At 47.7% G+C, this 108,215-nt stretch overlaps 5 protein-coding genes and 3 long non-coding RNA genes across 13 annotated transcripts, besides 15 other annotated features; 3 read left to right on the forward strand and 5 right to left on the reverse strand.

The window, feature by feature from the left end:
* Window positions 8,181-8,410: a silencer, noted in NCBI's record as "silent region_419". NCBI's record gives its function as "represses an Ori minimal core promoter by ATAC-STARR-seq in GM12878 lymphoblastoid cells {active_cell/tissue: GM12878}" and the evidence as "EXISTENCE:reporter gene assay evidence [ECO:0000049][PMID:35858748]".
* ELOA (elongin A) lies at window positions 8,379-26,967 on the forward strand. The gene is made up of 11 exons (NM_003198.3): window positions 8,379-8,486; window positions 13,929-13,985; window positions 14,750-14,856; window positions 15,753-16,938; window positions 17,315-17,426; window positions 19,008-19,163; window positions 19,271-19,368; window positions 20,751-20,931; window positions 21,182-21,293; window positions 21,861-22,033; window positions 24,420-26,967. Exons 1-11 carry the CDS (start codon window positions 8,412-8,414, stop codon window positions 24,479-24,481), a joined length of 2,319 nt encoding a protein of 772 aa, NP_003189.3. The 5' UTR covers window positions 8,379-8,411; the 3' UTR covers window positions 24,482-26,967.
* Window positions 8,561-9,040: a silencer, noted in NCBI's record as "silent region_420". NCBI's record gives its function as "represses an Ori minimal core promoter by ATAC-STARR-seq in GM12878 lymphoblastoid cells {active_cell/tissue: GM12878}" and the evidence as "EXISTENCE:reporter gene assay evidence [ECO:0000049][PMID:35858748]".
* On the reverse strand, window positions 25,290-43,205 carry ELOA-AS1 (ELOA antisense RNA 1). The gene is made up of 4 exons (NR_038280.1): window positions 43,107-43,205; window positions 37,176-37,334; window positions 37,019-37,074; window positions 25,290-26,059 (listed from the first exon to the last, which is right to left on the reverse strand). It is a non-coding gene; the product is annotated as an ELOA antisense RNA 1 (long non-coding RNA).
* Window positions 30,707-31,001: a silencer, noted in NCBI's record as "tiled region #2978; HepG2 Repressive DNase matched - State 8:EnhW". NCBI's record gives its function as "represses a minimal TATA promoter and a strong SV40 promoter by Sharpr-MPRA in HepG2 cells {active_cell/tissue: HepG2}" and the evidence as "EXISTENCE:reporter gene assay evidence [ECO:0000049][PMID:27701403]".
* Window positions 37,747-38,041: a silencer, noted in NCBI's record as "tiled region #12147; HepG2 Repressive non-DNase unmatched - State 23:Low". NCBI's record gives its function as "represses a minimal TATA promoter and a strong SV40 promoter by Sharpr-MPRA in HepG2 cells {active_cell/tissue: HepG2}" and the evidence as "EXISTENCE:reporter gene assay evidence [ECO:0000049][PMID:27701403]".
* Window positions 42,050-43,002: an enhancer, noted in NCBI's record as "H3K27ac-H3K4me1 hESC enhancer chr1:24103632-24104584 (GRCh37/hg19 assembly coordinates)". NCBI's record gives its function as "activates a minimal SCP1, AML or CMV promoter by ChIP-STARR-seq in primed H9 embryonic stem cells {active_cell/tissue: H9 hESC(primed)}" and the evidence as "EXISTENCE:reporter gene assay evidence [ECO:0000049][PMID:30033119]".
* Window positions 43,256-43,565: a silencer, noted in NCBI's record as "silent region_421". NCBI's record gives its function as "represses an Ori minimal core promoter by ATAC-STARR-seq in GM12878 lymphoblastoid cells {active_cell/tissue: GM12878}" and the evidence as "EXISTENCE:reporter gene assay evidence [ECO:0000049][PMID:35858748]".
* PITHD1 (PITH domain containing 1) lies at window positions 43,326-53,140 on the forward strand. 2 transcript variants are annotated; one of them, NM_020362.5, is made up of 6 exons: window positions 43,326-43,621; window positions 44,346-44,389; window positions 44,772-44,849; window positions 50,583-50,687; window positions 51,223-51,331; window positions 52,183-53,140. In NM_020362.5, the coding sequence occupies exons 1-6, from the start codon at window positions 43,424-43,426 to the stop codon at window positions 52,282-52,284; spliced, it is 636 nt and encodes a 211-aa protein (NP_065095.2). In that variant the 5' UTR covers window positions 43,326-43,423; the 3' UTR covers window positions 52,285-53,140. The 2 variants fall into 2 exon arrangements, with proteins under 2 accessions (NP_065095.2, XP_011540106.1); XM_011541804.2 differs by lacking the exon at window positions 44,346-44,389.
* Window positions 43,656-43,705: a silencer, noted in NCBI's record as "silent region_422". NCBI's record gives its function as "represses an Ori minimal core promoter by ATAC-STARR-seq in GM12878 lymphoblastoid cells {active_cell/tissue: GM12878}" and the evidence as "EXISTENCE:reporter gene assay evidence [ECO:0000049][PMID:35858748]".
* Window positions 44,256-45,455: an enhancer, noted in NCBI's record as "MED14-independent group 3 enhancer chr1:24105838-24107037 (GRCh37/hg19 assembly coordinates)". NCBI's record gives its function as "activates an origin of replication core promoter dependent on BRD2, BRD4, P300/CBP and CDK7 cofactors, and independent of MED14, by STARR-seq in HCT116 cells {active_cell/tissue: HCT116}" and the evidence as "EXISTENCE:reporter gene assay evidence [ECO:0000049][PMID:35650434]".
* A 2,381-nt stretch (window positions 53,141-55,521) lies between the features above and the next one.
* Window positions 55,522-58,440, reverse strand: LOC105376860 (uncharacterized). The gene is made up of 2 exons (XR_947067.3): window positions 58,380-58,440; window positions 55,522-55,698 (listed from the first exon to the last, which is right to left on the reverse strand). It is a non-coding gene; the product is annotated as an uncharacterized LOC105376860 (long non-coding RNA).
* Window positions 56,053-60,447, forward strand: LYPLA2 (lysophospholipase 2). 2 transcript variants are annotated; one of them, XM_005245728.6, is made up of 10 exons: window positions 56,053-56,158; window positions 57,460-57,668; window positions 57,916-57,947; window positions 58,059-58,124; window positions 58,613-58,660; window positions 58,768-58,838; window positions 58,971-59,044; window positions 59,132-59,233; window positions 59,335-59,508; window positions 59,590-60,447. In XM_005245728.6, the coding sequence occupies exons 2-10, from the start codon at window positions 57,555-57,557 to the stop codon at window positions 59,638-59,640; spliced, it is 732 nt and encodes a 243-aa protein (XP_005245785.1). In that variant the 5' UTR covers window positions 56,053-56,158; window positions 57,460-57,554; the 3' UTR covers window positions 59,641-60,447. The 2 variants fall into 2 exon arrangements, with proteins under 2 accessions (XP_005245785.1, NP_009191.1); NM_007260.3 differs by having other exon boundaries at window positions 57,565-57,668.
* Window positions 56,231-56,290: a silencer, noted in NCBI's record as "silent region_423". NCBI's record gives its function as "represses an Ori minimal core promoter by ATAC-STARR-seq in GM12878 lymphoblastoid cells {active_cell/tissue: GM12878}" and the evidence as "EXISTENCE:reporter gene assay evidence [ECO:0000049][PMID:35858748]".
* Window positions 60,507-65,662, reverse strand: GALE (UDP-galactose-4-epimerase). Of its 3 annotated transcripts, none has more exons than NM_001008216.2 (12): window positions 65,620-65,662; window positions 64,274-64,344; window positions 63,795-63,920; window positions 63,523-63,638; window positions 63,025-63,138; window positions 62,603-62,779; window positions 61,942-62,055; window positions 61,784-61,850; window positions 61,605-61,690; window positions 61,417-61,494; window positions 61,059-61,173; window positions 60,507-60,915 (listed from the first exon to the last, which is right to left on the reverse strand). In NM_001008216.2, exons 3-12 carry the CDS (start codon window positions 63,913-63,915, stop codon window positions 60,857-60,859), a joined length of 1,047 nt encoding a protein of 348 aa, NP_001008217.1. In that variant the 5' UTR covers window positions 63,916-63,920; window positions 64,274-64,344; window positions 65,620-65,662; the 3' UTR covers window positions 60,507-60,856. The 3 variants fall into 3 exon arrangements, with proteins under 3 accessions (NP_001008217.1, NP_000394.2, NP_001121093.1); NM_000403.4 differs by lacking the exon at window positions 65,620-65,662 and adding an exon at window positions 65,295-65,486; NM_001127621.2 differs by lacking the exon at window positions 65,620-65,662 and having other exon boundaries at window positions 64,274-64,455.
* Window positions 65,073-65,172: a silencer, noted in NCBI's record as "silent region_424". NCBI's record gives its function as "represses an Ori minimal core promoter by ATAC-STARR-seq in GM12878 lymphoblastoid cells {active_cell/tissue: GM12878}" and the evidence as "EXISTENCE:reporter gene assay evidence [ECO:0000049][PMID:35858748]".
* Window positions 65,223-65,702: a silencer, noted in NCBI's record as "silent region_425". NCBI's record gives its function as "represses an Ori minimal core promoter by ATAC-STARR-seq in GM12878 lymphoblastoid cells {active_cell/tissue: GM12878}" and the evidence as "EXISTENCE:reporter gene assay evidence [ECO:0000049][PMID:35858748]".
* Window positions 65,863-66,072: a silencer, noted in NCBI's record as "silent region_426". NCBI's record gives its function as "represses an Ori minimal core promoter by ATAC-STARR-seq in GM12878 lymphoblastoid cells {active_cell/tissue: GM12878}" and the evidence as "EXISTENCE:reporter gene assay evidence [ECO:0000049][PMID:35858748]".
* On the reverse strand, window positions 66,793-90,337 carry HMGCL (3-hydroxy-3-methylglutaryl-CoA lyase). Of its 2 annotated transcripts, NM_000191.3 has the most exons (9): window positions 90,264-90,337; window positions 85,418-85,501; window positions 82,384-82,491; window positions 81,583-81,678; window positions 79,098-79,246; window positions 75,644-75,707; window positions 73,043-73,231; window positions 69,308-69,433; window positions 66,793-67,472 (listed from the first exon to the last, which is right to left on the reverse strand). In NM_000191.3, the coding sequence occupies exons 1-9, from the start codon at window positions 90,321-90,323 to the stop codon at window positions 67,371-67,373; spliced, it is 978 nt and encodes a 325-aa protein (NP_000182.2). In that variant the 5' UTR covers window positions 90,324-90,337; the 3' UTR covers window positions 66,793-67,370. The 2 variants fall into 2 exon arrangements, with proteins under 2 accessions (NP_000182.2, NP_001159531.1); NM_001166059.2 differs by lacking the exons at window positions 75,644-75,707; window positions 79,098-79,246.
* Window positions 74,906-74,955: an enhancer, noted in NCBI's record as "active region_377". NCBI's record gives its function as "activates an Ori minimal core promoter by ATAC-STARR-seq in GM12878 lymphoblastoid cells {active_cell/tissue: GM12878}" and the evidence as "EXISTENCE:reporter gene assay evidence [ECO:0000049][PMID:35858748]".
* Window positions 75,743-75,948: a silencer, noted in NCBI's record as "fragment chr1:24137325-24137530 (GRCh37/hg19 assembly coordinates)". NCBI's record gives its function as "represses an EF-1alpha promoter that drives an FKBP-Casp9 reporter gene in an ReSE screen in HepG2 liver carcinoma cells {active_cell/tissue: HepG2}" and the evidence as "EXISTENCE:reporter gene assay evidence [ECO:0000049][PMID:32094911]".
* Window positions 90,338-91,206: an enhancer, noted in NCBI's record as "H3K27ac hESC enhancer chr1:24151920-24152788 (GRCh37/hg19 assembly coordinates)". NCBI's record gives its function as "activates a minimal SCP1, AML or CMV promoter by ChIP-STARR-seq in primed H9 embryonic stem cells {active_cell/tissue: H9 hESC(primed)}" and the evidence as "EXISTENCE:reporter gene assay evidence [ECO:0000049][PMID:30033119]".
* Window positions 90,448-103,544, reverse strand: LOC105376861 (uncharacterized). The gene is made up of 3 exons (XR_947068.2): window positions 102,972-103,544; window positions 90,992-91,091; window positions 90,448-90,496 (listed from the first exon to the last, which is right to left on the reverse strand). It is a non-coding gene; the product is annotated as an uncharacterized LOC105376861 (long non-coding RNA).

The raw sequence follows: 108,215 nt of genomic DNA on the forward strand, positions 1-108,215 counted from the left end.
TCTTGGGCAACAGGAAGCAAGACAGCTTACGGTCAAAGAGCTTGAGTGTTTGTGCCAGACAAATCTGGCTTGGGTCCTGGCTGTGCTGCTTACAAGCCCTTTGACCTTGTCTAGGTCATATAGCCTCAGTGAGCCTCAGCAAGTCTCAGCTTCCTCAAATGTGCAATGGAGACTATATGTCTATACTGAGGATTATTTTAAGGATAAAGTTCAGAATTACTGCAAATTTCTTAGCACAGTGCCTGGCACATTGTAAGCACTCAAGAATTAGTAGTGTTAGCATCATCATTGTTGTTGTTATCATTACTTTGGCCAATCAACCCTCCTCTGTTAACAGATGGCCAGAGTCATACAGTGAGTTAGGGATGGAGGAGGGGTGACCTGCATCCAGGTGTTCAGACACAGAGTACAGGCTAGTGTGGGCTTTGGAGCTGAGCAGACTTGGCTCACATTTTGGGTTAGTCATTTCCCACATTTGAGGCAAGTTACTTAACCTATCTGAACTTCGAGTGCTCTGTTCTTAAAATGATGTATGTAGGCCTGGCGCGGTGGCTCACGCCTGTGATCCCAGCACTTTGGGAGGCCGAAGTGGGTGGATCACGAGGTCAGGAGTTCAAGACCAGCCTGGCCAACATGGTGAAACCCCATTTCTACTAAAAATGCAAAATTAGCTAGGTGTGGTGGCATGCGCCTGTAATCCTAGCTACTCAGGAGGCTGAGGCAGGAGAATCGCTTGAACCCAGGAGGCAGAGGTTGCAGTGAGCCAAGATCATGCCATTGCACTCCAGCCTGGGTGACAGAGCAAGACTTCATCTCCAAAAAAAAAAAAAAGTATGTAAAGGTAGCACAGAGCTGAGCCACTGAGAGGAGCCTCACAAATGGCAGGCATTCCCAGCCCCTTTTGTGCTGTTGCTTTCTTCTTCCCTTCTTAACTCAGTAGTCTTTAATCTTTTATTTTTATTTTTATTTATTTATTTATTTATTTATTTAGAGACGGAGTCTCACTCTGTCGCCCAGGCTGGAGTGCAGTGGCGCAATCTCGGCTCACTGCAAGCTCCGCCTCCCAGGTTCACGCCATTCTCCTGCCTCAGCCTCCCGGGTAGCTGGGACTACAGGCGCCCACCGCCACGCCCAGCTAATTTCTTGTATTTTAGTAGAGATGGGGTTTCACCGTGTTAGCCAGGATGGTCTCGATCTGCTGACCTCATGATCCGCCCACCTTGGCCTCCCACAGTGCTGGGATTACAGGCGTGAGCCACTGCGCTCAGCCCAATATTTTATTTTATTTTTTAAGAGAGGAGAGAGACATAGACCCCTTTGAGAGTTTGTAATCTGTGGACACTCAAATTCACAGAGTTCAGAGACATCTGCCAATATTGGGGATGAAAACTTAATCGATCAAATCAGTCAGTTGCTCCTTCTTCCTCTCTCTCCCCACTCTCCTTTTTTGCTTTTTCCTGTTATCCCCCATCATTTCTAGGCTAGTTGCCTTTAGCTCACACATTTGTTTTGTTTTGAGACAGGGTCTCACTATGTTGCCCAGGCTGGAGTGCAGTGGCTGTACATAGGCATGATCCCACTACTGATCTGCATGGGAACTTTGACCTGCTCCATTTCCGACCCGGAACGGTTCACCCATTCTTAGGCAACCTGGTGGTCCCCAGCTCCCTGGGGGTATACCTTATTGATGCTAAACTTAGTGCGGACACCTGATTGGTATAGTGCACTACAGCCCAGAACTCCTGGGCTCAGGCCTCCTGAATAGCTGGGACTACAGGTGCATGCCACCATGCCCAGCAGCTCACACTTTGTCTAACAACTTTGTTCCAAGAGTACTCTCAGCAAAGACCACAACCACATTCTCAGTTTCTGGGGTTGAGGGCACGGTGTCACTTGTTTCCTAAGTATCAGTTTACTCATCAGTAAAATGAGCATTGTTTATAGCACTTTGCCAAGTGTTTTCTCATGTGATCTGTACAACAATGCTGGTAGGCAAAGTTTTCATTCATCTCAGTCAATATTTATGGAGTGCTGGCCAGGCGTGGTGGCTCACGCCTGTAATCCCAGCACTTTGGGAGGCCAAGGTGGGCGGATCTCCTGAGGTCAGGAGTTCAAGACCAGCCTGGCCAACATGGTGAAACCCCGTCTGTACTAAAAATACGAAAATCAGCTGGGTATGGTGGCAGGCGCCTGTAATCCCAGCTACTCTGGAGGCTGAAGCAGGAGAATAGCTTGAATCCGGGAGGTGGAGGTTGCAGTGAGCCGAGATTGTGCCATTACACTCCAGCCTGGATGACAAGTGTGAAACTTCTGTCTCAAAAAAAAAAAAAAAAAAAAAATATGGAGCGCCTATTAGGTAACCAGGCACTGTTTTAGCTACAGTGATGTCTCATGGAGCTTACATATTGGGAAGAGACTATAAGAAGTGCCTCTTAAGTGCGCTATGTGCCACTTAAGTAAGGTAATTTCAAATTGTCTAAGTGCTGTAACAAAAATAAAACAAGATAAAGAGCTAAGGGAAGGCCTGCAGACAGGCTTCCACCTGGATACAATTTATATAAATCCATAAAGTTTAACAGTATCAAAGTATACTTGTTACTTTTTAATTTTTTTTTTTTTTTTTTTGAGACAGAGTACTTGCTCTGTCGCCCAGGCTGGAGTGCAGTGGCACTATCTCGGCTCACTACAACCTCCGCCTCCCAGGTTCAAGCGATTCTCCTGCCTCAGCCTCCGGACTGGCTGGGACTACAGGCATGTACCACCAAGCCTGGCTAATTTTTCTTATTTTAAGTAGAAACGGGGTTTCGCCAAACTGATCTCGAACTACTGACCCCAGGTGATCCACCCGCCTCAGCCTTCCAAAGTGCTGGGATTACGGGCATGAGCCACTGTGCCCGACCTACTTTTTAATTTTAACGGTAGCTTTTTTCCCCCTAGTAAATACAGATTCTCAGTAGACTGCTTGTCATGAGCAGAGAGAAGTCTGTGTTCTACCCTCTTTTGACAAAAGGCCTCAGAGGTTATCTAGGTCTGATATCTTTAAATTGTTAGTGGAAAGTTTCATCCACCTTTCAAGACATTATGTGAAAGTTGTGGATTTTGAATCTCAAACACTACACCCTGGAGCTGGCAGTCTCCACATGCCATTACTATATTTGAAGAGGGTGAATTCAGTTTGTGAAACCCAAAAAGATGCCATCCGTAAGTAAATAACCAACTGAATGTTGGTTGAAGGATGTGAAACAAAGATGAGTGTAGTCAATTCAGAAACATGAACCCATGGGGAAGAGAACAGTGGCCACAGCTGTGCAGAACAAAACTGGCCAGATGGGCCAGGCACAGTGGCTCACACCTGTAATCCCAGCACTTTGGGAGGTTGAGGCAGGCGGATCACCTGAGGTCAGGAGTTCGAGACTAGCCTGGCCAACATGGTGAAACCCTGTCTCTACTAAAAATACAAAAATTAGCCAGGCGTGGTGGCACACACCTGTAATCCCAGCTACTGGGGAGGCTGAGGCAGGAGAATTGCTTGAGCCCGGGAGGCAGAGGTTGTAGTGAGCCAAGATCCTGCCAATGCACTCTAGCCTGGCTGACAGAGCGAGACTCTGTCTCAAAACAAAAACAAAAACAAAAACAAAAACAAAAACAAAAAAAACTTGCCAGATGGAGGATTTTATATCTTGCTTTACAGCAGCACATTATATTTTCTTTACCAAGGCAATGCATTTTCCCCAATAATTGCTGCCTTTTCAAAAAGACCTATTATATGCCAATTACTTGACATATTAATAAGCCTCAGGATATCTATACAGTAGGAGGAAAAAATTTCAGCAAGTTTAAGTAACTTGATCAGGAGCCATGGCTAGCATTGGTGGAATTGGGATTGGAGCCCAGGTTGTCACTAAGCTCCAAGCTTTGTTCTTTACACCACCATCCAAGCAACTTCAGATGCTGCCTACTTGCTAAGATAGAGTGGCAGACCTCTCGGCAGAAGAGGTCCAAGGAGGAAGCCCGCTTGAGCCACCATGCCTCACTTAGCACACTGTCAGGCCCGCAGAATCTTACTTGACTGTTTTATGAAAGGGCTCCTCTCTGCTATGAGGACAAGATGGTTGATTTTTTTTTTTTTTTTGAGACAGTTTCATTCTTGTTGCTCTGGCTGGAGTGCAATGGTGCAGTCTAGCTCACTGCAACCTCCATCTCCCAGGTTCAAGTGATTTTCCTGCCTCAGCCTCCCAAGTAGCTGGGATTACAGGCACCCGCCACCACACCCGGCCAATTTTTTTTTTTTTTTTTGAGACAGTTGTTGCCCAGGCTGGAGTGCAATGGCGCAGTCTCAGCTCACTGCAACCTCCGCCTCCCGGGTTCAAGTGATTTTCCTGCCTCAGCCTCCCAAGTAGCTGGGATTACAGGCACCCGCCACCACACCCGGCCAATTTTTTTTTTTTTTTTTTTTTTTGAGACAGTTGTTGCCCAGGCTGGAGTGCAATGGCGCAATCTTGGCTCACTGCAACCTCTGCCTCCTGGGTTCAAGCAATTCTCCTGCCTCTGCCTCCTGAGTACCTATGATTACAGACAGGTGCCACCACGCTGGGCTAATTTTCATGTTTTTAGTAGAGACGGGGTTTCACCATGTTGGCCAGGCTGGTCTCGAACTCCGGACCTCAGGTGATCCACCCACCTCTGCCTCCCAAAGTGCTGAGATTACAGGCATGAGCCACTGCGCCCGGCCTGAAAATTTTTTTAACTTGTCTTTCAGTGTTTTAAATCTCTCTAATGCTAGCCAGCCTAGGATTACTCTTTTCCAAAATTAAAATACCTTTAAGTTATTTTCATTATAAAAATAGACCAGACTGGGTGCAGTTGCTCATGCCTGGAATCTCAACACTTTGGGAGGCTAAGGCGGGAGGATCACTTGAGCCCAGGAGTTCAAGACCAGCGTGGGCAACCTAGTGAGACCTTTTCTCTACAAAAAATAAAAATAAAAAAATTAGCTGGGCATGGTGGCATACACCTGTAGTCCCAAGCTGAGGCAACAGGATTACTTGAGCCCAGGAGGTCAAGACTGACAGTGAGCCGTGAATGTGTCAGGGCACTCCAGCCCGGGCAACAGAGTGAGACCCTGTCTCAAAAAAAAATAAAGTAAGGGCTGGGTGCGGTGGCTCATGCCTGTAATCCCAGCACTTTGGGAGGCCGAGACGGGCGGATCACGAGGTCAGAAGATCGAGACCAGCCTGGCTAACACGGTGAAACCCCATCTCTATTAAAAATACAAAAAAAATTAGCCGGGTGTAGTGGCGGGCGCCTGTAGTCCCAGCTACTCAGGAGGCTGAGGCAGGAGAACGGCATGAACCCGGGAGGCAGAGCTTGCAGTGAGCCGAGATCGCGTCACCACTCCAGCCTGGGCGACTGAACGAGACTATACTGAGTAGACTATACTTGCTGCAAAAATTCAAAAAAGTGTACGGAGCAGATGAGAGCCTCCTTGCCCATCCTCCTCCCCTAGTATAGCCTTGAATTCATCTCCCAAACAGAATAGGATGGGTCTTTTAGTTACTCTCGCAGAGGGCTCTGTAGTGCTGATAAGAGAGCTGAGGAGCCCCTCTTAGGTTTTCAGATGACACGTCAGGCTAGCCTTATATTTAATAATTTAAATTTAATAATAATTATTTCAGTTTTCAAGAAACTTACTGAATCTCACCTATGTGCTAAATGTTGCTGATTGAAGATGGGTAAATAGCCTCTGACCTTAGGGATCTCATTCCTGTGTTGAACACTCGTGTGTAAACCAAGGGTTACAATGGTAATCCCCCAGTGAATACATACAGAGTACCAATTTTAGAAGTGGTTGAAAAGTTTTTTTAAAAAATCAGAGAATTACACATGTATAATTAGCTGCTCATCCTAGAAGTCATATATCCAGACCAGGCGTGGTGGCTCATGCCTGTAATCGCAGCACTTTGGGAGGCTGAGGCGGGTGGATCACTTGAGGTCAACAGTTCGAGACCAGCCTGGCCAATATGGTGAAACCCCGTCTCTACTAGAAATACAAAAATTAGCCGAGCGTAGTGGCGCATGCCTGTAGTCTCAGCTACTCGGGAGGCTGAGGCAGAAGAATTGCTTGAACCTGGGAGGCAGAGGTTGCAGTGAGCCCAGATCTCGCCATTGCACTCCAGCCTGGGTAACAGAGTGAGACTCTGTCTCAAAAAAAAAAAAAAAAAAAAGTCATATATCCAAATGTAAGAGTACTTTGCAGGTAAGCCTGACTCAGTCTGACATAGGGGTGGCTGTCTGGGAGCAGCACACCCACTCCAGGATCCCCCAGAAGCATTCGTTGTTTCTTTCTGTTTTTTTTTGGTTTTGTTTTTTCTGTTGCCCAGGCTGGAGCAGTGGTGCGATCATGGCTCACTGCAGTCTTGATCTCCTGGGCTCAAATGGTTCTCCTAACTCAGTCTCCCAAGTAGCTGGGACCACAGGCACGCACCACCATGCCTGGCTAATTTTAAAATTTTTGTATTTTTTGTAGAGGCTGGGTCTTACTACGTTACCCAGGCTGGTCTCAAACTCCTGGGCTCAAGCAGTCCTCCCGTCTTGACCCCCAAAGTGCTGGGATTACAGGCATGAGCCACTGTGCCCAACCTCATTGTTTCTTTTCATTTTGGTTATTGAGCTCTCTCTGGATAACATCTGCAGAATGTTTCATGTGTCCCGAGTATGTGCCAGGCCAATTACTCAGCAATTCTGCTTCAAGAATCAGTCTGTATTCCATTACACCAGTGGTACATTTTCAAAATGGAAGGAATATAAAATGTAAAAGTATTTGCTACGCAGAGGAGGGAGACACTACTGCTGGGACTAGAATCGAAGTTTTCTCACACCCAGTTCAATGCCTTTTCTACAACATCCCTCAGTTGAGCCTTAGGGTACCAAGTGGATGGTCATTAGTCTTGTATGGACTTTATATCCAATGCTGATTATAAGGTCTAGATGATGCTAGGTGGCAGAGATTCAAAGTTGGACAGGTCGGTTACTGTACTTGATAAATAAACAGCCCAGTGGCAAGACAGATAAATAAACTGACCATTTACACCCTGAAAAGGTGGTCAGTTGCTTAGGGAACTGGGGGAGGGGCGCCAAATGGAGGAGTAGGGACATGGTAGAGAGGGCTTTTCAGCATAGTGAGTGAATGAATGCTCATTTGAAGAAACAACTTGTGTTTAAGATGTTTTTCTTTCTTCCAGAGCTAGAATCTGGAAGAATCTCTGGGCTTTCCTGCTTTGAGGGAGAGATCAGGCTAGGTGCATTGCCAATTTGCTGCTGAAGATCTGATTAGGTTCTGCTTTGATGTGATCAAATGAGATGTAATCAGTGCTGGTACTTTAAGTGAGTTTGCAACTATTTAGTTGCTCTTTTTAGTAGTAGTATTAGTAATGGTAAAACTTAGTGCTTTTAGGATGAGAGTAGACGGCCTGAAGAATAATATCTTGGGCTCTTCTAATCAAGCCATACGGCTCATTGGCAAGTCATCAGAGGAAACATCTATCTATCTATACATTCATGCAATAAGTATTTATTTAGTGCCTATGTGCCAGACACTGTTTGTGGGGAAAACAAGACACATGGGCTATTATTGCCTCATGGAAGGAACTAAGCTGTTTGGATTTTGAAAAATCCCTTTCTCTGGGCCTCAATTCCTCGACCTGTTCAGAAATGTGCGCTCACAATGGTCCTAGACATCTTAGATTCAGGTTCCATTTTCAGTTCTTTCCTGTCCTGCGGCCATCTGCAAGTTAATTTGGTCTCCCTGAACCTCAGTTTCCTCATCTGTAAAATGAAGATCATACAACTCGTTTCATCAGGTTGTACTGAGGCTGGAAAAGATAGTCTAACTACTGACGCATCGTGTGCTCAGCCTAGGGTGGCTGCTACCGCGGGTGCCTGCGGACTCCTAGGACGGGCACCAGCCCGGGACCCCTGACAAGGTGTTGATTAGGGTGTGGCTAAGCCCCAGGCGGGAGAAAGCGTTGGCATTTATAAGGCCAGGGTCTGGCGCGGTGGCCTCATTCCGTCTTGAAGTAGACCCTGGAGAGGTCTTCCAGGCTTGGGCTCAGCACGCGAGCACAGGGAGCGGGGGTGCCGGCGGCGGAGGCGCGTACGGCCCGAGCAGCCCCCAGCCCCCAGCGCGCACACTTGGGCCAGGGGCGCGAGGAGTGCGCGGCCGCCGGGTGGGCGCTGGGGAGCGGGCCCTGGGGGCGGAGCCTGCAGCCCACCGCCCCCCACACACCCCAGCCGAGGCCCGGAAGGGGCCAGGCGCGCTTCCGTCTCCGCCGGGGATGCACGGAGGGCGGAGCTGCGGCCCGAGGACGCGACGCGAGCCCAGTTCCGGCGAGGAGGCCGCGCCAGTGACAGCGATGGCGGCGGAGTCGGCGCTCCAAGTTGTGGAGAAGCTGCAGGCGCGCCTGGCCGCGAACCCGGACCCTAAGAAGGTAAGCGAGGGGGCGGCGCGTAGCGGGATGGGCGTTGGGTCGGTGAGGGCCCCGTAACGGTCGCGGCCCGAGCGTGGCGGGGTTCGGGGGCTGGGACCCTGAGCCAGGCCCCGCGGGGCTGGGGTCGTGAAGTTCGCGGCCATTGACCGCTGCCCGCGCGTTGGGACCCCGTGCGTCGGGCGTCGGGACGCGGGGCCCCGGCCGCTCCCCCTCCCTCACGGGCCCGGGATGGGGGCGCGCCCGGTGCGGACACCGCGTGCCTAGCGCTTCCTCCCAGAGGCGCTCCGTGGCGTCCCGAGCCAGCTGTTTCCTGCGGGAGAGCGTGCCCGGGGCGGGAGGGCGCTGGCCGCCGCCTCGTTGGCCTCCCGGTGCCTGCGCTGGTGCCCGGCTCCCCGCGGAGCGGCGCGGACTCCCCAGCGGGTGCGTGTTCGCTGGGAGGAGAAGACGGGCGCCCGAACGCTGCGGAGCCTGGACTCGCGGTCTGGTCCGCGCCTCTCGGAGACGCGGTTACTACTCTCCGGCTGGATATCAGAGCGTGGACCTTTCGCTTTCTCAGTGAATCCCTTTCAAAACAGAATAAAGCCTCGCGTCACCTAAGCATACTCCTGAAAACTTAGGTTGGAATTGAAAAAGAGGCGGGGGCCCGGGGTTGGAAGTCGCAGCTAGGTTTCCTTTTGGCCATTAATAGGAAGGTAAGAGCTACCGTTTCTCGTTGTTCGAGTGATGGACAACCATTTTTAATTGTAGTTAACTAGTTTTTGTTGTTTATTGTACAAACTGAATATTAAGTTAAACGCGTTCTTGTACCTTTTCATCTTTCTGTCACTCACTTCTCTGGTCTCCAGGAGACAGTCTGGTGGTTGTCAGGATTTTTTTTTTTCTTTTTTTTTTTTGAGGCGAGTCTTGCTCTGGTCGCCCAGGCTGGAGTACAGTGGCGCGATCTCGGCTCACTGCAACCTCCGTCTCCCGGGTTCAGGCAATTGTCTGCCTCAGCCTCCCGAGTAGCTGGTATTGTAGGCGCCCGCCACCACGCCTGGCTAATTTTTGTATTTTTAGTAGAGACAGGGTTTCACCATCTTGGCCAGGCTGGTCTTGAACTCAGTTGTCAGGATTTTTTAAGTGGAAGTACAACGATGAAAAAGCACTTATGTGTTTGGCATTCTCCGTCATCATTCTGGCCGGGGCGGGCAGTTCTAGGAGTTGGAACTCAGTCCTGGTGGAAAAGGAAGTCGTGGAGGGAGGGCTAGGGCCGTGGGGGAACTGCTCTGCTGAGCCTCTTCCTCACCTGCTGCTTCCTAGGACTAACCTGAAAGGCTAAGGTACCAGGCTGAAAGTCAGTGCTCAGAAAACCAATCGTCATTCTTTGGGGTTTTTTTTCTTGAAGAGCCACTTTCTCTTTACCTTGTTCTAGCCTGTTGGAGGTAGGGTTTCTGCAATTCCAAAGGCCGTACACAGCCTCTCACCATCAGACCACTTTTTAAGGCTCTTCGTTCATACCTAGCTCGAAGATTCACTTCCTCAGGAAGCCATTTTAGTTACAAATCTGGGAAAACTTAAAATGCTTTCATTGTGCCATGTTTTCTGTTGCAGCTTCAGTACCGTACCTAGTGGTCAGGCATACTTACAAGTTTCTTTTTACAGTAACCCCTTGTGGACATCTAATAAATGGTCATTATTTTTTAGTACTAGTTTGTTTTCCTGAACACTGTAAGATCTGTGACTGACGTTTGATACCTTAAAGCAGTGCCATATAATAACTACCCACTATTTGTTCTTTATTTCTGTCAGATAAAAATGTTCTATGTAGTGTCTACAGTCATTTTTTTTTTAACTAGAATTTAGATTTGGAAGTAGTTTTTCTATTAGTTGATTTGCATGAAATACAAAATTAGGAAAAGGCTTATTCCACCTCAACCTAGTTGAACTATTAATGATTTTTTTTTTTTTTTGAGGATTTGGGCTCTTTCTAGATAGAAAATCACCCTGAACTTCTAGCTTTGCATTGTGAAGTGAGCATCATGAAGATGAGAAAATGTTGGGAGATCATTTTTGCAAAGGGCATAATAGTCGGCATTCAGATATGAGTTAACTGCAGAGGGAAAATTGCAAGCTGTCATGTTGGCCTTGTTCCTCTCAACCTTCTGGTAACCTAACAAGCTCCTACAGGTTGTATGTGAAATTGCAAGATGATTATATAGCCCTGTTGAATTTACAACCAGATCTTGCTTTCAAACCATTATTAGCCAAGGGTTTGATTCCACACCTGTGTTCATGGATTTTTTGGTACTAGACATTGCTGTAACTCTGTTTTCACTTTTTCATCTGTTATCTTGGCTCACTTAAGGGAGAAGGTATCAGCAGCCTAGGACCACTTGGTTTCTGTTTTTATGTTTCATAGTTCATGGCTGATAAAAATTACCTGTCCTTAGGCCGAGTGCAGTGCCTCACACCTGTAATCCCAGCACTTTGGGAGGCCGAGGTGAGTAGATCACCTGAGATCAGGAGTTCGAGACCAGCCTGGCCAACATGGTGAAACCCCTTCTCTACTAAAAGTACGAAAATTAGCCAGGTGTGGTGGCAGGCGCCTGTAATCCCAGCTGCTCGGGAGGCTGAGGCAGGAGAACACTCGAACCCGGGAGGCAGAGGTTGCAGCGAGCTGAGATCGCGCCATTGCACTCCAGCCTGGGCAACAAGAGCGAAACTCCGTCTCAAAAAAAAAAAAACAAAAAAAACACACACACACAGTTGGCCGGGCGCAGTGGCTCACGCTTGTAATCACAGCACTTTGGGAGGCCAAGAGGGGCGGATCATCTGAGGTCAAGAGTTCGAGACCAGCCTGGCCAACATGATGAAACCCCATCTCTACTAAAAATAAAAAAATTAGTTGGTCATGGTGGTGGTGCCTGTAATCCCAGCTACTCGGGAGGCTGAGACAGGAGAATCTCTTGAACCCAGGAGGCGGAGGTTGCAGTGAGCCGAGATGGCACCATTGCACTCCAGCCTGGACAACAAGAGCAAAACTCCATCTCCAAAAAAAAAAAAAAAAAAAAAAAGGATCCTCGTCCTGTGTTACATTTTCACTGTGAAAGCTACCAAGAACATTTTGATGGCAGGTGACATTAAAAATATTTTTTGCTTTTTTGGGTTGAAGGATTGTACAGGGGACAACTGAGATGCCTCAACATGTACCTTGCAAATGTTTGATATTTCTCAGTTGCCTGTTACCAGTTCTTACAAGCTCTATAGTTGGTATCTTGTTTGATAACAGCAAGTTTCGATCCACCTGAGGATGCCCAATGTGCCTTTGCCTTGTTATTGCTTTGTTCTTTCTTGAAATTTACTGAAAATAGAGGGGTTGTGAAGTCCTTTTTTCTCTTGTGTTAGACTAAATGAGTCTGAAAATCTTGAGGGTTTTAGTTTTGTCTGCTTTTAAATCACCCCTAATAACCCAAAGTAAAGCAGAAAGACAGGATTTGTTCTTCCAGTTAGTGCTAGGCTTTGAGATAAACACACCCACAGTGACTTCCAGCCTCATCCTTATATGTTGGCTTTGTAGAGGTCCTGGGACACCTTTGTTCCCTTGGTGACCTCCTTTACTATGTGGGTTCTGAACTGTCTAATGACATCACAGGAGGAGTTTTTCTGCTTTCTTGCAAGTATGCTAAGAAGTATATGTGCTGCCGCTCTATTTTCATTTCCTAAGGACAGTGTTCTGATGTTGGATGCTTCTCCTGGCTTTACTTAACTGTAGTAGACACATTTGACTTTCCAGCTTGTTAAGCAAGTTACCTAACCTGATTGGGTTCAGTTGCAATATCTGTCAAATGGGGAGAATAACATCCACTTTATAGAGTTGGTTAGTGGGAATGAAATGAGGTAACGTGTAAGAGCTTAGTGTAGTAGCTGACACACAATAGATGGTATGTGAATATTCCCAACCTACCCCTTCCAAGGAATGGCATTATGAGAGAACCACTTGTTTTTGACCTTTTCAGTGATTTAAAATTTTCCTTTAAGTGAAGGAATTGGCATTAGTCTTTGCACCCATAGCTTGGGTGGCAAGAAACACAAAATTTTTCCTGAGTTGGATGATGGTGGTGATAGGATTTGAAGTGGGGGATAATTTTCACTCATCTATGAAGGTGAGACTCCCTAGATATGCCACTTGGCCTCTTACTTGATCTCAAGATTATCACTTGTGATCCAATTGCTCTGTCTGGTGACCATGTTAAGTAATGATTGAAGTAGAATGACCAGAAAAACAGACTTGTTACTCCACCTAATAGCAATATGGCATACCAATTATAGTCTGGGCCACACATGGTAAAAGCAGATCTTGTTATATAATATTTAAATGCAAAGGTAACCACAGTTATCTATTTTAAACTACTTGTATTTTGAAGCACTCCTTGTATGGTAAGTATGTTTAGATACACGTAGACATTTCCTAGAGAAAGGTTTGGCCAGTCATAACTTTTGTTAGAGCAAGTAGGAATTGGCTGAGGAATATCTGGTTGAAGATCAAGGGCAGAACGCTGAAAGCTGTCAGTCGATGAATGAAATGATAAGTATTTAGTGAGCTTTCATAGTGTTCTAGACACTATGACTAAGGACTGCACATGGTTTGTCTCTGAATCCTCATAGTTTGTGAAGTAGAGACAGGACCAAGTTCCTATTTTGCAGATGAAGTAACTGAAGTTTGGGGAGGTTTTTGACTTATTCAAGATCACTCATCGAGTGACAAAGCCAGATTGTCAAGCCTGTCTCTGACTCCAGAACTCCATCTTAACAGCTCTGCTGTACTGATTTTGACCTAGTTTTAGGAACTATAGGAAGGAAATGTGATCAAACCCAGATCACTTTTCTAATCTACCCAGGCATTTTGTGTCCACCGTTAACATCCAAGCTCTGATTCTGGCAACTTGAAATTACTCTTGGCTTTACACTTATGTAGAAGAAAACAATTCTGTTAAACACTGTGGCCCTTCTGGAAACATGATGGTCTTTTCCTGTAGAGGCCTTTTCTTCCTTTTACTTCCTCTGTGCCAGGTCCATGGGTAATTCCCCTAAAATTGGTACCTTTCTCATAAATTCTATCAAAACTAGGGCAAAAATGATAGTTGTTGATGGCTTTTATCAGAGTTGGTAAGTTTTGATTCTCTTCTCTACATCTTATTTCCCCTTGGTGTAGCACAGTGGTTGAAAGCAGGGAATCTAAAGCCACAGACCTGAGTGAATCTTGCCCCACTTGCATCTTGGGACAAGAAACATAACTTTTATGAGCCTATTTTCATACTTGTAAAATAGGGATATTACTTACTACTGTAAATAGGCATAATACTTATACTCATTACTGTAAATGGTTAGCACTAAGCACTTAATAATCAGATATTCTTGTTAAAGTGAATTTGACTATTGAAATTAATGTTTTCTTCTCTGCAGCTATTGAAATATTTGAAGAAACTCTCCACCCTGCCTATTACAGTAGACATTCTTGCGGTAAGAACTGTGTGACTTTAAATATTATATAATGATATCCCATTCCCTTCTCACTGGAGAGTGTGTAGAATAAGGTTACAAGTATGGGCTTTGGAAGTGAAAGAAACCAGACACAAAAGGCCATATATTGTCTGATTCCATTTATATGAAATGTCCAGAATAGGCAAATCCATAGACAGAAAGTAGATTAGTGGTTGCCAGGGGCTAGGAGAATTGGGAGGAACAGGATTTCTTTTTAGGGTAATGTAAATGTTCTGGAATTAGATGGTTATAATGGTTATATAATATTGTGAATGTTCTGGAAACCACTGAATTATGTACTTTAGTTAAAGTGGTGAATATTGTTAAATGACTTTATTTCAAAATTAGAATTAAAAGAACATTGACTTTGGCATCAATTAGTCCCAGATTCAAATCTGAGTTCTATGACTTTAGGCTGTTCCTATGTAAAATGGGTCTGATTCCTGCTTCACAGGGTTATTGTAAAGACTGATTCAGAACTGTATGCAAAGCTCTTATCTTAGTGCCTAACACCTGCCCTAATCACTCTTGTTATTAAAGTTCTGAACTTGGTACGCTTTGCTACTGTGTGTCATTAGAGATTTGGGGCATAGACACAAAGTAATTTAGTGTTAAGATTTGCAGGGTATGTTGTAGGAAGGAAGTATTGCTTGTTGAGTTTCTCAAAGTAGAAAGCCTTATTTCTTTAGAAAAACGTTAGCCTAGTTCCAGACCCCTCTAACAATTACTTTGTCAAATTTTAGGAGACTGGGGTTGGGAAAACAGTAAATAGCTTGCGAAAACACGAGCATGTTGGAAGCTTTGCCAGGGACCTAGTGGCCCAGTGGAAGAAGCTGGTTCCTGTGGAACGGTAAGAACATTTCTCTTTAGGTTTGTTCAATTTCATGGTTAAATTTACAGATAGAAAAGGTTTTCTTTATTATTTCTCTTTTGCCTTCTGAAATTGTTTTGCCTCAATTATAAAAAATAATCCATGATCATTGTAGAATATTAGAAAATATTAAAAATAGAAATCAAAATTTCCTATTTCTATCACGCAAAGACAAACGTTATGAACATTTTGGTACGTTTCTTTTTTTTTTTTTTTTTTTTTTTGAGACAGAGTCTCGCTCTGTTGCCCAGGCTGGAGTGCAGTGGCGTGATCTCGGCTCACTGCAAGCTCCGCCTCCCAGGTTCACGCCATTCTCCTGCCTCAGCCTCCTGAGTAGCTGGGACCACAGGCACCCGCCACCACGCCCGGCTAATTTTTTGTATTTTTAGTAGAGACAGGGTTTCGCCGTATTAGCCAGGATAGGATGGTTTTGATCTCCTGACCTCGTGATCTGCCCGCCTCGGCCTCCCAAAGTGCTGGGATTACAGGCGTGAGCCACCGCGGCTGGCCTGGTATGTTTCTTTCTAACTGCTCCTTAAATGGCATTTTTTTAAGTTGTGAACTAGATAAATAGTGAGCAGCCCCCATTTTATATAACAAATTAAACATGTCCCCATGTTTTAATAAATCTCCACATTTTCATGTATATGAGATATTTGATCTTTGCATCTTGTGGTTAAACTCACCATTTCTCATTTGGGTTTTCCCAGTTTTAAGATTTGAGTATCTTTAAGCATAACCTACTTATCTTCTTCTTAAGACCTTGTTGTTTCTAACTCTGCATCTTCACTTCTTTGGTGAGTTCAGATTCTGTGACTTTGTCCCTCAAGAAGCAAGATTTAGACCTACTTTGTCTGCTTTTTCTTTTATTTTAGAAATGCTGAGCCTGATGAACAGGACTTTGAGAAGAGCAATTCCCGAAAGCGCCCTCGGGATGCCCTGCAGAAGGAGGAGGAGATGGAGGGGGACTACCAAGAAACCTGGAAAGCCACGGGGAGCCGATCCTATAGCCCTGACCACAGGCAGAAGAAACATAGGAAACTCTCGGAGCTCGAGAGACCTCACAAAGTGTCTCACGGTCATGAGAGGAGAGATGAGAGAAAGAGGTGTCACAGAATGTCACCAACTTACTCTTCAGACCCTGAGTCTTCTGATTATGGCCATGTTCAATCCCCTCCATCTTGTACCAGTCCTCATCAGATGTACGTCGACCACTACAGATCCCTGGAGGAGGACCAGGAGCCCATTGTTTCACACCAGAAGCCTGGGAAAGGCCACAGCAATGCCTTTCAGGACAGACTCGGGGCCAGCCAAGAACGACACCTGGGTGAACCCCATGGGAAAGGGGTTGTGAGTCAAAACAAGGAGCACAAATCTTCCCACAAGGACAAACGCCCCGTGGATGCCAAGAGTGATGAGAAGGCCTCTGTGGTGAGCAGAGAGAAATCACACAAGGCCCTCTCCAAAGAGGAGAACCGAAGGCCACCCTCAGGGGACAATGCAAGGGAGAAACCGCCCTCTAGTGGCGTAAAGAAAGAGAAGGACAGAGAGGGCAGCAGCCTGAAGAAGAAGTGTTTGCCTCCCTCAGAGGCCGCTTCAGACAACCACCTGAAAAAGCCAAAGCACAGAGACCCAGAGAAAGCCAAATTGGACAAAAGCAAGCAAGGTCTGGACAGCTTTGACACAGGAAAAGGAGCAGGAGACCTGTTGCCCAAGGTAAAAGAGAAGGGTTCTAACAACCTAAAGACTCCAGAAGGGAAAGTCAAAACTAATTTGGATAGAAAGTCACTGGGCTCCCTCCCTAAAGTTGAGGAGACAGATATGGAGGATGAATTCGAGCAGCCAACCATGTCTTTTGAATCCTACCTCAGCTATGACCAGCCCCGGAAGAAAAAGAAAAAGATTGTGAAAACTTCAGCCACGGCACTTGGAGATAAAGGACTTAAAAAAAATGACTCTAAAAGCACTGGTAAAAACTTGGACTCAGTTCAGAAATTACCCAAGGTGAACAAAACCAAGTCAGAGAAGCCGGCTGGAGCTGATTTAGCCAAGCTGAGAAAGGTAACCCCTTCAGCCCCTTGGTGGCTTCCCACCCAGAGCACCTGGCCCTGCAGAGCTCAGAGGATTGCCCTGCCACTGTTTTCCTTAGCTTGCTTTTGGGGGGCATGTTGAATTTCAGTGTGCAGTAATTTCCTCTGGGCTTCACTGGTTGTCAGGGTATATGGTACCGCAAATAAGAATTTTCTGCATTATTCTCTTGTGATGGGCTCATCTGTATTTATTTCCTGACTGAGGTGGTGTCAGACATGACTGTGGCCCCCTCCAACCTGGATCTTCCTGTGCAAGATGTCCAGTTAATGCTCCCGGGAATAGACTGTAGGAAAGAGAGCTGTGCTTCTACTCACTGACTCTCCACCCATGGGTCTGTCCCCTGCAGGTGCCTGATGTGTTGCCAGTGTTGCCAGACCTCCCGTTACCCGCGATACAGGCCAATTACCGTCCACTGCCTTCCCTCGAGCTGATATCCTCCTTCCAGCCAAAGCGAAAAGGTAATTTTCTATATCTTCTTTTTCTTAATGGGAAAAAGATTTAAAAATTCATTCAAGGCAGGGTACAGTGGCTCACACCTATAATTCCAGCACTTTGGGAGGCCGAGGTAAGAGGATTGCTTGCGGCCAAGGGTTCTAAACCAACCAGGCGTGGTGGCTCACTCCTGTAATCCCAGCACTTTGGGAGGCCGAGGCGGGCAGATCACCTTAGGTAAGAAGTTCGAGATTAGCCTGGCCAACATGGTGAAACCCTGTCTCTACTAAAAATACAAAAATTAGCCAGGCATGGTGGTGCGTGCCTGTAATCCCAGCTACTCCGGAGGCTGAGGCAGGAGAATTGCTTGAACCTGGGAGGTGGAGGTTGCAGTGGGCCGAGATTACGCCATTGCACTCAAGCCTGGGTGACAAGAGGGAAACTCTATTTCAAAAAAAAGGAGTTCTAAACCACCCTGGTCAACACAGCAAGATGCTGTCTCTACAAGAGAAAAAAAGTAGCCAGGCATGGTGGCACATCCCAGGTACTCGGTAGGCTGAGGTGGGAGTATCACTTGAGCCCAGGAGTTCAAGGCTGCAGTGAGCTCTGATTGCATCACTGCACTCTAGCTTGGGTGACAGAGCAAGACTGTTTCAAAAACAAACAAAAAAACTATCACCATAACATCAGATTTTTGATGCATTTCCTAAGTGCATAGACTCTGAAGTTTGATGGCTTGGGTTTGAATCCCAACTCTGGTTTCTGCAAGTTATATGACCTTGAGAAATATCTTAATTTCTTTGGACCTTAGTTGTATATATTGTGTAAATGGGAGTTATAATGGTATCTGCCCCATAGGGCTCAGTTTAATGAATTCAGAAGTGATGCCTTTTTGCTCTGGGTTTATCACATAGTAATTGTTCAGTAAATTGCTGCTGCTGTTATTAGCAGCCCTTTATCCTATGTGTTACATAGGATTTTTGTCTGAAAGAAAAAAATGTCTAATTTTCATAGCAAAAGAAGTAGAAGCCACATAAGGGTCTATCAGCAGGAGACTAACAGATAAATCATGGTTCATCTACACAGTGGCATCCTATGCCACAGTAAAAAAAAAATGTGGAAAGTCTATGCACTGACATGGAATGATCTCTCAGATGTGGCAAATGAAAAAAAGCAATGTATGTAGTGAGTATGTTATTAATTGATTCATTGGCTTAAAAGGAATAAGATACATTTGCTTTTTTTTGTTGTTGCTGTTGAGAGTCTTGCTGTGTTACTCAGGCTGGAGTGCAGTAGCTCCATCTTGGCTCACTGCAGCCTCCACCTCCTAGGTTCAAGCAATTCCTCTGCCTCAGCCTCCTGAGTAGCTGGGACTACAGGTGCATGTTGGGCAGGCTGATCTCGAACTCTTGACCTCAGATGATTCATGTGCCTTGGCCTCCTAAAGTGCTGGGATTACAGGAGCTTATTTTTAAATTCTCTGGAAGGATCTACAAAAATCTGTAGCGTGGATTGCCATTGGGAAAGGGAAGTAGGAGGCTGAAGGGGGTAGAAGGAGAGTTTTCACTGGATCACTTAGGGCCTTTTGTGTTTTTCTTGCCCTATAGCGTTCTCTTCACCCCAGGAAGAAGAAGAAGCTGGATTTACTGGGCGCAGAATGAATTCCAAGATGCAGGTGTATTCTGGTTCCAAGTGTGCCTATCTCCCTAAAATGATGACCTTGCACCAGCAATGCATCCGAGTACTTAAAAACAACATCGATTGTAAGTCACACGCTTCTCTCTAGCTCTCAAGCACATTGTAGCACTTGGACCTTATCACTGGGTGGCTTGGCTGCTACTCAGTGTCTTCACCTTTGGTTTCTCTGCAGCAATCTTTGAAGTGGGAGGAGTCCCATACTCTGTTCTTGAACCCGTTTTGGAGAGGTGTACACCTGATCAGCTGTATCGCATAGAGGAATACAATCATGTGAGTATTCTGTTTGGGTGGGAAGAGGGCAGTTTTCTGGCTTGTACCTCCAGAAATAGCTTTGTCCCTGTGACTCCGCTGTGGCTGAAGGGCAGATCAGTGGTCAGAGCATTGTTCTGGATATATTTGGTTTGCCACTGGGCCTTTAAACAAGCATGTTATTAGCACTTGCTCCTGGCACCTTAAGTGGGCCTCTTGGGCTAGGATCAGGGTGGGATTCAAAGGGAGAAGAAAAACACTTAACATCTCCCTTGAGCTTGCCTAGTCATGAAGGTAAAGGGAGAATTCTGGCAGCAGAGTAGCTGGGACCCAGGGCGGGGAAAGCACTTTGTGTTGACACTCTGACATCTGGTGATTGGCTGGATGTCTCTTAAGAAACATCAAGATTTATCCAGAATCCTCCTTAGGATGTAGGGTATACACATTTGATTGCATCAGCTGTCTCTCTTTAATTCTGAAAGTTCTATGACCTAACACCTTTTTTTTTTTTTTTGGAGATAGGGTCTACCTCTGTTGCTTCGACTGCAGTACAGAGGCCTAATCATGGCTTACTGCATCCTTGAACTCCTGGGCTTAAGTGATCCTCCCAAGTAGCTGGGACTACAGGCACATACCACCACAGCTGGCTAATATTTTTATTTTTTAGAGAGATGGACTCTCAGACTCTTGGCCTCCTGAAGTGCTGGGATTACAGGCATGAGCCAACGCGCCTGGCCAATAACTTAACATCCTTCTTAGGTTGCCCCTTTGCCATCACAGTTCAGCGTAGTGTTGGGAAGTACCTGATTTGACTTGATCGCAGTTCTACCCTTTGCTGATTTTCTAAAGGAAAAGACTGATGTTACACAGATTTTTGTGATATTCTGTCACAGCCACCAAAAGCAACTAGCATAGTGCCTCACACTTCGCATTTTTAAAATTTAGGGAGTTATTTTTTTCCTAGAATTGTGGTATTTTAACATACTACTAAGATGAAGACCAAAAAATTTTTGGGAAACTGGTCACTCCTAGGTAATTAAATAATCAGAAAAAGATATGAGGCTGGGCATGGTGACACACGCCTGTAATCCCAGCACTCTGGGAGGCCAAGGTGGGCGGATTATCTGAGGTCAGGAGTTCGAGACCAGCCTGGACAACATGGCAAAACCCCATCTCTACTGAAAATATAAAATAGCTGGGCGTGGTGGTAAGCACCTGTAGTCCTGGCTACTTGAGAGGCTGAGGCGTGAGAATCGCTTGAACCCAGGAGGCAAGGGTTGCAGTGAACCAAAATTGCACCACTGCACTGCAGTCTACACGACAGAGCAAGACTCTGTCTCAAAAAAAAAAAAAAAATATGGAAAAGTGCTTGTACACAAATGATGTCCTGGTTCTGGTTTCAGGTATTAATTGAAGAAACAGATCAATTATGGAAAGTTCATTGTCACCGAGACTTTAAGGAAGAAAGACCCGAAGAGTATGAGTCGTGGCGAGAGATGTACCTGCGGCTTCAGGACGCCCGAGAGCAGCGGCTACGAGTACTAACAAAGAATATCCAGTTCGCACATGCCAATAAGCCCAAAGGTAACAGAGACGGGAGAGCTGGGGGAGAACTGGCAGGATGAGTGTTCTGGTCAATAGCAGGGTGTTGGTGGGCTTGGCTGGTGTAGGACTGCTTGCCCCTACATCAGGTAGCAGGGTGGGTATTTCTTCTGCCACCGCCCATTCTACCCTACAAGTGGGGTTTCAGGGCACTCAAAAAGCCCGTGGATTATTTAAATAACAGTAGCATCTCTGCTCAAGAAGGCAGATGTTCATCTCCATAATTCCACAGGCCGACAAGCAAAGATGGCCTTTGTCAACTCTGTGGCCAAGCCACCTCGTGACGTCCGGAGGAGGCAGGAAAAGTTTGGAACGGGAGGAGCAGCTGTCCCTGAGAAAATCAAGTAAGATCTGTGTTCTTACCTGGCTTTTGTGTGCTATCAACCCTTAGAGGTAGCCATAGCGGCAGGAAGCAAATTGCTTTTGGTGAAAGTGAGGCAGTGCAGACTGTGGGCTCTGGAGGCAGACCTCATCAGCTCAGCACTTCCCTCACCTCCCTCAGCCTCCGCTTCTTGGACTGCAGTGCAAGGTGATAATTACCCCTGCCCTAGGGTAGTCAAGATTAAATGGAGAGCAAAGCCTGGCTTATGGGAAACATTCCCTTATGCTTTCCCTTTTCCCATCTAAACAAAAAACACATTTCTGCAATGATTGTTATTTTGTCTAAGCCACATTAGCCTTTTCAAAATACAGATTTATACCAAAACAGTGAAAAGTTAGTTGAGATTATCATTTTTTCTGAAAGGATAATGGAGACATCTCTGAGCCACCACCAGAATCCAGGGTGATAGGGTCCATTGGTCAAAGCCACAAACAGGGTGAGTCATCCTCACACAGGCCAGCTTCAGGCTGTTCATGCTCAGGGCAGATTTCTTGTGCTCATGCCTAACCAGTGTTGTCCTGTGTTGCAGGATCAAGCCAGCCCCGTACCCCATGGGAAGCAGCCATGCTTCCGCCAGTAGCATCAGCTTTAACCCCAGCCCTGAGGAGCCGGCCTATGATGGCCCAAGCACCAGCAGTGCCCACTTGGCACCAGTGGTCAGCAGCACTGTTTCCTATGATCCTAGGAAACCCACTGTGAAGAGTAAGTAACTTGGAGTTCCTGCTCAAATATTATTTCAGCACTAGTTTTTAACTCTCAATGTCATTATTCACTGTATTACATTTTGTGGACTGCATGTTGCATGTACATGATGCCTTGCACATAGCTGGTCTGAATGTCAGTCCCTCCTTCCCCCTGCTTTGTCCATAGTGCATTATATCTCTTAAATAGTTATAGTGAGTCTGGGTGCAGTGGCTCATGCCTGTAATCCCAGCACTTTGGCAGGCTGAGGCAGGAGGATCCCTTGAATCCAGGAGTTCAAGACCAGCCTGGACAACATAATGAGACCCTCTACAAAAAATTAAAAAATAGGGCATAGTGGTACACACCTGTAGTCCCACCTACTCAGGAGACTGAGGTGGGAGGATTTTTTGAGATGGAGTCTCGCTCTGTCACCCAGGCTGGAGTGCAGTGGCACAATCTCAGCTCACTGCAAGCTCTGCCTTCCAGGTTCATGCCATTCTCCTGCCTCAGCCTCCCAAGTAGCTAGAACTACAGGTGCCCACCACCATGCCCACCTAATTTTTTCTATTTTTTAGTAGAGACGGGGTTTCACCATGTTAGCCAGGATGGTCTCGATCTCCTGACCTCGCGATCTGCCCGCCTTGGCCTCCCAAGTGCTGGGATTACAGGCGTGAGCCACTGTGCCCGGCCGACCCTGTCTCTGGAAAAAAAAAAAAAAAAAAAGTGAAAGTAGAAAATAGTATCTGGCCAGGCATGGTCCCTGTCTCTATTAAAAATAGAAAAATTAGCCCACCATGGTGGCATGTGCCTATAATCTCAGGTACTCGGGTGGCTGAGACAGGAGAATTGCTTGAACCTGGCAGGCAGAGGTTGCAGTGAGCTGGGATTGTGCCACTGCCCTCCAGCCTGGATGACAGAGTGAGACACTGTCTCTAAATAAATAAATAAATATCATTGTGAATGACCATTTTGGCACTCTTCTTTTTTCACCTAAATATAAACTGACTTCTCTAGGCAATACCACAGTGTTCATAATTACTAATATTAACAGCTAAATGACAGGCCCTCTTACTGTTTTTTTATAGTCTTATAACTCTAGCTTCCAAATATTTATTCTTTATATCTAATTGGGTCTTCCAATTTATTTATTTATTTTTTTTTTTTTTTTTTTTTTTTTTTTTTTGGAGACAGAGTCTCACTCTGTCGCCTGGGCTGGAGTACAGTGGCGTGATCTCGGCTCACTGCAACCTCCACCTCCCAGGTTCAAGCGATTCTCCTGCCTCAGCCTCCCAAGTAGCTGGGATTACAGGTGCCCGCCACTAAGCCCAGCTAATTTTTTGTATTTTTAGTAGACACGGGGTTTCACCATGTTGGCCAGGCTGGTCTCGAACCCCTGACCTTGTGATTCGCCCGCCTCAGCCTCCCAAAGTCCTGGGATTACCAGCGTGAACCACCATGCCTGGCCGGGTCTTCCAAATATTTATTCTTTATATCTAGTTGCGTCTATTTTGTATTTTGTTAACTTTATTACCATAGACTATCCCCAGTATCCTAAGGGGATGTCCTAACTTAAGTCTTATTCTGTATTAATTGCAGGGCCCATGGGAGGGTGGGAGTCCTGGCTTGAGCTACAGCTATGCTCAGATGAACCATTCAGGAGGCAGGCTGGCCTTCCTTAGGCAGTACTTGCATAGCCACCTTAGACCTGTTTCTACACTGGACAGATTGGGGGTAGACGTGCTGTTTACTGGTTTGGCTATTTGTGAGGCAAAGTTAAGTTATGACTGAGTATGGCCTTTAGAGTCTGGCAAGGGCCGGGGCACAGTGGTTCACACACACCTGTAATCCCAGCACTTTGGGAGGCTGGGGTAGGAGGGTGCTTGAGCCCAGGAGATCGAGACCAGCCTGAGCAACATAGTGAGACCCTGACTCTACAGAAAATAAAAAAAAATTAGCCAGGCATGGTGGCACACTCCTGTAGTCTCAGCTACTCTGGAGTCTAGGAGGTAGAGGCTACAGTGTGCTGTGATTGTGCCAATGCACCCTAGCCAGGGTGACAGAGTGAGACTCTTTCCTTACAAAAATAAAAACAAGAAAGTCTGACAGAGATTGAATTGTAATTCTGTACCTTACTGTACAACCATGGGCAAGTTGGCCAGGCTCTCTGAGCCTTGGTGCAGGTGGTTAGAGAGAGTGGTGGTCATGCCCCTGGCAGGTCCTCCGAAAGTGTCTGCTCTGTGCTGTTGCTTTTATTGCATTGTGAACAGAGGAGATAGTTACTACTTGTATCTCTGCCTGGTGGTGCACAGCCAAGAATAGCAGAGCTGGCTTTGACTGTAAACTACTGGGGGTGTGTCTAAGCCGCCACAGATCTGAGACAGCTGCCTTGTTTCTCTTTTCACAGAAATTGCCCCAATGATGGCCAAGACAATTAAAGCTTTCAAGAACAGATTCTCCCGACGATAAACTGAGGACTTGCCTTGGAAATGGAATCTGGGGAGGCAGGAATACAAGGACAGTGGGGGTTGGGGAATGGAATTCTACAGGAGACTGGAGTCTTGCTTTGTGGATCCTTTTGGTCTCCGAGTCCTGCAGTCTGCAGGTGCTGCCCCTGGGAACCTGCGTGCCACAGCCCCGCCTCCCTGCCTGGAGCACACTTTAGAATTCTGAAGATGTGAAGCCTCTGTCTCACTGAGGATTTTAAAGGTCAATTATACTTTTGTTGTTCATTAGCATCTTTGTAAACTATAAGACGTAGTTTTAATTAATAAATATTGCCCCCAGATTGTATTTATATTATCCCCCAGGTTTGTTTTTGTTTTTTGTCCTCTACCACACATTTAGCCTTTTATCTTCCAGGTCCTTATTAAAATCAGATGAAAGCCTAGTGAAAGCCAGTCTCCTGCCCCAGCTCAGCTCTGTGTGGACTCTGGTCCAGACAGAGGACTGGGCATCTCCAGAGCCTGCACAGTACCTGCTGCACGTAGGGCAAGGAATGAGCACTAGACCGCCTGTCCCCAAGGGAGCCTCAGTGGGGCGACAGGGTGCTCGGCGGACTCCACCTCAGGCCCTCCCCACTGTTGCTGTGCATTCCTGTGCAGGTGCATCTCTTTCTTACTAACTGGTATTTATTAAGGGAGGTGCTCTGTAGGTCTGGAGCCTTTCCCTCATCCTTTTTGCGAGTCCCCACCTTTTTGTTTTTTTTTTTTTCTTTGAGGCTCACTAGAGGACGCAGAACCTTGGGAGATTGATTTGCACAGAACTCCCCACCTCCCACTTTTACAATTTCCAGTTTCTGATTGAAAATTTTAGGGTTTCTCCCCACTGCCCTTCCCTATCTTTCCTTCCCCTCAACACCATGAAGGAAAAACACACACGGCAGGGCTTTTTGTAGCCCTGAAGGCAACTTTAGACATTTAAAATCCAGCACTTTAATCTCTTGTTCTCTGTGAATCACTATGAGAAGTGAATGGTTTTAAAGGCTGTAATGCTATGTTGGAAATTGGTTTGTTTTGCCTTTTATTGAAAAGGTAAGATCATGTGATTGGAAGAACACAACTGTTGGCTTGGGAAGAGGACTTTGCTGCTGAAGTGTTTTCTACCTTCTGAGTGTGTTTAAGGCAGGATTTGGAGGGAAGGACCAGCTTAGGGAGAGTGTCTGAGCCACAGCGTCAGGATGGGGGAAACCACATGGGATCCATCAAGTTCCAGTTGAACAGGAGCAAGATCAGAACTTAGGAGGGCAGTGTCAGCTCCCTTGTTGGCTGTCAAGGAACACCGATCTAGTAGAAACCCACTTGGTTGTGACCCAGGTAGAGGTAGATGCCATACATTTGAGATATGCGTCCTTAAGGAACCTGACAAGCAGACTGAAGGGATGGTAAGTGTGACAGCCTGATAAGTTTTCTCAAAGCCCAGGATACAGAGCCAGTGTTTTCTGTAACTGGAGACCTCAGTTAGGCCAACTTCGAATTCCAGAGCAACGTAGGAAGTCTATTCAGCAGAAACTCGACATTGTTCAGTGTGTATTGCTGTGCAGGGTGCCTATTGTGACAGGACACAAATGTTACTATGTTTTAATTTGCTATATTTTTGAATGGGTAAAGCATTACTTTACTTCTCTTGGTTACTTGTACCACCATTCCACCCCTATCCCTAGCCTGCCCCACAAATCTAATATTAGGAAGCCTCTTAACTGAAACCAAATGAACATTTGGGTCAGGTGCCAGATGTCTGCTGCCTAGAATAGCTTTTTCTAGGTGTCTACCACCTTGAATTTATCTCTTAACTGTGTGTTCAAGTCTTTGTCATTGAAACTAGTTTTTCATATCTTAGATTCAGTTGTGTATGATTTAATGTCCCTTATTAGGAGTCTTTAGGCAGGGAGGGAAGAAAAAACAGATTTGTTCATAGCAATGTCAGTATCCATTTTGGCACATAAAGATTTTTGATGAGCCCTGTTTGCATAGAGCCAGATGTTTTCCCCTCCCCCAAGAGTATCTACATCAGGGATGTGACTTGGTGCGAAGAGTCAGGGGAAAGAGGAAAAACCCAATTTCTAAATGACCTCCTTGCCCAGCTTACTAAAATGGCTGCAGAGCAGACACAGGATGAATTTGAACCTGACACAGGATGAATTTGAACCTTTGGTCTCATTTATGGAAAAACTTGTGCAATTTTTTTTCTGTGCTACACTACATACAAATCACCAAATTACAAATTACCCTTTTGTGATCCTTGGTGTACTGAGCAGTTTCTTTGGGGCTTTTTCTTTCTGGGAAGCGGGAGGGAAAGGAGCAAGGTGTCATCCTGCTCTTCATTTGTATTTTGGTCCCAAAATGTAAATACAATTTTCTATGTTACTTTTTTGTGGTAACTACCGAGATGAATATTTTAATTAGATAAGTTATATGAAAAGGAAAATTCCATGTCTAAATAAAAAACAAACTCCATATACTGTGTCTTCCTTACTTATAGCATCAGTGGAAAGAAGTTAGAAAATGCCTGATTCTTGGACTGTTTAAGGCAGAGTTTTTTTTTTTGTTTTTTTTTTTGAGATGGAGGAGGCAATCTCAGCTCACCGCACCCTCCTAAGGCAGAGATCTTAATCAGCATCCTTGGGCTGGGCCTTAAACGATGCCGAATTTAGTAGTAAGAGGAATTTCAGACGGAAAGAATTCTGTGAGCAAAGGGCGGGAACTCAGCATTTGTGGGGAACAGGCACTGTCCCTTATTATACTTGGAACCCTGGTAACCCCATCTTAAAATTAGAAACTGGTTCAAAGGGGTGAAATGGGGCCGGGCATGGTGGTTCATATCTGTAATCCCAACACTGAAGGGCGGAGGCAGGATTGCTTGAGCCCAAGAGTTCAAGACCAGCCTGAGCAACATATTGAGACCCTGTCTCTAGAAAAAGATTAAAAATTAGCCAGGTGTGATGGTGCACCTATAGTCCCAGCTATGTGAAAGGCTGAGGTGGGAGGATCACTTGAGCTTGGGAGGTCGAGGCTACAGTGAGCTGTGATTATGCTACTGCACTCCAGTCTAGGTGACAGAGCAAGACCAGCCTGGGCAACATGGCAAAACCCCATCTCTTTTTTTGTCTCAAAAAAAAAACAGGGGTAGGGGGTTAGGAGGGACTGTGGCTCATGCCTGTAATCCCAACACTTTGGGAGGCCAAGGAGGGTGGATTGCTGGAGTTCAAGAGTTTGAGACCAGCCTTGGCAACATGGCAAAACTCTATCTCTACAAAAGATACAAAACTAGCTGGGTGTGGTGGCACACACCTTTGGTCCCAGCCACTCGGGAGGTAGAGGTGGGAGGATGGCTTGAGCCCAGGAGGTTGAGGCTGCAATAAGCCATGATTGCCACTGCAGTCCAGCATGGGCGACAGAGCAAGACCCTGTCTCCAAAAAAATAAAAAACAAACGGGGAGGGGGGGGAAAGGAGTGAAATTAACATGGCCAAGTTGCGTAGCTAATAAAGTGGCAAAAGGAAGGATTTGACACCGTGATTCTCTAACTGCAAGGTTTGTGCCACTCTGCCTTTCAGTTTCCACGGGCTGTGAGGGACCAGTAGGTCTCAGCTTACACGGGCGTTCTAATGAGTACAGAAGGAACATGAATGCAGGAAAGTCGTGCCAGCAAAGACTTAATGAGAACCTGCTGTGGTGGCTCTGGCTGACCTGCAGGAGCTTTAGCACTTGCTAATGGAGCCATGGATTTGGCTTCAACCCTGCATACAGCAAGTGGATTGGACCTTCCATCAAACATACAAATCTGTCCTTTATCGATTAATTAAACATTTGCTGAGCCAGGACCTGTATTAGACCTTAGGATATGGAGTAATAGACTCTGACACTTAACAGTTAGGGAGGAGTAACTGACTTTATTGATTATGCACCTACTAGGTGCCACCATTCCTTCTTCTGTACACTGCCTCTGTTATCACAATGATCCTGTGAGGTAAACAGTCATGGCCCCATTTTAAAAATGACAACTTAATCCTGGTAAATCCAGGGGATTAAAAAATAAAAATGAGAACTTAAGTCACCATAGTGTCTGTAGAAATAAATTTTAAAAAATTGTTTTAATGAAAATGAGAAAAACCGAAGCACAGAGAGATGAAGAACTTGCCTAAGTTCACAGAATCAGTGAGCAGTGGTGCTATGTATTGGCCTGACTCCAAAACACATGCTCTCAGTCACATTTACCATCTCATACACTGACATGCATACCCAATTTGGCCTCTGAAGCAAAGCTGACCTCCAAAACAAAAGATGCCTGAGCCAAGGCCAGAGTCGTTTCTGTTTTTTTTTTTTAAATTCTTTTTTTGTGATGGAGTCTCGCTCTGTTGCCCAGGCTGGTGTGCAGTTGCACGATCTCGGCTCACTGCAGCCTCAGCCTCGCGAGTAGCTGGGATTACAGACATGTGCCACCACGCCCAGCTAATTTTTATATTTTTAGTAGAGACAGGGTTTCACCACGTTGGCCAGGCTGGTCTGCAACTCCCAACCTCAAGCCATCTGCCCGCTTTGGCCTCCCAAAGTGCTGGGATTACAGGTGTGAGCCACCGTGCCCAGCCTAAAAATTCTTTATCCTCAAGTTCAACAGTCATTTCTAAGAATGATATCTTTTGTCTGCTTCATGTAACTGATGCCCAGCAGAATCCTACCTGGCTTATCAACTTGACAGATGCCCCCATCACAGGGTTTCTCATCCACTTTCATCTCTTCCTGGTTATTTGCTAAATGGTGAAACAGTTTGTCTTCAGAGGCCCCTGAACTTCTTTCTCTCACTCTTTTTGAGACAGTCTCACTCTGTCACCCAGGCTGGAGTGCAGCGGTGGGATCTTGGCTCACTGCAGCGTCAACCTCCCAGGCTCAAGTATTCCTCCCACCTCAGCCTCCCAAGTAGCTGTGACTACAGATGTGCACCACCACTCCCAGATAATTTTTTGGTATTTTTTTGGGAGATGGAGTTTTGCCGTGTTGCCCAGGCTGGTCTTGAACTCTTGAGCTTAATCACTCTACCTTGGCCTCCAAAGTGCAGGGATTACAGGCATGAGGCACCTCGCCCGGCCCCCTGAACTTCTCTATGATGTCTATTGTCTCAACTCTTTTCAAAGACTAAGGAAAGTTCCAGCCATCAAAATTTTATATCACTGTATCTGTTTCTCAAGCACAGAGTCTTGGGTTGGGGCCTCAGAATATGCATTTAAAAAGATGCAACTCAAGTGTTATGGACTAAATGTTTGTGTCCCCCCAAAATGCCTATGCTGAAATCCTAAGACCCAGTGTGACAGTATTAGATAGGCCTTTGGAGGTAATTAGGTCACGTGGGTAGAGGCTTCATGAATAGGATTCTCCCTCATAAGAGAAATGAGAGTTGCTCTTGCTCCTTGTTCTCCACCATGTGAGGAAATGAGAGGACGGCAGTCTGCAAACCAAGAAGAGGGCCCTCACCAGACACAGAATTGGCCAGCGCCTTGATCTTGGACTTCCAGCCTCTGGAACTGTGAGAAGTAAATGTTTGTTGCCTAAGCCAGTCAGTCTATGGTAAGTTGTTACAGTAGCCTGAAATGACTGAGACACTAAGCGATTTTTTTTTTTTTTTTTTTTTTTTTTTTTTTTTTTTTTTTTTTTTTGAGGTGAAGTCTCACTCTGTCACCCAGGCTGGAATGCAGTAGCTTGATCACTCTCGGCTCACTGCAACCTCTGCCTCCCGGGTTCATGTGATTCTCCTGCTTCAGCCTCCCTAGTAGCTGGGACTACAGGCGTGCACCACCAACTTTTGTATTTTTAGTAGAGATGGGTTTCACCATGTTGGCTAGGCTGGTCTTGAACTCCTGACCTCAGGTGAGATCAGGTGAGATCCACCTGCCTCGACCTCCCAAAGTGCTGGGATTACAGGCATGAGCCATTGTGCCTGGCCTGACACTAAGCATTTTTTTTTTGGGGGGATGGAGTCTTGCTCTGTTCCCCAGACTGGAGTGCAGTGGCGTGATCTCAGCTCACTGCAACCTCCGCCTCCCAGGCTCAAGCGATTCTCCTGCCTCAGTCTCCCAAGTAGCTGGGATTATAGGCATGCATCACTACAACCCGGCTAATTTTTGTATTTTTAGTAGAGACGGGGTTTCACCATGTTGGCCAGGCTAGTCTTGAACTCCTGACCTCAAATGATCCACCCGCCTCTGCCTCCCAAAGTGCTGGGATTACAGTCATGAGCCACCACGCCCGGCCGACACTAAGCAATTCTTAAAATGTACACTGAAGTTTGAGAACTGCTCCAGAGAATTTGCCACAGTGGAATAGCTCTTCACAGCAGGTCCCTAGGTCAGGACTAGGAAGCTTGTTGATTTAGTAGTAAGCAAATACTTGCATTGCTTCCCACTCTGTGTCACTGACTAAGTCAGACATGGCAGGCTGGGGACAGTGGCTCACAGCTGTAATCCCAGCACTTTGGGGGGCCAAGGTGAGAGATTACTTGAGTCCAGGAGGTTGAAACTAGCCTGGGCAACATAGTGAGATCTTGTCTCTAAAAAAATAAAATATTAGGCCAGGCGCGGTGGCTCATGCCTGTAATCCCAGCACTTTGGGAGGCTGAGGCGGGCAGATCACCTGAGGTCAGGAGATCAAGACCAGCCTGACCAACATGGAGAAACCCCATCTCTACTAAAAATACAAAATTAGCCGGGTGTGGTGGCACATGCCTATAATCCCAGCTACTCGGGAGGCTGAAGCAGGAGAATACCTTGAACCTGGGAGGTGGAGGTTGAAGTGAGCCAAGATCATGCCATTCAAAATAAAATAAAAATAAAACAAAATAAAATAAAATATTAGTTGGGCATGGTGGCATGAACCTGTAGTTCTAGCTACTCAGGAGGCTGAGGTGGGAGGATTGCTTGAACTCGGGGAGGTTGAGGCTGCAGTGAGCCAAGATCATCCCACTGCGCACCAGCCCGGGTGAAAGAGCAAGACCCTGTCTCAAAAAAGAAAAAAGAAAAAAAAAAAAAAGGCCAGGCATGGTGGCTCATGCCTGTAATCCCAGCACTTTGGGAGGTCAAGGCAGATGAATCACCTGAGGCCAGGAGTTCGAGACCAGCCTGACCCACATGGAGAAACTCCGTCTTTACTAAAAATACAAAATTAGCTGGGCGTGGTGGTGCATGCCTGTAATCCCAGCTACTTGGGAGGCTGAGGCAGGAGAATCGCTTGAACCCAGGAGGTGGAGGTTGCGGTGAGCCGAAATTGTGCCACTGCACTCCAGTCTGGACAAGAGCAAAACTCCGTCTCAAAAAAAAAAAAAAAAAAAAAAGAGACATGGCCCTTGCCCTCATGAAGCTTTCATCTAGTAGGGAGACAGTTATCAAATAACTGCACAAATAATTCTTTTTTTTTTTTTTTTTTTTGAGACAAAGTCTTGCTCTATTGGCAGGCTGGAGTGCAGTGGCGCGATCTTGGCTCACTGCAACCTCCGCTTCCCGGATTCAAGCAATTCTCCTGCCTCAGGCTCCCGAGAAGCTGGGACTACGAGTGTGCGCCACCATGCCCAGCTAATTTCTGTATTTTTGGTAGACACGGGGTTTTACCATGTTGGCCAGGATGGTCTCGATCTCTTGACCTCGTGATCTGCCCGCCTCGGCCTCCCAAAGTGCTGGGATTACAGGCGTGAGCCACCGCGCCTGGCTTTTTTTTTTTTTTTTTTTTTTTTTTTTGAGACGGAGTCTCACTCTGTCACCAGGGCTGGAGTGCAGTGGCGCGATCTCCGCTCACTGCAAGCTCCACCTCCCGGTTCACGCCATTCTCCTGCCTCAGCCTCCCGAGTAGTTGGGACTACAGGCTCTCGCCACCACGCTCGGCTAATTTTTTGTATTTTTAGTAGAGACGGAGTTTCACCGTGTTAGCCAGGATGGTCTTGATCTCCTGACCTCGTGATCCACCCACCTCGGCCTCCAAGAGTGCTGGGATTACAGGCGTGAGCCACGGCGCCCGGCCACAAATAATTCTTTAAAGTACAGGTTTCTGGGCCCTACTGAAGAAATATGGTTGAATAGGTCAAAGGTAGGATCTGGAAACAGGTACGCTTTTGTAGGCTTCCCCCAATGAACTCGATGAGCGGCCTGGTTTGGGAATGTCTAGTGTAGTGGAAAAAGCATGCATGACCTTTGGGATGAGACCCAGGTTCAAATCCTGCCTCCACCACTCCCACACCTCTCTGAGCCTCAGTTTCCTCATTGGTAAAATGGGAATTATGACACTCTGCAGGAATTCTTATAAGGATTCAATGACAGAAGGGGAGCCACATTTTAGTGTCCCTCCTTCTTTCCCTCTAAATGTGGAATGAAAGAAAAAGGTTTTGTTTTTTACTGATGGGAATTCAAACTTCAGGGTCACAAGCTAAGAACTATTTTGAGGTCAACAAGTCCTTCCTGATAAATGAAATCTTAGTGCCTGCTTCCTCAGAGTTAGTTTGACTTTTCTGTTTTGGGGCCCCATTCTAATTTTTTCGGGTCCCTTAAACTGCAGCTTCTAACAACCACTAAAAAGGAAGACCACCTAATTTCTTACGGCCACAAACTCAAATACCAGGGGTTTGGTATGTGACAGCAGGCTGTGATGGGAACAGAAAGAAAATGGAGCTATTCACACAGCTCCACTTTATTGCTTCCGGGTTGAAGACAGGGCCCAGTGTTGCCACCTCTTCTGGATTTAAAGAAAATGGCCGGCCAGGTGCGGTGGCTCATGCCTGTAATCCCAGAACTTTGGAGGTGAGGCAGGTGGATCACTTGAGGTCAGGAGTTTGTGACCAGCCTGCCAACATGGTGAAACTCCGTCTCTACCAAAATATACAAAAATTAGCCAGGTGTGGTGGCGTATGCCTGCAGTCCCAGCTACTTGGGAGGCTGAGGTGGGAAAATCTCTTGAACCTGGGAAGCAAAGTTTGCACTGAGTGACAAAGCTCCAGCCTGGGTGACAAAGTGAGACCCTGTCTCAAAAAAAAAAAAAAAAAAAAAAAGGAAAAAGGAATAGGCTCAGCAGTAGTTCTCAACTAGAGGTGACTTTGTTCCCAGTATGACACTTGGCAACATCTGGAGACATTTTGGTTGTCGCTGTTGTTGGGGAGCTATGGGCATCTAGTGGGCAGAGGCCACGGATGCTGCTATCCATGCTACAATGCACAAGACAGCGCCCCTCCCCCAACAAAGAATTATCTGGCCGAAAATGTAAATAGAGCCAAGGTTGAGAAGCCTTGGACATGGTTCTGTTGCAGCAACAACCCTCAAATCTCAGTGGCTTGCAACAACAGAGGTCTCACCGCCTGTCCATTGTGAGTCTGACAGGGATCTGCTTTATGTCATCCTCACTCAGGGGCCCAGGCTAAGGGAGGTGCCATTCCCATGCTTGTAAGATCTTCGAGGCAAGTAGAGAATATTAATATATTATTAACATTAATTATAATAATAAAAAATAATATTAATTACAATATTGATATAACTGTTAAGTTTTGTCTAGAAGTGACATCTATCATTGCCATCATATTGCATTGGCTGCACCTTAATTCATGGGGTCAAGGAAGCACAATCCATCCATGTTCCTGGATGCAGAGAATTGGGAATATTTGCTAACAGCATTAAAGATTCCAAAGGTTGGGTGCACCAAAACCTCAGAGATCACCACTAAAGAACTTATTCATGTAACCAAACACCACCTGTTCCCCCAAAACTTATTGGAAAAAACTAAAAATCCAGAGAAAAATGTATGCTGACCAAAAAAAACAAAAAAACCTCCAAAGGTAATCATGACAGCCTGGGCTCTAGGTAATCCACAAGGCTCAGAGAAGGGCAGCTAAGGGCACAGGCTGTGGAGTCAGACGTCAGACTTGGCTTCAAACCCCACACTTTCTAGCCATGTGGACTTGAGCATGTCACTTAATCTCTCAGTTTCTTTCTCTAAAAATGAGGAAAATAGGCTGGGCGTGGTGGCTCACACCTGTAATCCCAGCACTTTGGGAGGCCCAGGCAGGCGGATCACGAGGTCAGGAGCTCGAGACCAGCCTGGCCAATATGGTGAAACCCGGTATCTACTAAAAATACAAAAATTAGGCCAGACGTGGTGGCCCACGCTTGTAATCCCAGCACTTTGGGAGGTCAAGGAAGGCGGGTCACGAGGTCAGGAGTTCGAGACCAGCCTGACCATCATGGTGAAACCCTGTCTTTATTAAAAATACAAAAATTAGCCAGGTGTGGTGGTGTGAGCCTGTAATTCCAGTTACTCAGGAGGAAGAGGCAGGAGAATTGCTTGAACCTGGAAGGTGGAAGTCGCAGTGAGCCGAGATTACGCCACTGCACTCCAGCCTAGGTGACAGAGTGAGACTCCATCTCACAAAAAAAAAAAAAAAAAAAAAAGTCTGGGTGCTGTGGCTCACGCCTGTAATCCCAGCACTTTGGGAGGCCAAGGTGGGCGGATCACGAGGTCAGGAGATCAAGACCATCTCTACTAACCCTGTCTCTAATAAAAATACAAAAAATTAGCTGGGCGTGGTGGTGGGCACCTGTGGTCCCAGCTACTCGGGAGGCTGAGGCAGGAGAATGGCGTGAACCCGGGAGATGGAGCTTGCAGTGAGCCGAGATCATGCCACTGCACTCTAGCCTGGGCGACAGAGTGAGACTCTGTCTCAAAAAAAAAAAATTAATTAATTAAAATAATAATAATAATAATTAGCTGGGTATGGTGGTGTGCGCCTGTAGTCCCAGGTACTCAGGAGGCTGAAGCAGAAGAATCACTTGAACCCAGGAGGTGGAGGTTGCAGTGAGCTGAGATTGTGCCACTGCACTCAGCCTGGGTGACAGAGCGAGGCTCCATCTCAAAAAAAAAAAAAAAAAAAAAAACAAGGGAAAATAAATCAACCTTGCAGTGTTAAAATGCTTAGAACAGTGCCTGGCACACAGAAACAGCTCAGGACATGTTAGCCAGGATGATGATGATGATGGATTAGGCCAGGCGCCAATCACGGAGTGGGCATTTAGTAAACAGTTGTTGTTATAACCTAAGCTCTGAGGAAAATGACTTGTCCAAGGTAACACAGCTGGTAAGTGCAGCATGGTGGAGAAGAGCCTAAGCTCTGGGGTCTCAGCCTGGCACATCGTAAATCATAAATATTAAATAATATTTGGAGGAGGTTCAGTGTGGTTAAGAACATGGACTCAGGCCAGGCACGGTGGCTCACACCTGTAATCCTAGCACTTTGGGAGCCTGAGGCGGGCAGATCACGAGGTCAGGAGATCGAGACCATCCTGGCTGACACGGCGAAACCCCGTCTCTACTAAAAATAGAAAAAATTAGCCCGGCGTGGTGGCGGGTGCCTGTAGTCCCAGCTACTCTGGAGGCTGACGCAGGAGAATGGCGTGAACCCGGGAGGCGGAGCTTGCAGTGAGCTGAGATCGCGCCACTGCACTCCAGCCTGGGGGACAGAGCGAGACTCTGCCTCAAAAAAAAAAAAAAAAGAACATAGACTCGGTAGCTCACACCTATAATCCCAGCATTTTGGGAGGCTAACAGGGGCGCATCCTTTGATCCCAGGAGTTTGAGACCAGCCTCGGCAACATGGCAAAACTCCGTCTCTACAAAATATACAAAAATTAGCCAGGCATGGTGATGTGTGCCTGTAGTCCCAGCTACTCAAGAGGCTGAGGCAGGAGGATCACTTAAGCCTGGGGGTGTCAAGGCTGCAGTGAGCTGAGATCACGACACTGCACTCCAGTCTGCGTGGCAGAGCAAGACCTTGTCTCAAAAAATAAATAAATAAAAATAACATGAACTCCCGAGGCTGACTGCCGGGTTCAAATCCTAGCTCTACTACTGACCACCTGTATGAACTTGAGCAAGTAACTCAGCCTCTCTGTGCCCAGTTTTCTCATCTATAAAATGAAGCTAATAATAAAACACCTGCAATTAGGAAAATTAAAAAATAACATTAGTAAAGCCCTCGGGACCCATATGGTTGTTAGCTGCTACAGTATTACTATGCCCTCAGTTCGCCACAAAGAAGCATTCAAAAGTAACAGAAAATAATTAACAGTATCATTTCACCCACCCAATTGAGATAGGAGAGAAGAAAATGGATACAAATTCAGCAATCCTTGAGCTAAGAAAATGTTTACAGCCAGGGGTGGTCGCTCAGGCCTCTAGTCCCAGCAGTTAGGGAGGCTGAGGCCAGCAGATCACTTGAGTCCAGGATTTCGAGACCAGCCTAGGCAATGTGATGAAACTCCATCTCTACAAAAAATACAAAAATTACCTGGGCATGGTGGCATGCACCTGTAGTCCCAGCTACTCAGGAGGCTGAAGTGGGAGGACTGGTTGAGCCCAGGAGGCAGAAGTTGCAGTGAGCCAAGACTGTGCCACTGCACTCCAGCCTGGGTGGCAGAGTGAGACCCTATCTCCAAAAAAAAAAAAAAGTTTATAAATGGAGCAATGGGAAAAAACTTGGATGCTTTTCTTACCTGCCCCAGGGTAGTCCTAGAAATCAGTGAGAATTCCCATTTGTCCTCAGAGATTCCTGCAACATAGGAGTGCAAGAGAGGAGACAGTAAGCAGAGGCACAAGGCATTACTCCCAAATCACAGCTAAGCCACCCTGCAACCCTGGCCGGCTCCTTACAAACCCAGCTCCCTTAGCAACTGCAGTTTCCCATCCAACCAGACGAGGGCGCCGAGCTGACAGTCTTGCTGCTGGCAATAGTGATAGCCGCTGTGAAAGCACAGTAGATGCTCGTCCACTTGTCGAGGAGAATGCTGAATTCTTACCACTTTTGCACCACTGTAAAGTCACAAAGTCATAAGTCGAACCACCATAAACTGGGGATTATCCGCAGTCCCCCCTTATCTGTGGGCGATATGTTCCAAGACCCTCAGGGGATGACTGAAATAGTACTGAACGCTATATATACAGTACTATGCTTTTTTCTATACATACATACCTATGATTACATTTAATTTATAAATTAGGCACGATGAGATTAAACAACTAATAATAAAATGGAACAATTATAGCAATATGATGTAATACAGTTATCAGGCACTGTGCTCATAACTTTTGCAGTTTCATGTGTGGCAGCAAAACTAGCAGGTATTTCTTTTTCCTTCTTCATAATTTCACAGATAGAAGATTCGTTCTTACTACAGATCTTAGCGACCTCAGCACACTTTATTTTTTCTTTCCTTATTATAACTTTTACCTTTTCATTTAAAGAAAGAACTTTATGGCTTCTCTTTGCCATATCCAAATTGCTAGCATGACTACTCTTGCACTTTGGGGCCATTATTAAGTCAAATAAGGGTGACTTGAACACAAGCATTGCAATATCACGGCAGTCGATCCGATAACGAACAGGGCACTTACTTAGTAAGTGACTAACGAACAGGGAGTGTATACAGCGTGGAGGCACTAGACAAAGGGACGATTCAGGTTCCCCAGGTGGACAGAGCGGGACAGCACAAGACTTCATCACGCTACTCAGGACAGCATGCAATTTAAAATTTACAGATGGTTTATTTCTGAAAATTTCCATTTAATATTTTTGGACAGTGGTTGACTGCATGTAACTGAAACCACAGAAAGCAAAACCGAGTCAGGGGCAGGGGAGGGGGGCGGCTACAGTAATAGCCTTTCCCTGTGGACCAGATGTTATACCAAACACTTTCATGTGTTATTTCACATTACTGTCATAGCACTCCACAACATAGGTACTGTTATGATTCCCATTTTATGTAAGACAAATCTGAGGCCTAGAAAAATAAATAAATAAAAAGAAAAAAGAAAAAAATCTGAGACCTAGAGAGGTTAAGCAATTTGCCTAGCAGGCCAAACCTAATATTTGCAGGACAGGAGCAAGAATACAGCTGAATGCATACTTAAAAAGTTATAAATGACCCTAATGAACTATTAAATAAAAGACAATCTATTCTGCTATGTCAATAAATAAACCTTCACAATGACCTGGAAGACCACATTCACATTTTTGGGCCTCTCAGAGTTCTGTACTAGAAGGTGGTGAGAGGCAGAGAACAGGACCCTAGCCCTGCCCCATTCTCTCCATATCTCTAAATCTGTGTGCCTGGAAGGGCCTTGTGTCCACGCATGCAGAGGTCCTAACCTGTGTGCTCACACTTTGTTCTAGGGGTTCTAAATTGAAAAGGTCCCTCAGGTATCCAGCACAATGAATGACAAAAGAGACCAAAGCACAACAAAAATCATCACATTCTAGAATACCAAGAGAAGATCTTAAAAGCTTCCAGAAAACGGGGTGGGGTGGGGGGAAAACCCATAAAAAGAATCAGGATTCAGAACAGCATTGTATTTATCAAAGCCAGAAGAAAACCAGAGCAATTTCTTCACAATTATGAAAGAATTCTATCCACAGCCAAACTACTAATTAAGTACAGTAGAATAAAGCCATTTTCAGTGCCACTTAACATGTATGGCAGCATGGTAGCCAGCCACTAAGGTGGCCTCTAATGATTTCTACCTCCTGGTATCTGCACTCTTATGAAGTTCCCGCACACACTGAATATGGCTGACCTGTGAAACCATGGGATGTTGCAAAATTGACAATATGGGACTTCTGTGGCTAGGTCATAAAAGACATTGGTGGTTTCTACCTTGCCCTTAGATCACTTGTTCTGCTGAAAACCAGCTGCTGTATCATGAGGACACTCAAACAGTACTATTGAGAGGTCCATGTGTTAAGGAACTGGGGCCTCCTGCCAAGAGCCTGCACAAACTTGCCAGCCGGGGCTTCTCCAGCCCTGGCCAAGCCTTCATATGATTTCAGGCTCATGAGAGACCCCAAGCCAGAACCACCCAGCTAGGACGCTCTCAAATTCCTAACTCACAGAAACTGTGAGATGATAAATGTTAATTGTTGTTTTGAGGAGAGAGGCCATTTCTCTTACTGTCTCTGAAGAGAAGGAAGAAGTAAAAGCTGAAAAACAACAGGAATGAAGTCAGTGGCAAGACCAACTGATGCCACTTACCAGGCCTGAGGTTAAAGATTAACGCCCCCACCCTAACCACATGTGTTACCTATAGATCACTTGCTCAATCTATCACAACCCTTTCACGTGGACCCCCTTAGAGTTATAAGCCCTTAAAAGGGCCAGGAACTTTTTCTTTGGAGAGCTTGGTTCTTGAGACACAACTCTGCCAACGCTCCTGGCCGAATAAAGTCTCTTCCTTCTTTAACCTGGTGTCTGACAGGTTTTATCTGCAGCTTGTCCTGCTACAGTTTTAAGCCATTAAGTTTGGGAATAATTTGTTACACAACAAAAGACAACTAATACAGACCTACTGGGAGGGGAGGAGCCACAGTATTTTGCAGTTCTTCCAATCAGGAGGTGAAGTCTACAGTCTAGCTCTCCACTCTAGAATTTGGATTTGGCTGATGGGTCATTATAGAAAGATTATAGATGTAAGGCTTAAAAAGTGCTTGTGCTGGCAGGGCGCAGTGGCTCATGCCTGTAATCCTAGCACTTTGGGAGGCCGAGGTGGGCAGATCACCTGAGGTCAGAAGTTTGAGACCAGCCTGCCCAACATGGTGAAACCCCATCTCTACTAAAAATACAAAAATTAGCCAGGCGTGGTGGCAGGCGCCTGTAATCCCAGCTACTCGGAAGGCTGAGGCAGGAGAATCGCTTGAACCCGGGAGGGGGAGGTTGCAGTGAGCGGAGATTGTGCCACTGCACTCCAGCTTAGGTGACAGAGCAAGACTCCATCTCAAAAAAAAAAAAAAAAAAAAAAGTGCTTGTGCAATTGAGTCTTGCCCTCTCTTGCTCCTGGGAACTCTGCAATTATCACCATGTAATTTAGCTAGGCTTGTCTGCTGGAGACACGTGGTCCCATCATCCCAGCTAACAGCCAGCATCAAGCAGACGAGAGTGAGACCATCCCAAACTTTCCAGCCCAAGCTGAACTGGCCCAGAAAAGCTAATCCACAGGATCATGCGAATTAATCAATGTTTGTTGTTTAAAGCTATCAAAGTTTTAGGGTAATCTGTTACACAGCATAAGCTAATTGATACAGCATATTTACTTTGTGTGCACCTCCCGCCTCAACCTCCCCACCCTAACCAGGAAACTACTGATGTGTTACAAGAACACTACAGGATGTGTTCAAAGCCTGGTTACCTCCTAACTTTACCTAGTCTCAGACAAGTTAGTTTGCCTCTTTCAGCCTCAGTTTTCCTCATCTTCAAATTGGAGATAACAGTAGGTAATAGCACCTAGCTCTCTTTTTTTTTTTTTTGAGATGGAGTCTCGCTCTGTCGCTCAGGCTGGAGTGCAGTGGCACAATCTCGGCTCACTGCAACCTCTGCCTCCTGGGTTCAAGCGATTCTCCTGCCTCAGCCTCCCGAGTAGCTGGGATTACAGGCACACGCTACGATGCCTGGCTAATTTTTCTATTTTTAGTAGAGACGGGGTTTCACCATGCTGGCCAGGCTGGTCTCAAACTCCTGACCTCAAGTGATCTACCCGCCTCGGCCTCCCAAAGTGTTACAGGTGTGAGCCACCACACCTGGCTGTACCTAGCTCTTAAAGTTCATGTGACAATTAATTGAGATGAACTACATAATGTGCTTAGCACACAGTGCTCAAATAAATCATTAATGAAGGCAACAGGAAAAAGCCAAAATGAGTAGATCTCCGGGGTAAGGCCTGAGTTGGTTCTTCAAAAGGACACTCTTACCAAAGAAAGGCTACCAAGTATATCAGTCAAGTAAACATTTACTGTTTGCCACATTCCAGGTCCCTTACCTGAAACTGTGACCTAAAAGCAGGAATAATTCACGGCACTGAGCTATTTTGAAACAGAACCAAGCTTGCTTATTGCACAAGTAACTAAAATAGGACATCAAAATATTTTTCTTGTTTTTATTTTTTTGAGACAGTCTTGCTCTGACACCCAGGTTGGAGTGCAGTGGTATGATTACAGCTCACTACAGCCTCACCCTCCCAGGCTCAGGAGATCCTTCCACTTCAGCCTCCCAAATAGCTGGGACCACAGGCATGAGCCACCATGCTGGGCTAATATTTTTAATTATTTTTGTAAAGATGGGGTCTCCCTATGTTGCCCAGGCTAGTCTCAAACTCCTGGGCTCAAGTGATCCTCCCACCTTGGCCTCCCAAAAGTGCTGAGATTACAGGCATGAGGCACTGCATGTGGCCCAGAAAATATTTCTGAATGGAACTTGAAAAAATGGATATTTTGGTCTATACTTCACCAGCCCCACTGAGCACTCCAGAGCCAGATGTGAAGGGAAGAGGGTAGCCAGGGTATCCCATAACTCTCTTTCTGTATCCTGTCTTTTCCCCACCAGGGAGTAGGAAAACATTCTATCCTGAAAACAAGATTATTTCACCTCTAAACAGTGACTTTTAATTATTTTGATCTCAACCCACAATATGAAAAACACATCATATTGTGTCTGAATACAAACTCAAAACTGAAACAAAAGTTTCATCAATTGAGACTTGAAATGTGTGATACATTCTGGGTTTTTTTTTTTTTGTATTCTATTTTTTTTTTAAATGTTGATCACAATTCTCTATAAACGGATTTTAAAACCTATTGACAGGCCACAACCAGCTGTTCGAAAAAAAGTACTTTGAAATATCACATGGGGGAGGAAACGCAGAGATCATCTAGTCCAATCCCTTCACTTCACAGGGGGTAAACTGAGTCTCAGAAGATCAAGTCACTTGCCCAAGGCCACGCAGCTAGTAAGTTGCTGTGGTTGGATTTGACCGTAATAACCATCGGCTACTGAATGCCCATCATGTGTCAGCCATTTGCTGAGTTTTTTCTTTTTTTTTCTTTTTGAGACAGAGTCTTGCTCTGTCGCCAGGCTGGAGTGCAGTGGCGCGATGTCGGCTCACTGCAACCTCTGCCTCCCGGGTTCAAGCGATTCTCCTGCTTCAGCCTCCCGAGTAGCTGGGACTACAGGCTCGCGCCACCACGCCTAGCTAATTTTTGTATTTTTAGTAGAGACGGGGTTTCATCATGTTGGCTAGGATGGTCTCGATCTTTTGACCTCGTGATCCGCCCGCCTCGGCCTCCCAAAGTGCTGGGATTACAGGCGTGAGCCACCGCGCCCGGCCTGCTGAGTTCTTTAATTGCATTATTTCATTTAATACTCACTGTGATCCTATGAAACAGATACTATTCTTTCCACCTTACAGACGGGGAAACGGAGTCTCAGAATAGGGGAAATGACTTAAGGTGTCACAATGGCCAGTAGCAGACCCAGGAGTAGTCTTTAGGTCTGGCCGTGCACAAAGCCCCATGCTCTCAAGCTGTAACCCCGCTATCAAGAAAGTGGTTATGCAAGTGGGCCTGTGAGCTCTCAACGTCTAAGCCGTGCGCATGTGAGACAGCGATAAGCTCGCGTTCTCCAGTCTCCAGGGCCTTATCATTCCTCACGCTTTCCTTCATCGGCTCGCAAAGAAACGTGGCGATCAAGGAAGACAGCGAAGGCTCCATCCTCGTCGGGGGAGGATAATTCGAATCTCAGCCTGTGAGTTTACTCAGCACACCTGTTTAATCTCTTGGTCCTTCAGTTTCCACACCTAGGAAGCTGGAACAGCAGCAGCATCCAGCGCCAGGACTGGAGTCATATACGAACTCTGGCACCTGGGAGGCGCGCGTCCTACGTCAGTTCCGCTCGACCCCACCCCCCCCGCCCCCCCGCCTTCTCCCCACGCGCATGCGCCGCGCAGCGGCGCTTTTTACGACGCGGCAGGCGCGGCGCGCTTAGTTGCCGGAGCTGAACGGCGCGGAGCTGGTCTGAGGCGAGCCGAGCCGAGCGAGCGCGGCGGTGGGGCCGAGAGGACGCGCAGGTGGCGGCGTTGCCATGTCGCACGGTCACAGCCACGGCGGGGGTGGCTGCCGCTGCGCCGCCGAACGGGAGGAGCCGCCCGAGCAGCGCGGCCTGGCCTACGGCCTGTACCTGCGCATCGACCTGGAGCGGCTGCAATGCCTTAACGAGAGCCGCGAGGGCAGCGGCCGCGGCGTCTTCAAGCCGTGGGAGGAGCGGACCGACCGCTCCAAGGTGGGCCGCCTGGGGCTTGGGGCGGGCGGGGCAGGGTGCGTGTGGGGCCTCGGGCCGTCGGTCTACTCATTTCTGATGTTAAGAATAACGACAGCCTGGTTGCCAAGCGCTTTTCCGTGCCTGTCTCCTGCCAGCTCTTTGGGAGGCGAGCAGCGTTGTCTCCCCATTTTGCATATAGGGAAACTGAGGCCTAGAGGGAACGGGGACAGTTTTGTCAAGCTACACAGCCTAACGCTCTATTCCAGGGCTGTGTGGGCTAGAGAGGATGGTCGTGAGGGCCGTTGGACCATTGGTGCTAATGGCTGCCTCATCATATTACCTGGTGAAGATGAGCCTAGGGAGATGAAAGGTGGTTCCCATATAGAGCAAATGTTCTTTACATTGTGGGGTCGCAGGCCCCTTTGCTATCTGTTTGAAAGCAGTGGACCTTCTTCTCAGAAAAATGCACATAAACACCTGCCTTTCAGTTCACACTTCAGAAGGCTCTTCGACCCTGGAAATTCATTCATGGGCTTTTTGTTAAGAACCTTCCAGTTGGGTGGCCTGTGGCTGTTATGACACTGGATAAGACTGGTTAGCTTCAAGTTAATAAGTCTTGGAAAACCAAGGGAGAGTGACTCTTCCCATTGCACCCCAGTTGTAGAGCAGGGTGGGAGATGCCTGAAATTGTAGGCTCTCAGCAAATATTTGTTGCTTTCTCCTCCCCCCTCCCCATCCCCTCCAGTTTGTTGAAAGTGATGCAGATGAAGAGCTTCTGTTTAATATTCCGTAAGTATCTCCTTGGTGCCTACCTCAGGCTAAATAGGCTGTACCCAGTTGCCTCAGATGGATTCATTCACTGGTGTCAAGAGCACACATTTGCTTCTAGAAATGGGATAAATTACTTTGGTGGGTTTGAGGAGGAAAGCATCATAGCTTTCTTGGTGCAGACTGGAAACAGATGTATTTGTAGAACAATAACTGAGAAATTGAGGTAGATTTCTTAGAATTGTAGAATGCTAGAGGTAGACAGGATCTTAGAAATTATCTAGTACAAGTTGACAGATGAGTAAACTGAAGCCCATACAGGGGAAGGGTCTTGCCCAGGGTCACACAACTAAACAGGTATTCAAACTCAGGTTTGACAACCTTCTCTTTTGCATTCTGGCAGATTTACGGGCAATGTCAAGCTCAAAGGCATCATTATAATGGGAGAGGATGATGACTCACACCCCTCTGAGATGAGACTGTAAGTGGCAAAGGCTTAGGCCCTCAAAGGAGCTCCTAATTCTCTTTTTCTGGTAACATTTTATTCCAGAATAGTATCATTTTCTTCTTACCGGGTTTAATATTTCCCCTTTTAAAATATCTTGGTCCTGTTCTCATTCTGCATTGGAATACATATATTTCTTCCTGAATTAATGACTTTTTTAGATTAAGCATCTTTAGGCCCAACAGCGTGTCTCATATTTCAAAGTGCTTACTATGACATGATTCATTCAGAGAGCATTGTGTAAATGTCACTTGTTGATGACTCTGCAGTTTTCTTAATAACTAGCTGCAGATCTCATATGATCTTTATGGATTCTAGGGGTTAGCTTCAACATTTTTCCTTGCTATTTCATACAGTAATGATCTTATGTGTTTTGTTGACATGGAATTGCTCCACCTGACTTTGCGTGGCATTTAGTTAGCAAAGTTGTGTATACCTCTTGCAACACTGAATCTTTTGCCACCAGAGCTAGTACCCTTTTTGACAACTTACCTTATTCCAGAACAGCCTTCCTAAAAGAAGGGGAAAACTGCTTTCTGAGTGCTGGAGAAACATATAAGAAGAACTTTACATTTAAAAAATTCAGTCCGGGTGCAGTAGCTTATCTCACAAAACCAATAAAAGATGATATATAGGCTGGGCACAGTGGCTTACACTTGTAATCCCAGCACTTTGGGAGGCTGAGGCGGGCGGATCACCTGAGGTTCGAGACCAGCCTGGCCAACCTGGTAAAACCCCGTCTCTACTAAAAAAACAAAAATTAGCTGGGCCTGGTGGTGCGTGCCTGTAATCCCAGCTACTAGGGAGGGTGAGGCAGGAGAATTGCTTGAACCTGGGAGGCGGAGGTTGCAGCGAGCCGAGATCTCGCCACTGCACTCCAGCCTGGATGACAGAATGAGACCCCATCTCAAAAGTAATAATAAAAACAAATAAATAAAAAATTCAAATCCTAAAGGCCGAGCATGGTGGTTCACACCTGTAATCCCAGCACTTTGGGATGCCGAGACTGGTTAGGAGTTCAAGACCAGCCTGACCAAGATGCTGAAACCCCGTCTCTACTAAAAATACAAAAATTAGCCGGGCATGGTGGCACACGCCTGTAATCCCAGCTACTTGGGAGGCTGAGGCAGGAGAATCGCTTGAACCCAGGTGGCAGAGGTTGCAGTGAGCCAGGATCGTGCCACTGCACTCCAGTCTGGGTGACAGAGCAAGACTCCATCTCAAAAGAAAAAAATAATTCAAATCCCAGCACTTTGGGAGGCCGAGGCGGGCGGATCACTTGAGGCCAGGAGTTCAAGATCATCCTGGTCAACATGGCGAAACCCTGTCTCTACTAAAAATACAAAAATTAGCTGGGTGCGGTGGCACAGGCCTGTAATCCTAGCTACTGGAGAAGCTGAAGCATGAGAATCACTTGAACCGCGGAGGTGCAGGTTGCAGTGAGCCAAGATTGCACCACTGCATTCCAGCCTGGGCAACAGAGTGAGACTCTGTCTCAAAAAAAAAAAAAAAAATTCATCTGAAAAATTGATTAAAGGACTTCCAGAGATTTAAGATATATTATAGTTGAGTATTAGAAACATGAATTTGAAAGCAAATCCATGTATTTAATCATTTTAAGGAAATAATACCTTTGATGCTTTTGGAGACTCATTTACTTGGAAGTTGATGGACTGACCTGAGAATATTAGGCATCCATGCTGCATTGTGATTTAGAGTGTGGGATCTGGAGTAAACTGGGTTCAAATAATGGCTGTACCACTTGTTAGCTTCATGACTTTGAGACCTTATCTTCTCTATGCCTGGATTTTCTATATCTAACATGGGAATGGTAACAGTGCATACATACCTCATAAGATTGTGGAGAGGCTTAAATGAGATAAAACATGTAAAGAGCTTAGATTAGGTCTGGAACACAGTAAGTGTCCAATTTTGGGTGAACAGATACGAATACATAGCCCTCAGTTCTAAGCACACTACATATATTATACTTTATCAAATGTAAGATGTCATTGATTGTAAAATGTACCATTATATTCAATTAATACAGAAAAAATGCTATTGAACTATGACATGTCATTGACACATCCAGAAAAATTAGATTGAGAGTATTAAATCAGGGAAGTTTGAACACAGATGAGGTGTTACATGTTACTAAAGAATTACCATTCAGCCAGGCGCAGTGGCTTACACCTATAATCCCAGCACTTTGGGAAGCCGAGGCAGGCGGATTACCTGAGGTCAGGAGTTCAAGACCAGCCTGGCCAACATGGTGAAACCCTGTCTCTACTAAAAACACAAGAATTAGCCAGTCATGGTGGCAGTCGCCTGTCATCCCAGCTATTCGGGAGGCTGAGGCAGGAGAATCACTTGAACCCGGGAGGCGGAGGTTGCAGTGAGCCAAGATTACTCCACTGCACTCCAACATGTGTGACAGTGCAAGACTCTGTCTCAAAAGAAAAAAAAAAAAGAATTACCACTGGGCTGGGCACAGTGGCTCATGCCTCAATCCCAGCACTTTGGGGAGGCCGAGGCGAAAGGATCACTTGAGCCTAGGAATTAAAGGTTATGGTGAATTAAGATCGTAAGATCATATACTGGACCCCAGCCTGGGCAACAGAGCAAGGCTTAAAAAAAAATTATTTATATAGTTTGAGATAGGGCCTTACTTTGTCACCTAGGCTGGAGTGCAGTAGTGTGATCATAGCTCACTGCAGCCTCGACCTCCTCAGTTCAAGCAATCCTCCCACCGCAGCCTCCCAAGCAGCTGGGAATACAGACGTGTGCCACCACGCCCAGCTAATTTATGTATTTTTTTGCAGAGATGGGGTTTTGTTATGTTGCCCAGGCTGGTCTTGAACTCCTGGGATCAAGCAGGCTGCCCACCTCAGCCTCCCAGTGTGCTGAGATTACAGGAGCTAGCCACTGCACCCAGCCAAAAAAAAATTTAAAAAAGTGAATTGCTGTTAATTTTGTTATCTGTTGATATTGTCAATTATTGTAAAATGGTATTAAATATATGTATTTTATTTTATTTTATTTTATTTTTGAGACAGAGTCTCACTGTGTCGCCCAGGCTGGAGTGCAGTGGCGCGATCTCGGCTCACTGCAAGCTCCGCCTCCTGGGTTCACGCCATTCTCCCATCTCAGCCTCCTGAGTAGCGGGGACTACAGGTGCCCGCCACCATGTCTGGCTAATTTTTTGTATTTTTTAGTAGAGATAGAGTTTCACTGTGTTAGCAAGGATGGTCTCGATCTCCTGACCTTGTGATCCACCCACCTCAGCCTCCCGAAGTGCTGGGATCACAGGCACATGTGTGTATATATATATGTATATCTACATATATACGCATATATATATACACATATATGTGTATATATACATATATACGCATATATATATACACATATATGTGTATATATACATATATACGCATATATACACATATATATGCGTATATATACGTGTGTGTGTGTGTGTGTGTGTGTATTTTTTGTTTTTTTAAGACGGCGTTCTGCTCTGTTGCCTAGGCTTGAGTGCAGTGGCCCAATCTTGGCTCACTGCAACCTCCGCCTCCTGGGGTCAAGCGATTCTCTTGCTTCAGCCTCCTGAGTAGCTGGGATTACAGGTACACACCACCAGGCCTGGCTAATTTTTTTTTTATTTTTAGTAGAGACAGGGTTTCGCCATGTTGACCAGGCAGCTCTCGAACTCCTGACCTCAAGTGATCCGCCTGCCTCCGCCTCCCAAAGTGCTGGGATTACAGGCGTGAGCCACCACGCCTGGCCCATACTGGAATATTTATAGGTGAAATGATGTGTCTGGGATTGCTTTAAAATATTGAGCTTAAGCAAAATCAGGCTGATAGGCAAGATCAACAAAATGTTGATCATCGAAGATGAGTGAAAAGTATGTGGAGATTCATTATGTAATCTCTGCTTTTGTGTAAGTTTGAACTTTTCCATAGTAAAGTTTTTTCAATATATGCGTTACTTAGAATCGATTCAATTTCATCTCCATACCAACCGTGTGGAATATGTACTATTACCATTCCCATTTTACAGATGAGGAAACAGAGGTTAAATCAGGTGCCCAAATTTACTCAGCTGGTAAGTGACAGAGCCAGGCTTGAATCCTAGAAAGTCTAGCTCTAGATTTTAACTACAGCGCTATACTGCTTCTCATTATGCCGCTCATAAATGTTTACTATTATTATTATTCTGTGGTGCATCATTCTTAGAAACACTTTGAAGTAAACATTTGCTTTCTTTTTTTTTTTTTTTTTTTTTTTTGAGACGGAGTCTCGCTCTGTTGCCCAGGCTGGAGTGCAGTGGCGCCATCTCGGCTCACTCCAAGTTCCGCTTCCCAGGTTCATGCCATTCTCCTGCCTCAGCCTCCCAAGTAGCTGGGACTACAGGCGCCTGCCACCACGCCCGGCTAATTTTTTGTATTTTTAGTAGAGACGGGGTTTCACCGTGTTAGCCAGGATGGTCTCCATCTCCTGACCTCATGATCTGCCCGCCTCGGCCTCCCAAAGTGCTGGGATTACAGGTGTGAGCCACTGCGCCCGGCGGCTTTCTTAAATTACATGCATTTTGCCCCAGCTAATATCGAGGCCTCTTCTGTGTGGGTGTGTCAATAAAACACCCTGGAATTGGTGGGGACATGTGGCTTAGTCTTTGGGAATTTGTGGGTTATAGAGACAGCTGCTTTTTAGATTACTCTTTGAAAAACATTTTCTTCTCTAGCAGTTTACTTTTTATTTATTCTGAGACAGAGTCTCTCTGTCACCCAGGCTGGAGTACAGTGGCGTGATCTTGGCTCATTGCACCCTCTCTAGCGGTTTGGATGTGAGATTGCAGTCTTTTGTGATCTTTCAAAATGGAAATCCTCATGTTATAAATGTTTTAAGAACTGTAAGGTGACTGAGTGTATGGCGTGGTTTTTGGACACAAAAAAATGCTTGAGCATTGGGTTACCTGATCTTTTATCTCTTAACTGTGTGTAATATGTTTCTGCCAAAGTATGTATTTTTCCCATGAGTAAGCTGTTTTATTTAATAACATCCTCAGTTTGGTCTGAATGTGCTGAGTTGTTTATTTTCTCCATGCATTTGCTGCATGTGACCTAGTTTGAGCCGTCTCTTTGTGTATTGCTTCTCATGTGATATTAACCCACTCAAAGATGCCATGGGGTTATGTTGCAGATCTCAGCTCTTTTTTTGTTGGATTAAAGATATTTGTAGGCTAGACGCGGTGGCTCATGCCTGTAATTCCAGCACTTTCGGAGACCGACGTAGGCGGATCACCTGAGGTTGGGAGTTAGAGACCAGCATTGCCAACATGGTGAAACCCTGTCTTTACTAAAAGTACCAAAATTTGCCGGGCATGGTGGCGTACGCCTGTAGTCCCAGCTACTCAGGAGGCTGAGGCATGAGAGTCACTTGAACCTGGGAGGTGGAGGTTGCAGTGAGCTGAGATTGTACCATTGCACTCCAGCCTGGGTGACACAGTGAGACTCTGTCTCAAAAAAAAAAAAAAAAAAGATATTTGGAGATACTTGTATAAAATGTCATTTCTAAAATATGACCCCCAAATTCAGTCTCCTATTGATAGAACCAAAGCCATTTAAGCAGTCAGTAGAAAATTTTGAAAACCTGAAACGTGATAATGCACATTTCTTGACTTTTCTTTCCTTTCCTTTCTCAGGTACAAGAATATTCCACAGATGTCCTTTGATGATACAGAAAGGGAGCCAGATCAGACCTTTAGTCTGAACCGGGATCTTACAGGAGAATTAGAGTATGCTACAAAGTAAGCACTGGGCCTGTCTTCCATTCTCTATGGCTTCTTATAGGGCTTGCCATTTATTTTTGGCCAGTCTCCTGCTCTCTTAGCATTGGAAATGAGTTAAAACAGTGGAGGAGACTTGATCTTTGGCTTGGTCAGTTTTTGGCAGAGATTCAGTGCAAGCCACAGACTTGTTAACTTGCAAGCAATTGGCAGATCTGAATGAACTCCTAGGGTGGTTTTAGGAAAGATGTGTCTCCCATTAGTTTAGGTTAACACTAAATGTGCTTTAGAATCCCTGCTGGGTTATGCAGCATTTCTCATTCCTGTTCCTTGAGGGCAGGAGCAGTGTTTATCCCTACTGCCTTGGACAGGATCTGGCAGGTGCTCAGTAAATGGTCATTGAATTAATTGCCTGTCCAAAGGAGAAGGAAGAACTCAGGAGCTCTGACTTTGCCTGGCTTTTACAAGCTGGAGCTGAATTGTTGTTTCACATGGTGGTGAGATACTCATTGAACTATAATTCATACCTTCTTTCCCTATTCCTGTCATCCTCTAGAATTTCTCGTTTTTCAAATGTCTATCATCTCTCAATTCATATTTCAAAAAACTTCGGAGCAGATACGACAAAGGTCTTTTATATTGGCCTGAGAGGAGAGTGGACTGAGGTAAGATGGGGTTGGAAAGGTTTTCCCCTCATGTCTACATATCTGCACACTGTGGTGATGGGAGCTTCCAGGGAAGGGAAAAGAGCAAGTGTCATAATTACTCCCAGTTTATTATTTTTCTTGGTTTTATCAGTATAAACTTTTCGTCTCATTTGAGAAACTACAGGTATTTTTAAGGGGGTTGAAACTGTTATTTTTATATAAATAATATATATAATATATATATATATATCTCAGCTCACTGCGACCTCCGCCTCCCAGGTTCAAGTGATTCTCCTGCCTCAGCCCCCCAAGTAGCTGGGATTACAGGTGCCCACTCCCACGCCTGGCTAATTTTTTTGTATTTTTAGTAGAGACAGGGTTTCACCATGTTGGCCAGGCTGGTCTCGAACTCCTGACCTCAGGTGATCTGCCCATCTCAGCCTCCCAAAATGTTGGGATTACAGGTGTGAGCCACCTTGCCCAGCCTGAAATTGTCATTTATATTAATTCACAGTTTTCTACTTTCAAATGCTTTCATTGAGTATTTTTGATAATCTTTTCTATTCATGAACCAGGGATAAGATAATACCATAGACAAGTTCCTATTCTCATGGTACCCCCATTATAGTAGGGAGACTGAATCTTCAAAGTTACAGGGTGAATCAATGATAATGATCTTTGCAGCTTTCTGGAGTTAAAAAGTATCAAAATTGGGAGATATTAGATGATGACATCTAAGTATTAAAATAAGGAGATATTAAATGATGACTCCTAGAAATGAACCTGAATAAGGACTACCGCAATGTGTGTGGTGTGGGAAAGGACAGTTCTTTTAATGGCTGGCTGACCCAGCCTCAATTTTCTTGCAGCTTCGCCGACACGAGGTGACCATCTGCAATTACGAAGCATCTGCCAACCCAGCAGACCATAGGGTCCATCAGGTTACCCCACAGACACACTTTATTTCCTAAGGGCTGGCCAAGGCTCCCATAGAGGCGCTGTGTCAGTGAAGATGTACGACTACCTGTTGGGAAGGACAAAGGGATGAGGCTCCAGAGAGAGTTGGCTGCCACAGCCTCTGCCAAGCTTTGTCTTTGGGGCTTGCTGCAGAAACCTGGCCTACGGAAGATACGACACCACTGGGAGGGTTGTGTAGGTGCCAGGGGACCATCGTGGTTCTCTAGGGCGCTGTGGAAATTGGGTCTTGGGCTGGGTGGCATCTGGCAGTCATGGGTAACACTTGCTTTTCCAGTTAATGTGGCCATGTGATTCCAAGTGTCATGTTGCTTTGTGGCAAGATTGTTGTGTGACTTGTTTTTTTGTTTTTGTTTTTGTTTTTTTAAAGGAAACTATTTGTGGGCTATAGGAAACTTTCTGATGCCTCCGGATTGTGTTAGTAGTAGCCATCAGGAGGGTCTCCAACTAAAACACTTGTTCCTGCTTGCTCCTTTCCCCTCTCATTGTTCAGCATTCTTGTCAAGTTGCCCAGCTTGGAGTTGTCTGTCACGCACATGTGTCCTGTGGTTATAGCTAGAAGGACAGGAGTCTCCTGCTGATGCGTGATAGCTTAAGCTTGGGGAGAAGGTCTTTTCCACTGCCTAGCTAAGCAGTCTGGGGAGAGCATGGGGATCATTTCTATGTGTGTGGGTAATCTGGTCAGTAAGATTGAGACTTAGTTAAGATTCCCCTTGGAAATTCCTTAATGTTTATTAGCTTCTAACTAGTGTTGTAAGTCCGATGCCAGAATTTGGAGATTTGAGTTCTTCTTTTCATGGCTTTTATTCACTGTGACTAATAAGCTTCCTAATAAATCCTTGCCAGACTTAATGTTTGTATTTTCTTTTGAGTTCTTGATAGCCACTGATGCAACTTTCATTTCATGGGGAACTGTACTGAACTTTGAAATTTTTTGTTGTTGTTTTGGACTAGGTAGATTATAGGAAGTGCCACAATTAAATCAAGACTGGAGCCGGGCGCGGTGGCTCACGCCTGTAATCCCAGCACTTTGGGAGGCCGAGGTGGGCGGATCACGAGGTCAGGAGATCGAGACCACGGTGAAACCGTCTCTACCAAAAATACAAAAAATTAGCCGGGTGCGGTGGCGGGAGCCTGTAGTCCCAGCTACTCAGGAGGCTGAGGCAGGAGAATGGCATGAACCCGGGAAGCGGAGCTTGCAGTGACCTGAGATTGCACCACTGCACTCCAGCCTGGGTGACAGAGTGAGACTCCGTCTCAAAAAAAAAAAAAAAAAAAATCAAGACTGGATCAGTTTCTCCAGGAATGGTCAAGCTTAATTTTGTACAGTAGGCCAAAAACACTCCTACACCCATATATAGTAAAGAAGAAGGTGGGGTTGAAAACCTGTATTTCACAGAAATTAACTGGGCATGGTGGCGTGCACCTGTAGTCCCAGCCACTTGGGAGGCTGAGGTGGGAGGATCACTGGAGCCCAGGAGGTCGAGGCTACAGTAAGCCATGATTGCGCCACTGCACCCCAGCCTGAGGCAACAGAGTGAGACCTTGTCTCAAAACAACAACAACAAAACCCTATATTTCATTTTGCACAAAAGGAAGTGATTTGTAGAATGACATTTACAAAAATAAGGGAGAACAGATTTTGGAGCTCATCAGAAGAAATGAGGGTGAGGAAAGTAATTGAGCAGCTCATGTGGTCTCCAGGTAGACCAAAGACTTTGGACTTAAATTTTGAAAGTCAGTTTAGCAATTGAAGAGAATGTAAGTATCTAAAAAGGGGATTTGATATGGTCAGTATTCTCTCCCTTGCAGAAAACAGGAACAGGTAATAAAGGGAATTAGTGTTGAATCTGATCCTTTTGGGAGAATTCCTCTGAGGCATTGGCCCATGCTGTTGTTTGGAGGATATAGCCACTGTTTCTCCAGCCTGTCCTAGGAAAGGTCTGCTACCACCAAACCTTGTTGGCCCTCAAAATTTCTAAAATGCAGCCTGAAATAAACCAGAATGCAAATGCTGTTCTTGAAAAGCATGAAGGGTCCTATTCACTCAGCCACAGCCTCTTTATTTCAGTTGGATCATTTTTTGGAGTTAAAAGAAGGGCTATGTTTAAATTTGGAGTAGGGGGAAAAATAAAGTTAAAAATCTTAGAGCAGACTAGCCCTTCACTAATTCCACTAATTAAAGCATTAATCACAGCTCCTGGGACTGAGCCTCTGAATTTGAAGCTTCACTCTGAAGAATTTGTTTTAAGTGTCATGGTGTCTCAGGTGATCGAGGTTGCAGGAGGAACTGTTCATTCTTCCATAAGTGGGGACATTACCCTCCATTTTCTTTTGACATTCAGTCCTGGGTCCTTGGCTTGTGGTGGTCCCATAGGCTCAAAGGTTTCCTGCCCCGAATCCTGGTATTGTAGGCTCCCTGACCTGTTGAGTACTTAGGACCAAAGTGCCTCTGGGCCTGGGGGAAAGTGCTTTGTTGAGCTTCCAACTTTGTACTGTTTTCTTTTTCTTTTCTTTCTTTTTTTTTTTTTTTTTTTTTTGAGACAGAGTCTCGCTTTGTTGCCCAGGCTGGAGTGTAGTGGCACTATCTTGGCTCACTGCAAGCTCCGCCTCCCGGGTTCACGCCATTCTCCTGCCTCAGCCTCCCCCCGAGTAGCTAGGACTACAGGCGCCCGCCACAGCGCCAGGCTAATTTTTTGTATTTTTAGTAGAGACAGGGTTTCACCGTGTTAGCCAGGATGGTCTCGATCTCCTGACCTCGTGATCCGCCCGCCTCAGCCTCCCAAAGTGCTGGGATTACAGGAGTGAGCCACCGCGCCTGGCTGTACTGTTTTCTTTCTGTTCAAAGAAAACACTAGTATAGGTTAGGCTGGGAGAGTGAGTCCTAAGCGGCTGAGGGTCAAGTGTGACTCATTTCCTATTTGCAGATCCCCACACATTCTCAGGGACATGCTCCTTCAACTCAGTTTGCCTGCCTTCTGACTTTTCTGTGGTCCCTGATACCTATTTCCACTTCAGCTTGATGGCAGCGTTTTGTGCACTGTCTGCATGACATTGCTTGTGAAGGGCAGCGCTAACACTGCCAGTGCCTGTCCAGCTCTCCTGATACGGCCTTTGTATTTTTCCTAGGTCCTTTTTTGCGTGATTAACACCTCACGCTGTGATTTTACTGTATAAACCATGTTCACACAACCTCATTTAAGCCTACCAACAAAGCTGTGAAGGAGGCAGGGTGGTTATTACCATTTTATATATCAGGAAGCAGATCCAGAGAGGCAGAATTTAAATGGAATCCCGAGGTTGCTGTTTACATGCCTTCCTTGAGCCTCAGTTTCCCCATCTTCAAGGCTGGAGAACTAGATGATCTGTAAGGTCTCTTCGGTTCAGAGTGTGTCATTCCATTCATGATCCTGGAATAGGGCATGAAAGCCAGTGGCAGACACCCGAGGCCTTAAGAGGTGTGTCCCATGAGGATGGGAAGGTGGTAAAGTTTATGCAAACAATAGTGTGAGGGATGCCTCTCCTTCCGGTCGGCCCTCCTCCAGGAGGCGCATGGGTGGTGGTAGCAAGTGGGAGTCTTGGGTGCCCTGTCTCGAATCTACAAGGTGGGAGCGGGTGAGAACCCAGCGACTGCGCGGCTGAATGACAGGGAGTAGCCCCGCCGCCTCCAACATGGCAGCTTCTATCCAGCGAAGCCGGGTCCCCGCTTCCGGGTTCCGTACTGTCGGCCAGGCTACTTCCGGCAGCGCGATGGCTGGGTTCCCGGGACTCGAACGGAAGTTCCGGCGGGGGCGGCCGAGGGGGAAGAGTGTGTCTGCGGGAGAAAGAGGAGAATCGCCCAAGCGGCCTCGGAAGTCCCAGGGAGTGGAGGTACCCAGCCGGCGGCTGCGGAGGATGGGCGTGTAGGGGGAGGTCGGCCTCGGGAGGGTCCCGGAGAGCGGGGAGGGGGAACCGTGATGGGGGGGATGGGGGTGGGGAGTGAGGTGCGAAGGCGCTGTCCAGTCTTGGGGACTTCGGGAGTGGAGCGGGGCTAGGCAAGGGGGTGTCTGAGTATAAAGAGACAGACTTCAGGGTCGGAAATAGAAGAGCCCATTGTGGGGCGGGGGCTTCCCCAGAGTCAAAGGTACAAAGCTTTATTGTGGGCAGGTGGGAGTCCTGGGTCAGGGTAGAAAATTTCACTGGGTAGGGTGACCTTTGGTCAGAACAGAAGTTCCCATTGTGGGGAGCGGGAGATCCTGGGTCAGGGTGGAAGTTCTCAAGGTGTATAGAGAGAGACAGGTCAGGGGGAAGGCACCCCTCCGAGGAGGGAGCCTGGGCGGGAGGTGCAAGTCCCCACGGTGGAGAAGGAAGGGAATCGCAGCTCAGGGCAGGAGGTGCATTCCCCATGGGAAGAGGAACCCCGGGTCACAGGTGAACGATCCCATTGTGGGGAGCTGCCCTCAGGGGTCAGAGATGGAAGGTGAGGCCAGTTGGGAGGGGTGGGCAGGCACTTGAGGCAGGTAGTGGAAGCTTCCGGCGAGTTTGGAGGACGCCGAGGATGGGGAGGGGCCAGCCAGCCTGACATTCTTTTGTGTGTTTGGGAGTCCCAGAGCGTGGTCAAGCCAGGGCTCGTTTGCAGTCAGTGGCAGCAGCAGCAGGTAGCTCCGTTTAGGGGGGGCGTGGAGCACCAGTTTGGGGGTGGGTGGAGTTCTTACGCTTTCTGGGGACATGGGCAGCCCCCTGGGGGTCTGGGAATGGATGGGCCAGAAACTGCTGTGAAGGCTGGATGGGGGCTGGGTGGGGGGAGGTTGAGATGGGGGTTGGAGGCGGCACTGAGTAGGGGATGGAAGCTCCTTTCCCTGGCACTTTTCTCTCCATTTCCCATAGGGCCCGGAGTTGGGGAGGCAGGGACCCAGGGATGATTGGAGAGGAGGGGGAAGGCACTCACCCCTGAGGAGTTAGAGGGGGAATGAAGCAGGCGTGCCGCTGCCTCCCCTCTGCCCCCTGCCCTACAGTCCCTATGCCCTGCCTCTGCCTGTCTCCAGCAAGCTCAGGTCCTGTGGTTGGGCCAGAACCAGAGACACATGTTCTGGGCCACTAGGGAGGCTGTCTCTGCCTTTCAGCCCTGGAACTGAGGCAGACTTCTTCTCCTGTGCCCTGGGACTTCTTGCTTGACTATTCTTTGTGCCCAGGACAGAACCTGGGTGCTGTGTGGGGCTGATGGCCTGGTGGCCTCTTGGGCCAGGAGTGTGTCCTGTGCCTGGTTTTGCTCTTGACCGCCGCCCCGATGTATGCAGGCCCCCGCCGTGGAGCCGTGTGGTGTATGTGTGGTAACACCATGTCTGTGCCCCTGCTCACCGATGCTGCCACCGTGTCTGGAGCTGAGCGGGAAACGGCCGCGGTAAGGGTCCCCTTTCACCCACGGCCAGACACTGTGGGAGCAGCTGGAGGACCGGCTGGAGGGGGTGTGGGAAAATGGAGGTGGCAGTGATGAGCAGGGAGTATCCTGAGGCCAGCAGGCTCGGGGTAGTAACCTGTTTGGCTGCTACCTGGGTTCCCCCAGGTCCTTGGGGGTGGGGGAGGGGTGGGCAGAAGTTGGAGGACCTAGGGGAAGCCTTCCTGTCTCCCCATTTCCCATCCTTTTCCAGGTTATTTTTTTACATGGACTTGGAGACACAGGGTAAGTGACTGAGGAGGGGTGCTCCTTAAGGAGGGGTCCTGGCCCAGCAGCGGACTGGAGAGGCCTTCTCTTCCTACCACATCGGAGCCTTTTCTCCCGTCCCTCCTACAGGCACAGCTGGGCTGACGCCCTCTCCACCATCCGGCTCCCTCACGTCAAGTACATCTGTCCCCATGCGTGAGTGTCACCCCAGCAAGGGAGGGGCTGAGGCTGGGGATCATCTGGGGGTGGTCCTGTCATCCCAGGCCTGTTCTCTCCTGTCAGTTGCATCCTGGGGCTTGGGCTCAGGGCAGTCAGAAGTGGCATTTTCAGCCTGAGCTCCTGTGGAGCCCCCAGGAGTGGGGTCCAGCACCAGCCCCCAGCCCTAGGGCCTCCTAGACCTGAGCTCTCCTAGAACCCACACCTCCCTTTGCCCCTTCCCCAAGTACTCACCGACTACCTGGGACCCCGTCACACCAAGCGCTGGGCTCTGCTTCTCCATTACTGGCGCTTTGCCCCAACCACAGCCTCCAGCCCCACGTGGCAGGTTGCCTGGCAACACCTTAAACACAGGCCCTGCCTGCTGGGAGGGGCCACCAGGGGCGGCGCGGCCCCACTCCGGGCTCTGAGCTCTGGCCTCCTCATTCCTCCTGAGCATGATGGGCCCTCTGGCTCTCTTTCCCCAGGCCTAGGATCCCTGTGACCCTCAACATGAAGATGGTGATGCCCTCCTGGTGAGTTTGGGAGTGGGGGTGGGCAGGGGGACGAGGACACTTGGGCTGAGGGAGCCACAGGGGGCTGGCTGGGGTTTTCTATAGCTGCCAGTGCCTCTACTCCCAAGGTTTGACCTGATGGGGCTGAGTCCAGATGCCCCAGAGGACGAGGCTGGCATCAAGAAGGCAGCAGAGAACAGTAAGACCCCAGCCCCTCCTCCACATCCTCCTTCCCCTGCCCCCCAGGAAAGCGCTGGGCGGTTCCTCAGCCTAGCTCCCTTATTGGGCCCCTTGGCAGCTTCCCTCTACCCACTCATGCCCCCTCCCCCAGTCAAGGCCTTGATTGAGCATGAAATGAAGAACGGGATCCCTGCCAATCGAATCGTCCTGGGAGGCTTTTCACAGGTGAGGGGAGAGGGGTGGGGGGGTAGGGGGTAGGGGTGGCCGGTGAGTGAGCTGTGCCCTCATGACCCCTCTCTCTCCTCCCTCCAGGGCGGGGCCCTGTCCCTCTACACGGCCCTCACCTGCCCCCACCCTCTGGCTGGCATCGTGGCGTTGAGCTGCTGGCTGCCTCTGCACCGGGCCTTCCCCCAGGTGAATGTCCCCACTGACCCCCCCGCCCTTTGTGTCTGCATCCTCGTGGCTTGGGGACTGCTGCAGCACTAGCTTTGCCCTGAGTCCTGTCCGGCCTCCAGGCAGCTAATGGCAGTGCCAAGGACCTGGCCATACTCCAGTGCCATGGGGAGCTGGACCCCATGGTGCCCGTACGGTTTGGGGCCCTGACGGCTGAGAAGCTCCGGTCTGTTGTCACACCTGCCAGGGTCCAGTTCAAGACATACCCGGGTGTCATGCACAGCTCCTGTCCTCAGGTCAGTGGGGGGACCATTTCCCACTCCCACTTCTCTGCCTCCAGCCAGGTGCCTCTCGTGATCCCCTCTTAATCCCCTCAGGAGATGGCAGCTGTGAAGGAATTTCTTGAGAAGCTGCTGCCTCCTGTCTAACTAGTCGCTGGCCCCAGTGCAGTACCCCAGCTCATGGGGGACTCAGCAAGCAAGCGTGGCACCATCTTGGATCTGAGCCGGTCGAGCCCCTGTCCCCACCCTTCCTGACCTGTCCTTTTCCCACAGGCCTCTGGGGGCAGGTGGCAAGGCCTGGCCGGGCCTTCCTTCCTGGCCTTAGCCACCTGGCTCTGTCTGCAGCAGGGGCAGGCTGCTTTCTTATCCATTTCCCTGGAGGCGGGCCCCCCTGGCAGCAGTATTGGAGGGGCTACAGGCAGCTGGAGAAAGGGGCCCAGCCGCTGACCCACTCACTCAGGACCTCACTCACTAGCCCCGCTTTGGGCCCCCTCCTGTGACCTCAGGGTTTGGCCCATGGGGCCCCCCCAGGCCCCTGCCCCAACTGATTCTGCCCAGATAATCGTGTCTCCTGCCTCCACTCAGCTGCTTCTCAGTCATGAATGTGGCCATGGCCCCGGGGTCCCCTTGCTGCTGTGGGCTCCCTGTCCCTGGGCAGGAGTGCTGGTGAGGAGGTGGAGCCTTTTGAGGGGGGCCTTCCCTCAGCTGTTTCCCCACACTGGGGGGCTGGGCCCTGCCTCCCCGTTACCCTCCTTCCCTGCAGGCCTGGAGCCTGTAGGGCTGGACTGAGGTTCAGGTCTCCCCCCAGCTGTCTCACCCCCACTTTGTCCCCACTCTAGAGCAGGGAGGCAGTGGGGGAGGAGTTGTGTCTCGTCTTCTGTCTCCATGTGGTTTTTGGGTGTTTTTCTTGTTGTGTCCTGGATTCCGATAAAATTAAAGAAATTGCTTCCTCAACGCTCAGGCCTGGCTGATTCTATTCCAGGGGTGGATAGTGACCATCTGTGAGAACCTGCCCCAGTGTAAGAAAACTTGTTTTTATTTTTAAATACTTTGGAAAGCTCTTTCAGAGCAATATAAATGAGTGCCTGGGAGGAGGAGGTTTTGTGCCAGAGCCTTGCCCCCTCACTCACTCTTGGGGGTCCTGATGAACTCTTGGACCCTGTGGAAGATAAGAGTTAGAGACCTCGGCCTCCTGGTCAGTGGAGCCCTTGGCCTCATGCCTGGTGGGCTAAGCGGGCCCAGCTGGGGTTTGAGGTAGGGGAGGCCTTGGCTTGGCCCCAGCAGCTCCAGGGCCCTGAGTTCCTGCCAGAGGCTGGAGAGCAGGCAGCTGCTGCTTTTCCTGGTCCTTGGTAGGGGAGGGTCCTCAGGCTTGCGTGCCAAAGCCTGAAGGATTCTGCTTCTGCCAGCGCCAGAGATCCTCACCTGCAACACGGCGAGGTGTGTGCTCAGGGCCCACGGTGGAATGCAGAGCCTCCCCCACCCCACAGCCCGCCCTGGGTGGGCATGCCCAGATCTGATTTAGCCCCTCCCTGGCCCCTAACTGCAGGGGTCAGGCCAGCACTCACACATCCTGTCCAGCCCTAAGGCTGCTGTCCACCCCAGCTCCTCTTGGGCCAGGCTGGGGTTGGCGTAACAGGCTGCCACATCACCTTCCCGCCGTGCCACCACCTTGTACGGGATCTGCAAGACAGGAGGTAGTTGGAGCTTAGCTGAGCCGGCCCTGGCCCAGCTGCTGGCCAGGTCTTTAAGAAGCAGAAGTGCAGAGCAGCGGCTGGCCCGCAGGCACCGGGTGCTAGGCAGGCTGAGGAGACTGGGCAGTGCCAGGTACCCTCCAGAGAGGTGAGTGGGAAGGGCCAAAGCTGCTCTGTTGCTGAGAGCTGGGTGGGGTGAGGTGGGTGAGGTGGGTGGGGCGGGGGGGCCTACCTTCTTCCCAGAGGCCTTCTCCATAGCCTGGACCATCTGCAGCACTGAATAGCCTGTGCCCGTGCCCAGGTTGTAGATCTGGCCCACGGAGAACAGGGTTTATGGAGCGGGCTGGACTGACCACGCCTCTGGGCCGCTCTGCCTGGATCTGGTCCCTCCCCTCCCTCACTTCTCCCTTCTCTTCCTACCCGGCAGCCACACTGTTCTTTCAGCTTCCTTAAGGCTGCAATGTGGCCCTTGGCCAGATCCACGACATGGATGTAATCCCGGACACCTGCAGAGAAGGGAGTGTGTTGGATGGGGAGTCTGTTCCCCCTGACTCTCCTTCCTGGCTCCCACTCCTAGGTCCCCCTGGTCCTAGGCTCACCTGTGCCATCCTCTGTGTCATAGTCATTGCCAAAGACATTCAGGGCCTCCCGTCGCCCGATCGCCACCTGGAGGTGGAGATCAGGTCAGTTCGTCCCAGATCCCAGGCACCAGCTTTAACCCCAGGGCCACTCCTCTGTCCCTTCCCTTTTGCCTTACCTGGGAGACATAAGGCATGAGGTTGTTGGGTATGCCCTGGGGATCCTCACCAATGCAGCCAGAGGCATGGGCACCTGTGGGGTTGAAATAGCGCAGCAGCACTGCGTTCCAAGTCTGTGGGATGTGGGTCAGGTGGTGAGGCCAGAGGCACAGGCAGCGTGTCCCAGCTGAACCCAGAGCCCTCCTCATGCCTATTCTGTTTTTTTGAGATGGAGTCTCACTATGGCCCAGGCTGGAGTGTAGTGGCCTGATTTGGCTCACTTCAACCTCTGCCTTCCAGGTTCAAGCAATTCTTGTGCCTCAGCCTCCCGAATAGCTGGGACCACAGGCACACACCACCATGGCCGGCTAATGTTTGTATTTTTAGTAGAGATGGGGGTTTTACCATGTTGTCCAGGCTGGTCTTGAACTCCTGACCTCAGGTGATCTGCCCACCTGGGCCTCCCAAAGTGCTGAGATTACAGGTATGAGCCACTGCGCCCGGCCAGTTGTCTATTTATTATCTTTAGAAACAAGCAGGGGATGGGGCCCTCCACTGCAACTGCCTGAGCCTTAGCTTCCTCCTTAGTGGGGGTGTTCGGAATCCCACCCCTGGGCTCAGGGTGGGCCCTGAGGAGTCCATCGATCAGTGGAGCCAGGGCACTGTCAAGGGGGCCCTCACCTTGTCTGCCTGGCACAGGTCCCGGATCATTTCCTCGATGAAGAACTTGGACTTGCCGTAAGGGTTGGTACAACCACCCGTGGGGTGGGCCTCATCAAGGGGCAGGTACTGGGGGTTCCCGTACACAGTGGCTGAGCTGCTGAACACCAGGTTCTTCACCCCGTGGGCCTTCATGATCTGGCCGTGGAGAGATGGCATCAGTGACCTCTGCCTCACACATTACTCCCACCCTGTTACTCCTCCACAGGAGAATGGGGCTGAGGTGATGAGCACTCTCATTTACAGATGGGGAAACTGAGACTGGGAGGTAAAGACATGAGTCCAGGATGATACAGCTTGGGCTCTGTGTTTGGCACTGCCTGCCAGGCTGGGGTCCAGCTGGACACCCTCCTAGTGTCTGTGCCCTGTCCCATGCCTCTCACCTCCAGAAGCTGGATGGTCCCGGTCAGGTTAACTCTGTAATAATCCAGAGGCTTCTGCACCGACTCGCCCACGGCCTTGAGCCCCGCAAAGTGGATGACCGCCATAAAGCTGTACTGCAGGGGTGACATGGCCAGAGGTTGCTCTACTGGTTTTAGTCCTTGGCAATGCCCTCAGCCTGCCTGCCTGCACTCACCTTTTTTTTTTTTTTTGACAGTCTCGCTCTGTTGTCCAGGCTGGAGTACAGTGGTGCCATCTCAGCTCACCGCAACCTCCACCTCCCAGGCTCAAGCCATCCTCCCATGCCAGCCTCCCGAGTAGCTGGGACCACAGGTATGGGCTACCATGCCCAGCTAATTTTTGTATTTTTCTGTAGAGATGGGGTTTCACTGTGTTGAGCAGGCTGGTCTTGAACACCTGGGCTCAAGTGATCTCCTCACCTCGGCCTTCCAAAGTGCTGGAATTACAGGCGTGAGCCACCGTGCCCAGCCTGCACCCACCTTTTTGAAGAGACGCTGTAGGGCTCCCTGGTCCAAAATGTCCATCTCCTCAAACTCCACAGAGCGGCCTGTCAGCTCCTGGACCCGCCGCAGGCTCTCAGGCAGGGAGCCCCCTCCTGGTAGGGTACATGTAGGCCACATCATCACGACATGGGGTGCTGTGTTCCCAGGGACTAGCCAGACACACATTCCCCGCCCGGTGGTGGAGGTGGAACCCAGGGTTTTGCTTCTGCCATCCCCTCAAGTAGCCCCAGCCCCACTGCCCCGCTCACCACGGAAGGCATTATGGAAGTTATCGATGACCACAGGCAAGTAGCCAGCCTCCAGCAGCTCCAGCACCGTGTGGCTGCCAATGTAGCCAGCCCCACCTGTTACCAGCACCTTCTCTGCCATGGCACCTGGCCCAGGATACAGAGTCTCAGAGGTGGCTGAGGCTGCCTGCTCAGAGCTTCCTTCCCACTGGAATCCTGCCCCCTAAGCTCGCTTTGGAAGGAGGCGGCAGTGTGCCCTAGGTACCAGACTGGCTCAGAAGTCAGCCCTGGGGCAAGTCTGGGTACCATCACTTTCTGGCCTTAGGCTTTGGAAATTAATTAGCCTCTTGGCCTCAGTTTCTATCTCTGTAAAACAGAGCTAATAATTGTATAAACTTCATGAGGCAGCGTGAGGGTTCAGTGAGGTGATCTTAAGGGCCCGCCACAGCAGAGCTGGGGAGACCTGACACACAGGCACCTTATTTTCTAGTTCCACTTGCCTTGGAGTTGGAAAAGATGGAATCTGAGGATCCACACTTCTTTGTCCAAGGTGACTGAGGACTGGAGAGTCCTGGGCAGAAGGAAAATGGCAGCACGATTGGGACTCCAGGGTCGCAGGAAGGGGTTCTGTCTGCTCAGACCCAGGCTTGTCCAATGCCTCCGCCTTCGCTAGGTGTAAACTGGCTCCTGGGCGCAGTGACTAATACCTCCTGCTCTAGGCGGCCCCCACCCCCTTTCCCTCAAGGGTCAGCTGGGAGGAAGCAGGAAATAGATCACATGGCCTCAAGGGTGAGGTCCTTTGCCAGGCAGGCTGAGGCCAGCTCAGGGGCAACCACACCGTGGTTGGTCCTGGAGGGGGCCCCACCCCAACCCCCGCTCAGCCTCTGCCCATGCCAGGGCCAGCCCGGTCACTCCTGGCTCAGAGTTAGGAATCCCGCCCAACTTAGGCTACTCTGGGTGGGCCGTGTAGACGTGGACTTGGCCAGGTGCGCACCTCCACCCTGAACAAACTCTGCGGGTAGTACGGGGAGGAAGCCCCAGACACTGAGGCCTTTCATTCCCAGCGACCGGGCCCGCTGCCGCCTTCCTCCACGCTGCCTCTATCCCCTTCTGGGCTCACGCAGCTCCAACCCACTTGACCAAGAGCCCTCTGCGTGCCAGGCTCCGTACCAGGCACTTTTGCATGATTTTCCTGAATTCCCCCAGCATCTCGGTGAGACAGGTGTTATCACTGGCACTTTACAGATACAGATACTAGGGCCAGAGAGGTGAAACAGTTGCCCTTCGGTCCCACAGCTGGCGACAGCGGGCTGGAATCTGGATCGCCAGGCTCGCAGCCCGGCCCTCTCCCCAGGCGGCTCGCCCTTCCCCCACCGCTGCCCGCTGGACTCTGCCCGCCGCGCCGAAGCCGCCCCCGCCCCCGCCCCGCGCCTGGCGCGGACCCCGAAAGTGGTCGCAGAGAGGCCCTGGGAAGCACGAAAGCTGGTCTGAGGCCGGCTGCGCCCCCGACAGCGGAGTGACCTTGCTCAGCCGTCGCCCACTCGGTTTTCCCAGTCTGTCTGTTGGAGGGAAGGGGAGCTAGGCCGTGGGCATACGAGGGCGGCTGGGTCTCAGGCTGGGCTTTGGGCTGTAGCGCGGAGCGGGGCCGAGCTAGGAGTCCTCAGGCCGGCAATGAATGAACCCCGGCCGCCCCAGCCCGGGCAGCGGGGAACTGGGACAAAGGGGGCGGGCCTGCCCTGGAGGGACGCTGCCAGGAACACGACCCGCCCCTCGGAAACTCCCTCGCTCCCCGCGGACTCCCCGGCCCCTCGCGAGCCCACCCGGCCCTTCATTCCGTCTCCCGAACCTGCTCGGGTTCCCGCGCCCCACGCTTGCTGCAGAGGCACCGCCTCCTACGCCCGAGCCGCGGGCCCTTTAAGTGCTGACGGCCCACTCCGGCCCCGACCCCGCCCCTCCACGCCCCCAAGGAAACATGTCACTCGGGTTACGGCCACTACGGGGAGGGCGGGAGGACAAAAGGCCTCCGCGCTGTGACGAAGACTGCGCAGCGCGCGCCCGCGGAAGGCGGAAGTGGGCGGTGCCACCCCGCGAGAGGCGCCGCCGGCGCCAGGTCCCAGTAGCGGGTGGGTCCTTGCCGGTGCCCCGGGTCCCCGCGCTAGCTCGTCCCAACCCCTGGAAGAGGGCTGCGCTTCCGAGGGGGCAGGGGGCAGAGGGTAGGGGGCCCACGCCTCCGCCCCACTCTGACCCGCAGGTTTTCAGACTTGCCGGTGTGTGCCAAACCATGAATTCAAAATCTTGAACTACCCGATCCCACGGGACTAAGGCAGGAGGGGGTCGCAGGGGGCCTGGTGCTGGAAGTCCAGTTTGCAAATAAACCAAGGAGCTGGAGGAAGCTGTCAGGCCACACTAGCGGTTCCAGCGCTCTTGGCTCTCAGCCCCCACCTGCCGGGAAGGGTCGGTCTGCACTCTGCCTTCCACGACGGCAGGTTAGAAAATGATTGTTTGTTTACAATGAAAAGTAGTAGAGCTAGAGAATAATATGCACAAAATGTGACATCCTGCGTGATGAAACCAGAGCAAAGGAGCCCTAAATGCAGGAGCGCACAGGTGTCCGCGCAGCCGGGAATCAGCCAGCGCCTGCCCGCAGAGTCCAGGGAACCGACAGGTGAGCGCTCCCGGGCCCGGGAGCGCCAGGGAGAGGCCGGGCCACCGAGGCCCAAAGCAGCAAGTGTGTCCTCAGGGGAGCTTGTGCAATAGCCCCAGTCACAGAGGCAAAGCTCAGAAACAACCCCGTCGGGTGTTCTGGCCAGCAACTGCCGCAAGCAGCCTCCTGAGTAAGCCCAAAACCACTGATTTCCAGTCACTATGGATTTGGGGCTCAGGTGGGGAAACAGGGAGGAAATCCAAAGATTAATAAACTAGTTCATAGTCTCCATTTTCCTCTCAGAGTGCAACATGGTAAAGTATTTTACTCCCCCACGCGCATGTATACACACAGCTGCACAACCGAATGCTGGAATTATGATGTGCCATTCAACCTTTAATTACATAAGCTGTTTTCAAAAATCACATTCAGCGTGGAGATTTTCCAGAGATGCTGGAGTTGGCAGACGGCCACCACGTAGCTCTCCACTTTCCACAAATGGCCTCTGCCAGCTTGGGAAGAACCTCCATGACCTGTGTCCTGAGAAGTCAGAGAGCAAGGGCCCCACGGCCATGGCAGGGTGGAGCCGTGTAGAGGGTGGCCAGGTGGCCAGCTCGCGGATTCCATCCAGAGAGGAGACTCAAGGATCATGCTAAGTAGGGAACGGGGTTCCCACACGTCCTCAGGCATTCAACTCCTGGGCCAGGGTCCGTAACAAAGGGAGACTTCAGCCCTCAAAGCCTCTCACTCCTCAGGTCTGGGCAGGAGGTCCTTCTGCCAAGCAGCTCCTCCTGCCCTTCGCCTGCTTTCTGCCAGGAGAGACCTCTGTGTAGAGCTGGCTATGAGGTACCTGCACCATTTAACCTATTCTCATTTCCATGTCCCCATCCATGAATCATCTGTGTGTGCCCCTATTTCCACATCATCCCCAGGGCTTCAGGTGGGCAAGGGGCTCAGAGTTTACAGGTAGCCTGAGCCACTTTGGAGCTAGTTTTTCTGTTCAGGGCTTGACAGATAAAGTTTCCAGCTTCCAGAAGCTTCTGGAGATTCACACCCTTTGAGAAACAAGTTAGAGGATGCGGTAAGTCATGGTATGCCCTCAACACCAGGGAAAACATCAGCATGGACAGACAACTGTGATACTGAAAAGTAAAGGTGAAGATAAACAGGCTTTTTCCTTGACAGCGGGGCACCAGCTGCCTGTGAGCTCCTGTCTGTCTGGCACCTGGGTTATTCCTCTGACTCCCCCTCATGTAAGATGCCCAATCTCTGTCATGGTTTGTAGTGCCACTACCAGGGCACAGATCTTATCAGTCTTGTTCAGTACTCCCTCTTCAGGGCCCAGCACAGGGCCTGGCCCACAGAGGTAAAAAACTGATATTCAAGTGACAATTGTGAGGCAGAGAGGGAGGGATAAAAACACCAACTGAAAGGGCCAGACAGAAACCCTCTGTTCATACAGTAGCTCATATTTGCTGAAGTGCACTCTGTGCTCAGCTCTGTGATAAGCATTCTACATAACTTTTCTTTCTTTTTTTTTTTGGAGACAGAGTTTGCTCTTGTCGCCCAGGCTGGAGTGCAATGGCACGCTCTCAGCTCACTGCAACCTCTGCCTCCCGGGTTCAAGTGATTCTCCTGCCTCAGCCTCCCGAGTAGCTGGGGTTACAGGTGTGTGCCACCACACCCAGCTAATTTTTCTTTTCTTTTTTTTGAGAGGGAGTCTCACTGTGTCGCCAGGCTGGAGTACAGTGGCGTGATCTTGGCTCACTGCAACCTCTGACTCCTGGGTTCAAGCAATTCTCCTGCCTCAGTCTCCCGAGTAGCTGGGATTACAGGTGCGTGCCACCACACCCAGCTAATTTTTGTATTTTTAGTAGAGATGGGGTTTCACCATGTCGGCCAAGCTGGTCTCGAACTCCTGACCTCAGGTGATCTGCCCACCCTGGCCTCCCAAAGTGCTGGGATTACGGGCGTGAGCCACCGTGCCCAGCAATTTTTCTATTGTTAGTGGAGACAGTGTTTCACCATATTGGCCAGGCTGGTCTCAAACTCTTGACCTCAGGTGATCCACCCGCCTTGGCTTCCCAAAGTGCTGGGATTACAGGCGTGCGCCTGGCCCTCTACGTACGTTTTCTTACTTAATCCTCACAATGGCTCCATGAGATGGATGGCATTATTATTCCCATTTCTTAGGTTCAGAGAGATGAAATAATTTGTCTGAGGTCTCATAGCCTGGGAGTGGCAGGAGTAGGCTTTAAACCCAGTTCCATCTGATCTTTAAGCACAGATGCTATTCTGCTTCCGTCCCGCCACTGAGGGCCCTGGTGGACTCTGGCGGATCCCTGGTGAGCTGTCTAACGCTACTGTCCTCATTTTACAGAGAACAAAACAAAGCCAAGAGAGAACTGACTCATTTCAGGTCATGAACCTGACCCTTCCCAGGGCCCCTTCCATGTTCCTGGTGTCTCCTAGGACTGAACTGTCAAAGTCACCCTGACACTCCAGCCTTCTTATGCCCATGCGTGTGGCCTCACTCAACCCTACTCTCACAAACATTAAAATATTAGATCAAATATCCATAATCCCCAACACCCTTCCCCTCTTTTGTTTTGTTTTGAAGAGATAGGGTCTTGCTGTTTCACCCAGGCTGGAGTACACTGGCAGGATCATAGCTCACTGCAGCCTCAAACTCCTGGGCTCAAGTGACCCTCCTGCCTCAGCCTCCCAAAGTGCTGAGATTACAGGCATGAGCCACTGCGCCTGGCTAACCCTTTCCCTCTTTACTCCTCAGCACCTTAACAACCCCAAATACCCCCATCCACTTTTGTTCTCAGCTTCAGGCCCCCTGGTCAGTTCGGGGCTGTCGCCACCAGGGGGTGGGTGGGCTTACCGTGTGAATGCCCAAGCCCTCTAGCATGTAGACCAGGTCTTCTGTGGCCAAGTTTCCTGATGCCCCCTGTGCGTAGGGACAGCCTCCAAGTCCTGCCACAGAAGAGTCCACGACACTCACTCCCATCTAGAAACATAAGGATGGTGAAACACAGTTGTTGCTGGGGACAAGAGGCCACAGAGATGAGCCTTGCAAACCTCCCAATCGTCTGTTGCCTGAAATTCTAGAGTCATTCTTTGCTTTGGCTTATGATTCTGTTGACATGACAATCCCACAGAAAGAGACAGTGCTTCTCCTTTTAGTTTCTGTTAAACTGTTTCCTCTGCCAGCAGTATCTTTCCTTTCATGGTGAACTCTCATTCTTTAGGTTCCAGTCTGAAAGCCACCTGCTCAGGGAGACCTTTTCTGATCACCAGCCTAACCCCCTCCCACTGCTGAGATTTCAGACCCCTGTTGTTTACTGTGATTCATTTATTACCCCCCCCCCACTTACCCCCCACCACCTCCAGGCTACTCTCACTCAGTCAGGGCCTTGCCACACGAGGGCCACATCCCATCTTCCCAGGTCAGTCACCTCCCACTATCCCAAATGACTATTTCACTTTCTCCTCTCTTCTTAAACCTCTATCACCCCCTTCCCCATCCTCATTCTCATCTGCTGCTTTATGGAAATGGATGCAATCAAGAGATGTCTCCATTGATTCCCACCATCACATCTACCCACCTGCCTACATCTGGGCCTACAGACCCACTGTCCCTCATGCTGCCTGAGATGGACCCTGAGCTCCTAGCCAAGGCCAACCCCTCCACCTTGGCGTGAGGCCCATTCCCACCTGCTTCAGGATGTGCTCCAGTAAGTCTCTCCCTCTCTGCTGCAACCTGTTACTCCCCTCCACTGGGTCATCTTCACACAGCCTGCGATCTCTCCCATCTTTTACAAACCTTTTTGGAACCCTCTAACCTCCAATTTCTTTCCCCCCATTCAAAGCAAAGTCCCTCAAAAGAGCTGTTCCCATTTAACATCTACCATTCTCATTTGAACCCATTCGAAACAGGTTTGCGTCCCCACAACTCCTCCACTGAAACAGCTCTAGTCAAGGCCACTGGTGGCCTCCATGTAGCTAAGTACAAAGGTCAAGTCTCTTCATCTTTGCACTTGACTAGCCGCATCATCTTGGACACCTTCTCCATGTGGCTTCCAGGGCTCCACATCCCTTGGTTTTCCTCCTAGTGCTCTAGCCTCTCCTGAGGCCTCGATCCAGTCTTTGCTGGCTCTTCCTCACCTCCCTGATCTCGGTTGGAGCCCTTACTGCTCATTCCTCAGACAGCTTCTCTATCTCCACTCACTCCCAGTTAACTGCACCCAGGTTAACACACCTGCCTATAGATGTCTCGAGCTTCACAGATCAGAACACGAACTGCTGAGATCCGGTCACGCACCTCTGCCCTCCAGGCCTCCTTGCCATGTCTCTCACCTGGATTGCTGTAGGCTCCAAACTGGTTCTTCTCTCTACAGTGTATTCTCTACACAGCACCCAGAGGAGCCTCTTTTTTTTTTTTGATAAGAAGTCTCACTCTGTTGCCTAGGCTGGAGTGCACTGGCGCCATCTCAGCTCACTGCAAATCACTGCAACCTCCACCTCCCGGGCTCAAGTGATTCTCATGCCTCAGCCTCGCAAATAGCTGGGATTACAGGCTCACGCCACCACGCCCAGCTAATTTTTATATTTTTAGTTGAGACAGGGTTTCACCATGTTGGCCAGGCTGGTCTCAAAACTCCTGACCTCAAGTGATCCACCTGCCTCAGCCTCCCAAAGTGCTGGGATTACAGGTGTGAGCCACTGTGCCCAGCCGAGGAGCCTCTCAAACGGAACATTTCAGATCATCTCCCTCCCCGCCCCTGCTCAAGACTCTCTGTTAGCTTCCCAGCTCAGTCTGAAAGAGTCAAAGTCCTACAAGGCCCCCGATCTGGCCTTCCTCTAACCCTGACATCTCTGCCCCCCTCTCCTCAGTCACACTGCTCCCGCCACATGCCTCCTCCTGATCCCTGAACACAGCAAGCACACTCCTCCCTCAGGGCTCTGCGCCTGCTTTCCTGGGTGGGGCTCCCTTCCCTCCCCCTCCCTGCTAGGGATCCGCAGGGCTCACTCCCTCGCTTCCCTCAGGTCTCTCTCAAATGCTACCTTCTGAGTGAGGCCACTCTACAGAAAGGCCTGGCACTGCCTTAACCTGCTTCATTTTTTCTCCACAGTGTTTATGAACACCTGGCCTGCTGTATGTTTGTTTATTTATTATCTGTCTCATAGTACTAGAGTGTCAGCCTCATGAGGGCAGAGACTCTGTTTTGGTCACAGCTGAATCCTTAATGCTGAGAACAGTGCCTAGCACACTAGGCACCGTTAGGTTAGGTTTTAATAGGTGAATAAATGGTCTTACAATGTGCTATTTACACGCCTGTAATCTTCCATCTGTCTTCCCCACCCACCATAACATGAGCTCCCAGAGGGCAGGGATTGGGTCTTGTTACCATTGTCTAAGTCAGCACTTAACCTGGCACATCGATCCATATTTCCGAAGTAACTGATGGAAGAGGGAGGTCAGAGGAAGCTACTGCCAGACGTCACACAGCTCAACCTGTTCCCTGATAAATTTTCAAAAAGGGGATTCTGAGATATCACTGCCATGAAACAGAGAAGCACAGAGGAGCAGGAGTGTCCTGAGCGTGATCAGGATGAAGTTTTGCCTCAGACTCACCTCAGCTGTGCAGAATTCCCCTTTACCTGCCTGGCAAGGCATAGGAGAGGAAGTCACTCTTCCTGTCTGCCTGGCTGGGAAACGCATGAGCTGAAGGAAAGCCCAGGAACCAGGGCAGGGTATCACAGTAAGCTGAAAAATGAGGAGACCACAGAACTACGAACCTTAACCTTGACAGCCACAACTCTGAGGAAACCGACCCAGAACATAACAGACTCACCTGGCTTAGACACGAACCTCTAGGGGATAATTGAGAGGAAAAAAAAAGTGGCTGGAACTGCCATCACTATCCTAGAGATGGAAGGTTAGGCCAATGCTACAGCAAGGTAGCTGTGGTCAGACACTAAGAATGCTCCTTCTATCTGGCTGCCAGCCAATGGATCTCCATTCTGGACCAGCCCACGAGAAGCAAACCTCAAAGGAAACTAATCTGAGGTCTTAGCTCAATCTGTGGGGAACGGCATTAAAGCCTCTCCCTCTGAGTGACCTCTGCTAGCTTCTCTACCTCCTGCTTCCTCATCTGCTTCTGCTACACACCCGCACACTGAAAACCCTGTATATTGTATGAGTCCTCCCTGAACCCCACATCAGTCCTGAGGTGCAATTCTGCCTAGTCATCTTTCCTCTTCCCTCAACAGCAGCTTACTTTATGTTCTTCAAGCTTCACTGAGGCCTCTTTTGCAAATCCTCCCAGATCTCCTCAGCTGGGATGGGGCCCCTCTAGGCTTCCTGAGCCCCATGCTTCCTCCCTTCATGGCATCTGTCATAATGCAGTGGGATTGCCATGTAACTCCCTTGACTGTCTCCCCAACACAGAGCTGTACACTTCACATCTGGGCAGGGTCACCATGACTGTGTCCACCATTGCCAGCTTGGAACCTGGCATACTGGCATCAGTAAATGTTTGCTGAAAGAATAAATGATAACAAGCTGTCCTGCCCACCGTGACCTTTGGGAGAATGGGCATATGCTTTTGATTACCTGCAGGGCCATCAAGGTGTTGGCCAGGGCTTGACCATAGGTGTCATGGCAGTGGACAGCCAGGGCAGCCAGAGGCACTTCCTGCATGACAGCAGATAGCATGTCTTTCATGATCCCTGGGGTGCCCACACCAATGGTGTCCCCCAGGGAGATCTCGTAGCAGCCCATTGAGTAGAACTTCTTGGTGACCTAAGGAAGCAAGCAGGCACTTGGAGGATACAGAATCCACCAGCCAGGGGATCCATGCACTCAGAAGAGGGGGCCTTTGCCTGGGCAGAACACTTCTGGGTATGACGCACTCAGTTCCTACTGGATTACATGCTCCTCACCACTCCAACTGGGAATGATGATCCTCAATCTATGATCAGGAGACTGAGGCGTAAGGGGCAGAGCCAGCCGCTGGAGCCAGCCCACAGTCCTGAAGCTCCAACCCCCGTGCTTTCCTCCCTACCTGTGCCCCTCAGACTTCAGTCTCACTTACGGCTGTCACATCATACTGTCAGACCCAGGTGCTGGAATCAGTGAAGTTGATTCCTTCCATGTCGTTTTATCCTCAGCAATAAAATCCATGAAATCATGGGTCTGAGATGCTAGTTATATTTTTTTTCTTTTTTTTTTTTTTTTTTTGAGACCGGGTCTCACTCTGTCATTCGGCTAGAGTGCAGTGGTGTGATCTCGGCTTACTGCAACCTTGGCCTCTCAGACTCAAGCAATCCTCCCACCTCAGCCTCCCAAGTAGCTTGGACCATATGTATAAAAATGTATATATTTTACATATATATATTTTTTGAGACAGAGTCTCACTCTGTCGCCCAGGCTGGAGTGCAGTGGCACAATCTCGGCTCACTGCAAGCTCTGCCTCCTGGGTTCAAGTGATTCTCCTGTCTCAGTCTCCCAAGTAGCTGGGATCATAGGCACCTACCACCACGCCCCACTATTTTTTGTATTTTTAGTAGAGACGGAGTTTCACCATGTTGGCCAGGCTGGTCTTGAACTCCTGACCTCAGGTGATCCACATGCTTCGGCCTCCCGAAGTGCTGGGATTACAGTCATGAGCCACCATACCCGGCCAATCAATAGTCCATATATATATATATATATATATTTTTTTTTTTTTTTTTTTAGATGGAGTCTCCCTCTGTTGCCCAGGCTGGAGTGCGGTGGCGCAATCTCAGCTCACTGCAAGCTCCGCCTCCCGGGTTCACGCCATTCTCCTTTCTCAGCCTCCCGAGTAGCTGGGACTACCGGCGCCCACCACCACCCCCGGCTAATTTTTTGTATTTTTAGTAGAGACGGGGTTGCACCATGTTAGCCAGGATGGTCTCGATCTCCTGACCTTGTGATCTGCCCATCTCAGCCTCCCAAAGTGCTGGGATTACAGGCGTGAGCCACCGTGCCCGGCCAATAGTTATATTTTTTAATAGAGGTACATCACTATTTAAATTTTTGGAAGCCCATTTGCACATCTCTAAAACCACTGCAAAATGGGTCCATATTGGAATAGGTCCAATATGGGTCCAATTGGAATAAGCCATACTGGAATAGGGTGGGCCCCTAATCCCATACGACTGGTGAACTTAAAAAAAGATGGCCTCACCCAAGGAGCTGCTGCCCACACGGGGCTGCTGGACAAGGTGCAGAGGGATGTGGCAGGGAAAGGGGACCAGAAGACACCAGTGATCTGCTAAATAAATGAAATGGTGACGTCGCTTCCCCAGTGGCCCTGCAGAGTGTGGGGCGGCAGTGGCTGGCCTTTAGGGGGCAGCAGGGTGCAGGGGAAGGAGCAGGCCTTTGAAGTCACGAGATGCTGGGTTAAAGTCCTAGTTCTGCTGTTCACTAGCTGTGGGCCTTGGCAAGCAACTTCACTTTTCTGAGCTTCAATTTCTGCTTCTGAAAAATGGTGATGACCCTTTGGTCATACGGCAAGGATTGTGGCAACTGAGGCTAAGACCTGGAGCAGGGCAGCTGCTCTCAAGAAACAGTTGCTACTGTTACCATTCCACCTATCTGGATGCCACAAAGTATCCTGGGAAGAAGTGGGCTTTGGAGAGAGAAAAAATGGGGTTTGATACCTGATTTCACCATTTGTAACCTGTGTGGCAAGTTATTTAGTGTCAGTTTTCTCAACTGTAAAAGGGAATAATAATACCAAATTTGCACAGTGGTTTTGAGGACTAAATGACATAAGTTCTTGGGCTGGTCAAACTCAATTCCCATGCCATGTTCTTCTCAGTGTTGACCTGGTGACTGTTCAGAGGACATCAGGGTTGTGGCCTTTCAATCACTACAAGGAACTATGGGAACTCCTGGGTAAGGAGCCCCTCCTCAGAGAATCACCTCAACGACCAGACTGGAAACTGAATTGGAGGTTTTCAGGCTGGATAGAGGCCAGGGGCTTCAAGGACTACATGTTCGGCTAGGAGGGGGGCCTCTAGGGAGCAAGTGCAGGGCTGTGCTCACAGCAGGAGCTTAATGAAGGAGCTGGGTGAATGAATGAAGTCAGGAACCTGCCAGAAAGGGTGGGGAGAGGAACCTATGCGCTCAGGGGCAGACAAGGTGGCCAACCCTCACCAAACCCCCCGCCCTGACACATGCACACACCTCAGCTACTTTAGCTGGGGAGATCTTCCCTTCATAAGGGCAGCCAAGAGCACAGGAGACGTACCTGTGGGAAGACAGGGGAGGAATGAGGTCAGTGTCCTGAGCTTTTTGGCTAGCAGAACTGAGGCAGGGCTGTTTAACACACATTTCTGATCAGTGTGCAATCAACACCTGCAGCTGGGCGGAGTAAGGGCAGGGATGGTACAATTCAGTGCCAGGAGGAGGCAGTAGAGAGCAATGGCAGGGAACTGGGGGACAATGGACCTACAATTGAGGAAGCAGAAGTTGCACAGGCCTCAGGAGAGGCAGCCAAGGATTTACAATAAGCGGAGGAGGAGCTAGAGAGGGCAAGGAGAGTAAGCAGCTGGGTTGTAAGGTGGGGAGATGGAGCAAAACTACGTGCCAGAGGAGCTGGGGCCAGTACTCCAAAAGGAGACCAAAGACTGGGTAAAACCAAACTCAGAACAAGAGCTGAGTTGGATATGAGTCAGTAACAGGCTGGGCTGGCCTGAGGACCAAGGGATGAGCTGCCCCAGTGAGATGCTAGAGGATTCATTCATTCATTTATTCACCTGATGTTTACTGAGTTGCCTGCTATGTGCCAGGCACTGGCACAGAGCAGTGGGCAAGACTGATAAGGTTCCTGCCCTCTCAGAGCTTATCTCAAGTTAGGGAGATGGCCAATAAAAAAGCAACCAAGTAAGTAATGGAGAAAATCTCAGAAGTGATGTGCCACAGAGGAAAGATGGGAAATGATAGGAACAAGTGGAGGAGGCCAACTAGTGAGGGTCCAGGAAAGATCCCTCTGAGGACAGGATGCTGGAGCCGAGAGGAGCCGGGGGTGGTCTGTGAGAAGAGCATTCCAGGCAGAGGGAAGACCTGGGCAAAGCCCTGAGACAGAAGAGCCAGGCATGCTCCAGACAGAACAAAGGACAGCTGAGGCAGACAGAGCAAGGGGAAAGGAAGTATGAGATGAGGAGGTCAGCAAGGTGGGCACAGGTCTGATCATGGGTCTTAGGGCTATGGTAAGGAGGGTGGATTTGGGATGTAGGTGACTTCTATTCCCACCTGCCCTTTTGGGAGCTGTCTTTAAAACCCTTTAGAGTCAAGCAAATTCTGCATATTAAGAGGCATAATAAATGTTCAACAGATAAATAATTTCAGACTCAAAGATCTCAGTGTACTTTTCCATTTTGATGCTCCCACTTATTCTCCAACCACTGCTGAGCAAGAAAAAGGTAAGAGAGATGCTTAGAAAGACACAGATCTGGGAGTTGGGCCAATGTTACTGGAGCACCTGCTTCCCCATTCATCCACCTGCCCGTCAGTGACTGAGTGCCCACTGTGGCTAGGCCCCAAGCTGGGAGAGTGGAGCACCCCAGGGACTGGGAGAGATGTGGGCTTTGCCCTCATGGAGTGCACGGTCTAGTGGGGTGGGGCAGGGAGGGAATTTAACAAGCAGCTAAGTGCTACATTTAGAGGATGTCCCGACACCATGGGGTCCCAGAGAAGGGCACTAACTCCAGCTGAAGGACTGGAGCAGCTTCTCAGAGGAACTGACTCCCACAAGAAGACCTGAAGGATGAGCAGGAGTTATCCCCGAGAAGCATGATGTGGAGGAAGTGTTCTTTATTTTTTGGAGACAGAGTCTTACTCTTTCACCCATGCTGGTGTGCAGTGGCATGATTTTGGCTCACTTCAGCTTGGACCTCCCAGGCTCAGGTGATCTTCCCACCTTAGCCTCCTGAGTAGCTGGGACTACAGGCACATGCAACCACACCTGGCTTTTTTTTTGTAGAGCTGGGGTTTCACCATGTTGCCCAGGCCCAAGCCAGTCACAAACTCCTGGGCTGAAGCAACCTGCCCACCTTGGCCTCCCAAGGAAGGTTGTTCTGAGTCTAGAGAGAGCACGTGCAAAGGCCCAGAGGCAAGAGTGGAGGCATGTGACAAACAGAAAGAAGTTCCAGTTGGGCTGGAGTGTACCATGAAGAGGAAGCAGGGGCCAGAAGGGAACTTGAACGGTACGGCTACAGAAAAGAGCCGGGACCAAATCATGCAGGGTTTGTAAACCTCATTAAAAAGTCTGCACTTGATTAGTCACTGAAAGCTTTTTAACCAGGAGGGATGTGATCAGATGTGCACTTTTGTGGGGTTTTTTTGGTTTTTGTTTTTGAGACAGAGTCTCACTCTGTCACCTAGGCTGGAGTGCAGTGGCGTGATCTTGGCTCACTGCAACCTCTGCCTCCTGGGTTCAAGTGATTCTCCCGCCTCAGCCTCCTGAGTAGCTGGGATTACAGGTGCATGCCACTACGCCCGGCTAATTTTTGTATTTTTAGTAGAGATGGGGTTTCCCCATGTTGGCCAGGCTGGTTTCAAACTCCTTACCTCAGGTGATCTGCCCGCCTCGGCCTCCCAAAGTGCTGGGATTACAGGCATGAGCCACCATGTTCAGCCCAGATGTGCACTTTTCAACGATCATTCTGGCTGCAATGTTTTTTTTTTTTTTTTTTTTTTTTTGAGATGGAGTTTTGCTCTGTCACCCAGGCCGGAGTACAGTGGTGTGATCTCGGCTCACCACAACCTCCGCCTCCCAGATTCAAGTGATTCTCCTGCCTCAGCCTCCCAAGTAGATGGAATTACAGCTAATTTTTGTATTTTTAGTAAAGACGGGGTTTCTATCCACTACCACGCCCAGCTAATTTTTGTATTTTTAGTAGAGATGGGGTTTCACCATGTCGGCCAGGCTGGTCTTGAACTCTTGACCTCAGGTGATCCACCTGCCTTGTCCTCCCAAAGTGCTGGGATTACAGGTGTGAGCCACCATGCCCGGCCTCTGGCTGCAATTTGCACAGCAGTGTGACCTTACAGTAGAGTATTCGCCCTTCCTGGGCCTCGGTTTTGTAATTTATAAAGTGAGGATAACCTACTCCCTGCTGGGCTATTGTGAGGTTTCAATTATTATAGATAATACACACACAATGCCTGGAACCACTGATATTAGAGATGTGATGTTGGAAACATAGAAGCCTAGGTAATTCTCCAGGGATGTGTGAAGAGCTAGTGATAAAGCCAGGACTCAACTGACCTCCACAAACCCGTTAGTGTCCTGTCCTGCTAGATTCCTTTAGCATGATAGCAGTGGTGCTATCATGGCTCACTGCAGCCTCAAACTCCTGGTCTCAAGCCATCCTCTGCCTCAGTCTCCCAAGTTGCTAGGACTACAGGCGCATGCTATCATGGCTAGCTGGTAAACTGACCCAAAATTCAGGTTTGAGAGAAAGTACTTCCTAGGATTTCTTCTGACCACACTTATTTGGGAAAAGATGTCTAGGTGTGGAGCTCAGGCTGCCCCCACCCAGGATAAGAAGTTTGTGGCAGGAGGACCACTTGAGTCAGAGTCTAGCCCCATTCCAGAACGGTACAGAGGAAAGGATACCAATGTGCTCTGACTCACCCCCGCACAGAAATATTGGCTGACTGCGCTGCCTTCAGGATTGCGTCAAACCTCTGAAAACTCTCCTCTATGGAACAATTGATGTTCTTCTTGGTGAAGAGCTCTGAGGCAGCTCCAAAGATGACTACTTCCTTGGCTCCAGCAGCAACCTGCCAACATCCAGGTGAACTCCTTTCAGCACTTTTCTCTTTTTTTGTTTGAGATGGAGTCTTGCTTTGTTGCCCAGGCTGGAGTGCAGTGGCATGATCTCGGCTCACTGCAACCTCCACCTCCTGGGTTCAAGCGATTCTCCTGCCTCAGCCTCCTGAGTAGCTGGGATTACAGGAGCCCACCACCACGCCCGGCTAATTTTTGTATTTTTAGTAGAGACAGCGTTTCACCATGTTGGTCAGGCTGGTTTCGAACTCCTGACCTTGTGATCCACCCACCTCAGCCTCCCAAAGTGCTGAGATTACAGGTGTCAGCCATCATGCCCGGCCAGCACTTTTCTCTTTAAAGAACACTGACACAGAGTAGCAAAAAATTTCTCTTAAGGTAAATTTTATGTTATGTGAATGTTATGGGTTGAATTGTGTCCTCCTAAAAATATATGTTGAAGGATTAAAACCCAGCACCTCAGAATGTGACCTTATTTGGAAACAGCGTCATTGCAGATATCATTAGTTAAGATGAAGCCATACTGGAATAGGGTGGGCCCCTAATCCCATACGACTGGTGACCTTAAAAAAAGATGGCCAGCCGGGCGCAGTGGCTCACGCTTGTAATCACAGCACTTTGGGAGGCCGAGGCGGGCAGATCATGAGGTCAGGAGATCGAGACCATCCTGGCTAACACAGTGAAACCCCATCTCTACTAAAAATACAAAAAATTAGCCGGTCGTGGTGGCACACGCCTGTAGTCCCAGCTACTCGGGAGGCTGAGGTGGGAGAATCACTTGAACCTGGGAGGTGGAGCTTGCAGTGAGCCGAGATCATGCCACTGTACTCCAGCCTGGGCGACAGAGCAAGACTCTGTCTAAAAAAAACAAAAACAAAAGATGGCCAAGTGAAGACACAGAGACACAGAAAAGGTGGCCCTGGGAAAACGGAGGCAAAGACTGGAGAGATGCATCTACAAGCCAGGCAATGCCAAGGACTGCTGGCCACCACCAGACCCCAGCAGAGAGGCATAGGACAGATTCTCCCAGAGGCCTCAGAAGGAACCAATCCTGCTGACACCTTGATTTGGGACTTCTGGCCTCCAGACTGTGAGAGAATAAATTTCTGTTGTTTTTAAGCCACCCAATTTGTAGTGCTTTCTTTTTTTTTTTCTTTTTTCTTTTTTTGAGACAAAGTCTTGCTCTGTCACCCAGGCTGGAATGCAGTGGCATGATCTTGGCTCACTGCAACCTCCGCCTTCCGGGTTCAAGTGATTCTCCTGCCTCAGCCTCCTGAGTAGCTAGGATTACAGGTACCTGCCACCAAGCCTGGCTAATTTTTTGTATTTTTAGTAGAGACGGGGTTTCATCGTGTTAGCCAGGATGGTCTCGATCTCCTGACCTCATGATCCGCCCGCCCTGGTCTCCCAAAGTGCTAGGATTACAGGCGTGAGCCACCGCGCCCGGCCTGTAGTGCTTTCTTACAGTAGCACTAGGAAACAAACACAGTAATTTCTCTTAATTAAAAAAAAAAAAACTTTGATTTTCCCCAAGGAAACCACCACCACTGCCATCACCACCCTGGAAGTCACTCTTGAGAAAAAGCTTTTTTTTTTTTCTTGCTGTGTCACCCAGGCTGGAAGAGTGCAGCGGTATTATCATGGCTCACTGCAGCCTCGAACTCCTAGTCTCAAGCCATCCTGTGCCTCAGTCTCCCGAGTAGCTAGGACTACAGGTGCATGCCATCACAGCCAGCTAATTGATTTTTTTTTTTTTTTTTGTAGAGACAAGGTCTCCTTATGTTGCTCAGGCTGGTCTCAAGCTTCTGGCCTCAAGCTGTTCTCCGGCCTCAGCCTCCCAAAGTGCTGGGATTATAGGTGTGAGCCACTGTGCCCAGCCAAAAAAAGGTTTTTGCCTAAATACAGAACCAACGCCTCCAAAGATGTTCTTGTCTAAAATTGTAAGAAAGTTGGCAGATGCCAGCAACTACTGTTGAAACTCTTGTGGAGAGTTTGGTTACATTTCTCTAAAGAAGTGGATAATCAAAAGAGCTAACATTTATTAAGCAGTTACCTTTTATCTGGCTCTTGCTAAGCAATGTACATGCATCCTATCTTCTGAAATGCTCACAACTTCAGGTACTATCATTTAGCCCTATTTTATAGGCTTGTCAACTTGTCAAGATCACAGAGCAGTGAGTGGCAGGGCCAGGTTTGCCCCAGGGTCTGGCTGACAGACAAGCTATTCAGATGGACATCCCAGGACAGGGGACTGAGGCGCCAAGACAAGGCAGGGACCAATGCCATCAATCTCATTTCAGGAGCCCCCACCAACAAGCTATCCTCTTACCGCTGCCTCGAAGCCTTTCAAATTTGGGGTCAGGACTGGGTAGTTGATGCCAGGAAACTTCTGAATGCCCTTCAAGACTTCAGTGTGGTCACCCATCTAGGAACCAAGGGAGACATTGCCAAGTCATCACCAAGAGCAGACAGAGAGTTCAGTTAGAGAAAACCTTTTCATCACAAAACCTCTGTTCTCCAGAACTCTTAGCGAGTAATTCCTTCTGCAGAGCTGAGTCTCTCCAATACTTTTACTGTTTGTTTGACTGCTGATGGCTCAGAAGGGCCCTTGGTTTGGCTGAGATCCCAATTTCTCCATATGGCCCATACTGCCAGCTTTACATATGCAGAAACAGCAGGAATACTACTACCAGCCATTTATTGAGAATGTACTCTGGGCCAGGCACTGAGCTCAGCTCTGTGTTAAGCACTCCTTTGTAACAGGATGTTTCTTCTTCACTTAACTATCTTTGTGAAGCAGGAGTTGTCAGTCTTCCTCTTTTACAAACAAAGAAACCACAGACAGGCATAGAGGGTTTTAGACTTTAGGGCTAGAAGAGGTCATCTCTAACACTGAGGAGGGGAAGGCCTTAGCAATGTCACTGAGCAAGTCAGAGCAGAGCCAAGACTGAACCCAAGGCCCTGAATCCTGGGTCATGTTCTTTTGCTGCAACACAGTGCTATGAATCACCTGAGACCTCTCAAAGCCAGGGGCTTGGAAACCTATGTTCTCAACTTCTACTTGCTTCAAAGGCAAATGCAAAACTTTTCATCCCTAGAGAAAGGCCTTTCATTGAGGGCTAGGGCTCACCTGGGGAACCCACTTAGGAGACACAAAGCTGGTGGTTTCTATAACAGAGAGTCCTGCTTCAGAAAGCATGTCTATCAGCTTGATTTTCACTGGAGTAGATACGATATTCTATAGTGGAGAGAGAAACACCAAGGCAGCAAAGTTAGTAACAAAACAGCCTCAAAATGCAGTACCTGTTAGTTCAAGTACTATAGATAATTTTTTGCAGTGGATGCAGCTTCTCACCTGAAAAGGAGTTATTTACATAGAAACATTATTCTGCCATGCAGGCTTTCCCGTAAGTAAATGTGTGTTAATTTATAATCCCATCATAAACAAACTGAGAGCAATGTGTGATGGCCTGAAAGGGCAGAGATGACTAACCCTCTGGGGAGTATGGGATGGGGCCCCCAAAGTATCACACCCTCCTCGCTTCTGTCTCCCAATTGGCATAGGACTTCAGCCTCATGTGTTCAGCGTATAGCTTCTTTATCTTCCTCCCCACCATGTCCAGTAGCTCAACAGATTCCATGGATTCCTCTTTCCAAATCTACCATCATTATCCTGTATATAACATGGCATAGTCTCAAGCCACTAATTCATCTTACACAGGAATCCTCCTAAAATGCAGCTTCCAACCTTCCATTCTCTTGCATCAAAAGCTTTCTATGGCTCCCTAATATTTACAGGATTACGCAAAAAATTCTAAGAACTCCAGGTCCAGGCGGACACATTGGCTCACGCCTGTAATCCCAGCACTTTGGGAGGCTGAGACAGGCAGATCATTTAAGCTTAGGAGTTTGAGACCAGCCTGGGCAACATGGCGAAACCCCCTCTCTACAAAAAATACAAAAATTAGCCAGGCGTGGTGGCACGTGTCTGTGATCCAGCTACTCAGGAGGCTGAGGTGGATCACTGGAGCCTGGGAAGTCGAGGCTGCAGTGAGCAATGATTGTGCCACTGCACTGAGTGACACAGAGCAAGACCCTGTCTCAAACAAAAAGAACACACAAAAATACTCCAGGTCCTTCTCGCTAGGTCCTCCCCTTGCCTGCCTTCTCCAGTTTCTCTCCCACTGCTCTAACTTAATCTTTCCACAAAATTTTTTTTTTTTTGAGATGGAGTCTCACTGTATTGCCCAGAGTGGAGTGCAGTGGCACAATCTCAGCTCACTGCGACCTCCGCCTTCCGGGTTCAAGCGATTCTCCTGCCTCAGCCTCCAGAGTAGATGGGATTACACAAGCATGCCACCACCCCAGCTCATTTATTTTAGTAGAGATGGGGTTTCACCATGTTGGCCAGGCTGGTCTCAAACTCCTGACCTCAGGTGATCTGCCTGCCTCAGCCTCCCAAAGTGCCAGTATTACAGGCATGAGCCATCATGCCCAGCCTGTCAAATAATTTTTGAAAGCCCTCCATGTTGCAGGCATTGTGCTAGGTGCCGGGGATATAGCAGTAAGCAGAAGCAGAACAGACAGGATTCTGCCCTTCGGGAACTTACACACTATTGTTTCCAACAAGCACTCACTATTAAAGCTAGGATGGACGTGCTAAAAAAAAAAAAAAAAAAAAAAAAAAAGAGAAAAAGAAAAAAGCTTTTCTTATTGAAAAAATAATCAATATATGATTCTTTCAGAAAAACATGCCAAAAACAAAAGAAAACCACCCTTAGAATCTCCCAGTGATAACGCTATTAACACCCTGGTGTGTAACTTTCTAGATCTGTGCAGCCCAATATGTCACTAGTCACATGTGGTTATTTAAATTTAATAAAAATTGTATAAAAATAAAAATACAATTCCTTGGCCACACTAGTCACATCTCAAGTTCTCAAGGGCCACATGGGTATAGTGGCCACCACATGGAAAAGCTCAGGTCCAGAATATTTCCATCTTCACAGAAAGTGCTGGTCTAGGTCCTAGTCTAGATAAATGCTCCCATACATATATAAACTTTTTTCTTACATAAAAGTGTTAAGATTAAAAAATACATGGCCAGGCGCATTGGCTCATGCCTGTAATCCCAGCACTTTGGGAGGCTGAGGCAGGTGGATCACCTGAGGTCGGGAGTTCAAGACCAGCCCGGCCAACCTGGTGAAACCCCATCTCTACTAAAAATACAAAAATTAGCTGGGCATGGTGGCAGGGGCCTGTAATCCTAGCTATTCGGGAGGCTGAGGCAGGAGAATCACTTGAACCCGGGAGGAGGAGGTTGAGGTGAGCCGAGATTGCGCCATTGCACTCCAGCCTGGGTGACAGAGTGAGATGCCATCTCCCAAAAACACACACACACACACGCGCGCGTGCGTACGCGCACATGCACTATTTGTTTTTGTTTGGAGACAGAATCGTGCTCTGCCTCAGCCTCCTGAAGTGCTGGGATTACAGGCATGAGCCACCACCATGCCCAGTCACATGTACTATTTTATAAACTGCTTGAGTCACTTTATATATACCTATGTTATTAATGGCTTCATAATATTTCATTTTATAAAAAGTCCATAGTGTATCTGACCCAACTTTCCTCATACTAAATATTTAAGTTGTTTCCAACTGTTCTGTGCTTACCAAACAGGTTTGTAAGGAACACCCCCAAGGCTAAATCTCTACATTTGGCCTTCGTGACTTGCTTTGGATAAATCCCCTTACATGGAATTGCTGGGTCTACCCCACCCCACTGGGCTGTGGACCTGGGGACACCAAACCTGTTGCACCACCATTCAGTTTATATATATACATATATTTTTTAATAAGATAGAGTCTTGCTATATTGCCCAGACTGGTCTCAAACTCCTGGGCTCAAGCCATCCTCCCACCTCAGCCTCCCAAGTAATTAGGGATGACAGGCATGAGCCACCCATCCAGCTTGCCCCACCATTTTAGATCATTTAACTGTCACAGGTGTCTGTCCCTGTTTGGCCTCCTCTACTCTCCCCTAACTTGTGCAGAGGAATCACATCTTGCATAGCTCTGTCAACTGCCATTGCACCTATCACACGTAATACTCAAAGCAGATGCTTGAAAAAACTGTTTTTTTGGCTCATTTCCAACTTTACCTTTTCATTTTGTAGTCCATCTCGGGGACCAACTTCCACAATTTTCACCCGCTTTGGTAAAGTGCCCATAGATGAGGTGCTGACCTTTGGTTTAAAAGAGGAAACAAAAAGTATGAGGAAGAGATTGCCACAATTCCCAGGGAGACCAATATGAAAGAATGGATCTATCTTCACTAATAATGAGACAAGAAGAAATATTTCTCACCATTTAATTCACATTTGGTCTATTTTAGAATTAAGAACAAAAAGAATATTTCACTTAGTAACAGGAACAAGCAAGAGATTCATCCTTCCAGTACCGGTTCTCCCCTGAAGTCCAGACTCCTTTTCCACTGCCTACCTGACAGCTCTATTCGCATCTCTTCATATAGCAGTCCCGAAACAGAACTCTAATTTCTCCTAAAGCCCATCTGACTCCATCCTTTCCATCTCTGTCAAAGGCATCGCATGTACCCTACTGCATAAGCCAGAACTTCATTGAGCCATTTCACCTATTCACCATGGCCTATAGGACTCTGTATGCTGCTGTATGTATGTTAGAAGTAGTTTAAAAAGGCCAGGTATTGCGGGGGGCAGTGGCTCATGCCTGTAATCCCAGTACTTTGGGAGGCCGAAGCGGGCGATCACTTGAGGTCGGGAGTTTGAGACCAGCCTGACCAACATGGTGAAACCCCATCTCTACTAAAAATACACAAAAAATAGCCGGGTGTGGTGGTGCACGCCTGTAACTCCAGCTACTCAAGAGGCTGAGGCAGGAGAATTGCTTGAACCAGGGAGGTGGAAGTTGCAATGAGCCAAGATCGTGCCACTGTACTCCACCTTGGGCGACAGAGGAAGACTCCATTTCCAAAAAAAATAAAAAAAGGCCAGGCACGGTGGCTCATGCCTGTAATCCCAGCACTTTGGGAGGCCAAGGCAGGCAGATCACTTGAGGCCAGAGGTTCGAGATCAGCCTGGCCAACATGATGAAGAAACCCCGTCTCTACTAAAAATAGAAAAATTAGCCAGGTGTGGTGGAATGGACATGTAGTCCCAGCTACTCAAGAGGCTGAGGTGGGAGAATCGCTTGAGCCCAGAAGGTTGAGCCTGCAGTGAGCTATGACTGTGCCACTACACTCCAGCCTGGGCAACAGAGCGAGACCCTGTCTCAAAAAAAAAAATTAAATGACTCTATATGTCACTTGATGCTTTCCAATTAAGAAAAGAAAAGACTGTATGAGTTGCCTCCTCTGACCTCCTGGAATCATCACTCGCCCCTACTGTCCACTCCCAACCTCCACCCAACAGGTTGCTAAGCTCCCTGCCTTCTCTTCCCTCTGCCCCAGGGTTCCTCATCTGGCTTTTTTTAAAAAAACTGGCTGTTCTTACATCTCTCTCTCATCTTTCAGTTGCAGAGAGGCTTCCTCTGACCACCCTTTGCAAAGCTGCCATTCCTCCCACCCCCATTATTTTCGCTATTGCAGAGCTATAATTATTTCCTTCAAAGCACGATAAAGAATGCCTACTCAATGTCTCTTCCAGTAGAACATAAGCTCTTTGAGGGACCTTGTCTGTCTCAACTCCACTTCATCCCTAGTGTTTGGCACCGTGTTTGGTACAAAGTAGCCACTCTTTAAAGTTATTAAAATAACACATAAACCATGAAGGACACAGCTGTCCCAGAAGAGAGCAATTACTGAGTGTGGGGAGGAGTAGTCAGTCCTGGACTTTTCGGGGTATGGGCGAGATGCAGGAGGGCTCTCTTCTGTTACAGTCATAGGCTGGGTGATGACAAGCATGGGTCTAAGGGGAGGTGACACCCCCAGTAGCTGAAGACAGTTTTTACAAAATGCCCTGAGTCTCCTCTATATAAAGTCAGCTCAAAATCTTAGTCTTCCCTATCAAGTAACACAATACTTTTTTTTTCCTCTTTCCTCTACCTGTCTTGATACTGTAACTTTTCAAATCAACTTTGTTTTACAGATTTAATCTGGATAAATATACTACAACGAGGCAAAGCGGAAGGCACACTGTGTGATCCGCTAAGGATCTCAACCCCCTGAAGTCCCCCAGGAATTCCCTGCTAGGAAGCAGCTGGAACATGTACAACTCACCTGACTGGCCTTGTTTTAGCCAACAAGCTTTCTTAGAGACTAAGGCGATGAGCCATTGAATTTCATGACGTCAACAGGCTAAGTTGGAAGGTCCCTGCAACTTGAATCTCCCTCCAACAGGGATGTTCAGCCTCTGCTAGTATATCACCCTAAAACTATCTCACTGGAACATAAGTTTCATGAGACAGGGACTTTGTTTTATTCAATGCTGTATTTCTAAGGCCCTGGGACATAATAGGGGCTCGATAAATAACAGTTGAGTGTTGCTGAAATAATCTAAAACCTGCTTCAGGCCAAGCGTGGTGGCTCACGCCTGTAATCCCAGCACTTTGGGAGGCCGAGGTGGGCAGATCACCTGAGGTCAGAAGTTCGAGACCAGCCTAGCCAACATGGTGAAGCCCTATCTCTACTAAAAACACATAAATTAGCTAGGCATGGCAGCAGGTGCCTGCAATCCCAGCTACTCGGGAGGCTGAGGCAGGAGAATTGCTTGAACCCAGGAGGAGGAGGTTGCAGTGAGCTGAGATCGTGCCATTGTACTCCAGCCTGGGGTACAAGAGCGAGACTTCTTCATCTCAAAAAAAAAAAAAAAAAAAAAAGCTTCTAAAACCTGCTTCCAAGCTGCTTTTATTAGAACATTATAAACTCAATTCCACTTCCTTCCTTCCCCGTAACAGCTCTTCACATAATAATTCAGTTTTTAAACACTTAATATTTGCCAGGCACATACAAGAGCCATTTACATATTTATTTATTTATTTATTTATTTGAGATACAGTCTCATTCTGTCTCCAGGCTGGAGAGCAGTGGCGCGATCTTGGCTCACTGCAACCTTCACCTCCCAGGTTCAAGTGATTCTCCTGCCTCAGCCTCCCGAGTAGCTGGGACTACAGGTGCGCACCACCACACCTGGCTAATTTTTTGTATTTTAGTAGAGACAGGATTTCACCAGGTTGGCCAGGCTGGTCCCGAACTCCCGACCTCAAGTGATCCACCCACCTCAGCCTCCCAAAGTGCTAGGATTATAGGCATGAGCCACCACGCCTGGTGAGCCATTTACATATTAACCCATACTGTCCTCTCAACAATCTTATCAGGTAGGAACTATCATCATCCCCATTTTACTGTAAGAAATCTAAGGCCCCACTTGGGAGGCTGAGGCAGAAGAATCGCTTGAACCTGGGAGGCAGAGGTTGCAGTGAGCTGAGATTGAGCCACTGCACTCCAGTCTGGGTGACAGATGACAGAGCAAGACACCGTCTCAGGAAAAAAAAAAAGAAAGAAAAGAAAAGAAATCTGAGACCCAAAGAGATTAAGTAATCTTCCCGAGGTGACATGGGGAGTTACTCACTGAGGCAATATCTAAACCTGGCAGTGTGGCTCTAGAGCACAAGCTCCTAACCTCTGGGCCACTGTTGCCTCTTTACCACCGTTCGTTCGGTCCACAGTCTTCTCCTGGTTAAACATCCCGTTCCTCCTCTGTAAAGCTCTGCTCAGAGAGGGTCCCCCTAACCACACAAGTACTGTGCCACAGTGTCCTGAGGTATGGTGTACCTGCATCAACACCAACAGCGAATACTGACTAAACCCAGTGTTAAACTACAGGCCAGGGACTATTATTATCCCAACTCCGTAGGTGAAGAAACTAAGCCTCAGAAAGGTTACCCAAAAATCACAATTAGAAAGTGACAGAGCTTGGACTTGAACCCATATCTAGGCCTAATACTAATACTGGTTCCTATGCTTGGAACCCCATGGAGGGCCATCTCATTACACCAAATATTTCTTAAAAGCTTATTAATATCTACTATTGCGTTTAACTTTCCAAGTTGGAATTGCCATCTTCATTTTACACATGAGCAGGTGGTGCAGGTGAATGGCCAAGTAAAGATATTAACGTGGCTTTCTGAGAGGGACCCAGTGCCAGGAGTGTATTTTTCCCTCTATACAGTTATAACTCCTTCTCAACTCCCTAAGGTAAAAATACCACCACCGACTGATCACTTATTAGGAGCCAGAACACTGCCAGATGTGTTACTTACATTTTCTCTAATTTCCAAAACAACCCCAAGGGAATGTTGTCCGTTTTACAGACGAAAGAGCTGAGGTTTAGAGAAAGTAAATAACTATGTCATTAAGTCTAGAAAGTGGCAGAACTATTGGGACACCCTAGCTTCAGCTTTTATTTTTTCTGCTCCATACAGCTACGTCTCCCACACTTTTTCTGCGCTGAGAATGGGAGAGGGGAAAACATCAGGATCGAACAGGATCAAAGTGCAATTCCAAGGGAATCACAGCTTGGCTCCAATCAACGCAAGTCCCGCTCGGTAGGCTGGGATAGTTCCCCAAGCATCTCTAAAAGCAACAACAGTTGGAAATGGAGACGAAGGAAATGGAAGCGTGTTCTTGATTTTCACTAATGAAGAGTTGGAGAGGTCTGAAGTTCAATTAGAGGGAGAAAGGGGCCAGGGTCATCGGAAAGGGCCCTGGGCGGGGAATCAGGGCACCTAGGATGGCGTCCCAGGTCTCCATGACCCAGACAAGTCACTCCACCTCTCCGGACCTCAGTTTTCCCATCCCCTTCAAAGGATTTGAGGGGAAAAGGGAGGGTCCAGGACTCCAACGCCCTCCCGACTCTGGCCTGAGAGCTGTCCGGCCTCGCCTCTAAGAGAGCAGTCACCACGGGCCAAGCCCCCAACCCTGACAGTCAGAGTGCCTGCAGGGCCGCCGCCTCGGCGGCTCGGGGCACTTACAGCCCGGAGGGACGCCAAGCCCACCAGTCGCCGCGGAAGCGCCTTCCTCATTGCTGCCATCTTGGCCCAGAATCCCCCGCGGCAGTCCAGCTGGGCCCCGCGTGACCGATGGCTCGTCTGGTGGGCGCGGCCCCGCCCCCGCCCCTCCGCCGTGACTTCCGAAGCTGGCTCCACCCCCAGCCTCTCTCCGTTTTGATTCCGAGCGCCTCTTCCATGCCAGGCCAAGTGAGACGCTAGGAATATAAAGATGAACAGAATCAGCCTGGACACCATGTAATCCTAGCACTTTGGGAGACCGAGGCGGGTAGATCACCTGAGGTCAGGAATTCGAGACCAGCCTGGCTAACATGGCGAAACCCCCGTCTCTCCAAAAAATCCAAAAAAAAAAAAAAAAAAAAAAAAAAAAAAAAAAAGCCGGGCGTGGTGGTGGGCGCCTGTAATCCCAGCTACTTGGGAAGCTGAGGCAGGAGAATTGTTTGAACCCGGGAGGCGAGGTTGCAGCGAGCGGAGATCGTGCCACTGCACTCCAGCCTGGGCGACACAGTGAGAGCCTGTCCAAAACAAAAAACCCAAAACCAAACAAACAAAAACATGAAAAGAAATTAACCAAATTCTGTGGCTTCTTGTGTTTAGAGTGTGGGAGGTGTGAGGAGACACATATTAATAGTTACACAAACAGTTGTGTCATTTCTAACTTGCACTATAAGAAGCAACGATTTGCTACTCACTGTTCCGAGTTCTTAGCACGGATTAACTCACGCATCACGATCTTCAGGATTCAAACACAGGCAGGCAGCTCCAGAGAGGGGGCATCCTTAGATTTCATACCTTAAAAAAATGATTAAGATTTATCTAGGTGTACTTTCTGAAGGGCTGAAAAAAAAAAAAATCTATCCAGGTGAAGAGGATACAAGAAAAACTTTCCAGACGGTGTAGCATTCGCAATGGCCCTGAGGCAAAGAAAATGCTGAGAACACTGTTTTTCTCTCTTTTGTTTTGTTGGTTTGTTTTGTTTGTTTGAGATGGAGTCTCACTCTGTCACCCAGGTTGGAGTGCAGTGGCGCGATTTCGGCTCACTGCAACCTCCGCCTCCCGAGTTCAAGAGAGTCTCGTGCCTCAGTCTCCCGAGTAGCTGGGATTACAGGTGTGCACCACCACGCCTGGCTAATTTTAGTGTTTTTAGTAGAAACGAGGTTTCACCGTGTTGGCCAGGCTGGTCTCAAATTCCTGACCTCAGGTGATCCGCCCGCCTTGGCCTCCCAAAATGCTGGGATTACAGGCGAGAGCCACCGCCCCCGGCCAGAGCACTGTTTTCAAACTGTATGTTGTACCCCACTAATTGGTCACAGTATCAATTTAGTGGGTACAAACTTTATTTAAAACAAAGAACTAGAATTTTATCTATCTATCATCTATCTATCTATCTATCTATCTATCTATCTATCTATCCATCTATATTTATTTATTAAGACGAAGTCTCACTGTGTTGCCCAGGCTGGAGTGCGGTGGCGTGATCTCGGCTCACTGCAACCTCTGACCCCGGGGTTCAAGCGATTCTCCTGCCTCAGCCTCCGGAGTAGCTGGGATTACAAGTGCCCATCACCGTGCCCAGATAATGTTTGTATTTTTAGTAGAGATGGAGGATTTCACCATGTTGGCCTGGGCTGAAGCAATCCACCCTCCTCGGCCTCCCAAAGTGCTGGGATTACAGGCGTGAGCCACTGTGCCAGGCCCCAAATATAAAATATTGCTCTATAAAATAATAAAAGAGTGATCTAAAAAAATAAAAATAATAATAAAAGAGAAAAGGCTGGGTGCAGTGGCTTACACCAGTAATTCCAGCACTTTGGGAGGTCGAGGTGGGAGGATCACTTGAGGTCAGAACTTGAAGACCACTCTGGCCAATAAAGTGAGACCCCAAGTCTATTCAATAAATAAGAAAAATAGCCAGGTGTGGTGGCTCATGCCTGTAATCCCAACACTTTGGGAGGCCGAGGTGGGCGGATCACTTGAGGTCAGGAGTTCGAGACCAGCCTGACCAACATGGTGAAACCCCGTCTCTACTAAAAATACAAAAATTAGCTGGGCATGGTGGTGCGTGCCTGTAATCCCAGCTACTCAGGAGGCTGAGACAGGAGAATCACTTGAACCTGGGAGGCGGAGGTTGCAGTGAGCCGAGATCACGCCACTGCACTTCAGCCTGAGTGACAGAACGAGTCTCTGTCTAAAAACTAAATAAATAATAATAATAAATAAGAAAAATATTAGAATACAATGTATAAAAGTAGTAAAGCCAAGTACTGCTTTGCAAAACTTTTGTTCATTATATATATCAACAAGGTTGCAATGTAAAATAAATTTCTTACTGTGGGCTGCACTTGGAATTGTTTGAAAACACCTTTTTAGCAAGATGAAAAGAAGGCTGGAATGATTGGAGAGCGGGGAGGGAGTAGGAAGGGGACTTCCTACTAAGATTGGAGAGTTTGGCAGGAACTGTCACAGGGCTTTGGTGAACACACTAATACCAGCTGTCCTAATAGCAGTGATTTTGAATGATTTAGAGTAGGGAAATCTGATTGAATTTGCATTTTTAAATAGTCACAGGGGCTACTGGTTGGATGTTAATTGTGTGTCTGGTATTCTCAGGGAAGGCAGTGAAGGCACTTTCCTTGACTTTAAGGAGCTCAGATTTTATCTAGGGAAAAAACAAGACATGATAATTATTCTGTTAGGCTTCAGCAGCACTGGAAATTTTCTCTATCATGACACTGGGAGCATTACTCACAGAATTCTCAAACCTGTGTTAGAGGGCTGCACTCGGCCCAAACATACTGGCATGGTATTATTTAAAATATGTCTTTCAAGACTTGTACACTGAAAATTATAAACCATTGGTGAAAAAAATTAAAGAAGACATAGTGGTAGGACATCCCATGTTCATGAATTGGAAGACTTAATACTGTTTTTTAGTTTGTTTGCTTTTGCTTTGAATTTTTTAATTTTTAATTTATTTTTATTGTTATTTATTTTATTGTTTGTTTACTTATTTATTTATTTTTGAGACAGAGTCTCACTCTGTCACCCAGGCTGGAGTGCAGAGGCGCAATCTCGACTCACTGCAACCTCCGCCTCCCGGGTTCAAGCGATTCTCCTGCCTCAGGTTCCCGAGTAGCTGGGATTACAGGCACCTGCCACTACGCCCAGCTAATTTTTGTATTTTTAGTACAGACGGGGTTTCACCATGTTGGCCAGGCTGGTCTCAAACTCCTGACCTCAAGTCATCCGCTCTCCTCGGCCTCCCAAAGTGCTGGAATTACAGGCGTGAGCCACCACACCCAGCCTTTTTTTTTTTTTTTTAGATGGGGTCTCACTCATTCTCTTGCCCAGGCTGGAGTGTAATAGTGCAATCATAGCTCACTGTAGCCTCAGCCTCCTGCACTCAAGCCATCCTCCCACCTCAGCCTCCTGAGTAGCCGGGACCACTGGTGCATGCACCATCACAACCAGCTAAGTTTTAAATTTTTTGGCCGACAATGGTCTTGCCATGTTGCCCAGGCTGGTCTTGAACTCCTGGGCTCAAGTGATCTTTCTTGTTTTGGTGCCCCAAAGTGTTGAGATTAAAGATGTGAGTCCCAGCACCCAGCCAAGAAGACTTAATATTGTTAAAATGTCAGGGAGGTGGAAGCTGCAGTGAGCTGTGATTGCACCACTGCACTCCAACCTAGGTGACAGTGAGACCCTGTCTGAAAAAATATAAAAAATAAAAATAAAAATTACCATATGATCCAGGAATTTCACTTCTAGGAATATACCCAAAATAATTGAAAACATGGACTTAAACATATGTACATATACCAATAGTGTTGCTATGTTCCTCATAAATACATATTCTTGTATATACAGAATATAAATATATTTATTTATATATTTATATATAGAATGTATAGAATATAAATTTATTTATAAATATACATATATATTTATATTCTGTATATACAAGAATATATATTTATGAGCAACATAGCAACATTATTGGTATGTGAATATCTGTTTAATTCCTTGTTTGCAATTATTTTCAGTATATTTCTAGAAGTGAAATTCCTGGATCATATGGTAATGTTTGTTTTTATTTTTGTTTTATTTATTTATTTTTTTGAGACTGAGTCTCACTCTATCACCCTGGCTGCAGTGCAGTGGTGCAATCTCAGCTCGCTGCAACCTCCGCCTCCTGGGTTCAAGCAATTTTCATGCTTCAGCCTCCCGAGAAGCTGGGATTACAGGCATACACCACCACACCTGGCCAATTTTTGTATTTTTAGTAGAGATGGGGTTTCACCATGTTGGTCAGGGTGGTCTCGAACTGCTGACCTCAAGTGATCCATCCACCTTGGCCTCCCAAAGTGCTGGGATTACAGGTGTGAGCCACCGCGCCCAGCCTAATTTTTTTTTTTTTTTTGAGACAGGGTCTTACTGTGTCACCTAGGCTGGAGTGCAGTGGTGCAATCACAGCTCACTGCAGCCTCCACCTCCCTGGGCTCAGGTGACCCTCCCACCTCAGCCTCCTGAGTAGCTTTTATGTATATATAAATTTACATATATAATTTTAAATATATTAATATATAATATATACTTATAAATTATTATATAACAAATTATATAATAAATATATTATATTTTATTTTATTTATAATTATATATTTTTATATAGTATATTTATATATAATATACTTATTATATATGCATATGTGTGTGTGTGTGTATATATATATATATATATATATATATATATATATATATATAAAAACTCTCCTATTGGTTCTGTTTCTCTGGAGAACCCTGTCTAACACAATGAGCAATAATGTTGCTCATAGTAACATTATCTGTGATGGCCAAAAGGCGTACAGAACGCACATGTGCATTAACAGATAAATGGATGAACAAAATGTGCTATATTGTATACCTACAATAGTTACTCATTCTTGAAAAGATATACAATTCTGACACATGTTGCAACATGGATAAACCTTAAAAATATTCTGCTAAGCCAGACACAAAAGGGCAAATTTCATGATTCCACTTATGTGGGTGTGATGGTTAATTTTATGTGTCAACTTGACTAGGCCACAGGGTATCCAAATATTTGACTACACATTATTTCCGGGTGTGTCTGTGAGGGCATTTCTGAATGAGGTTAGCATTTGAATCAGTAAAGGGAGTAAAGCAGATTACTCCCTCAATGTGGGGGGCATCATCCAATTCTTCGAAGGCCTGAATAGAACAAAAAGGTGGGGAAGGAAGAATTCTCTCTTCTACATTCAGACTGGGACTTACACTACACCATTGGTTCCTCTCATTCTCAGGCCCCTGGGCTTCAACTGGAGCTACACCTCACTGGCTTTTTTTGGTCTCCAGCTTGCTGACAGCAGATCATATTTCATACATATACATATCTTTTTTTTTTTTTTTTTTAAGATAGAGTTTTGCTCTTGTTGCCCAGGCTGGAGTGCAGTGGCGCGATCTTGGCTCACTGCAACCTCCACGGGTCAAGCGATTCTCCCGCCTCAGCCTACCGAGTAGCTGGGACTACAGGCACCCAACAACACGCCTGGCTAATTTTTGCATTTTTTTTTAATAGAGACGGGGTTTCACCATGTTGGCCAGGCTGGTCTTGAACTCCTAACCTCAGGTGCTCCAGCAGCCTCCAAAAGTGTTGGGATTACAGGCGTGAGCCACTGGGTCCGGCCTATATATCATCTTTTATTGGTTTTGTTTCTCTGGAGAATCCTAACTATTACAATGAGGACTTTATTATAGTCAAATTCATAGAGAAAGAAAGTTGAATAGTAGTTATTGGGGGCTGGGAGTGGAAAGAAATTGGGAGTTATTGTTTAATGGGTACAGAATTTCAGTTTGGGATATGAAGGAGTTCTGGATAGTGGAGATGGTTGTATAACAATGTGAATGTACTTAATGGCACTGAATTAAAATGGTAAACTTTATGCTATATATATTTTAAACAATAAAAAAAAATAAGTAACTGCACAAGAAAAAAAGACTTAGGCAAGGCATACCCTTGCCAGCTCCCCAGTCCCTACTACTCCTAATTGTCACAGACACGAGGCTTCTCTCCTTCCTCTGTTTGCCCCCCTAAAAGCCCTTGTTGGCAAATTCTCAAAAGTAAATAACTTACAAGCACAGCTCTGAGGCAAATGTCTAAACTAAAGGGCAGAGACTTTAACTGGTTGTTGAATGTGGTGTCTCCAATACCAGGCACATTTGGTGGCATGAAGTAAATACTGAAAGAGTAACACTAGCAACTGTTACAGACTTTGCTCAGGGTCACCCTTAGTTGGAATCTTATTTTAACCAAGATGTTTCCTTTTTTGCATTGTAACCCACCCTCAATTACAAAGCTTACAATAATTATTAACAATAGCCCCTACCATTTATTAAGTATATTTTCTGTATTGGTTGTGATATATAGTAACTTTTCATGAGTAATCAGACTCTGCAACATAAATGTTACTCTTTCCATCTGAGAAATGAGGAAACGGAGGCTTAAGAGACATTAAATAACTTTTCTAAGATCATGTATGGTAGGTAAGTTCAGACCCAAATCTGACTCTAGAGAATGCTTTCTTTGCTACATGATAACACTATTCCCTCTTTCCTCTTCCTTTCTCTCCAAATTACTAAAAGAGATGGCTGCTGTGATTAAGGCACAAGTTGGTGCTAGGTGCTAAGACCGCAGTAGTAAATAAGATTCACCACAATTCTGTGCACCTTTCTCAGACCTTCAGATTTTATGGTAATAGTTTTTTTTCCCAGGACTTTTTTTTTTCTTTTTAATTTTTTTTTTTTTAATGAGACGGAGTCTTGCTCTGTCGCCAGGCAGGAATGCAGTGGCGTGATCTTGGCTCACTGCAACCACCACCTCCTGGGTTCAAGAAATTCTCCTGTCTCAGCCTCCCCAATAGCTGGGACTACAGGTGCCCACCACCACACCTGGCTAATTTTTGTAGAGACGGGGTTTCACCATATTGGTCAGGCTGGTGGTCTCAAACTCCTGACCTCAGGTGATCCACCCGCCTCGGCCTCCCAAAGTGCTGAAATTACAGGCATGAGCCACCACGCCTGGCCTCAGATTGCATTTCTAATGCACAACAGCAAATTTCTGTTTATAGCTTTTCCTTAAAAGCAGATGACATCTCTTCTGCAAGTGGGAATAATAATGTTTAAATCCAACATCTGCCTTTCTGCAAATCCTGTGAGAGCAATAGCAGACTTTTTACAGTAGTGGAACTTAGTCAGTGTCAACTTTTATGAATGTTTATGATATTCTGGTCCATAAAGCAAATTTCAAAAAATTGGTGACATGTATATCCTATTAATTAACCATAATTAATGACAAATGGATAAGTGTGTGTGTGTGTGTGTGTGTGTGTGTGTGTGTGTGTGTGTTTGAGACAGGGTCTTTCTCTGTCACCCAGGCTGGAGTGCAGTGGCACAATCATAGCTCACTGCAGCCTTGAGCCTTTGGGTTCAAGTGATCCTCCCACCTCAGCCTCTCAAGTAGCTGGGATGACAGGCACATGCCACCATACCCAGCTAAATTTTTTGTTTTGTATTTTTTGTAGAGATGAGGGTCTTACTATGTTGCCAAGGCTGGTCTTGAACTCCTGGGCTCAAGTGATCCTCTCACCTTGGCATCCCAAAATGCTGGGATTGCAGGCATGAGCCACCATACCCAACTGGATAACTCATTTTAAGAAGAGATGAGATTATGTTGAAAATGAAGCCCACAGCAGCAGGTCATACACATCAATTTTTGGGGAATAAACTCATCTTGTTTGTGCCTTAATTGAAGAGGACCGACAATTAACAGCACAAACAGTAGCCAACACCATAGACATCTCAATTGGTTCAGTTTACACAATTCTGATGGAAAACTCAAGTTAGAGCAATTAAGTTAGACATAACTTTATGCTTGGAAAGTATGGGGAAAAAAACCCTAACTCATGGGTCAAAGAAAAAATCAAAATAGAAATTATAGGCCAGGCACAGTGGCTCACACCTGTAATCTCAGCACTTTGGGAGGCTGAGGCAGGTGGATCTCCTGAAGTCAGGAGTTTGAGACCAGCCTGGCCAACATGGTGAAACCCTGTCTCTACTAAAAATACAAAAAATTGGCTGGGCGTGGTGGCAGGTGCCTGTAATCCCAGCTACTTGGGAGGCTGAGGCAGGAGAATAGCTTCAACCTGGGAGGCAGAGGTTGCAGTGAGCCAAGATTGTGCCATTGCACTCCAGCCTGGGCAAGAAGAGCAAGACTCGGTCTAAAAAAAAAAAAAAGAAAAGAAAAGAAAGAAATTATAATAGGCCGGGTGTGGCGGCTCCTGCCTGTAATCCCAGCACTTTGGGAGGCTGAGAAGGGTGGATCACTTGAGGTCAGGAATTCAAGACCAGCCTGACCAACATGCAAAACCCTGTCTCTATTAAAAATACAAAAATTAGTTGGGCATGGTGGCTGATGTCCATAATCCCAGCTACTACAGAGGCTGAGGCAGGAGAATTAATTGAACCCAGGAGGCGGAGGTTGCGGTGAGCCGAGATCACACCACTGCACTCCAGCCTGGGTGACAGAGCAAGAGTCCATCTCCAAAGGAAAAAAAAAAAAAAAAGAAATTACAATATACTTAGAATTAAATGATAATGGAAATATATTAAAAGACAAATGCTTGTATTGGAAAAGGTAGTTGAAGAGTAGTGAATGAAGTTTCTAACTCAAGATGTGAGGCCAGATGCAGTGGCTCATGCCTGTAATCCCAGCATTTTAGGAGGCCGAGGCAGACAGATCACCTGAGGTCAGGAGTTTGAGACTGGCCTGGCCAACATGGTGAAACCCTATCTCTACTAAAAATACAAAAATTAACCGGGCATGTTGGCACACGCCTGTAGTCACAGCTACTCGGGAGTCTGAGGCAGGAGAATCGTTTGAACCTGGGAGGCAGAGGTTGCAGTGAGCCGAGATCATGCTGCTACACTCCAGCCTGGGTGACAGAGCAAGACTCCATCTCAAAAATAAATAAATAAATAAAAAGAAAAGAAAAGAAAAAGGTGTGAGAAAAACAACAGACAAAAAGTAAGTAAAATAAAAGACAAAATAAAAGACAGAAATTTGTTTGTTTTTTGAGACAGCATCTTGCTCTGTTGCCCAGAGTAAAATGTGGTGGTCTGATCACAGCTCACTGAAGCCTCAACCTCATGGGCTCAAGTGATCCTCCTGTCTCAACCTCTCGAGTAGCTGGGACTACAGGCATACACCATCATACCCAGCTAATTTTTGTATTTTTTGTGGAGGGGGTTTCGCCATGAACTCCTGGGCTCAAGCGATTTGCCTGCCTCAACTTCCTGAAGTGCTGGGTTTCAGGCATGAACCACTGCACCTGGCCTGAAAAGGTAGAAATTTGAATAAAATAAGAAAATATTACAACAAAGAGGATCATCCAACAACAACAACAACAAAAAAGAAACTTGGTTCTTTGAGTCTAATAAAATTGACAAGCTTCACAACAGATCACAAAAAAGGCATACATGTTTACTGCCTTTTTAAATTTATTTTTTATTTTTGAGACAGAGGCTTGCTTTGTCACCCAGGCTGCAGTGCAGTGGAGCGATCTCAGCTCACTGCAACTTGTGCCTCCAGGTTCAAATGATTCTCCTGCCTCAGCCTCCTGAGTAGCTGGGATCACAGGCACGTGCCACCGTACCAAGCTAATTTTTGTATTTTTAATGGAGATGAGGTTTCACCATGTTGGCCAGGCTGGTCTTCAACTCCTGACCTCAGGTGATCCACCTGCTTTGGCCGCCCAAAGTGCTGGGATTATGGGCCTGAGCCACCGTGCCCGGCCGTTTATTGCCCTTTATTTTTTTATTTTTTATTTATTTTTTGAGGCGGAGTATCGCTCTGTTGCCCAGGCTGGAGTGCAATGGCGCTATCTCAGCTCACTGCAAGCTCCGCCTCCCGGGTTCACTCCATTCTCCTGCCTCAGCCTCTCGAGTAGCTGGGACTACAGGCGCCCGCCACCACGCCCAGCTAATTTTTTTTTTGTATTTTTAGTAGAGGCGGGGTTTCACCGTGTTAGCCAGGATGGTCTCGATTTCCTGACCTCGTGATCCGCCCGCTTCGGCCTCCCAAAGTGCTGGGATTACAGGCGTGAGCCACCACACCCGGCCCATTTATTGCCCTTTAAAAGAACACTGAAGGTGGGGCGCGGTGGCTCACACCTGTAATCCCACCACTTTGGGAGGCTGAAGCAGGTGGATTACGAGGTCAGGAGTTCAAGACCAGCCTGGCCCAACATGGTGAAACCCCGTCTCCACTAAAAAAAAAAAAAAAAAAAAATCAAAAATTATCCGGGGGTGGTGGCAGGCGCCTGTGATCCCAGCTACTCTGGAGGCTGAGACAGGAAAATGCTTGAACCTGGGAGGTGGAGGTTACAGTGAGCCGAGATCATGCCACTGCACTCCAGCCTGGGCAACAGAGCAAGACTCTGTCTCAGAAAAAACAAAAACAAAAACAAAAAACCACCACCACACTGAAATGTTTAGTGTACAAATTTATGGACAATAAATCTGAAAACTGTGTTGAAATGGATATTTCCCAGAAAATCATAACTGAAAAGAAGTGGCCTAAAAATAAAAGAATCTTTGCATACACTAGGATGGCTGTAATTAAAAAAATAGAAAATAAGTGTTGACAAAGATGTGGAGAAATTGGAACCTTCATACATTGCTAGTGGGAATGTAAAGTGGTAGAACTGTTGTGGAAAACAGTTTGGTGGTTCCTCAAAACGCTAACCACGGACTCACCATATGACTTAGCAATTCCACTCCTAGGTATATACCCCAAAGAACTGAAAGTCAGGAACTCAAACACATACTTATACACCAATGTTCATTGCAGCATTATTCACAAAAGCCAAAAGGCATAAACAATTGAAATGTCCATCAACTGATGAACGGATAAACATGCAATGAAGTATTATTCAACCTTAAAAAAAGAGTAAAATTTTGATACCTGCTACAACATGGGTGAACCTTGAAATATTATGCTATAATATTATATGTTAAATGTTATGCTATAATAAGCCAGACACAAGATGACAAATATTGTATGATTCCACTTATATAAAATACCTAGAATGGCAAATTTATAAAGACAGAAAGTAAATTAGAGGTTCCCAGGGGCTGGGGTGGTGTGGGGAGAGGAATGGTGAGTTATTGCTTAATGGTCGTATAATTTCTGTTTGGGGTAATGAAAAATTTTAGAAATACGTAGCAGTAACGGTTGTGATACCGAAAGGAGGTACTGGGAAGGCAAGAGCATGGTCCCTATAAATGATAAGGAAAGGAGGGAAGGAAGTGCTGGGAAGGGAAGAGCATCGTCCCTATAAATGATAAGGAAAGGAGGGAAGGAAGTGCTGGGAAGGGAAGAGCATGGTCCCTATAAATGATAAGGAAAGGAGGGAAGGAAGTGCTGGGAAGGGAAGAGCATGGTCCCTATAAATGACATAAAAAGGAGGGAAGGAAGTGCTGGGAAGGGAAGAGCATGGTCCCTATAAATGACATAAAAAGGAGGGAAGGAAGTGCTGGGAAGGGAAGAGCATGGTCCCTATAAACGATAAGGAAAGGAGGGAAGGAAGTGCTGGGAAGGGAAGAGCGTCGTCCCTATAAATGATATGGAAAGGAGGGAAGGAAGTGCTGGGAAGGGAAGAGCATGGTCCCTATAAATGATAAGGAAAGGAGGGAAGGAAGTGCTGGGAAGGGAAGAGCATGGTCCCTATAAATGATAAGGAAAGGAGGGAAGGAAGTGCTGGGAAGGGAAGAGCATCGTCCCTATAAATGATAAGGAAAGGAGGGAAGGAAGTGCTGGGAAGGGAAGAGCATGGTCCCTATAAATGATAAGGAAAGGAGGGAAGGAAGTGCTGGGAAGGGAAGAGCATGGTCCCTATAAATGATAAGGAAAGGAGGGAAGGAAGTGCTGGGAAGGGAAGAGCATGGTCCCTATAAATGACATAAAAAGGAGGGAAGGAAGTGCTGGGAAGGGAAGAGCATGGTCCCTATAAATGACATATAAAGGAGGGAAGGAAGTGCTGGGAAGGGAAGAGCGTGGTCCCTATAAATGATAAGGAAAGGAGGGAAGGAAGTGCTGGGAAGGGAAGAGCGTGGTCCCTATAAATGATAAGGAAAGGAGGGAAGGAAGTGCTGGGAAGGGAAGAGCATGGTCCCTATAAATGATAAGGAAAGGAGGGAAGGAATTGCTGGGAAGGGAAGAGCATGGTCCCTATAAATGACATAAAAAGGAGCGAAGGAAGTGCTGGGAAGGGAAGAGCGTGGTCCCTATAAATGATAAGGAAAGGAGGGAAGGAAGTGCTGGGAAGGGAAGAGCATGGTCCCTATAAATGATATGGAAAGGTGGGAAGGAAGTGCTGGGAAGGGAAGAAGAGCATGGTCCCTATAAATGACATGGAAAGGTGGGAAGGAAGTGCTGGGTAGAGGAGGACGTGAGAACGTGGTCCTTGACTGCAGCTCCACCCCCACAGACCTAGGTGAGGACAGGCATTTTTGTTTTCCTGTCCCAATGTTGCGTTTCCCAAGACCACCCGGCCTGCCCCGCCCCCATCCTGTGCCTATAAAAACCCCCAAGACCTTAGCAGGCAGACACACAGGTAGCCGGACATGGAGAGGAGCACATCAGTGGAGGAACACACAGGCGGCTGGACGTCCAGAGGAGCACATCAGCAGGCACTGGCACGCCAGCAGGCCGCTGACCAGCAGAACGACGCAGAGTTTGGCTGGGACTGTGGAAGGGGGTCCCGGGCTGCTGAGTGGCCCCACTCCAGGGGAAAACCTTCCTACTCCATTCTCTTCTGGCTTCCAACATCTGCTAAGAGCTACCTCTACTCAATAAAACCTTGCACCCATTCTCTAAGCCCAGGTGTGATCCAATTCTTCTGGTACACCAAGGCAAGAACCCGGCATATAGAAAGCCCTCTCTGTCCTATGACAAGGTTGAGAGCCCACTCGAGCTGGTTAACTAACACAAGTCGCCTATAGACAGCAAAACTAAAAGAGCACCCTGTAACACACGCCCACTGGGGCTCCAGGAGCTGTAAGCATCCACCCCTACATGCTGCCGTGGGGTTGGAGGCCCACAGCCTCTGCCTGTCTGTATGCCCCCCTAGAGGTTTGAGCAGCCTGGCACTGAAGAAGCGAGCCACACCGCCCTCGCACGCCACACTCCCCTCGCACGCCACACCCCCGTCGCACGCCACACCCCCCTCGCACGCCACACCCCCGTCGCACGCCACACCCCCCTCGCACGCCCTGAGAGGGGGAAAAGGAACTTTACCCGTTTCAGTTGCACAACATTGTGAAAATAATGCCACTGAATTGTACACTTAAAAATGTTTAAAGTGACAAGTTTTATGTTACATATATTTTATCACACACAACAAAAGGGGTTAAACATACAGTTACCATATGACCCAGTAATTTCGCCTCTAGGTATATGAGGGGACTTTAAAAACTTATTGGAAAATGGAATCAAAATATTAAAATAAAAAATATAAACCTCATTTCTCAGTATAAGCTCTATCAAGGGCAAGACATTTTTGTAAAGCTATGATATGCATTTAGTTTACCTTTAAAGGGCAGAGGGTCCTGGGAATTAAACCACGTCAATGCAGTCTTTTTTGCATTATTAACTGAAGAAAAATGGGTGCCTTTTAAAGATTTTTTTTTTTTTTTTTTTTTTTTGAGACGGAGTCTCTCTCTGTCGTCCAGGCTGGAGTGCAGTGGCACAATCTCGGTTCACTGCAAGCTCCGCCTTCCGGGTTCACGCCATTCTCCTGCCTCAGCCTCCCGAGTAGCTGGGACTACAGGCGCCCGCCATCACGCCCAGCTAATTTTTTGTATTTTTAGTAGAGACGGGGTTTCACCGTGTTAGTCAGGATGGTCTCGATCTCCTGACCTCGTGATCTACCGGCCTCCAGCTTTTTTTTTTTTTTTTTTTTTTTGGAGTCTCGCTTTGTCGCCCAGGCTTGAGTGCAGTGGCGCAATCTCGGCTCACTGCAACCTCTGCTTCCCGGGTTCAAGCAATTCTCGTGCCTCAGCCTCCTGAGTAGCTGAGATTACAGGTGCCTGCCACCACACCGGGCTAATTTTTGTATTTTTAGTAGAGACGGGGTTTCACTGTGTTCGCCAGGATGGTCTCGATCTCCTGACCTCGTGATCCGCCCGCCTCGACCTCCCAAAGTGCTGGGATTACAGGCTTGAGCCACTGCGCCCGGCCCCTTTAAAGATTTTTTTAAGATTACAAAACAATAAGAAGTCAGGAGCGTTGTCCTGAAGTGGGGAAGTACTCTTTGGTGAAGCTTTCCCTGGCCTTTCTGTTTGTTTGTTTTTGAGACAGAGTCTCACTCTGTTGCCCAGGCTGGAGTGCAGTGGCACAATCTCGGCTCACTGAAACCTCCTCCTCCCAGGTTCAAGTGATTGGGAGGCCAAGGCGGGCAGATCAGTAGGTCAGGAGTTCGAGACCAGACTGACCAACATGGTGAAACCCCGTCTCTACTAAAAATACAAAAATTAGTCGCTTATGGTGGCGCAGCCACTCAGGCTGAGGCAGAATTTCTTGAACCTGGGAAGCAGAGTTGCAGTGAGCCGAGATTGTACCACCGCACTCCAGCCTAGGCGACAAGAGCAAGACTCCACCTCAAAAAAAATAAAAATAAATAAATAAATAAATAAATAAATAAATAAATAAAAGTTCTGCTTTATAAAGCTGAGGTGGTGAGTTTAAAAAATTATTTTATTATTATTATTTTTTTTTGAGACGATGTTTCGCTCTTGCTGCCCAGGCTAGAGTGCAGTGGCTCGATCTTGGCTCACTGCAACTTCCACCTCCTGAGTTCAAGCAATTCTTCTGCCTCAGCCTCCTGAGTAGCTGGGACTACAGGCACGCACCACTAGGCTAATTTTTGTATTTTTAGTAGAGACAGGGTTTCACCATAATGGCCAGACTGGTCTCGAATCCCTGACCTTGTGATCCATCCACCTTGGCCTCCCAAAGTGCTGGGATTACAGGCATGGGCCACCGCACCTGGCCTATCTGGGTGCAATACTTTTAGCACCCATTCAGTGGAAAGTTTGCTGAACTTTTTCAGTCAGAATTGTGTAAGCCGAACCAATTAGATGTCTATGATGTTGGCTGTTGTTTGGGCTGTTAATCGCCAGTTCTCTTCAGTTGGGACACAAAGTGAATTTTTTCCTCAAAAATTGATATAGATGATCTGCTGCTGCAGGCCTCACCTTCAACATTGTCTTACACTTTCTTAAAATAAGTTATCCATTTGTAAACTGCTGATTTATTTGAGGCATTGTTCTCATAAACTTTTCATAAAGCATCAGTGATTTCACCTTCTTCCACTGAAGCTTCATCATAAATCTGATGTTTGTCTGGGTGTGGTGGCTCACGCCTGTAATTCCAGCACTTTGGGTGGCCGAGGCAGGCAGATCACCTGAGGTCAGGAGTTCGAGACCAGCCTGGCCAACCTGGTGAAACCCCGTCTCTACTAAAAATACAAAAAGTTGGCTGGGCGTGGTGGCAGGTGCCTGTCATCCCAGCTACTTGGGAGGCTGAGGCAGGAGAATCTCTTCAACCTGGGAGGCAAAGGTTGCAGTGAGCCGTGATTGCGCCACTGCCCTCAAGCCTGGATGACAGAGCAAGACACTGCCTCAAAAAAAAATGTTGATGTTTGTTCTTGCTTCAATTTTAGCAGAATTCATATTGCTCTGATAGGGGCACTTTTCAAACTGATGTCTTTTTTTTTCCTTAGTGCCTCAAAGTAGATTCTGTGGCAGTAGAGGGGATGGAGTAGTGTGAAGTTATTTGCAACTATGTACAAGTTTTCCCTTCTGTTCTGGTGCCTGGGAAGATAAGCACAGTGCAAAATAAGATTTTTTTTGAGACGGAGTTTCCTAAGATAAGCACAGTGCAAAAATAGTTTGTCACGCTAGGATTTTGTGGCAAATGAGAGTGAGTGGCCTCCCAAGGTCCCTAGCTGAAGAGTTGAGACACACTGTGGGTCTTTATAAGGCGTTCAACCCACTCTTCATTGCAATCCATCCTGACCTTGCCTGGTCATTTCAACACTGAATGACTTTAGACATTTGAGTTCAGGTCAAATCTTTTAAGGCATTCAATTTATTATCTCCATTGTGGAAGATCCTGCAACATGGATTTACTGGATACAGATTTAGTAGCAAGATCTGATACAGTCTGGAAAACTTAAGAATTGAGGTCAGGCGTGGTAGCTCACGCCTATAATCCCAGCACTTTGGAAGGTGGAGGTGGGAGGATGGCTTGAGGCCAGGAGTTCAAGTTTAAGAACCAGGACACACCTTGGACCTCCATTTTGTAAGGGGTTCCATCCACATCTTCACAGCAAACCATCTGCACCCGTCACTCTCCACAGACCTATTCCACCTGCTCAGGGAAAGGAAACAACACACCTTGGACCTTGATTTGTAAGAAGCTGAAATTACTTATCTCTATCATAACTATCCTGGAATCTGAAATCATGTCCAACAGCACAGATTTACTCCAGATACTAGATGCAGTCTGGGTCTCAGAGATGGGAACACAGTTTGAGATTTGATTTTACAAGGAGTTGGATCTACCTGTCTCTGTTGGAACTAGCCTGCAATCAAATCCAATAGCGTGGATTTACTTCAGACATTGGATGCAACATTGAAGATTTAAGGATTAGGGACACATTTGGGACTCAATTTTGAAAGGAGTTTCTCCAAGTTTTCATAGCAGCCATTCTTGAATAACACTCAACAAAGCTGATTTACTCAAGACATTGGATACAGCCAGGCGTGGTGGCTCACGCTTGTAATCCCAGCACTTTGGGAAGCTGAGGTGGGCGGATCACTTGAGAATAGGAGTTCAAGACCAGCCTGGTCAACATGGCGAAACCCTGTCTTGTCTAAAAACACAAAAAAATTAGCCGGGTGTGGTGGTGGGTGCCTGTAATCCCAGCCACTCGGGAGGCTGAGGCAGGAAAATCACTTGAACCCAGGAGGCAGAGGCTGCAGTGAGCCAAGATCAAACCATTGCAATCCAGCCTGGGCAACAAGAGTGAAACTCCATCTCAAAAAAAAAAAATGACATTGGATACAATATTGAATTATTGTTGGGGACACATTGGGGGCTTGATTTTGAAAGGAGTTGGGCTGTCAGTTTTCTTAGCTGCCATCATTGAATAATGCCCAAGAGCACGGGTACACTTGAAACATTGGACGTATTGAAGACATAGTGTTGGGGCCATACTTTGGAATTAAATTTTTGAGGACTTGGTTCTTCTACTCCTCTTGATAAAAATGATCCTGGATTCATGCCGTAAACCACTCCAGACATTTGGTGTCTTCTAGAAGATTTAAGAGCTGAGAACATTTTGGCCAGGCGCAGTGGCTCACACCTGTAATCCTAGCACTTTGGGAGGCTGAGGCGGGCAGATCACTTGAGGTCAGGAGTTCGAGATCAGCCTGGCAACGTGGTGAAACCCCGTCTCTACTAAAAATACACGTGCCTGTAATCCCAGCTACTCGGGAGGCTGTGGCAGGTGAATCCCTTGAACCTGGGAGGTGGAGGTTGCAGTAAGTCAAGATCATGCCACTGCATGACTCTGTCTTAAAAAAAAAATCTGAGAACATTTCTAGGGCTGGAATTTTGCGATTTTGCCACCAGGAGTTGGAATTTTTCATGGATTCACCCAACAGGATTTGCTCAACACATTCTACAAAGTCAGCAAGGCTGGGTCAAGAAAACTCCAAAAGGTCTGAGAGAGGCTGCCTGGCACCATCTTGTCACCCTTGCATCCCCTTCCT

This window comes from Homo sapiens, chromosome 1, assembly GCF_000001405.40.
Source record: "Homo sapiens chromosome 1, GRCh38.p14 Primary Assembly".
NCBI classification, from domain to species: domain Eukaryota; kingdom Metazoa; phylum Chordata; class Mammalia; order Primates; family Hominidae; genus Homo; species Homo sapiens.

Coding starts and splice junctions, on each gene's coding strand:
- LYPLA2 (XM_005245728.6), top strand. CDS start 57,555: ATGTATGCAGGCCCCCGCCGTGGAGCCGTGTGGTGTATGTGTGGTAAC. Junction 58,839..58,970: donor CAAGAAGGCAGCAGAGAACA/GTAAGACCCCAG, acceptor CCCCTCCCCCAG/TCAAGGCCTTGATTGAGCAT. Junction 59,045..59,131: donor TCCTGGGAGGCTTTTCACAG/GTGAGGGGAGAG, acceptor TCCTCCCTCCAG/GGCGGGGCCCTGTCCCTCTA.
- HMGCL (NM_000191.3), bottom strand. CDS start 90,323: ATGGCAGCAATGAGGAAGGCGCTTCCGCGGCGACTGGTGGGCTTGGCG. Junction 75,708..79,097: donor GCCAATATTTCTGTGCGGGG/GTGAGTCAGAGC, acceptor GTCTTCCCACAG/GTACGTCTCCTGTGCTCTTG. Junction 73,232..75,643: donor CCCCAGCTAAAGTAGCTGAG/GTGTGTGCATGT, acceptor TTGCTTCCTTAG/GTCACCAAGAAGTTCTACTC.
- ELOA (NM_003198.3), top strand. CDS start 8,412: ATGGCGGCGGAGTCGGCGCTCCAAGTTGTGGAGAAGCTGCAGGCGCGC. Junction 19,164..19,270: donor ACTTAAAAACAACATCGATT/GTAAGTCACACG, acceptor GTTTCTCTGCAG/CAATCTTTGAAGTGGGAGGA. Junction 21,294..21,860: donor GCTGTCCCTGAGAAAATCAA/GTAAGATCTGTG, acceptor CCTGTGTTGCAG/GATCAAGCCAGCCCCGTACC.
- GALE (NM_001008216.2), bottom strand. CDS start 63,915: ATGGCAGAGAAGGTGCTGGTAACAGGTGGGGCTGGCTACATTGGCAGC. Junction 62,780..63,024: donor GGACCATCCAGCTTCTGGAG/GTGAGAGGCATG, acceptor CTCCACGGCCAG/ATCATGAAGGCCCACGGGGT. Junction 61,495..61,604: donor AAGAACAGTGTGGCTGCCGG/GTAGGAAGAGAA, acceptor TCCGTGGGCCAG/ATCTACAACCTGGGCACGGG.
- PITHD1 (NM_020362.5), top strand. CDS start 43,424: ATGTCGCACGGTCACAGCCACGGCGGGGGTGGCTGCCGCTGCGCCGCC. Junction 44,390..44,771: donor GAGCTTCTGTTTAATATTCC/GTAAGTATCTCC, acceptor GCATTCTGGCAG/ATTTACGGGCAATGTCAAGC. Junction 50,688..51,222: donor GAATTAGAGTATGCTACAAA/GTAAGCACTGGG, acceptor GTCATCCTCTAG/AATTTCTCGTTTTTCAAATG.